General features: G+C 40.3%; 1 protein-coding gene across 1 annotated transcript; it reads left to right on the top strand.

Annotated features, from left to right (window-relative positions):
- The first annotated feature begins 26,002 nt into the window (after positions 1 to 26,002).
- cnih3 (cornichon family AMPA receptor auxiliary protein 3) lies at positions 26,003 to 137,025 on the top strand. Its single transcript, XM_037751755.1, is given in 8 exon segments — positions 26,003 to 26,756; positions 26,758 to 26,785; positions 52,416 to 52,484; positions 68,321 to 68,368; positions 112,508 to 112,620; positions 120,081 to 120,224; positions 121,417 to 121,472; positions 132,310 to 137,025. Coding segments are annotated over 7 exon segments (477 nt in total). The 5' UTR covers positions 26,003 to 26,709; the 3' UTR covers positions 121,445 to 121,472; positions 132,310 to 137,025.
- Positions 137,026 to 144,179: the final 7,154 nt, after the last annotated feature.

Below are 144,179 nucleotides of genomic sequence, written 5' to 3'. Positions count from 1 at the left end.
ATAACATGCCGTAATAGCACCATATCTGTCCAAGAAAAAAAAATCAAGCAACCGTTTATATGCATATATGCCGGCAGACCTTAGCGATGGAGCAGGGGGGTGTTACCTTTTTTTTTTGTCTAACAACTGCCATCTTGCTGGCTACCCTTCATATTTATTGTCATATTAGTTTAACATAAATGTACAGACCTTCTGCAGTATGGGACAATGTGATTAAAGTGTAATTTATGATAAATAGAATGCCCATCCTTTTCATTTCTTCACGTTTTCCATTCAATCTTTTGCATAATTTATCACTCCTGATATATGCAGTACATAAATACACGTCTCCTCTAGTTCCTTGCACATACATCACTATAGAATGTTGGATATGACAGAGGGCTGGTTGAAAAGGAGTACAGTATTGTTTGTTGAGGATTCAATTCCATTCATAGGCATATTCCATATTTCTTTGATAGGTTTAAAACCGGGAAATCCACATGGGTACTGTCCACATAACTCCTGCCCTCCACTGGCCTCTATACGCAAAATGAAGGAATAACATTTTATTATTATTATTATTTATTTACCTTTATTTTACCAGGAAGTGCCATTGAGATCAAAACATTTTTTGCAAGAGAGACCTGAGGCCTGTACTGCGAAGCAGGATTTGGCATTAGCGAGGTAACTTCAGGGTTAACCCTTCAGGATTTTCTGTCCCACGACGGTGGTTCACTTCCTACCGGGGTAGATCGCCATGGTAACTTATGCTGAACACCTAACCTGCTCCGGAGCAAGTATGTTCCAGATAAGAGATCAACTCGTATAAAAGCACCGTCAGGACGTCAGGAGCACGTGGCGGATGTGGATCCTGTTTTTTGTTTTTTATTTCGGCGTCCATGTTAACAGGCTAGAGCAGCCACACAAATCTCTAGAAGAGACGCGCGTCTTACGGCTGCGTCTCTTCTAGAGATTCGAGGTGTCGCCTATTTTTACCGCGAGCCTCGCGGTTCACAGCAACAGCACAGTTATTAATTCATTCATATTTCTTTTAACCAACAGCGTTAATCGGTTAAAATGCTTAATGTCGGTTAACGGTTAAACAGTTAATTATTAACATCCCTAATATATATGTATACAGTATATTAGCCTTGATGATCGGCAGTTGTATTTGCAGGATCACCAACTATAAATGGCACATAAAGTAGAACCAATGTGGATTAGAATCTAACTGGTATAATGACGTTTGTATCGTGTTTTTGTAGTGACAAATGTCATAACTTACAACTGTTTTCCGCGCTGACATTACATTGCTTCCGTACGTGTTTTACTTTGTTTACATACTTGTTTTAACCCCAACCATGAAGTTTTCCCTTAACCTACACTAGGTGGTTCTCTTGCCTAAACCTAAGTCGATGGCTTTGTCCCTACTGCTGGTACCGCACATTTAATACAGACGTGTAATATCCACGTCTCAGAGAGGCAAAATGTGACACTGACACGCTGTCCTCCGGTCGACAGGTGGGTCTTTGGCGTGATATCGGGTTGGCCTACCATTTGGTGCTAGGCAGGTAGCGCATCAGTTATTTTTTTCACTGAAAGTATCACCCTCTTGGGGCTGGAAATTAAGTTGATGATGTGGGCAAGAAAACCAAAACAATTCGCTAAAATAGGCGCAAAAGCTCCATAGAACTGAAGGGAATTGCAGAGCCGGGTGGTAATTCTTTGTGGGCTTTTCACTACCGTTGACTGTATATAAGAAGTGGATTTAGTCACCATGACCTCACACATTGGTTTGTGGACAGCGGTTTTGAAACTTGAATTTTGTTTGTCGCCATCTTGGTTTTTGGCCATCGCCATCAGGTTTTTTTTGCAACCAAACATGACATGTGAAAGTGGAGCTAAGTCCAACCAAAGACGTTTTCAGGCGACCAAAATGCTTCAATTAACTCATGAACAGAAAACACACTGTGAAAGGGTAAAAGTAAAAAACACGGACAACTCCCAGAATGGACAACGCCTTGGTAGCGACCTGTCAATCACAAGGTAGCCCTGCCCTAAAGCATTCCCTGCTTTATGGTCTATTTGACTTTAAATGGGACCATAGTTTACTAAATGAACATCATGCTGTATTGAAGAAGACTTGAAACTAGCGATTGAGACCATAAACTCATTTACAATGTTTACGGAGGTAGTAAATCAAGTGAGAAGTAGGCTCATTTTCTCATAGACTTCTATACAATCGGACTTCTTTTTTGCAACCGCCTGCTGGCTATTAGACAGAATGCAAGTTTAAGGCACTTCTGCATTGGCTTCACTTTTCGGATTAGTAAGTTACAACGTGGTCACCATGACGTCACCCATTGGTTTGTGGATTGCCGTTTTGAAGCCTCAAGTTCAGCATTTTGGCCTTCGCCATCTTGTTTTTTTGCAACCAGAGATGACACGAAAAGGCATTTACACCTTTTTAAAATGCAGCAAATAAAGATTCTGGCATCTCTCCACTATTTGTACTGCCAATGCCAGTTTTTCTTAGCCCTGACCTACATGAACCGTAAAGCTAAAACAAACAATTTGCAGATCATTTTTGCAAATATGTGCCGTGCCTTGTTATGACTTCATCAGTGTCAAACAGTTAATTTTAAGGGGTTATTGTCCAAGACCCCCTGTTTGGAGAACCTATAATCATTGCCATTACTCCGACAAGCCGTTTTGGAGCCTAAAAGCAATAATAATTAAAGGGAACCTACCAGGTTGAAGGCAGTTAAAAGGCACAGCATGTTCATGAAAAGGCTGCGAATAATATTACACATTAAGCAAAACTAGTCTGATGATTATCACGGCTGTTTTTGTGACATTTACTCACACATTTCCTGGACATGGCTGTATTCTTACGCTTTATTTTTACTAGTGAAGAATAATGAAGCCAAAATAATGACACACATTTTGAGATATGCGACCGCGTGCGTAGTGAATGCATTGCTGTACACACTATCACATCTGGCCACATCTGTGACCATGTTATAGTACCTATTGTCAAAGAGGGTTTGGTGGTGCATGTCAATGTGTCACGTCGAACAGAAGCAGAGCCGGTACCACGACACCCGATGTCACACAACCTGTGTTTTAGCCTGTCATGGAGTCTGCTTCAATCCCCATGGTAACCTTGCGACACTCTACTCACCATGCATGCAAATGTGCCTGAAACTGGCATTACTGTATCGCTTCACCTCAGAAACATCCTCCTGTTGTTCCCTGTAGGGGAACTTCCACCACTGTCTTTACATTATCTATGAGTCCATTACATGAATTTGTTTTGGTCACTTCAATGAATGACACGTCATGCTCACTTAGCTATAATCAAGAAGAGCCGAGTGTTAAATTACATACATATTAGTCCCGTTAGAGCACTTCAGGATAATGCTACTAATCAAAGAACTCAAGGTAACACTTTACTTCAGTATCTGTTTATACAGCAGATGCCACTTATGGGCGCCCACAGTAGGGGCTATAGTTGTTCACTAATATGTTAAAGCTGAAGTAGGCGAGATTGGAGCAAATATGATAAAAAAAAAGAAGTTATTTTTATAAAACGGTTGCTTTATCGTTACAATAGTACATGAAAAAGGTAACCTGAAAAAAATCCTGTGCCTCTGTGTCCTCCGGTGCTCCTAAAGATTTCACAGACCGGAGGAAAACAAGCAGTAAGAGCTGATCTGAGGTCTGCTGTCTAACTGCCGTCTGTGAGAACAAGTTTAGGTAGTGAAACTACAACTTCTTTAGGTTTAGGAAACAAAAATACAACTTATTTAGATATAGGCAACAAAACTACAACTTCTGTAGGTTTAGGCAACAACGCTACAACTTCTTTACATTTTGGCAACAAAATTGCATCTTCTTTAGGTTTAGTCAACAAATCTACAACTTATTTATATTTAGGCAACAACACTACACCTTTAGGTTTAGGAAACAAAACGACAACTAGGTTTATGCAATAAAATTACAACTTCTTTAGGTTTAGTCAACAAAATTGCAACTTCTTTAGATTTAGGCAACAAAACGACAACTTCTTTAGGTTTAGGCAACAACTACAACTTATTTATGTTTAGGCAATAAAACTACAACTTCTTTAGGTTTAGGCAACAAAAATACAACTTCTTGAGGTTTAGGCAATAAAACTACAACTTCTTTAGGTTTAGTCAACAAAACTACAACTTCTTTAGGTTTTGGCAACAAAACTACAACTTCTTTAGGTTTATGCAACAAAACTACAACTTCTTTAGGTTTAGGCAAAAAAACAAATAGTTAAGTTAGGGGGAAAACATTGTTTTGGCTTAAAATAACTACCAACACAAAGACAACTACACGTTGTTGGTTTCACACCGGATGTGAACTCCAGTCTCTTGGGTGAAAACCCTGTGTTTTGTCTATACTACATCGCCTGACTTCCGCTTCTGCTCCTGTCATAATTACTACGGTCGCTAGAGGTTTCTTTCGGTGATCTACCATGTGAATACATGATAAAACCTACTAATGGGTGTAGTGGGCCCCTATTGACCCACATCTATGGGACTTATAGCGACTGATAATGCCTATTTAATAGCCTGACAACAGTTTAATCGACTGGTTTATCAGAGCTTTCTCGCTGAAAGTAGCTGCCATCCGAAACAAGATTGATATGGACAGAGATTGTTGGCTGTAAAACCAAAACAATGAACTGAAAGAGGCCAACAAAAACTCCACAGAGCTGAGGGATGATAATTCTTTGTAGGTTTGATTACTTTGAGTGACCCCATTCACTTTACACACAGTCCAATCAATTAAAAATATAGAAATATAGTAGTAGTGCAGCTTTAAAGAAGAGGCCAGAGTAAAGTGAACATGTATCTAAGTGTCATGGTCTCTCTTCTGTCCTAATTATTATTTCGAAGCACTTGTTTCTTTTTGGATGAGCACAGGTTTAAAGCGCTTCTTTTATTTAGCTTGAGGCGATCTTCCCTTAAGACTGAAATGTTTGATAATGAGGTCAGATGAATGAGAGAGAAGGGTGGTGAGATGTGGTTAACATAACTTAACAGCACATCCTCAAGAAGGAAGATTTGGCTGGTTTCATTTCCCACCCAAGATGAACCCTGCAGGGAATGATGTCAAAACTCACTCATGTAGAGAGGAGAAAAGAGAGGACGGTAAGTTATACGTCTGAAAAAGTCTACCTTTTAGTCTTTCATGTTGAGAATAAAATACGTAATCACTTTATGAGTAGGAGCTTAATATCTCAATGTAATCCACGTGTATTTGTTTCAAACAGTCAATACATGGGAGGTGCATGTGTATGTGTGTGTTTGTACGGAGGACGGGATCTGCCAAAATGTATTTATTTGTATTATTATTATTTTATTTTGCATCTATTTTTTATGTATTTTTGTGTTATTTTTGAATTTATTTTTAAATTTGTATTAATTTATGTATTAATGCATTTATTTATATCTGCATGATTTACCCTTTGCATTTTACCCCTCTTTAATTTCCCCAAACCAATTTATTTCTGTTATTTTCTTTATACATTTCTTTACAGGTTTCTTTTTTACATTTCTGCCTCGTTATGCAAATGAGGGGGCTGTAACTCAAAATTTGAGTACACACATAAATACACAGATTTAAAAATAAATATAAAATAAAGAAAAAATAATTAAAAAATGAATGCAAAAATAATTAAAACAAATGTAAAAATACATAAAGAAATAAAAAAAATACTTAAATAAATAAAAGGGAAAATTAAACAGAAGAGTAAATAATTAAGGTAATCAATACAAAGAAAAATAAATAGAGGAGCATATAACAACAGAAATATAAATTTATGTGACATTTAATCAATTAATTAATGGCTACATTTATTTTGTAATATTACTTTTGCTACATTTAATGACAAACGTATTTATTTATTGAGTCATTTATTTTTGGATTTTGGCAAGTTCCATCCTCCATACATTTCTGGACATTATTGCTTGACTAATCTGTCTCCATTAGCAGAATAGGTCCTGAGTGACTGGTGTCCTTTTGCCCTTTAGCTCGGTGTTGCGGTCTCAGAAGCTGAATAAACACCCCTGATACCACTTTACAAAGGAACCGAGTCAAATTAGAAAGGTGAGTCAAAGTCAAAGCAGGAAAGAAGCCCGAACAAATTAGTTGGAAAAAGATGTCGGGCTGGGGGGATGAGGGTGGTGGTGGCGGGGGAGATAGAGGAAAAAAAGAGACGGAAAAGAAAGGAGAAAGACAATATAAACTTTTTTTTTTATATAACAAGACTAAAAGTAGCACAACAGGCAGCAAAGGAGCTCTTAGATAAATGTACCCTATTCCCTAGTGTGCCTTTAAAGGGGCAGTTCGCCAAACCTATTGTTACTGCTTTAATGTCGTGTATTGATTAGCTGCACGTTTAAATGAAGGTGAGCTCTTGGAGAGGTTCCAAGCCATGTTGAAGTGGTCTGCTTTCCTCGTCTTTTCCTGGCAACGGCGCTGGCTCCGCGGACTGTATCTGACACGCTGATGTAAACGATGCTGCCATCTTAAAGGAGACATATCATGCCCATTTTCAGGTTCATACTTGTATTTAGGTTTTCTACTAGAACATGTCTACATGCTTTAATGTAAGAAAATATAGATATATATTTTTCCCATACAGTCTGAATATACCTGTATTCACCCTCTGTCTAGACCAGGGGTCAGCGACCTTTACTATCAAAAGAGCCATTCTACGCAAAAAAAAAAAAATCTGTCTGGAGCCGCAAAACATTTGATCATTGTGATGAAGGTAACATAGTTTATAGTCTAAGTATATAGTATATAAGTCTAATGCAGTGAGGGCCAAAGTGCAAATGTACTATGAAGTATTAGGGCCACATTATTCCAGAATAAAGTCATAACTTAACGAGAAAAAAGTCGTAATATGACGAGAATAAAGTCATAACTTAACGAGAAAAAATATCGTAATATTACGAGAATAAAGTCATATCTTAAAGGGACTGTTTGTAACTTTTTAAGCGTATAAATGTAGCGGATCGCCACACATGCGCGCTCGCATATGCACGTTCGCGTGTGGCCGCTGCCTCTCCTCCACTGCCTGCCTGCCTTCACTCAGACAGCGCGCGCCTCCTCGCTCAGCTCGCTCCACCTCTAGACGTGAACGCGCGCTCACTCCACACTGCAGAAGAGTTAGTAGCTCTGAGAATATCTAGTGAATGTTCAGTGGACGTTTGTGCAGAAATAAATGCTGCAGCTGCTCCAGACCAACAGAGGTTTCCCGTGTCTTGTGAAGTGACGGAGCTCATCAGCGAGTAACGTTATTGTCTCGTTACCTACCGGGTGCCGGTGTCTCCTCTGCTCTCTCCGGCTGCGGGCGGAGAGAGCAGGGAGACACGCTGCAGAGCCCCGCTGCATCAGCCTGCGCAGAGGCAGGAAAAGCCAACACTAAGATCAGATCTAAATCATGTTCATGGAGAGACCTTCGTCTGGTCAGCTAACATTACTGCCAAGCAGTTGAAATATAGAGTGATATTGTGGTTTTAGCTGACGTGTGTCGCCTCACTGTTTTGAGCGATGCTCGTTCAGGTATATTTAGAGCGAGCAAGCGCGAGCCCGACTCTGACTTTCGTTGATTTCACGGCCACAGGTGTCGCTGTTAAGAAGCATTTCTGAAAGTTACAAATAGTCCCTTTAATGAGAAAAAAAAGTCTTAATATTACAAGACTAAAATCATAACTTTACGAGAAAAAAAGTCGTAATATTACGAGAATAAAGTCATAACTTTACGAGAAAAAAAGAAAATAACCCCTACCCACATGTCTCCCCTTTACAGACATGCCCACTTTATGATAATCACATGCAGTTTGGGGCAAGTCATAGTCAAGTCAGCACACTGACACACTGTTTTCTCTATACCATAATTAGTACCAAATTACACCGTCCTTTATTGGGAACGTACCTGGATATTATTATGAAATTACCCACCCCCAAAAAATAAAGTGTTACCATTCAGACAATATACATACGGCAGAGATAATCACACAATTACAATTGTGTGATTCGAAGCATAAAAGCCACAAGTAGAAGTCACAGCAGAGATGTTCTCCACTGAGCATGTAAATGAATCTTGCAGGATAATAAAAGAAAATGTGAATTTAGCAGGGGTGAGTCACGCTGACACATCGTGCTGCGGCATCCCGTTTCTGCACCGTGTAATTCCCGCGGTTGCACTAGTACATCTCTGTAGCTCCTTTGTATCACCTGCAGCACTGCTTGTTTGTACACAATGTGACAGACTATAAAGAACTCGATTAGGGCCCTGGCAGAGGGAGCAGCGATCTGCCGAAGAGCAAGCGAGCTTTGCTGCAAAGTCACAGCCCCCCCCCCCCCCCTCTCTCTCTCCCCCAGCAGAGCGAATCACAGAGACACGCGGCACTATTTGTTGCATCCATCTGAATATCTATCAGTTTAGCTATATCTGTTCAGAGCTTGGCCCGTTATTTCCTCGTCGAGCGTCGCTCTGGTTATTTGTTGTTTGGCTGTGAGTGTGTGTGTGAGCCTTCGGGGGTTGTAGCAGTAGAGAAGAAGGCGTAGCACACACAGTGCCTTTCTGAATGTGCCAGGGCCGATCTGTGTAGGGCACAGCCTGCTGGATCAGCATTTTGCTCAAAGAGACGGAGAGAGAAAACTGTATTCTGGGGTGATGAGGCTCACCACAGGGAGCCGAGGCTACATGCTCTAGCATGCTACATCTCTTCTCAATCTTATTTTTTCTTCTATCCTCCTTTAATTGTGGGTTGTTGTTTTTTTTGCCAGTTTTGTGCTCATCCTCATCATCCTGCTCTCATCTGTATCACTTATCATTTTCACCAAGAGTTCCTGCTGCCATGAAATGCAAAGCTTCTTGCCTCTTTTTTTTTTTTATTCAACTTAAAAGTCCAGTAGTGGCTATTTTTAGTCTTCATTGATCTCATCTAGGGCTGTCAATCGATTCAAATATTTAATTGCGATAAATTGCATGATTAATTTCACATTTTTTATCTGTTCAAAATGTACCTTGAAGGGAGATTTGTCAAGTATTTAATACTCTTATCAACATGGGAGTGGACAAATATACTTGCTTTATGCAAATGTATGTATATATTTATTATTGGAAATCAATTAAAGCTGAAGTAGGCGAGATTGGAGCAAATATGATTAAAAAAAGTTATTTCTAAAAAACGGTCGCTATATCCTGACAGTAGTTCATGAAACAGGTAACCTGAAAAAAATCATGTTCCTCTGTGTCCTCCGGTGCTCCTAATGGCATCTGCAAGATTTCACAGACCGGAGGTAAACAAGCAGTAAGAGCTGATCTGAGGTCTGCTGTCCAGCTGCCGTCTATGAGAGCCGGCTGTCAATCACTCGTGAACTCCGACCAAACGGTCAAACTAGGCAGCGCTGATCAAATATGAATCAATATTATATTACGTTAATGCCTATTTCTCACCTCAAATGTTTTCAGAATAATCTTGTAGTGGACTGTTTAGCTGTAAAATGAGAACATTTGTGACGATGCCGCCACCATTGTGAATTCTCTTGAAAGAACAGCAAAACTACCGGTCACATGACCGGAGCACAGCCAATAGGAACGCTTACTCTCTCAATGAAATGACCTGTGATTGGTCAAAGTCTCCCGTCACGGGCTAGATTAAGCCTGAAAACAGAGCCATGAGGAGGTGCAGAAGTCTAGTTTTCTCTCAGAACACTTGAATTACAATATGCTGAAAGGTTATATGGAATTTTTGCTCAATGATGCCAAAAAATATACTGCCTACTGACACTTTAAATGTATGATTTGCTGATAGCTGACACACTGACAGCTGTTGTTGCCATGTTATGATTTGAGCATATTGTTTTATGCTAAATGCAATACCTGTGAGGGTTTCTCGACAATATCTGTCATTGTTTTGTGTTGTTAATTGATTTCCAATAATAAATATATACATACATTTGCATAAAGCAGCATATTTGCCCACTCCCATGTTGATAAGAGTATTAAATACATGACAAACTTCCTTTAAGGTACATTTTGAACAGATAAAAAAAAAAATGCGATTAATTTGCCATTAATCACGATTAACTATGGACAATCAAGCGATTAAACGTGATTAAATATTTTAATAAATTGACAGCCCTTATATATACTGTATATATATAAACACACAAAGCTTTATGTCTTTTGAAATCTACTACTACTAAAAATACTGCTACTGGGCTTTTTTCTTTCCCATACAGGCAGAATAAAAATAAACTGAAAGGGAAAAAACAACAATCCTGCTTTGGAGTCAAAGGTCACCGCTCTACACGTTATAGTGCCTGCAGCAGTGTGGGGAACCATCCGTTTTTATACGAGGCAGTCAGAGCCAAACAGGATGAGAGCGGCTGCTTCACACAGCTGCGTATCGATCGGTGATTCATCTTAAAACATACAGCAGCAGCAGCAGTAGGAATGCTGTGTGGGCTTTTTTGTGCAACATGTGCCTTGTTGTGGCACTGTACAGTACAGATAGTACAGTACACGGCTGCTCTGTGTGTGCATCTGTAGTAATAAGTGGCAGTTTGTCACATATTGTAGCATAGAGAGATGCTGGCCAGCTGCAGATCCTGTTGGAAACAGCTGATGGGCAGCATGCTGAGAGGACAAAATGTTATGAGAGAAATCCATGAAGCATGAGAGGAAGGAAATTAAAGACTGTCATCTAGTGGCGATGCTGAAAATTACCTCTGGGATGGACTGATATGAACTGGTGAACACTGAGTGGAAAGCAAAATGTTGGCTGGGCTGAGTAGAGACAGATAAAGCAAGTTAAAAGCAAAGAAAAAACATATCATATAAAGCAGTTCTGGCTTGTTTTATTTAGCACATTTTTAAACCAGCAGATTCATACAGTTGCCTTGCTAAGTAATAATCAATTTGGGGTGTCCTTCTGGGATCCTCCTCTACACTTAAAGGTCCCATATTGTAAAAAGTGAGATTTTCATATATTTTAGATCATAAAGCAGGTTTAAGTGCTTTATAAATACTGTTAAACTATCAAAACGCTCAATATATGGAGAAACACACACAGCCCGTATTCAAAAATTGTGCGTTTGAAACAAGCCATTAGGATTTCTGGCCATTTTTGATGTCACAAATATACAATATTTAGACCATTACACGGTTTTAAACATAAACATTCTAAATGTGTCCCAGTTTATTTCCTGTTGCAGTGGATGTAAAGAACATCAGCTGACAGGAAGTAAACATGGACCCAAGCTGTTGCCTAGCAACGCAATTCATTTGCAATTCCGTTGAAATGCGCTAAAACGTGTGTTTTCTGAAACGAGTGTTTCAGACAGAGGGTAAATACAGGTATATTCAAGCAGACAGTATGAGGAAAATAACGTGTTTTTTTAACATTACAGCATGGAAACATGTTCTAGTAGAAACACAAAATACAAGTATTAACCTGAAAATGAGCACGATATGGGACCTTTACAATCAAGCAGCATAAATATAATCATTAAAGGGGACCTATTATGCTTATTTTCAGGTGCATACTTTGGGTTTTTTCTTTCGTATTTAGGGTTTCTACCAGAACATGTTTACATGCTTTAATGTTAAAAAATCACTTTATTTTTTCTTATAACAACGCTCTGTTTGAGTTCCTGCTCCGCCCCCCTCCCAAAAAAAAGCCCAGTCTGCTCTGATTGGTCAGTTTGACCACTCTGTTGTGATTGGTCAACCAAACCAAACTCTTCTGACTCAGCTCCGCTCTGACTAGCTTTATTTGAGGGCATGTCAAAACAGCCGCAAGGCAGGTATTATACAAATGTGTTACTTGGTGACATCATCAAGTTCCGCAAGAAAAAGCGGGACTTCAAGCGAGGCGTTTCAGGCAGTTCAGGCGCAGTGTTTCTACCCTTTGGCGTGGCATAATAGGTCCTCTTTAAACATGTTGCTGATCATTTTAGGATACATTTAGGTTATTTCTGTCAGCTACGAACTACTGAAACTATTTTTCCACGAGTGCCTGAGGTAAAACTTGTATTTATTTATTTTTATTTAACATTTTTATTCATTTGTAATGATGAAATTAGGGCAGATATTACACAGAAGACATTTTAGTATTTTGCTTAGTGCAACAGTAGTTTGACAAGTAGGACGTTAACTTTCCATCTAATTTCAGATTTGATCTAGGTTTTCTTTCATTTGTACATTAAAACACTGAACACAGAATGCCAGAACTAACAATTACGATTTATGACGATTATCATCGCCATCTCGTTATTATCACATTATTATCCTCGCGTTATTATCATCGCCATCACGTTATTATCATTGCGTTATTATCATTGCGTTATTATCATTGCATTATTATCATCGCCATCACGTCATTATCATTGCGTTATTATCATCGCGTTACTATCAACGCGTTACTATCATCGCATCATTATCATCGCATTATTATCATGGCGTCATTATCATGGCGTCACTATCATTGAGTCATTATCATCGTCATTGCGTTATTATCATCACATTACTATCATCACGTTACTATCATAACGGTTACTATCATCGCGTCATTATCATCACGTCATTATTATCGTCATTGCGTTATTGTCATCGCGTCATTATCATCGCGTCATTATCATCGCGTCATTATCATCGCGTCATTATCATCGTCATTGCGTTATTATCATCACGTTAATCTCATTGCGTTATTGTCATTATCATCGCATTATTATCATCGCGTCATTATCATCGCGTCATTATCATCGCGTCATTATCATCGCGTTATTATCATCACGTTAATCTCATTGCGTTATTGTCATCGTCATTGCGTTATTATCATCGTGTCATTATCATAACGTCATTATCATCGCGTTATTATCATCACGTTAACTTTGGCAGCCCCACTTGTGTTATATAATAATATTAAAGATTTTTTGGGGGGGCTTTTCAATGCTTTTTTTTATTGATGGAGAGAGATAGTAATGAAAGGGGGAGAGAGGGGTTGACATGCAGCAAAGGGCCACAGGTCGGATACGAACTCTGGAACTCTGCGGTAAGGACTCAGACTTGGTACATGGGAAGCCCACTCTACCAGGTGAGCTACAGTGGCGCCCCCGTGTTATATAATCTTGATAATATCCTGTAATCTTGTCACATCCTCTTGAACATATGCACTTAAATGTATTTGATGGAAACATGCTTAAAATGAACTTGAAACTGTATTAGATTTGTCACAAACAGGTACATACATGAAATTTCACCTCTGCCTTTAACCCATCCTAAGGAGCAACTTAAGTTTAGGGGTTAAGTGTTTTCGCTCAAGGACCCTTCGACATGTAGAACCGGGGATCGAACAACCAACCTCGAGGGTAAAAGGACGACCACTCTACCCACTGAGCTACAGCGGCCCCAAAGCACTGATTAACGTCATATTTTTATGAAATTTATTGAAAATTACTTGTGCTACTATCACTTATCCATCACAAGCATACTCCAACATGTTATAAGGACCAGGATCAGAGTAGAATGGAGATCATTTACACAAGTACCATTTTCCCAGCAGGCAAATCTGTGACAGGGGAACCAGAAAAGGAAATCGCAGAACACTAGAAACCTAATTTATCTTGGTGATGGGCTATGTATCGACACATTACCTGGGATGGATGGCGAAACGAATTGGAGCTGAGACCAGTGAGGGGACATAATGGATATGGTCGGCATGAGTGGTCATATGTTTAAATATATAGAAAGTGTGAACGAGCAGGGTAGGTTTGCACTTCTGTTATTACGGTATCATAAATGGGTGATTCATCCACACAAACTGTAGAGCTCTAACTTTACCACTAGGGGGTGAGCAAATGGTAAATGGACTTGCATTTATATAGCGCTTTTCTAGTCTGCTTTACACTACATGTTAGCATTCACACACACATTGGCACATTCTCATCCACTGATGGCAGAGGCTGCAAAGGTGCTAACTTTGCCCATCAGGATCTAATCTGAATACTCATTCACACACCGATGGCTATGCCTCCGGAAGCAATTTGGGGTTAAGTGTCTTGCTGAAGGATACATCGACATGTGACCTCGAACCACCGACCTTCATATTGGTGGACAACCTGCTCTACCCTCTGAGCCACAGCCAGCACCAATAAATCTCACTGACATTCCATGAATTCCTAAATATGATGAATGAGAGACACAGACGGTATATTTACAACAACATATCCATATATTTGTGTCCGACAGTCAGAGAAGATAACAGTCGATACATAACGCACTGTGAGGGCATTCATTTAGTTGAGTGTTTGTAAAAGTGTCACACTGTGTGATGTGTTTCTTGACCCCCATACACCTCCAGATCCTTGCCAATATCGAGGTCTTTTTATTGGTAGGGCTCCACGTTCTTTCTCGGGGCAGATGCTGGGATTTGATCCGTTTCCCCTGCGGTAACCCAGAATTCTCCACCGCGGGTTCACTGATGCATATGCTGTCATCCTCAAGGTAGTTAAGTAAATGACCATGGGGAAAAGCGGGACTCTTCGTCAGAGGAAAACAAGATATTTACTGAAAGTATGTAGAGTATAAGCGCAGCACCAACAAGACAAGAGGGTGGTGAAGAATCGACAAACAAGGAATTAATTAGGCCACATCAGCTGGGGTGAAGTCTTTGACTACGCTCTGGTCAAAGGAGCCATAAGTAATGTCTCGTGTCTCAAAGGACAACTCACTCATCATGAATGGATTAACTGCTCTGATAAAAGATGATCCTATCCAATACCCACAGTGGGACGATGGGGAAGAGCATAGCCATTCTCAGGCCCTGTTCAGACCCGGTATTAACATGCGTCCCGAATGATCTGATGACAAGTGGACAGCTTTAAGTACGTCTGTTCACACCTGGCATTAGTCTCCACTAGGGATGTCACGGTACCAGAAATCTAGTAGTCGATACCAATACCGGTGAATTTCCACGATTCTCGATACAAAATTCGATACCACGGTAAAAACAAAACAAAACAACAATAAATCCCATGTAATTCAACACGTACTCTTTTATTAAAAACATTTGAACATTACAACAAACAGAGGCATGTAGCCTTTAAGTAATAAATAAAAATAATTGACCCATTTTGTTAATTTTGGCGTATCAGCAGCATGTTATTAATCGATTGTCAGACGACGGACACTACATACTGACCATGAACGCATCTGGTACGTCAGCTCAGAGTAGTACCCATGTATGTGATGGAAGCTTCAAAAACAACAGATCTTCCTCTCAGGTTTCAGTCCTCACACTCCGAAAACTAAGCACCGTCAGCACCTTATGTTCAATGCCGTTTCAAAAGCACAGCATCTGCAATTTCATTGTTATTGGACCCCTGCAAAAATCATTATTCCAGATGGGCTACAGTGGCTTGATTTGCTCTGGCATTATACACCACGCTTTATAATCTGCATATCAATTTCTACACAGTGAATACGCTTTTTTTTTATTCATTTCTCGTTCTGCGGAGGCAGAAAAGCTGTTATTCGTGGTAATAGTTATTGCTTTGGAACAATAGCCATGGGCAGGCTGGGGGAAATGGTTTCCACATAAAGTGGCGAGTGTGCCTCCACCTCCTGCTGGAGTCGCTCGTTCTCTTTGTATGCAAACACTCGGTTGATTGTAATTCACCTGCTTCTCTGTTTTTTGGATTCATTTTCACCAGCAGGGGGCTGTGTTCAACAGTTAGTAACCCACAAACGCAGACAGACACCTGCTGGAGTGTGTGTGTGTGTGTGTGTGTGTGTGTGTGTGTGAATGAAGGCATCTAATGATAAAAGATTCAAAAACTAGAATGGCACTCGGAGAGCGCAGACCTCCGCCAAGGTGCCTGACATTAAAAACAGATCACAGCTCACAGCAGGCGGTACCGTGAGGGGGTCGACTTATTATTAACACGGTGTGTTTCTGTGTAACGTATCGGTGGCTGCCTCTCTCGTTCAGCAGCCTTGTTATGTCTGTATGACGTTACACTAAGTTGCCTCTCATCCCGTCATCTACCGCTTTTTTAATTTCCCCCGCGGACGGCCAGCAGCTCCCGCACACACATCCACACACGTATCTCTCTGCTCTCAGAAGGAAGGAGGCGGGGTCACGCGTCAACAGTTACACTGCACATGTGTTATACCCTGTGGTTTTAATGCTCAGGCTGACCGGAATCCTTAAAAATATTCCTGAATCCGGATCATGATCACCAAAATCTAATGGATTGTTCATTGTGCTACACCCCACCCCTCCAAAAAATTTCATTCAGATCCATCTCGGACTTTTGGAGTAATCCTCCAAACGGACAAACCAACAAACAAACCAACGCCGGTGAAAACATAACCTCCTTCCTAGGCCTTCGGCCTTGGCGGAGGTAATAACTTGCACACACACACACACACACACAGTGACAAATAATGTACACCATTTCTATGTGACATCTACCGTTGACCTGCTATCTCCCATAAAGACCCCCTGTACTCCCCTGAAAAAGACAAAAAAAACGTCATTGCTCATTTTCAGGTTCATTCTTGTATTTTGGGTTTCTACTAGAACATGTTTACATGCTTTAATGTTCAATAAACACATTTTTTTTTCATCATGTCTGTCTGAATATACCCGTATTCATGCTCTGTCTGAAACACTCCGTTTTAGAGGATTTCAACGGAATGGCAACAGAATTGCGTTGCTAGGAAACAGCTTGGGTCCATGTTTACTTCCTGTCAGCTGATGTCAGTCACATACACTGCAACAGGAAATAAACTGGGACACATTTAGTATGTTCACATTTAAAACTGAAACGGTCTAAATATTGTAGATTTGTGGCATCACAAATGGACAGAAATCCTGACGGCTTGTTTCAAAAGCACAGTTTCTGAATATGGGCTGTCTGTATTTCTCTGTATATTGAGTGTTTTGATACTTTCACAGTATTTATTTTTCTATTTTAATTTTTACAATATGGGACCTTTAAAAAAACAAAGTTTGCTTTCTTAGTTTGCTTATAAATTCCAGCATTTTTAATGCCAAGTAGAAAACGAATGGTTTGATGGTGCACACCAGTCACCAGTACAACACAACTTGAAGCATTCAAGTCATGCCTTTTATCTGTAGGCGCTTATTGCATCAGCTAATAGACAAAAAAAACGGTTGGCTCCAGGGAGGTAACGGCACAATCAGCAGCATAGTATCCCAGATAGAAGCAGTCATTGTGTTTCATTTGGTTGGTTGATAGCTTTGGGGGCTTATTGATTAAATCATTATCACAACATTGATCTGTCCAGATCACAGAAACAACCAGCACAGCACTTCAGGTGGTGGCTCTGCTGGAACTATTGCTGTGACCACATATTGTTAAAGGGGGACTTCAATTGTATTGAACTGACCTAAATGAGTATTAAGCTAATCAATGAATGGTACCAAACGATTATTACACCGGAACGTTCTGCATGCAGTTTACTTGTTCTCTTTGTGTTTGTGTGGATTTCTATTGGATGGATGGATGGATGGATTTTTAATGCAAGTGATTTCGGATGTTGTAGCGCTTTTAAAGCCAGAGTGAAGATACTCTAAGGATCTAAGGAATCCATCGGTACCAACTATAGCTTGTTGCGATAGAGGCTAAATAACGCTCATTTAATTTTGGCGAGGGAAAACTGTAAAACTGACCTGAAGATATGTGAATGAAAATGAGTTCAATGGGTACCCACGAGTCTCCCCTTTACAGACATGCCCACTTTATGATAATCACATGCAGTTTGGGGCAAGTCATAGTCAAGTCAGCACACTGACACACTGACAGCTGTTGTTGCCTGTTGGGCTGCAGTTTGCCATGTTATGATTTGAACATATTGTTTTATGCTAAATGCAGTACCTGTGAGGGTTTCTGTACAATATCTGTCATTGTTTTGTGTCGTTAATTGATTTCCAATAATAAATATATACATACATTTGCATAAAACAGCAACTTTATGCAAAGAGAGGGTATGAGAGGAATGAGGGTATCTGCTTTGAGATGTGACATTGTCCTGAAAAAGGATCAGTTCAGTCTAAGTAGTTTGCTGTGAAACTGTCACTTATCATGTCATATTATGTAAAATGACAGGCTGTTTTACTTCAGCTCTTCTCAACTTCAATGTTAAAAAAAGGAGAATTGCACCATCTGCTGGACGAATGTCTCCAGTTCGTCTCTCAGGGCTGTGATGTACAAGCCAGTGGCCGGCCCTCAGTATACATTTTGACTCAGTCTGCTATTACTGCCACATTACTTTATAACGTATGAACCGCTCATATTGCTGCATTTACTTGTATCTTAAAGGTCCCACATCGTAAAAAGTGAGATTTTCATGTATTTATATTATAAAGCAGGTTTAAGTGCTATGTAAATACTGTGAAAGTATCAAAACACTCAATCCACAGAGAAATACACACAACCCGTATTCAGAAACTGTGCTTTTGAAACAAGCCGTCAGGATTTCTGTCCATTTCTGAGGTCACAAATATACAATATTTAGACCAATTTCACAGTTTTAAATGTAAACATTCTAAATGTGTCCCAGTTTATTTCCTGCAGCAGTGTATGTGAATAACATCAGCTGACAGGAAGTAAACATGGACCCAAGCTGTTGCCTAGCAACGTAATTCCGTTGAAATGCACTAAAACGGAGCGTTTCAGGCAGAGAGTAAATACAGTTATATTCAGACAGACAGTATGAAGAAACATAGTTTTTTTTTAACATTACAACATTTAAACATGTTCTAGTAGAAACATAAAATACAAGTATGAACCTGAAAATGAGCACGCTATGGGACCTTTAAAATTAACACTATTTTTTTGTGTCCCCAAGTCCCAACATCTTTGAGATAATTCAATATTGTAGCCAGTTTTTAACTCTTTTTTGAAACTGATATAACTCTTTATGAAAGAGTTAAATCAGTACAAATTGTGTTGATGAAACTCCTTCACTTCTTTAACTTTCCAACAGCTCCATCAGAAACTTTCATGACATATTGATTTCACATTATGTTCCTTCAATTTCCACTTTTGTCTCTTAAACCTGCAGTAGGCTGAATGTTTTTGGCATCATTGGGCAAAAAAAATCTATAATAACCTTTCAGCATATTGTAATTCAAGTGTTCTGAGAGATAACTAGACTTCTGCACCTCCATATGTGTGACAAAGCATCTGTATGTGACGAGTTGGGATGAGAATATGTAGGATAAAACTAGATATGGTGCACAACCACACGGGCATTGAGTGGCTTCCATGATCAGTGTAGCAGGGTTAGGGGGTTAACCCTAACCCTAAATGGCTCGACTTCCGTCTGGAAAAGTACCCGGATCTTGGGCAGATGGACTGTGGATGGAACATGCGCAGTAGCGTCCGTGTAGCGGAGTTCATGATTACACTTGCCATTACTAACTCTGTCTTAATAGGTTTAAATGTATGTACACTGAATTTAATTTATTATTTGCCATCTGTTTCAATATCATTTTATTTACTTTATTATTTAATTATTATTATTAATTTTATATATTATTTACTTTATTATTTAATTCTTATTGATTTTATATATTATTTACTTAATTGTTTAATTATTATTACTCATTTTATATATTATTTACTCTGTTATCTGATTATAATGGAGGTTGCCATGGAGACCGTTGTGTGTAAGTAGCATGAGCGCCCTCTACTGCGCCCCTGCAGACTTGACAGGTGCGCCCCGCATCTTGTCAACAGTCTGCATATGCCGTCTCCGTGGTAGGTTGACTTTCAACTAGCTCCGTAAATATAGAGATCATAAGCCTTGTTTTTATGGGTAAAAGTGTGTTTTCTGTAAATTGTATGTCGAGCTAAGCTTCCAAGTGCATTTTTGCTTCCAAGTGCAAAAATGCTGAATGTTGATATTAGTTGCCTCTTTGATTGTGTGGAGTACTTTGTTGAACACGCCACGTTGTTGGTGACTTTGCTAGCTTAGTCTGAGCTATAGCTGGCTAATCAACAGCAACTTCAACTAATTTAATTTTGTTTTAGCATCTTTGAGAAGTTTCGTCGCTGTGAGACTGACTGTGGGAGATCTAACATCATTTCTGTATTACCAGGTACATGTATATTTGTATTAATGTTAGCTTGTATGTAAAAATCTTGTAAACAGTCTGCATATGCCGTCTCCGTGCATCTTTGAGAAGCTTTGTTGCTGTGAGACTGACTGTGGGAGATCTAAAATCATCTCTGTATTACCAGAATAAACGGCGAGTTGGAGCCAAAAGTGACGGTGTGTGTACATCATTTATAACACAATGCAAGAGAGTACACAACTGCTACATCCGCTCAGTCCCATGACTCAGTCACAGGGTCCCAACGTTACGCCGTCGTCACGGCTTGCGCTCCAGCCTCGGTCTGGGTCTCACTCACATGAACGGAGGAAGGGAAATAACTCTGGATTCAGCTATTAGTGTGTTTTACAACTTTAAAAACTTAATTTTTGGAATATGGGCTATTTAGGTTTTTGTACTGGGGAGTTTATTTACCTTAAAAAAAATTATCCGCTGAGTTACAGACGTCTCTTTCCCAATGTAAGTCTATGAAGAAATGTCTTTTTGGGCCCAAAGGCATCACGTGATGGACACGGAAGTTGCAGTACCGCCAGGTACTTTTGGCCACTACGAAAGTCCGGATCGACGACCGGCGCTCTTCCTGGGGGCTTGGGGCAGACGTTGTCGCATGTATTTCAGCCGTAAGTATTGAAAACACGCTTAGTATTTTATTATAGTTTTTTCATTTGTTGAACATGGGCGCTGATACATAAAAATGAACTATCAGGTTTTATTTCAAAACGGCGATGCGGGACGGTGGGCAAGTAATGTAATTAGTGTATGCCTGAACCGCGGAACATCGACCACCAGGGTAAGCCTACGCTGAACTGACCTAGGAGATGTTCAAATCACTTCACAAAACTCTAGACTTATACAACCAGTTGCTACCATGATGCTTACTAGGGATGCACAGATACCACTTTTTTTCAGACCGAGTACAAGTACAAGTACTTACATTTGTGTACTCGCCCGATACCGAGTACCGATACAAGTACTTCTCTGTGCCAAAAGACCCTCGTTAACAGCCAGCTGGAGGGTGTGAGCAACACACGACAGGCTGGGGAGACCCGCATTAGAGGCGGTGCGCCGCGACCGGCTCTAGGTCGGCTTGGAAAGTCTGGGGGGAAGGTGGCTCACGGCCGCAGGCTTTACAGCACTCCCGCCCGGCTCGCTGCGCCCTCTCTCCCCGCCAGGTAGGAACGGGGGTAAAATGGTATCGGAGTCGTTGTATCGGAGCCGTTTTGCGAGTACGAGTACATGAGCACAGTATCGGACCCGATACCTGATACTGGTATCGGTGCATCCCTAATGCTGACCATTGACCAACGCTGAAGAAACTGCAGAACTCCCAAGTGTGACTAGCACCTTCTGTGAGTGCATATCAAACAGCTGCTCCTGAGGAGTAATAATGCTCTCCCTTGGATAAACAGAAAGCAGAAAAAGCTTCTTGATTGGACAAAAAGGATTATTAGTTGCTATGCAACACCATGTTGAAATGCCTACTGGGATTTCAGCACATTATGGCCTTGGCCCGTTTCAAAAAAAAAAAAAAATTAGTGCCCAATTTCTGCAATGCTGCTTTCACAACAGAGCTGTAACAAGGCCAACTCTGACACATATAGCTTGTCAGTGCTAAACATGAATCCCCCAGGCAGCTGATACTGATGGTCCACTGCTCACAGACACCGGTGTGGGCACAACTCTGACAAGTTATTTTCAATGAACTTTTCATTATGTATGCTACTCAGTTGAGCAAACTTTCAGTACATGGATACTGCAGGAATTTGGGGATTATCGGCGTACCATGGGCAGACAGTGCTGATGGAACTACTTGGGGCAGTGTTGCTCAAATCGGGGTATAAGGGTGTACTGCAGGGGGTACGTGAGATTTTTTTTTAAATGTTAATTTAAGAAATATCAGTCGTGCATAATTCCTAAAATAATTAACCCTGTTTCCAACACAGGAACTTTCCCCTGGAACTAAGAACCCAGAGTCTAAATTAAGTTCTGGGGACATTTTGCGGGGACTTTTTAACCCCCCAAAAGGCCCTGGTTTAGGGGTAGTACTTTCTGAAAGTACCGGAACTTTTGGGTGTGGAGTTTGCAGGGATGACCGTTGCTGATTGGTAAAAACACACACAGCGCCACTGCTTCAACGGCTTCAACTTTTGTTCCGCTTCATTCATAAACAAGAAAGTGCTCTGGTATCGATTGAGGACCATTTTAGGACGAGAGAAGAACATTTCTCTAATATTCAAGGGTCTTTAGACAGTGGTGGGAAACCACGGACAACAATGGGCTGAAGTAGTTCCAGGGACTAAAAGACCTGGAAACTTTTGGTGAAAACCCGGTTTTATACTATAGTAAGTTCAATTAAAAACTACGAATGTAAATTTGATAAACCACATTTTTAATCAATATTCCTATTTTTGATGCAATCCTTATCAAATGCAATCATGCACATGACTACGTTTGTTTAGCATGACCGGGAAGCTGGTTTGGAAAATCAAGAAAATTGATTTTTGGTTGAAACATAGCAGCAATACAGCTGAAAACACGTAGAAAGTGAAAAAGTAAGTGAAAACAGCTGCAATAAATAGTGCAACTCATCAAAAAGACACAGTTCAATGCTGTCTTAGTGTTATTGCATAATGACAACAAGTTGGTTTGGATTTAGCAAAAGCATGGTTTATTTCTCACATAAAATGTTTTCAGAAACACATTTCAGTGAACTATTTTTGTGATATAAGAGAAGAAAATGTATGAATATTTTTAGTGCTTCATAACTACAGTGCTATAAGCAGATTATAATACATCATGAGTATGTGTATAATGAATTATGGATATTTACGAGTGCTTATAAACTATAATTATTCAGTGCTATAAGCAGATTATAATACATCATAAGTATGTGTATAATGCATAATGGATATTTATGAGTGCTTATACTATAATTATACAGTGCTATAAGCAAATTAAAATTAGGGATGCACCGATACCGATACCAGTATCGGATCCGATACTGTGCTCATATGCTCGTACTTGCAAAACGGCTCCGATGCAACGGCACCAATAACATTTTATGGTGGTGTGCCGCCTCGCGGCGCACCGCCTCGTATGCGGGACTCCCCAGCCGCCGTATGTTGCTCACACCCTCCAACTGGCTATTAACAAGGGTCTTTTAGCACAGAGAAGTACTTATATCGGTACTCGTATCGGCAATACCCAGATGTAAGTACTTGGTCTGAAAAAAAGTGGTATCGGTGCATCCCTAATTATAATTTATTATAAGTATGTTTATAATGCATTATTAATATTTTTAGTGTTTATAACTATAATTTGATAGTGCTATAAACAGATTAAACTGCATTATAAGTATGTTTATGATTAATTATAGTTATGGGCATCAAAGAAAAATGTAACCAAAAGTTTACTCTATACTATAAACACACTCTACCTATAGACAGTAATAGACTGACTTCACTACAGCTCACAAGGATATAATAAACTATATATTATACTATATATTTTTTTTTGCGGAGCAGGCGTACATGTTTCCCAGGTGTCTAGACCCAGCATCATGCCTCTGTGAAATTTGTATTATTGCTCCATGGCACTTGCAATTTACAAAAGATCCAGACGGTGGCGCCAGTCCCACAGTTTTAAATATACTGTGTATGCCTCAATCTAAAGCAGAGGATTCGGTTCATCTGAAGATCATCACTGAAAATGTATTTTTACTTAGTTTCCCCCCCACATGTAAATGATAATTTTCTAACAGGGGACATCAATAACTTAAAGGGGAAAACCACGCAAATTAAGTATTCCAATATGTTATTTCCATGGCGTACGAAAGTTCAATAAACATTAGTGAACATGAGCAGAAACCCAGAGACATAAAGTCTCAAACTTGTGATGTCATAGGCTATAAAGTCTGGAGCTGCTCCGTAGACAATGAATGGGAGACACGCGGAATGTTTGTTTTCTTTTTTTATACCCCAATGATCTTACCCTTGTCAATGAATATAGAAGCAAAGAGGTGAAACTCTGGTGCTTTTTTTGACAACAGCCACTAGATGGCGCTATGGCTATGAGTCCATGGCTATGGATGTATAAAGAGATGTTTGTAAATCAGAGGATCATTTTTTTTTTAGATAAATGAACTTCCCAGTATGAACACTTAAATAGCCATCATTTAAATCATTATGTCCTCCATTTAAATCATTAAGTTGTAAACTGAACAAACGGCTGAATCAAAGAGTTATTTCCCTCGGCATAATGAACGTGCATCAGACCCACGGGACTGCACCGCCCTGCACACTCATATGACATATCCGGTTCTTGCCAGCTTCCTGCTAGCTGTATACGGCTGTAAAAATGGATCTATTGGCTGTAATTTATCACTTTTTCATCTTCTAATACACCCATGGTCTATATGCTGTAAGCCTGTACCGTGGTGGATGTATTAACGTCTCCGTTCCCAAACAACCAGCTATCGGCCAGTACCTGGTAGCGCTAGTAGCATGACATCAACAGAATTTAATGGAGTTGTAGGCTGTTTACTAACATGCAGGGCAAAAGCGGTTTTTCGTGCGTTTTCCTACGAATGTCCAGCAACATGTGACGCAACATGTCCACTCCAGTCTTTTCAAAATAAAACTACTCGGGCTTAGGAGAAGATCGCGGTTTGGGTCAACATAACACCGGAAGTGGCGCAACTCAAAGATATATGCGATGATGTTGGAAAGCTAGCATATTTTGAAAGTAGCATCGCTCAAGAGCTCCGTCTAAACCTCGGGGCTCCTTCCAAGGCAACGCCCCCCACACACATGCACGAGCACCGCCGCATCGTAACTACTTCACAGACACAGAGCGGAGAGGGGACTTCAACTCAACAACGCTACCTTATGACAAGTAACCGCGGCGGTGCTACTGCAGGGCGCGATCTACTCCTACATGGCGTTTTGCCGCTCTTTATACTTCCCGATTCACAATTCCGTGGATAACATACAAATTGATTTTGGGTTGACCACCACGGAAAAAAAAAAGTGAAATCCGTAAATTCCGTGACTATTTAACAAACTGCTGTGCGACTGGGCTGCCTCCATATACTGAGGCTGATTTTGTGGAGCCAAACAATGTTTGTTTTCTTTTTTATACCCAAATGAGCTTTATTATATTGTAGTGTTATCAGTTGTGACACAGAAAATGTACCCATATACTCAGAACTAGGGATTGCACCGATACCAGTATCGGGTCCGATACTGTGCTCATGTACTCGTACTCGCAAAACGGATCCGATACAAAAGCACCGATACCACTTTAAGGTGGTGCGTCAGACTCCTTGTTCCGTGTTTTAATCCGGGTCGGGTGGGTTGCCGACATCGTCGCAGACCACCTGGCGCCTTTTGCCCCAATTTGTCAACGCAGTTGGGGCGCACTGAGGACACTCCGCTCCGGTCGACAGTCGCACCGGGAGCAGGGGTCCGGGCGGAGAGTGCCCTGTTAACAAGGTTCTTTTGGCACAGAGAAATACTCGTATCGGTACTCGGTATCGGCGAGTACCCATATGTAAGTACTTTGTACTCGGTCTGAAAAAAAGTGGTATCGGTGCATCCCTACTGTTATACACCTATGACATCACAAGTTTGAATTTTTCGCGCTCTAGTTTTTGGATCTGGGAGTGTTGTTCATGTTAACTAATATTTTTTGGACTGTTTTAGACATTAGGATTAACATGTATGGATTTAGAAAAATGGGCGTAGTTCCCCCTTTAAACCATGTATGCGCAAGTTCCAAATGCTCAAAATAATTTTTTGGGCATCAAAATTAAACTACACTGAGAGCAGTCAACCTTGATAGCAAGTCCCTGTGGAACTAGATACTCGAACACACACGCAACGCGCACACACAAGGTGCTGCTCTTTTAAATCCACCTGTTCACGCGCTCCCTGCTCGCTGCTGCGTGATTTGTTAGGGAGAGGAAAACTGTATTTTTTTTTTTTGTTTAACGCCTTGTGCACGAAGTGGCGAGGAGCTCCTCATCATCACCACCACAGCACCCATCATCACCATCATCAGCACCACAGATAGAGCAGAGCCGCCGCCGCTGGATGATTACCTCCACAGTCACCTCTCTCTCGGATGCTTTTGCGCACCTTGCGAACCTCCTCATTTGATTGCTCGTGATTACATGATCGCCGCACCGGCGCGGACACCGAGTCGCCCCATCATCATCATCATGCCGCTGATTTGAGAGCAGCTTTTTGACTCCGGAGTGAGTCTCATCGCCGCTGCTGTCTGCCTGGAGGAGGACGCGCAGCGCGGATCATCTGGAGAGCTTCTTCTTTCTTCTTCACCGCAACAATTTGTTGCAAACAGCTATGTTTTGGGGCTGAAGTCATGGTGCCGGTTACCGCATCGGCTCCTCATGGCACCGTGAGAGAACTTTCATCCAGACTCCCCCTCCCCCTTTTGTTCCTCCTTCTTTTCTTGTTTTAGATGTGGATCTTTGGGAAATCTCCACCGTTTCCCTCTTTCAAGTATGTTCACTTTTGCTGCCTTCTGCTACATGCTGTCTCTGTCCTCTGCGGTCCCTCATCTTCTTCGCAATATGGCACGTGAGTACTTTGAATTTTTTTCTCATGTTTTGTAACTAGCGGATAGATCTGATCGTCGGGGGGGGAAAGGTGCGCAAATGAGGACGCACAGGTGCGTAATTAGTGGCCGATTTAAAATTTTCAAATGTCTTGTTAATACATTAGGATCATTTTCTGGCATATATCTCCCTTCAACACGACAGGTTGCGCACCTGTATCTCCATCTCCATCATTCACACATGCATCACCTCTTTTCCTCTCATCTGGCTACTTTCCACATGCATGCTTGACCCAATTTGATATGCAGAAAGGCTTTTCAAGTCCTGTGCTAGATAAATTAAACGACCTTCCTTCCAGATCAATTAGGAAACCTTGTAGTGTAACCCCCCCCCCTCCTTCTCATCTCCCTGCTCTGCCTTTAATCAAGCTTCAGCTCAGCTATTCACCAGTGCCAATACTGACTGACTGGACTGGCATTATTATATTTGAATAATCTAATTATTTGCTCCCAGAGCCACATCTCCATCATGCAGAGAGGGGGGGCCTTATGTAAAGGACAGATTTGGGTCAGATCTTCCAGCCTATTGCCCCCACGAATCTGCCTTTTGCATGGAAACAGCAACTGGACCTGATGCACTTGGGATGACTGATCCTCTGGCAATTACAGCTAATAGTCGGGTCTGCCTGTCTGTCAGACAGTGGCCCATGTGTCTGCTCACAGAGCAGAAATAACAGCGAGAGTGAGAGTGCAGACACCCATGATATAGTACAGTTAGAACTGAGTGGTAGTGCAAAAAAAAAGCAAAAAAATAGACAGCACCTTTATGATGCTAGTGACACTGAGAATGAAATTCATCGCCGAGAGTTCATTATAGAGGGACAGGAAAACCACATCAGTTCTGTCTGTGATGTACATTAAGCACTGGATCACAATGGAACACGTCATTCTGTAGCTTCAGCAATAATCCACATCACACGGGCTTTTATTTTGCATTCTGCTTAAGACGGCAGAAAACAGCAGAGATGTGCCTCCTCCACGATTTCCCGTTTGTGACACACTAGACGTGCGGCATAATAAGCCGGTGGTTGGCTCCATACCGCGAGGAAACATCATTATGGAGAGGCTGAGCGCGGGAGTGTGTGGAGCCAAGGCTGAACGTTAACAGACAGCCACCTGTCAAACGCTGGGAGATTTTTTGGCTGCATTACTCTTTCACTTCTATCAACCACTTTGGCAGGTAGCCACATCTCCGTCGCTATTTTGTTTTTATCTTCTTGAATTTCAAGAACTCTGTCTGGTTTCATAGAGCTGCCGAAAACACGGAATCCTGCTGCCACAGTGGCCACTTGACCAAAAGGTTCATTTTCAACAGCAGTGCATTGCTAAAAAGAGCAAGCGTGCTGGCCACTCCATTGACAAACTACTCAGGGTAAAAATCAAACTATAAATAAAGTGAGTAAATTAACTTAAAAAGATGAGATATGTCGCCATACCAGAAAATTTGTAGTCGATACCAATACCGATGAAATTCCACGATTCTCGTTACCATTTGATATCACAGTTAAAAAACAAAAGTAAAAGTCCCATGTACTTTAAACATCCATTCCTTTACTCCTAACAAACACGGTATGCAAATAGGTAATAAACGGGTCATAATTTCCTCTTGTGTTATCTATTTTATATTGCTGTGAAAACATCTCTTTCAAACAGCTGGATTTATTCAAGCTTCTAGCTAAGAATACATTTTTACAAGATTAGATTTGAATTAGGGCTGTCAATCGATTAAATATTTAATCGTGATTAATCACGATTGTCCAGCGTTAATTGCCATTAATCGCACATTTTATTTGCTCAAGATGTAATTATTACCTCCACCAAGGCCGAAGTCCGAGGAAGGAGGTTGTGTTTTAACCGCTGTTGGTTTGTCTGTTAGCAGGATTACTCCAAAAGTCCGCGATGGATTTGACTGAATGTTTTGGAGGGGTGGGGTGTGGCACAATGAACAATCCATTAGATTTTGGTGGCAATCCGGATCCATGACATCTTTTTAAGGATTACAATCAGCCAGAACATTAAGACCTCTGGGTATAACACTGCGCAGTGCAACTGATGACGCGGTTAATGACGCATGACCCTGCCTCTTTCCTTCAGAGAGAGAGAAAAGGAGCGGGGGTGGAGGACAACTCTGTCAATTATGCGTTTTTTCACATCAAACTCTGAATATTACAGTTGAGTTCGACCAAAGCACACTTGGTGGATTGTTGGAAAGGTAAAAACGCCGGTTAGGCGAGTTTTATTTTGTTTTTGGCCAGTTTGAATGAAGTGTTTACGATGCTGGGATGGGGGGGGAGTCTGCGCTCTAGTGCCATTCTAGTTGATTATTGGAAATCAAATTAACAAACCAAAACAATGACTATAGCTATAAATAAGGCTGAATTACCAGTCTTAGCTAAGTGGGCAACTTCCCAGTAGCCTATCCATGACAAACATTGTCCAGAAACCGTCACAGGTACTGCATTTAACATAAAAATATTGCTCAAATCATAACATGGCAAACTGCAAGTCAACAGGCAACAACAGCTGGTCAGTGTGCTGACTGACTATGATTTGCCCCAAACTGCATGTGATTATCATAAAGTGTGCATGTCTGTAAAGGGGAGACTCGTGTGGTACCCATTAAAACCCATTTTCATGCCATTTTTTTCCTTGTCAAAATTTAGCTCAAGTTTAGATTATTATTAGGACAAGATAGTATGACAAGGTTGTTACCAATGGATTCCTTAGGTGTTCTAGTTCATATGATACCAGTATCTCACTATGGCTTTAAAACTGAGCCTGCTACATACCTAAAAATCGCAATGTGCTTAATGCGTTATTGCCGCATTAACTTTGACTTTGACTTTGTCCTAATTTGAACACATCATGATAAATCGTTAGAATTTATCCTTAGACAAATGCCCATTTTACTGAATATTAGCGGAAGGACGATACTTGGTTAACATCAGCTTGTTAGCAGCCGGTTAGCAGCACAATTCCTTGCTCAAAGCTGGACAGCTAACGTTAACTAGCTCTCGTCCTGCTGATTTCAACACAGATTTGTTGTTCGCAATGTAGCATTATCAGGGAAAAAATGGGGTGTGTCGATTACTGAGTTTACTGCGTCCCAAACTCATTTTCTATCATCCCCGGGATGATTGGGCCCCTGTAGTCTCAAAGCCCTGACGGTACCTACGGCAAAGAACGTATATTGATAAGAAGTGAAAGTCAATTGTTTGTTCTATTGCAACAGCAGCGCCCAGCAGCAGAGCTACGCTTCCTCCATTTTGGACTGAAAGCGACTACCAGATACCGGTAAAACGTCCGCCTACAAAGTGCCGTACAGAAGAAAAACAAAATTATTTATATCCTATCCCTTGTGCTGAGTCAAACTACTCAGGGTAGAAATCAAGCTATGAACAAAGCCAGCAGGTGTAAATGAACATAAAAAGACAGAGGCTATGAAACAGCCAGGCCACAGAGATAAAAGACAAGAAGGGAGGAAATGAGTAATGAACTGCTCTGACTCAAACATATTACCAGTCCTGTCAGCAGGTAACATGAGCGCCTGAGTCACGGAAGTCGGAGGAAGACAAACGACTGCACACAGATGGACTTCTGTCATTAATTGGACATAATCAATCAAACCATACACTGCCGAGTTAATTAGCTCTTTATCTGCTCCTGCACCCATTTTCAGCTGCTGATAAATCTCACATTAACTTGTTTTGAAGAAGGGAACACAACCGATTCCTCTTCTATTCGTCTCGTTAACACTCACACGAGGCTGTTCGGTAAGACCGGGACATGTTGGCTATCTTTGGAATATCTATTATCATGAATCACGTTTCTCTCTGACCAGCCCTGGACTCACGGTGGACTAAGGCGTGAAGTAAGAACAGTTCGGGTAATGAAGAAGTAGCAGGAACATATTAATGTGAATTGAAGCCGCTATATGATACACTGCTAACAAAGGTGCCTTTCTGTGTGGAAATCACATCGATGAGATTGTCAAATCACTGTACCACTAAATCACTCATATATATATATATATATATATATATATATATATTAGGGATGTGCATTACAAGCAAAAATATTATTCGAAAATCAGTGGGAGTTATTTGATTATTATTCGAATAATCTTGAAACTACTATGGGCGCGGCGCTGCTTGCACGCGGACACAACGTCGGGGTGCGCTCGCGGCGGTGCGGAGAGTCTGCCCAGGGAGTGTGGTCTGGGAAATATAGTATATGTTTTAAGATGGGAGGAATAGTCGCATAAACTATTTGAGTTTTTATAATTAATGACTTCGAAAAATAGAAAATCATTGAAATCTCTGCACTAAATTAAGGAATAACATTTAAGATCTGATGACATTCAATGTTCAATATATTTAACATAAAAAACATTATATAATGTACATGGTAAATTACAGTTTTTCAAATTACACCATAGCTTCTGGGAGAGCCCTATCTTTTGAACATGGGTGGTTACTGTACACAATACTGTATTGTACTTTGTTATTGTCATTCATAGTGGTTATTTTCATAAAAGCACACAATTCAAATGATTATGATTATTTAAATATTTGCTTTGATTAAAAAAATCTTGGTAAGTTGTTAGGAAGTTAAACACGTCATAATTCTCTCTCTATTATTTATTATTCATTTTATATTGATGTGATAACATCTCCTTCAAACAACTGGATTTATTCAAGTTTCTCGCTAAAAACTTAATTTTAGGAGATTACATTTGAACGCATCATGATAACGTTACCTTCTCCCAATGATCATTTTGCTGAGCAGACTGTGGACATCTCATAATAATAACTCAATGGCACCTCCGTTAACGTTAGTAGCTCTGCTATTTAACCAAGCAGGACTGTGCTGCCCACCGCTGCTAACAGCTAACGTTACTAACTCTCCTCCTGCTGATTTCAAGAGAGATTTATCAGGGAAAAATAGGTGCGCCCCCTCAGGTTAGTAGTGCCACGCTGTTGAGCACTTTTTTTCTGTCCACCGTGGCTCTGGTCCTAATCCAACTGAAACACGATACAGCGTCGGTATACATCATTGTGCAGCGTAACTGTCGGTAAGCATCAATAAGAGGAATCGATAGTCCCAGAGGCATGAGATGCCAAGAAAGCAGACAACTATGTTCTCTATTCCACTAGCATATTCCCTGCCTGCCAAAGTGGCGGTTGTCCTGATGAGTTCACCCGCCAGAGCCAACAATTTACCTGCCTATGGCGGTGTCGGGTGGTAATTTCAGACCCTGTAACTAATACTTGTCAGGAAGGAGGTTAAATAATGCTCCAAACTTGCGCTAAATTTTTCAGAGGAAAAACTGTTATGGCCATTTTCAAGGGGTCCCTTGACCTCTGAACTCAGGATATGTGAATGTAAATGGGTTCTGTGAGTACCCACGAGTCTCCCCTTTACAGACATGCCCACTTTATGATAATCACATGCAGTTTGGGGCAAGTCATAGTCAAGTCAGCACACTGACACACTGACAGCTGTTGTTGCCTGTTGGGCTGCAGTTTGCCATGTTATGATTTGAGCATATTTTTAATGCTAAATGCAGTACCTGTGAGGGTTTCTGGACAATATCTGTCATTTTTTTGTGTTGTTAATTGATTTACAATAATAAATATATACATGCATTTACATAAAGCACCATATTTGCCCACTCCCATGTTGATAAGAGTATTAAATACTTGACAAATCTCCCTTTAAGGTACAATTTGAACAGATGAAAAAAATCTTATTTAATCGCGATTAAATTTTGTAATCGATTGACTGCCCTAATTCAAATGTGCACTTATAAGAGCATTAATGTGATATGTCTTCTTTCTTTCAAGGATTACATTGTCTTGGTCTTGGTATTCAATTTGTTTTACTGTAGATGCCAATATTTTTGAGCATGAAAGCTAGTCATCTGATCAGTCAGGAATATATCAAGACGGATCTTAAAATTTGGCCTGTCAGACCCGTTTATATATATATATATATATATACTTGATATGCATTAATCATCAATGCTCCTCAGTGACCATTGACAGTCCTGTTCATTGCATGGCAAGTTTAAATATTTTCACTTCAAATATCCCCTCATTTCTTCATCTTGTTTGGAGAGAGTGAAGTCAATTTTCTAACTGACAGATAAAAGACTGTAACTCTTTAAGTGATTAGCTTTGCAAGACATATTTGTTCATTAACAATAATAAATGTAATATTGATATTGTCACAGTGTTCTCGCTGCGGGACGTAATGACAATTTGACGGTTCACTTCAAACAGGACGCGGCGATTGGCAGAATCGTTATGTTCATCACATAAAATAACGCCACTCAGTCACCCATGGGAGCACTCACGTCAGCGATCGCGAAGCCCTTTTAATTAACATACGAGGTGAACTGTGACCTCCCCCGAGCTCTACGCCTTGGCGCCGAGACGACTCGGCTTGAGTGATTCTCCTCCCATGTAACCACGGCCTCTTAATGTGCTCTAAGTGTCATTAGAAGCTGGGAGCGAGCCACACACTCCTCCGGTGCTCCTCTGATGGATGGGAAAGCCCCGTGGTGCAGATATGATGCAGAGGTTGTCCCGGCAGCGCAACAGAGGGCACGATGTCAAAGTATCATTTATACTCCCAGCTGGGGGTTTCCATTATAGTGGTATTTAGTGCATGGAAGATGCGGTGAGGTACGAACGCATATTTAGTATGGATGAAGCTATAAGTAAGATTGAATTACTAGCTGAGCTAAGTGGGGCACTTCCCCCAGTAGTGTACCTCAGACCACCAGGACAATAGAAGGGTCTGGTTTGTAGTAATTTGATTAGTTTCAATGGTACCACTTTTTTAATAGGGCACTCTTTATAATAGGTTTATAAGTTGTAACTTCAATAGGGCCGTCAACAGATTAAAATATTTAATCGTGATTAATCGCACATTATTTTATCTGTTCAAAATGTATCTTAAAGGGAGATTTGTCAAGTGTTTAATACTCTTATCAACATGGGAGTGGACAAATATGCTGCTTAATGTAAATGTATGTATATATGTATTATTGGAAATCAATTGAAAACACAAAACAATGAGAAATATTGTCCAGAAACCCTCACAGGTACTGCATTTAGCATAAAACAATATGCTCAAATCATAACATGGCAAACTGCAGCCCAACAGGCAACAACAGCTGTCAGTGTGTCAGTGTGCTGACTTGACTATGACTTGAGCCAAACTGCATGTGATTATCATAAAGTGGGCATGTCTGTAAAGGGGAGACTCGTGGGTACCCATAGAACCCATTTTCGTTCACATATCTTGAAATCAGAGGTCAAGGGACCCATTATGAAACGGGCCATTTTTATGTAAGTTTGGAGCGTTATTTGGCCTCCTTCGTGACAAACTAGTATGACATGGTGGGTACCACTGCATTCCTTATGTTCTTAGTTTCATATGATGCCAGTATCTTCACAGTAGCTTTAAAACATGCTACAACCTTAAAAATCGCAAGTTGAGTTAATGCGTTAAAGAAATCAGTGGCGTTAAAACTAATTTGCTTTATCACCTTAAGTTTGACAGCCCTAATTACTACTTTTACATAAGTAAATGATTTGAATACTTCTTCCACCACTGCCAATGGGTACTTAAAGGTCCCATATCGTGCTCATTTTTAGGTTCATACTTGTATTTTGTGTTTCTACTAGATGTTTACATGCTGTAATGTTAAAGAAAAACCTTTATTTTCCTCATACTGTCTGCTTGAATATACCTGGATTTACCCTCTGTCTGAAATGCTCCGTTTTAGTGCATTTCAACAGAATTGCAACAGAATTGTATTGCCTGGCAACAGTTTGGGTCCATGTTTACTTCCTGTCAGCTGATGTCATTAACATACACTGCAACCAGGAATAAAATGGGGCACATTTACAATGTGTAATGGTCTAAATATTGTAGATTTGTGACATCACAAATGGACAGAAATCCTAACGTCTTGTTTCAAACACACAATTTCTCAATATGGGCTGTGTGTATTTCTCTGTATATTGAGCACTTTGATACTTTCACAGTATTTATAAAGCACTTAAACCTGCTTTATAATATAAAATACATGAAAATCTTACTTTTTACAATATGGGACCTTTAAAGGCGACAGGATACATACACATTACATAGAAAGCAGGAGGATCGTGGAGGCCAATTGGACCCTCTTTATGGCCCTGGCAGCGAGGAAGAAATGCCTTTATTCCTGAGCCTCTTTTCTCTCCACCCTCTCTATCCTACCTGCCTTCCCCTTTATTCACATAAATTGCTTCACACAAAGCAAACGCTGGTTTGAATAACACCGAGGCGACATTACACATCAGGATTTCACGCACAGTTCAGGATGGATTTGGAAGGGGAGCAGCTCTGCTAGCATCGCACTTGGCGTCGCTCCCTCGTCGAGCGTGACTTTGCATCGGGCTGACATTTTGACAAGTACAGGGCATTCGCAGGTTTAACGGGGGTGTCATGTGAATAATCATTCACACTGAACAATCACAACTCTCCCCTCATCTGTTACCGTCTCTATGGTGTTCTGATGATGGAGCAGGGGGTTGCTATGTGCATGAGGGGGAGAGAGAGAAGCGAAAAGGGTGTGGGGACAGCGGGGGAAATACTTTGAGGAAATGCGTTGAGAAGGGAGATGAAATGTGAAGGATTAGATTTTCAAACGCCAGGAGGTTGATTTAGCTTCAGACACAGATGTGAAAGTGTGGAAGAAAGATTGAAACTGAGAGAGATATTTAGCCAAGCATGCTTTGTGCTGCTCTCCTTAGCCTGCCAGAGGCCTAAGCTTGTTCCTGCGATCTGTAACGCCTCGGACGCCTACTGTAGGGGTCTGCTGGGCACAGACTGGTCAAGTCCCAGAGGAAAGGGACAGACAAAGTCACAGGAAGATAGAAGAAAGGGTGATGAGGCGGTGTCTGCTGATGGAGAGCAGAATGACAGGAGCTGTGGGATTGATGGTATGCAGGCTGTTGCCATACACTGTTCGTAGCTATACCTAATAAAAGTAATGCACTATAATTCGTATAATCCACGTAATCGTGAGCCAGGACAGGTGATGTAGTATAAAGAGCGACAAAGTCAGTGTGTGGTCGAGGTCGGGGATGGATGGGTGGGTCTAAAAACACAGGACTTTCATCCAGGAGACTGTTCGATTCCTGTGTGAAACCAGAAGTCAACGTTGACTTATTTGTCACGTAACTTCCGTACTTAAGTAACGCCACTTCCAGAGTTACTTTAACTAAATGTTGACTTATTTGTTACGTAACTTCTGTACTTAAGTAATGTCACTTCCAGAGTTACTTTAACTAAACGTTGACTTATTTGTTATGTAACTTCCATACTTAAATAACACCACTTAAGTAGTTATTTTAACCTACACGTTAACTTATTTGTTATGTAACTTCCATACTTAAGTCAATGTTTGGATTAAAATAACTGCGGAAGTGATGTTACTTATTTGTTACATCAGTTCCGTACTTAAGTACTACGTAGTTATTTTAACCCAAACGTTGACTTATTTGTTACGTAATTTCCATACTTATTTTAACCCAAACAATGTAGTTAACCAAGTAGTTGGGCGAGGGGTTGTCGGTGGCCTATGTTCCGCAGGGAATAAAGAGGCTTAAGTCAAAGTAAGTCAACCAAGTAGTTTTATGCCTAAACTCAACCAAGTATTTCAAAGGTACTTATTTGAACCCAAACCACAATCTTTTTTACGAAACCTAACCAAGTAGTTTTGTGGCCTAAACACCGCTGGGGCTTGCTCTCGTGTTGCTGGACGTTCGTAGGAAAACGCATGAAAAATAACAATATAACTTTTTGTAAGATATCACATCAGCCGTCGTATGAGGATACGTTGCGGTATGATGGAGAAGAAAAAAGGGGGAAAGGCCAGCGGGATTATGGATTTTGCTTACTGGGAGTTCAGAACAGGGCAGATTGGACTGCTGGATAGACAACTGGAGTAGAATACAAAATGATGATCGGACATGAAAAGGGTGTAAAAAAGCTGATGCAAAGCTGTGAGTCGGCAGCAATACAGATAGGGGAGAGTTCAAAGGAAGACAGGAGTGATAGATAAAATTAAAGTTCTGTATGGAGAGGCTGAAGTTTCCTGGTAGGGTGAGGGAAGCATCCTGCGACGGATTCAAGCTTTTCTCAGAGACAAGGTTGACAGCATGGGTTACAAACACAGAAATAGATAAGGAGATCAAGAGGGAAATAATTAACTGGAGACAGAAGAACAGACCACTTCAGTCACAGCGAGTAGCGCTTTGTGTTGTGGGGAGGGCACTCAAAGTTCTTACTGCCTTCATCTGGATTATTCATGTCTTAATAACAGCAATGAAATAAAGATGAAGTACATCCAGCTTTCCACTTAATGTTCTGTTTCCAGCTGTGTCCGAAATAATTTACTCATTCAATATTTCCTAAACACGATATAGGGAATTTAATGTAAAGGATCAAATAGTGTCAGGCAGAATCAAGCTGTCTGAGCAATGCATGATGGTAGCTAGCTCGCAATTAGTGACCATCAATTTTTTTCGGTTAATAGAGTATTCATCAAAGGAATTCCCGGGATTTGGTTACAATGCTACAATGAAGTAGCCTTCTTCTAGAGGTCATGTCCGACTCGCGGCAAGGCGTCTACGACAACATTACGCGTGACATGAGTATGTATTTTAGCGTTTTTGCGTGTCATTTAATTTGTATGCCGCTTTTCACGTGTCGTTGTACGCCACTCAAACGTCCGCAGTTAGGTTAAGGCAAGAAAACCGCTTAGTTAGGGTAAGGGAAAGCGTCATGGTTGGTCTTAAAATAATAAGTAAACTAAGTAGAACAGAAAACAACTACGGAAAAAGGAGGACAGGAATAATGTGAGGAAAAGGGGTAATGACATTCAATTAGGGATGCTAATTTTGAAAAAAATTCTTAACCGATAACCGACCCTCGTTAATCGATTATTAACCGTTAACCGACAAGATTTTTGCCTCGCATGCAGCGGTGCGCCAGCTGCAGTGTATGGAGTACAACAGACAACGGAGTCCCCAGTTCACCCGTCCGGGAGCGTTAGCTTAGCAGCCACCGGTGCGTGTAGTGACGCGGACATGCAGCCACATTCCCAGTAAAAGTCTCCGCCGCACATTTAGTTTAGTTTAGCAGAGTGTGTCTGCCCGGCGTTAACAATGCTGTGTCTGCCCGGATTAACGACAGCGATTGTCAGACAAACAGAGTGTGTTTTTATGTGCTACGTTAGCATCTGTAGCTCTGCTGGTAGCTTCGTGCTCGCCGCCGCTCCTCCGCTCAAGCGAGCCAGAGACCGGAGCCAACTTCCTGAATCTTGCAACTCCGGCTCCGCCTCTTAAGGGATGGCTCTTAAGGTGAACCAGCTTTTCTCCTTAAAGAGACGAGCCGCTCCTCTGAGTTTTTCTCTGCTTTTTAATCAATTATTAATATTTCTTTTAACCGATAACGTTAATCGTTTAAAATGCTTAATGTCGGTTAACGGTTAAATATCAACATCCCTATATCAATAAAAGCCTCGATTCTGAGTACCTTAACACACAGAGTCAGCGTCAGAGTCTTCCTATACAGATGAAGAAATGTACTTAAAGGTGAAGTGACAAAACAACAAGTGTATTCATGTCCGCTGGGTTTCACTTAGCATTTAGCACGCGGAGCCAAAGTGATTTCCCACCACGCTCCCCTGAACTGTACAAACTAGGAAGTAGCTCGGGCTCAAGGTGCCCTAGTAAGACATCAGGGGGGAGAAATGCATAGGTGATACCATTGATTGTAATCTCAATGAAGCAAACAGTCAACAGGGCTTTCTGGCACCAGGCGCTGGAGGCTATAATGAAGGCTGCGTTCAGTGTATATAGCTGGGTTGGCTGTGCATCGATCCACATGTTCATTAACCCCTGCTGGCTCCTCATCCATCATTCTGACTCCACCGTTTCTATTGTCCCACTGCACAGTGCATACACTGTAGGATTATACTGAGTGATCCCTCCTTTTCCCTTTTCTTTCTTATTATTTTGACTGTCACCTCACTGGCTATTCACATTTAAATAATCACAGATGATGATGTTTTGGTTTTTCTTTTTTTTTTGCTCGTTTTCTTTTTTTTTTATATATATTTCATTGATAGGGATGCACCGATGCGAGTACCCAAATGTAAGTACAAGTACTTACATTTGGGTACTCGCCGATACCGAGTACCGATATGGGTACTTCTCTGTGCCAAAAGACCCTCGTTAACAGCCAGTTGGAGGGTGTGAGCGATAAACAGCAGGCTGGGGAGTCCCGCATACGAGGCGGTGCGCTACGACTTGGTCTAGGTTGGCTTGGAAAGGCTCGGGTGCGACCGTCGACCGGGGCGGACTGTCTTCAGTGCGCCCCAAACGTGTCGTGCCGCGGCCCACGTAAAAGGTGCCAGAGGTCTGCAGCGATGTCGGCAGCCCACCCACCCTGTCTTGAGTCTAACGCACGCGCCAGTCAGAGGGTGCAAGCAAAAACCCTGTGGCGCAATGAAAGTGAAGGCCGGCTGAGGTGGGATTCCAGCCCAGCGGGGTCGGGCGCACCACCGGCCTGTCTCGCCCGCACCGTCGGGGAGGTGGAGGGTGACGAAAGATGCTGACGAGAGGTTAATGTTGCACTGCTGTAAAGTGGTAAAGTGCCGTTGTATCGGAGGCCGTTTGCGAGTCAGAGTACATGAGCACAATATTGGACCCGATACTGTAATCGGTATCGGTGCATCCCTAGTCATTGATGATGTTACAAGAGACGATTTGCAATTTTACAGAAACCACACGTGGAGGTACTTATCCCATTTTGATGTGTTAGAAGACCAGGTTTGATTAGAGATGATCAGGTTTCCAAAGCCCCAACTGTTCCCATTAACCAGCCCCATTAAACGCATCGCTTTGCAATATCAGACAAGACACTATTTCACCTTTTTCTTTGTGGGTATGTTTAGTCTCCGGGCCGAGTGATTGCGGTTGACAAGGGGAAGTCTGTGAGGATTCAGGGATTTAGAATCAACTGGATTTGCATTGATTTTTCTTCCGTCTAAAGAGACTCTGGGAAAATCCACTGTCACCTTTCACGCACAGTTGTGGATAACAGTCAGCACTGACAGCAGGGGCAAAGGAATAGCAGCATTGACGATAAGCAGGTTGTTGTAAATACATCTCATTGTAAGGTTATTAAAACATTTGTTCAATCGTTCGCTACGGGTAAACATGAACTACCTTGTATGTTCGGATTAGCCCTGTAAAGGTTGTATTGCTCTCACTTGCGAGCTCGAGTGCAGTGGGATTTGTCACATTGTACAGATTACTACTGGGATCATCGTTTGCTATCCAGTGTATCAAAGGCAATTTACTAGTAAAGCTTAGCACTGCTCAGTCTGAAGGAAAGATATTATATTGGGAAATCAATCACAGGGTATAAAAACTTCAACCTTGTCTCCTACATTACATTCCCATACAACTAAACTGCATTCTCGATTATGTTTCCAGGGAAACAAATTTCCCCCCAGATTGCGGTTGCAGTTTAACAGTTTTAAACACAAGGTTAAAGGTAGGGTTAGTAGTGCTGTTCAAATACATTTTTGTGATCCGATCTCACTTTCTCGCCCCATGCAAATGAACACGTAGTAAACACATGGCTAATACAGCAGCCGTTGTGACGTAATGCATGAATGTTAGTAGTGATATCCTACATATTCGTGAATTCTGGTACATTGTATTAACATCAAAGTAAAAGGTTATTGTACCTGCGGTCCCCGGGGACCTCCGCGCTGCAGGGCACCGGGGTACAGCGCTCCAGAGAGCCGGGGAGGACAGAGAACAGGCGGGCGGGCGGGCGGTCATGTGTCAGCTCCGCCGCAAAGCAGCGGAACAAAAACAATTACACGATCTCCGACAGTATGATAATAATGCACTTTGCGTGCCTATTCTGATAGTCTGTAGATATTGTAGCTTATCAACAAGATATATTTTAATAAAAATACAGTTGTACCGACAGGTTACAGTAGAGCACAGAGGCCGTTTCCATTCCATGCTGACAAGCGCCCGTGTCTGCTTGTTTATTCACATGAGGGGCGCGGTGATCGCGCGGATCCAAGGCTGGGCATCAGATGAGTAGCCGGTCCTTAATGTGGTCCAGGGACACATTCGCGTACACACTGCTAAAGAATGTGGTCTGAATGTGGTCTGAACAGATCCGATCTCGAATGCTCGAAGTGTCTCTCTCTCTCTCGAGTGTGTTCACCACCTGTACTTAGAGCTGTCCACTTGATATCGGATCACTGAAGACGCATGTTAATACCAGGTCTGAACAGGGCCTATGAATGTAAATTAAAATAAGAGAACATTGCCATTTGGTTTCACAGGGGGTTACGAACAGCAGTCTCCTGGGTGAAAGTCCTGTGTTTGTTGACCCATGCACCACTTCTCTCAATTTTCTGTTAAAAAGAAAAATATAAGAGAAGTCATCACCAAATGCACCAAACCTCAACCATCCAAATCTGCTCACACCCAGGTGTGCTGAATGATGAATTGCATTTGATCATAAAATGGAGGCACGTTGCCGATGTTTCGCATGTCATTGAACACCACGCATTTACAGTTAGGTTGAGGGGGAAAAACATCATGGTTGGGCTTAAAAATAAGTTTGTAAAGTAAGTAAAATGTGTATGTAAACAACGTAACATAAATACGGAAGACACATCACTAATGTAACTTCAAAATAACTCGACAACACATCGGGAGACGAACAACGGTCTCCTGGTTGAAAGTCCTGGGTTTGTTGGACCCATCAACTTCCCCTCACGGCCACCACGGCAGTCTTTCACGTTTTTATTCTATGTCAAATAGCTCTGAGTGTAGTATATTCACATATATAATATAAAATATATAATAATCCAAAAAATTGTTATGTTCCTCAAATTTAAAACCAACATTGAACAAACAATTTGTGGACATCTTAAAACAAATGTTTTTTCTTGTCTTGGTCAGATCTCGACCACATCGTCAAATAAAAGTAATCGTGGATATGAACAAAAATAACTTGTGACATTTGTTTTGTATATCGGTTCCTGCATGAGGCCACTAACAGCCTGCAAGGCTGGAATCAATGTTTTCCATTGTAATGTAAGTCTGCCATTGATTTTAGGACAAATATTGCCCCGCAGTAATGTCCACTACAGCATAATATCTTGGACCATATGAGTTACATTTGCCCAGTTGATATTCTGAACCAATAACCATCGCTGTAGCTGCATATGTGCTTATCATTTGTGCTTTGGTGCCTTGCAGAAAGTACTGACAGCAGAATCGTGCATACAGAATTTTCTGGAAGGAAGAGATTTGTTTCATTTGATCTCGTCACAGTGAAGGAAGGGGTTAACTGTGCCAGCGGTGTTTATTACATCAGGGAAACTGCCTTCTCCAGCTGTCCCCCCCCGCCAAGGTGTTCAGCACAGATACGGGCCGACTCTGACGGGAGCATGTTAAGCGATTAAAAACACAAGCCAACTCCCAGCACATGGACAAGCAGTGACCCCTGGCAGTCTGCAGGAGACGGGGGAGGGGGGGGGGGGGGATGTTGCATTCTCTGGTATGAAGTCCTAGATGCCTAAACAGATATTAAAATGCAGAGATGAGAAGCATAATACATGCAGTGTTGTTTTATACAGGTTTTAAAAACAAAAAATGTAGCAACTATAGACCAGAGTTAAGTTTTGTTTCATTTTAATTTAAGAATACACAAAAATAAATAATATACAGTGCACGAAGGAGCAGAAGCCTCTAATGTTAAAATGTAACAATGGGGAATATTATCAGAGAAGCAAGAGGCAAAATTTGTTCAATATAAAACAATTCATAGGTATTATTACACCCCAACAAGACTCAATACAATGGGTCTAATTAAAGACAGCTTGTGTTGAAATGTAATGCGGTACATGCATGCATGCATTATGGGAATGTCCCATGGTTGTCCCCTAATGGAGAAATGTTCTGGAATATATGGGTGAGTGGTTAGAATTCAAACTGCCCAGATCACCAAGGTTGTGTCTAATTGGGGACAAAACTGTAGTGCAACCTTGAAGTAAATTTGCATTTAGAGTATTAACAACGAGCTTAATAACCTGTGCTCGGCTGATTCTAAGATGTTGGAAAGAGCCTCAAACACCTACTCTACACGACTTAAAGCTGTCCACTTGTGATCGGATCACTGTGGACGCATGTTAATACCAGGTCTGAACCGGGCCCTTGGAGTATTTTCAAATGCTTCGTATCCCTAAAATCTCTACAACCGCAGCTAAAAGGTAATGCAACTCATTAAACCATAATAATTCATTAAAGTATGGACATTAGGTCATAAATTTAAAAAAAATCCAAAATTGTACTCAATAAACACATTGTTCCAAAAGATTTTAAATGAGAAACATAACAAAATATTCTCAACTCTCCGTAAGTTATTTGAACTCAGCAAATTTTTTAGTTTTTGAGATATGCAAATTTTTATGAGCACATCGAGTGCAAGAGGCGTTTCGATAGTTTCATTACGTTCCGCAACGTAACGTGATGTAATGTATTGTCCATCCTGTTTTTTATTTTTTTTCCTTCCTGTCGTTTTATATGTAGCATTTCTTGTTTTGAAATAGTATTCTTTTCGTTCCTTTAGATATGTTCAAAATATTTATGTCTGTTTGTAATTGTAATGCAGCTGTCTTTAATTTCAATGTTAGGTGGGTTCCTTTTACTAGCCCTCGGGGGGGGGGGAGGGTTTCAACCCACCTGCCCATTTATTTAAGTTATTGTATATCGCTTGTTTTTTGTTTAATTTATTATATGCACAAATAAAGAACTAATGACGTTATCACAAGCGTTCATCTTGATAACGCGCAAGACAGAAGCCTCAGCTTTCCGCTGCAAAAAAGAATTGCTACAATGGCTATCATTAGATTGATTTAAACCGGATCATGCAAACGGCAATTGCGGGAAGTCTGTTTCCAAAGCGTTAAACACTAAAAAAAAAAATTAATCACAGTAATAAAGATCAACACAGGCTTGCTCACACCAGAGACCTTTTCCCCATTCTTGGTTAGCTAGGTGCTCTCTGCTTGAGATTAACATGAAAATTTGATGCTCCTCGTGGGAAATTGGGCAGCCTGTGTTGTAAAACTTGTCTGTTGGTTAATGCAAGAAACGGACAGACTGCATGAATTAAGTCCAGCGCCGTTCAGATCTCATTGGCTGCGTGCATATTAAACTTGGCACCGGCTTCATGGGTTTCTAAAATTACGTATCAGAGGTTGGTGAGGAACTGTTGTTCAGAAATTAACCCATATTGAGTGGGTTTAAAAATCCAATGAATAATTGAGACATGACTTTAAATAATTAAAGTGGACCTTGTAGTTCTTTCACATTAGAGTGGAGGTTCCTCTGATTGCTGTTGTTGTTTTTAATCTTGTTATTTCCATATGAATGCCTTGAGGGCTGCATGGAGAGAAAGGGACGTTTTTGGTCAGTCATAGCTTCAACCGCCTGAAAGACAGAGAAAATGAGCGCTCATTTACATCCACACACTAAAACACAACTAATTAGGCTACATCCATCTCTCTCTCTTCCCCTTGCAGACACACACACAGCAAGGTGTCTGTCCTCTAGCAGCCACAGTCTGCATTGAAACACACTGTTCATGCTGGATTTTGGCATGCCAAAAGAGGAGCAGAGGGTGCAGTTTGTTTGCCGTCGCTGCCAGCCAACCTTGACTTCAAAGCGGTCTGTTAAAGTGAACTTCCACATCAAATAGAACTGGATTTGCAAAATCAGAACCCGTAGTCATTGCCAGTGGATCTTCAGCAGGAATCACCCTCTGAGCGTGTCACAGATTTGAGTTTTGGGGGCTTCTGGCCTTGTAAGGTTTGAACGTGATAAGTCCTTACAACCCAGGATGAAAAACCAGGCGGGATGGAGGTGTATGACATGGTTGGGAGATGAGTCGATGAGTCCAAACAGTTACTCACAGAGCATGGCTCTTTTTTAACTGGTGATATTCAGCAGAGTGACACAAAGAACATCGCAATCTAACCCATGGCAAAAAAAAGTCAGCTAGACAATGAAAAAGGTTGCCTTCAGGATCCCATCCGATTTCCTTCTGATCTTGTGGCATCTTCCATAGGAGCCTGTGTGTCGAGGTTTTAGTTTTAAGGGTGGACCCAAACGCAGAGTGACCAGACGGATAAATTAAAATAAACAACACGTCGGTCCCCTGTTGTTCCGACAATACACACTCTCCGGGCACCGCCGTCTTAATATACGGGCTTACCGGGGCTCAAGCCCCCGGGCCCAACCATGTAAAGGTGCCCACGAGGCACCAGGAGAAAACAATAAAAATATAATTCACAGGGAGAAGCGAAAGCGGGCGTGCAACGAGACGCTTGGTGCGCAAAGACGCAACGGCGGTACCGGTTATTTACTCCGACACAACCTAGATTGAATATCCTACCGCGAGGTCTGGGTGCAGTTGCGCCGGGAAGGTCCGATGACATCATTCTGCATTATAAGTAGCCTTCTGTTTACAGCTGGTGTGCGTCTGAGCTAAGCCGGTCAAATTCACGGCCATGGACGGAACACGTCGTGGAAAGCAAAAAAACAATCAAACATGCTAGACTTTCTGTTGGGACGTCGGGAGGCGTCCCAGACGCGGCGTCGGTTGTCGTGTACTATGACACACTACATGAGATAAAACGATCGATTGTAGCACACGACACTCATTTATCGTTCCCGATCCCCTACGACGGCCGTGTCGGGCTATAATCAGGCTGATATCGTGTAGTCTTGAACCAGGAATCCGAGGTTTCGGGATAAAACCCCTTCTCCAAGCTTTCCTCTTCGCCACTTCAGAGCGTTCCACCAAAAGCTCTATGACGTTCCAAAGTCCACCTGCAATGTCATGTCTAAATTGTTCCTTCAACAGCTTTTAGCGCACCAGCCTTTGCTGAGAGGTGGGTGCCATCCAGTTCCATGACAAGTTTTTATAGAACCTCAAATGTGTATTTTAGGTTTGCTGGGTATAGCTCAAGTCCAATGAGTACATGAGGCCAAATAAGTGCATCTGCAATGTTACCAAGGCTGTGAATCACTTTCACTTTCTTCGATGACTAGTCCCGACATCTTCCAGGTCATCTATGGGTTCTGCACCATCCCTCTTTATGGCAAAGATCCCCAGGATCATCTGCTCTCTAGCCAAAACATACACACACCAGGAAAAAAAAAAAATCATTTCTCTTTACCAAATGACATCTATCCACCCCCAGATTACCATCCCTCCAGACTACATTTGGTGTAGCTTTTCTAGTTTTGCCATTATCTGCTGTTGGTTTTGGTATCTGTTGTCAACCATAGATATGAAAGAAGCTTTACTAAAAGTTACATTTGAGAAACTAAACAGCACCATCCATAAATTATACCTTCAAAACAACAGTCTACAAACTGCTGTTAATAATGTTAGTGAGAAGGAACTTAAACTATGCAAGCATGGGCGTCGTCTTCAAATATCCCTCCAAAGAGTTTGGTCACATTAATGTGTTTAGAACCAGCTCAAAAAAAAAAAGTATGTGTACAGTACAGTGATCGCATTTTCAGTTTCCGGAGAGTCATTTTTGTGGGAAAGCAGAGGCCAAAATACTTACAAGGTACTTCCTTATGAGGCTTTCAAGGTCTTCGTTGAGGTTTAACAATTAGTACTTTCAGTATGCAGGCTCTTCTTGTTTCAATGGCATCATTCTGCAGTTGAGGTGATCAGACGTCTGATTAGGATACTTCTTGGAGGTCACGTTACCCCTGGGCACGTCCAACTGGTAGAAGAACCCAGGGCAGACCCAGAAAACGGTGGAGGCATTGAGTATCACCTCAGGCCCAGAAACGAATGCCAGGATGCCCCAGGGTGTGGCTATAGGGAGAAGGACATCTGGGCAAACTTGCTTAATCTGCTGACGCTTCGAGTCCGACCCGGATAAAGAGGTGGAAAATGGATGGGTGGACGGATGAATAAAGTAGTTTATATAATCTGGATAAACTGTTACGACATGTCTTATCATCTAAGCACTCGTTCCTTGCTTCATCAAACTTTATTTTCGCCATGTTTCCACATCTCAGCAATTACTTTGACTATAATGCTATCATAAGAGAAAGAACTGACAAAAGGAAAAGGTACTAGTGGTACTAAATTGAATGATCCCCTTAAGCCTGACATCCACTCAGAGCGTCTATAATGTTCTTCTCATGTGGTTGCACATAAAGATGTATAGGTGTTTCTGCTGCACTTTTATGTACGTGTCTCCACAGAGTGTGTTCCTGTGCATGAACAGTGCCTCGCTGTATGCTTGGATTTATGTACCCAAGAGTGTGGGTGTACGTGTGTGTGTGTGTGTGCTCCCGTCGCCCATGAGGAACAGCCCGAGGGAGGCTAACATACTGTAACAGAGCGAGGCAATGAGCCAGGATCACTGTTGGGATCCACTGGGGAAATAACATGTAAAGAGCTGCCTGTCATTGTGGGGGCGAGCCCAGGGAAATAACCCGGCATTGGTGCGAACCTCTGCCGTCTCTCTGATGTTAATTCCCCATACTGGGCTATTACACACACACACATTCACATGTACAAACGCACATGCCAACTGCCTCCCCTTGTTTCTTCCCCATATAGCGCACAATTCATGGAGAACATACCGCACAAATAATATCCATTTTTCTTACTCTGCACACACACACACACTGATATACTCATGCTGCTCTCACATCATACAGTTCCCCCCCATGGCGCACACACACTGGAGACACACAGTGTAGCTCTTATGCAGATAAGCTGACTGACACACTCGTATCTCTTCCTGCAATCTCACTCTCTCACACACACACACACATCCCTCCTGAGGCCCAATAGTCAAGCAATGACATCTGTCTTTGTAGTGCAATTGCCTCCATTGCAATACACGCAACACCAATGGAACTGTTGCGTATTTTATCTGCTGTTCATCATCGCTCGGCGTTGTTATTACTCGGAGCTGTCCCACAATGCAGCAGTGGGTGGGCGGCAGGATCAAATGACACCATTCCTCCAAGAGGTTTCTGATTACTTGCGTGCGAATGTTGTGCCTGTGGGCAGATTTGATCCAACATTTTTAATTGGAGCAGATCGTGTTAATGATGATGACGAGGGTGAAGAGCTGATACTGAAATGGAGGGTGTGGGTACAAGATGCTTCCCTGGTGAGAGCAACTAGGTCCAGCTAAGTATGTCCATGTCGAGGGGTTGTTTTTGCCCGACAGAGCAGCAGGTGGATTAGTTTGTTCATCCGATGATGCTGACATACCAGCCCAGTCGCACAGCAAGTTTTTGACATAGTCACGAAATTTAATGTATTGATTCGTGTACATAGACACATATTTCCCGTTTTTTTTTCATGATGGTCAACACAAAATCATTTGTATGTATTCCGCGTAATTGTGAACCGGGAGTGTAAAGTGCGTTTTTTCCCAAAGCTAACCAAGTAGTTTTTGTTTCCTAAGCCTAACCATGTCAATCTGTTCCTAAACCTAACTAAGTAGTTTTTGTCACCTAACTTCTGTACTTACGTCACTTCCAGTGTTATTTAAACCCAAACCGCGATCATTTCTTAAACCTAACTAATTAGTTTTGTTGTTTAAGCCTAACCAAGTCAATCTTTTCCTAAACCTAAGTAGTTTGATTTTGAAAAAAAACTGGAGTGGAAATTGACGTTCATAGGAAAAAGCACGAAAAATAGGTTGTTGAAAGTCAAGTGTCATGTCACGTTCGTGTCTATGTTCACGAATCAAATAGATTACATTTCGTGACTATTTCACAAACTTCCGCGAGACTGTGTCGGCAATACTGTAACACATGCTGCAGTCAACCTGTGACATGTTGAACCTGAAGACACAGGGCAATAGATTGGAGGAAACAAGTTATTGAAGAGAGCTGAGACGTTCAAATAAATCTGTCTGTATGACCTTAACCCTTATGCCAAACTAGGGGAAATAAACCTCAACTCCTATAATGAATCGATAATAAACTGTATAACCAAAATACAGACACTCAGCTACTTAAGGACAAAAATGTCCCATTGAAACTAATTAAAAACCACAATTTTTGATCCCACAGCAATTACAGCATAACATCAGGCATTCTATTTTATTGGGCTTTCAATCTAGAGCCCTGGCTTCAAAATAGTAATCCCATCAGATTGAGCCATTTTGTCATGCTGGGCAAATATACACTATTTTCCAGGTTTTCTTCGCAAAAACTGCATCAAAATTACTGTTTTTGCTAATCATTGACATATCACACACTGAGAAAAATTAAAATTTTGCATTTAGTAGGCAGAAAATACTTACATTTTTGTGTTTTTAACAGTGGCATTATGTAAACAAACTGGCATTTAATGGGTTATGATTCTAAAAATGGATGAATATTTAGTAGTTATGATCAGGACTGATGTCCGTGCGTGAAAGTGGAAAATAATATTAGTGTATAGTATTTTTATGGCAGTTTTTGACACATCGATTTTTGTTTTCTCAGAGCAACTTTTTTAAAACTGAGGCACAAGGGTTAAAGGATAAAGCTGCCGTCGTAAGGCCTTTGGGAAATGGTAAATGGGCTTGCATTTATATAGCACCTTTCTAGTCTTCCGACCGCTCCAAGCGCTTTGACACCTTTGCACTCCAAGTCCGTATTTTTTGTCTGAAATTGGCACTCGTTTAAAAATAAATACAACGCACGGACTTTGACACTTCCGTCTGTCATTAAAGTTTTCGGAATAGGTTTGATTTTCTGCGTTTTTCCGCGTCCGTCTAATGGCAAAAGAGGGTTTTTTGACCATTCAGAGCCACCGTCCATGCAAACGTCATCATCCAAAATGGCATCTTATAAACATTGAACATTAAAAACATTTTTTTTAAAATGCATACAAAAAATATGGACTTGATGTGCAAGGACCTTTATTGGCAACAAATCCCGTAAAGAGACAAAAAACAGTGTTAGCTCCTCTCTCAATGCTTCCAGGCTTCCCTACTCTGTCTGTGGAACTCACGCCAAAGCCCATTGGTTCCCTACCCAAGATTTAAATCTGTAAAAATGGGTCACATATATACATTATTATTTCAAAGAAGGCTCAGTAATTTTCTACAACATCTGGGCACAGTAGTATTCAAACCACTGCTAATTAGCGAAATATGTCCATGGTTAACATGGAAAACTAAGATGGTTGACATGATGAATACAGCGTCACGTAGCTACTAGCATGGCTGGTGACTCTTTAATTACTCAATTAAAACTTAAAATTAGTAATTTCCCCAAAACGGTTGAGCACAGCACTGTAGTTTTTAAGCGAATATTACTTAAGTGAAGTAAATGGTGCATATGATGAGGACTATTTCCAGCCTGTATGGAATGGAAATTTCCATTCATATTTTGTGGGCTTCAATATTTAAGGGCAGCAGGGACGGGTTATGTGGTATTGTCTCAAAATAAACAGCGCCCATTTTCATTGTAATGAAGAAACATGCCCATCCCTGTGTTGGCAATACCATCCCTCTATTGGCAATATTTTTAAGAGGGATCCTTTCACTGCTGGTTGTGGGTTTTCCATAAAGATCCGTTCACAGTGGTTAAACAACAAAAAAAAAAACAGAATGTCAAGAACCTTTGAGGTGCCATGATAGCAAATGTTTGCTGGCACCCTCGGCCGACATTACTTCTTTCAGAGGCTGTAGCAGGTTAGAACTAAAGTGAAAGTCCTGGTATCATATGAAACTAGAAAACCTAAGGAAATGTGTTATTTTCTAAAATGGTGTATTTGAATATTTCTGCATACTGGGTCCCTAAACAATCTTGGAATTGCATGAGTTGGGTATCACTGTAAAGCTGAGACTCTTGCGGATCCAATGAGTCCAATTGTTTTCATGTGTGATGATGTTAGTCCCCATAGTAGCCATTTCACATAGTGAATTTTTTTTTTTAAACTTGACCTCACCACCTTACCCTAACCCAGCCTCATGAAACTTTACAGCCACAGACTAGAGACCTAGAGCATTCAGAGGACTGATGGCTTTCCTAGCTAGATTAACAATAAGGTTTTTTTCTTAGCAGTTCACACAGAACAGAAGTGCTCGCGATCCAATTACCAAAAAATGCAATTCTTGCAGAAATCTCCAATTGTCAAAAGTTTTTGATCCAAATCACAGCATGTCTTTTTCTATGGTGTTCCTCAAGGTCTTGGTGCCTTAATGTGGTATTTTGGAGGGATTATTTTTCTTTTTTTATCAATTCTCAAGTGGTATGAAGTGGTTAAATTTAGCATCAAATCTATAATAAATGGTATCAACCCAAAAATTGCTGCAACAACTTATGAGATATAACAGAGCATGGGAATTACCATCGTATACTTCTATCATAATGTACTAAGCCCTTATATATTATAAGCCTTATTTTAATTAAAGGGACTGTTTGTCAGAATTGCTTGTTAACCTCGACACCTGTGGCCGTTAAGTCAACGAAAGTCAGCGTCGGGCTCGCGCTTGTGCTCGCTCTAAATAGACATGAACAAGCATCGCTTAAAAACAGTGAAGCGACACACGTCAGCTAAAACCACAATATAACTATATTTCAGCTGCTTGGCAGTAATGTTAGCTGACCAGACGAAGGTCTCTCCATGAATCAATGCTGATCCTAGTGTTGGCTTTTCCTGCTTCAGCCTCCCGACCGCGGCCGGAGGGAGACACCGGCACCTGGTCAGAGACAATAACGCTTTTCGCTGCGGAGCCCCGTCACTTCACAAGACACGGAAAACCTTGTTTGTCTGGAGGAGCTGCAGCAGTTATTTCTGCACAAACGTCCACTGTACATTCACTAGATATTCTCAGAGATAAACTAACTCTTCTGCAGTGTGTAGTGTGCGCGCATGCACGTGAGGTGGAGCGAGCTGAGTGAAGGAAGGCAGAGGAGCAGAGTACAGCAGAGACTCCGGTCCTGTGGACCAAAGCTACGGTCTCCCCTGCGTCCTAGGTCCGCGGCCAACACTGTTTAACAGACGGGCTTCACTAGATAGAACTTTGCGGTTTTGGTGCTTCCGTGTAGTTTGTGTTGGAGTCTGAGTCTGAACAGCGTTGCCACACCCGAGCGCGCATGGGACACCGACCCAGGTGATTTATACATGTAAGAAGATACAAACAGTCCCTTTAATTAATTAATTAATTAATTAATTAATTATTAATGTTTATTTATGACGAGAAAAACTTGACACCTAGTGCTGAGCTGCATCTCAAAAATATCTTCAGGTTCCCAGCTTTCAGATGATGTACACCACTTCTAGTTGACATCTACTATTGCATTGCTGGTTGTGATATACACAGGAGGCAATGATGATGTGCTTTCAGGGTGAGACATTTCATTCTATATTGTCCCCTCTATTTCACTGATTCTAAAGTCCTCACTTCTTTTCCTCTCTCCCTCACAGATAACAGCTTTTGATGAGCTCCAGGCTGACTTCAAGGTGCCGATCGATCAGGGCAATCCACTTCACGCGGTAGGTTTGCTCTCCCTACTCTAAACATTTTCGTTATATTATTGTCTTGTTGTTTATGTGTGGATTGCAGTTGGCACATATGGCAAAGATTTAAATCAATTTGCTAAGAGACACACACGTTTCTCTGTCTCATCTTTCACTCTCTGTCTGTCCCAGTCTACATTCCTGTACTGTTTCTCCATTCATTTTGAATCAAGCAGCTGGCAACATACTAGTTTTGTACGCCCTAGATATGGGGTCAGCAACCTTTACTATCGAAAGAGCCATTTTAGGCAAAAAAAAAAAGAAAATCTGGAGCCGCAAAACATTTGATCATGGTGATGAAGGTAACACAGTTTATAGTCTAAATATATAATATATAAATCTAATGCAGTGAGGGCCAAAGTGCAAATGTACGACGGAGTATTAGGGCCACATTGAGGGAAACAAATCTGAGATTTCCCGAATAAAGTTATAATGTTACGATAAAAAAAGTCATAATATAACGAGAATAAAGTCATAACTTAATGAGAAAAAAGTCGTAATATTACGAGAATAAAGTCATAACTTTACGAGAAAAAAAGAAAATAACACTTAAAAATTACTACTTTATAATATTATGACTTTATTCTCGAAATGTCAGATTTATTTTTTTCCTCAATGTGGCCCTAATACTCTGTCGTACCGTCGTACCATAGACCTACAACAATGATAACTAAAAATGAAAATGTAAACAAAAAAAGTTATTAATTTCCACAATTTTTTTTAAAAATCCACAGGGGGCCACTGGAGAGGGTCTAAAGAGCCGCATGTGGCTCGGAGCCGCAGAGTGCAGACCCCTGTCCTAGATAGATAGATAGAAAGATAGATATACTTTATTGATCTCTAATTGGGAAATGATTGTGTTACAGCAGCAGGTTATCCAAGCAATGCGCAGGAACAGTACATAAAATGACAGACACCCTTTAACATCTGTATGAGACGCACCAGGCTTTTAACAACGCCAATGTAAACCCATCTGCGTCACTTTTATAGTAATTGACGTATAAAGAAGAGAAAGTCCACTTATGGAGGATGTCGGGGTGGATGGTTAGGTCAAACAAACACAGGTCTTTCATTCAGGAGACCGCTGTTCATGTCCCGTGTGAGACCAAGTCAACGTCGACCTATTTTACCATATAGTTTTGTAACTTACGTACTTAAGTTACGTAACAAGCATATTTTTTTTTTTACTTACTTACTTACTTATTTTGACTCAAACCACGACCTTTCCCTAAAGCCTAACCAAGTACTTTTGCTGCCTAAATCTAATCAAGTAAACCTAAAAAAATAAGTAAACCTACGTTGGAAGTTTATTTTGAAAAGAGACTATATGCATGTAACGTGTGGAAACTGTACGATTCCTGTGAACACAGAACTTTTATTTTGAAAAGACAGTATGCATGTAACAAGCAGAAACTGACACTCTGTCCCTGACATGCCCGAAACTGATGCTGAAGACGTATATAAAGCGTCATAGTTTAAAACATTGGGCAACTGACCAAGCGTCTGTATTTGACGATTTGTTGGATTGTTTGCTAATGCATGGTAAATTGCAGTGGTATGAAGTAAAAAAAACAAGAACTTCCTCATTTCCAATGTGTAATTCTGTAAGGAATTACAAAAAGAAAAGTAATCTCTAATGTGTATCTGATATTCTTTGTACACAGTATTTATGTAGAACTTAAACCTGCTTTATAATATAAAAGCCATGAAAATGTCACTTTTTTTACAATATGGGACCTTTAAGTACATTATACTGCTCATACATCTGTATTTGTACATGTAGGATTATGATTATTAAATTACGGACGTAAATTAAAATGTGTCAACTTTGACTTTTGGTTTCACACCATCAGCAGTCTCCTGGGCAAAAGATCTTATGTTTGTTTGATCCATCGATTCACCCCCCACATCCTCCCAACGGGGACTTCGGAAAGACTTTGATTAGAAGCGTATTTGTGATGCGTAAAAAAACAAACACAATCCGGGAGAAGATACGTTTCCTTCGGAACGTAATCGATAATTCTTTGCACGGGAACATCATTTTTAGGAGGCCATGCTGCCTTCAAAAGGTGTCAACAGCTAGTAGTGTTCACTTCAGTTTATCCCTGATATTATTTAAAGGCTTTTTGCAGGCTAATGCAGGGATTTTAGGCTTTTAGTGGTTCTGTGTATCCAGTCTGCTATTTAAATGGGAACATTTATTTATTTCGGCTTACTGAATATTACGTTTTAACAATAGTCGATTCACAGGTTAATACACTGGATTATAGACATATCCTCTAGTCTCCTAGGCTGTCTGGTAAACACATTGGACGTGCAGTGAATATTAATAATAAATAAATAAATAAATGCTGAGCTTTAAACTGTGCTCTAGCACATCTGCTTTAATGAATTTTATACATGTAAATGTATAAACATTTATATACATATATAATATATATAATATATATTAGGGCTGTCAATCGATTCAAATATTTAATCACAATAAATTGCACCTTATTTATTTGTTCAAAATGTACCTTAAAGGGAGATTTGTCAAGTATGTAATACTCCTATCAACATGGGAGTGGACAAATATGCTTGCTTTATGCAAATGTATGTATATATTTATTATTGGAAATCAATAAACAACACAAAACAATGACAGATATTGTCCAGAAACCCTCATAGGTACTGCATTTAGCATAAAACAATATGCTCAAATCATAACATGGCAAACTGCAGCCCAACAGGCAACAACAGCTGTCAGTGTGCTGACTTGACAATGACTTGCCCCAAACTGCATGTGATTATCATAAAGTGGGCATGTCTGTAAAGGGGAGACTCGTGGGTACCCATAGAACCCATTTACATTCACATATCTGGAGGTCAGAGGTCAAGGGACCCCTTTGAAAATGTCCGTGCCGGTTTTTTCTTGCCAAAATTTAGCGCAAGTTTGGAGCGTTATTTACCCTTTTTCCCCAAAAAGTTAGTATGACATGGTTGATACTAATTGATTTGTTGCGTTTTTCTAGTTTCATATGATACCAGTATCTTCACTCTAGCTTTAAAACTGAGCCCGCTACAACCTCCGAAAGGTCGATTGCGTTAAAGAAATTAGTTGCGTTAAAAAGAATTTGCGTTAGCACGTTATTATTGTGTTATTATCGCGTTATTATCGCGTTAACTTTGACAGCCCTATTTAATACGTGACTTACGTAACAAAAGAAAGATAAAAATAAGTCAACATTGACTTGGTTTCACACGAGACACAAACAGTGTTTGTTTGACCAAACCTAGGTCAAGGGACCCCTTTGAAAATGGCCGTGCCAGCTTTTCCTCGCAAACATTTTGCATAAGTTTGGAGCGTTATTTAGCCTCTTTCGCGACAAGATAGTATTACATGGTTGGTACCAATGGATTCCTTAGGTTTCTACTTTCATATGATGCCATTATCTTTACTTTCTCAGCTTTAAAGGGGACATATCGTGCTCATTTTCAGGTTCATACTTGTATTTTGTGTTTCTACTAGAACATGTTTATATGCTTTAATGTTACAAAAAAATCCTTTATTTTCCTCATACTGTCTGCTTGAATATACCTGTATTTACCCTCTGTCTGAAACGCTCCGTTTTAGTACATTTCAATGGAATTGCAACAGAATTAAGTTGCTAGGCAACAGTTTGGGTCCATGTTTACTTCCTGTCAGCTGATGTCATTCACATCCACTGCAACAGGAAATAAACTGGGACCCATTTAGAATGTTTATGTTTAAAACTGTGAAATGGTCTAAATATTGTATATTTGTGACATCACAAATGGACAGAAATCCTGACAGCTTGTTTCAAATGCAGAGTTTCTGAATACGGGCTGTATGTATTTCTCTGTGGATTAAGCGTTTCGATACTTTCACAGTATTTATAAAGCACTTAATGATATAAAAGCCATGAAAATGTCAGTTTTTACAATATGGGACCTTTAAAACTGAGCACGCTACAACAATTTGCATTAATGTGTTATTTGTAGTAGTAGTATAAGTTTGAGCGATAATTTCTTCGAGCCTTGGCCAGTATTTTTTCTCCAACTCACACATCACCCACCACCTCCCATACCACAATTTCATCTCCTGCCACTACTACACTACTTTGTCCCTCTCAAAAATTCTCACAGTGAAGAAACAGCAAAAATATGTTCCGCTTCATCACTCCTCAAAATTGCCACAGCAGCAATCAGGAGAAGTTGTGGGAGAAAAATGTACATTAGCGTCGGCAAGCGCGGGGGAAAAGCAGCCCCTGGTGAAGTTGTTTTAGGATTCGCTCCAGCCCTCTAAATCCCTTTCCCTTGGGTCTTTTTGGGGCTTTTACTAACACAGTCGGCTCTTAATAATGCATGGTAGTACAGTACAGCACGAGCAGTTAGTTTGGAGGTGACTTTGACTTAAGAGCTCTGCACTATATAGCTTCTCTGGAGTATTGACTTCCCATACATGAGCAGAAGAAAAGAGGGGCGAAAAGTTGGAGGAGACGGATTGATGAAAAAATTGCAAACTGGGTGAAAGAGGAGATGGAGACAGACAGACAGAGGGAGAGATGGGTGAATGAGGATTTCTTAAGAGGCAAATGAAAAGAATTCGTCAGCTTGAAAGGCATTTTCAAGACTCTGAAAACAGTGCATTAGACCAGATTTCCCCACTCAGTACCACTTTCATATTTTGTCATATTTGCATATCATTATGCAATGCAGAATGTATCAAAGAATCAAGCGTGGGGGAATGGGTACAAAAGGTTCCATATCATTTTATCGTCTTCTTTCACCCATGTTTCCTTAACCCATCCTTCCTTCCCTCTTTGCGTCCCGCTTCTTATATGAAATGCGTCACCGTTGCCCGATTACAGATGAAAATGTGCACTAAATTGGACGATTTCTCTCTCGAAGACATTAATCAAATACATTCTCAAAGTTGTCTCTGCTCTAATGACAGGTTCAAGTTAATGTCTTGCTGGGTTCTCACAAGCCCTGAAAACCCTAGGTAGTTTGTGGATTTAGGAAAAAATGATTCTCACAGATAGTTTTTTTATCGCTAGAGAAGGAAATGTACTTTGAAATATTTGAAGTTATTTGAGTCATGTAGAGCAAACGCAATTTTACAGGAATACTTCACCATGCCTATTTGCTTTCTTTCCTAAAGTAAGATGAGGAAACCAATATCAATGTCTTGTCTGAGCACTACGTACGGAGCTTGACCCTGCATTGCAGGACAGTTGGCCTAGCTTAGCACAAAGACTAGTAGCAGGGGGAGGAAGCACTTGACTCCCGCTAAACCAGTGATTCTCAAAGTGGGGTCCATGGCACTCTGTCAGGGGGTCCATGAAATAACTTGCTTTAAATTATAAAATTGTGCATTAAAAAAGTACATACCTACAGATGGGGACAATCTTCTCCTATAAAACAAGTGTATTATGTCCATTACTCCCACCCACAATAGCTGTTGAAGCACTTGTTAAGTTGACGCACTAACTGAAAGTCAGCTTTAGACTGGTAAGTTTCAATATCTGGATTTATTAGCACTATGCCAGCTACTGTTCATTTTTCTGAAATTGTTCATCAATTACTTGCAATGTAGCCTATAAATGCTGTTAGGTTTAGTCCAAAAGCAATTTGAATAAAAAAAAACTCTGTTTAAAGGTATTTAAGTGGTATTAACATTCAATAACATTGTAAATTTCCCCTGCTGTGGAACTAATGAAGGGTTATCTCATCTTATCGTAACATGATTCAAATTGAAATGTGTTTCTGTACTTAAAAATATTTTTGTTCATTGAATTTCTGATATTGGAGATGGAGATCAAAGAAGTTGGGGAATAAAGTGGAACAGAAATTCTCCTCATTTCTAATGTAAGGAAATATAACTAACCACTCATGAGGGTTCAGCTCGGTCCCTATAGCTATGAAAGCTAGCACTTCTCATGCTAGCTGAAGAAGACATTTTAAGGCGACCAAAAAGGTTATAATTAACTTAAATGAACATCGTGAAAGGGTTAAAGTTGTAAGACGAAAACACGGATCGGACAACACCGCGGTAGCCGTGTATGACATATATGCAATGGAACATTCGGTTATACAGGAGGCAAAGTTAGGTCTGTCTTTGTATAATTGATTGTACGACATAAGGAACCAGCTATTACATTTGACTTTGTGTTAGCATTTACAGTCCAATGGCATTGTTTCTTTCAAGTAACTTGCATCTCATTTTGGAATAGAAACTTAAAATCTCAACTTTATCTGCCGTTTTCCATCCTCTCCCTGTCTTTTTTAAATCCAGCAGGTTTATGTATGGCTTCATCCTGAATACAGTAACCAGATATAATCATCCTTCCCTCTCACAGTCACACACTTACAGAAATGATCCATATGATCCGTCTCTCACTTTACTCTTGCATAATGTCTCCCACCCAGCTTTCCTTCCTGCCTCTCTTTCTGTCGCCTTCTCTCTCTTTCGTGAAACCAGGCAGTCTAATTAGCAGTTTCTGTCAGTGTGCCCCCCTCGGGGAGGAACCTCACATTATGCGGACCCATCACACACACATAGACATGTACATGCACACACACGCACAAACACATACAGTAGATGCAATCTCTCTGTCAGTCTTTCTCTCTCACTCACACATTTGCAGTAAACTGTGTAAAAGTTGCTCAACTTTCTCTCTTTTTGTTTCCCTTTTCATCTCTCTCTGTCTCACACACACACACACACACACATACCTGTACTTCTATCTTTGTGAGGACCCTCATTGACATAATGCATTCCCTAGCCCCTTACCCTAACCTCAAAGCTGAAGTAGGCGAGATTGGAGCAAATATGATTAAAACAAGTTATTTTTATAAAACTGTCGCTATATCGTGACAGTAGTACATGAAACAGGTAACCCTGAAAAAAAATCATGTGCCTCTGTGTCCTCCGGTGCTCCTAATGGCATCTGCAAGTTTTCACAGACCGGAGGAAAACCAGCAGTAAGAGCTGATCTGAGGTCTGCTGTTTTATGATGTCATCACCCTAACAAAAATGGGGAAAATATGATTTTGTGTTCTAGTGGTTGTATAAAAGTAATTTATGGTGTTGTTAGATTTATGCTAGACCGCCCATTAATACAGGTGCGTGCCTCCCTTTGTGTTTTTTGACCATCATGAAAATGTTGTTTTTGAAAGGCTAAACGCCAACAAGTATGGACTGAAGCCGAACATTTAATTTGATGAAATGATAACATCCATCTTTTGGACAATTGGTATACATACAGACAGTGCTGCTTTTGCGGTGTGAGACGCATATCCTGTGTGTAATGTGTGCGCGTCTGCATAGAATATTGTTAGCGTTTATTTTAAATGTATATTAATATTTTAATCCTGTTAGTAATCCCCATTTTTTTCCTAATGTACCAGTAATCTGATTACGTCTTTTTTTTTTTCCTGTAACTGTAACGTAATACAGTTAACTTTTTTGTATCCTAATACGTAACACTGTTCATGTAATCCGTTACTATTCAACTTTATTTCTCCCCTTTCTCCTAATTCGTCAACTGCTTTCAGTACTTACACTTCCTCTGACACTTTGACAGACAGTTGTGTTCAGTTTCTGTCAGTTAGCAAGCTTCCTACAGCTTCCCCCCTTCAGTATCTCCGTATTGAATAAAATGATGTGCAATCCTGAGGACGAAATGCTAAGGAGGAGTAGACGGCCGAGCACAGAGAAAATACAAAAAAGCTTGGAGTGTTTTTGACTGACTAGCACTAGTATGTTCCTGGCACACTAACAGGTTAGCCAGTAGCTGGCCAGCTAAGGTAGTGTACCAACTAACTAACTCCGCAAGTAGTCACTACGCCACTAAGCTGCTAGCACCGCCTATTTCACGAGGGCATGTGAATTAACTTTGATGTGCCATTTTCTGGTGAGACAAGATGCAAACAGGCATGAAAAAAACACACACACTTACATCCATGTCTGCACACACACAAACACACACACCTATAGTACTTTATTCACTAACATGTCTGTCATGATTTCACACCTTTCACTGCCTCACATGCAGACACATAAACACAGATGTACCGTGATGAAAATATATTTTCATTTCTTTGTTTCCCACATTGGCATCTGTTGGTTGTGTTATACGCATGCATGCACACTCTGCAGACAGATTCCAGTGAGGACGCACACTCTTACAGTACATATTCACATGCGCACATTGCTTTATTATGAATAATGGATGATAATAATTATAAACTTTATTTATGTAGCACTTTTCAAAACAGCAGTTACAAAGTGCTTCACAGTTATTAATTAAATACATAATAGTACACAGCATGAAAACATACAATTTATAAAACGAGAGCAGATACTCAACAATAAAAGCAATATGATATTAAAAAAAACAGAATTAAAAGACAAATAAAACAAAACAAAAAAAAAAGATTTGCAAGGAGCAAACTTATAAAGACGCCAGCCTATAAAAAAATGTGGTACAGACTCAGCTGAAAGGCTAAACGACAATAAGTATGGATTGAAGCAGAATATTTCATTTGATGAAATGATAACATCCATCTTTTGGTATACATACAGACAGTGCTGCTTCTATGGTGTGAGACTCATGTCCTGAAGTGTTGTAATGTGTGCATAGTATATTGTTATCGTTTATTTTAAATGTATATTCAAATTTTAATCCTGCTAGTAATCCCCATTTTTACCTAATGTACCGGGAATCTGATTACTTATTTTTTTCCCTGTAACTGTAATTTAATACAGTTGACTTTTTTTTGTATCCTAATTACGTAAAACTGTTAACACAGGCTTTTTAAAAAAAAAAAAAAAAAATGTGGTACAGACTCAGCTGACCTGACAGTGAGGGGGAGGCATTTCCATAGTGTTGGAGCTAAAATGAGAAAAGCATGGTCCCCCACCTTGAGATATTTAATAGCAATTGGTCAGAAGATCTGAGTAAAGTTGGTGCAGAATGTTGGGTTAAGAGTTCAGAAATATAAGAGGGTGCCATGCCATGGACGGCTTTGAATGTGATCAGGAGGATCTTGAACTGAATTCTGAAGCGTACAGGAAGCCAATGTAAGTGGGCCAGAATGGGGGTGGGGGTAATATGCTCTCTTCGTTTGTCAAAAGCCTGGCTGCTGCGTTCTGATCCAATTGAAGTCGAGCAATTTGCAGACTCACTTAAACAATATAAAGAAAATAAGGAGTCCAGGCAGGAAGAGATAAAGGCGTGGGTAATTTGCTCTAAGATGCTCTTAGGCAAGGCTGAGCAGATTTTGGCAATATTTCTGAGTGGCAGAAAACAAGACTGAACCAATTTCTTATAATGTGATGGTCTAATTTTGATTTTTTTTTTTTTTTTAAAGTTATTTTTGGGGGCATTTTTAGTACTTTTTTTTATTGACAGGACAGTGGATAGAGTCTTGGAAAAAGGGGAGAGAGAGAGAGTGGATGCGGAAAGGGCCACAGGCCGGTTTCCGAACCCGGGCCACCGCGGTCAGTACTGAGGCCTGTTACATGGGCGTCCGCTCTACCAACTGAGCTAACCAGGCGCCCTAATTTTGATTTTGATTAAACACAACACCAACGTTTCTAGCAGATGGTTTGATACTCCCTGCTAAATGCCCAAGGTATGGACTAATAGTTTTTGAAACTTGGTCTGGCCCAATGACCCAAGATTTCTGATTAGTTCGTATTCAGCTGTAAAATAAATTCAGTGATAAAGCTATAGCCAGGAGCAATGATAATATAATCTGAAATCAGAGTGATAACTGAGGACGAAGATGAAGGAAAGAGAGTCTGGTGGTGTTTTTTTTTCATTGAAATGTTTTATGAATGTGAATTTTAGGAGTGTTTTCAGTAGCATAACCGACTGATGTTTATCAGCGTCCCACCAAGGACACAGGCACAAGTGATGACAGCTGCTGTAGCCTTTTCACACCGTTTAAATGCACCCCCCTCATTCCCCGTATCACTCCATCTCCCTCGCCACTCCCACGCCTGTCTCCCCCGCTTAAGTTCAAGTCTTACTCGAGTCAGACGAGGGGAATTTATTTCACAGCATTTAAACACACTTTGCGCCAGCGGAACATTAGCATTACGAATACCATCTTCCGCTTCATCTTTAGGGGCTCATTGTCCAATGGTGCTTACACGACGCACTTCCTGTAAAATGAAAATTGGCTCTTAATTGGTCTGCCTGGTTAAATAAAGGTCAATTTAAAGCCCCCCCTCCAACTCCCTCACTTCTCAATTTCCACCCTCCCCTTCCTCCGACTCTTGTTTATACTTCCGCGCTGCTCTCGCTTGTCAAGCAAATTCTCGCTGAGTAACATTTCAAAGAGACATCAGCCTAATTGCTTGCTACTGAGTAGACAGTTGTGGGTGTGTGCGCGCATACGTACACTAACAAACACACACACAATACTGTTTGAGTGGAATATATTTGCATGTCCTCGCTCAAACTCGGCAGTGAGAAGAAGGCGAGTGGAGATGGCGTGGTGAATTGGCCCGGTCCTTGATAAGGTGCGCGGTCTCAACCAGAAATAGACATTTGCAGTGGAGATAATTGGCTAATCAGACTGGGCCATGGCTGTTGTGGTGTGTGAGTGTGTATATAAGTATACTGTGTGCAGTGGATGAGGTCATATTAAGGACAGAGGGAGGGTTAAAACTCTGTGTTTTGAAGCACATGAAAGAATTCCTGTACACGCTGCAGCAATCTGTAATCTACCGTTATGAATACAAATTCTTTACCCCCGACCACACTTCTCTGCTGTTCCTCCTCCCAATAACGGATTCCCTTTTTTGCCCGTCATGCTGCTGCTGTACATTGCACTTCAAAGTCAAACTTTTTTCCAGCTGAAATGGCTTCTCTTTGTACTTTGAAACATTTGAAATAATGGAAAGTTAAAAAGGCAGTGCGATATATTTTTTTCCACATTTTTTTTTTCCCACGCTTCCTTCCTTCCGTTCTTGTGAAATAAGGTAAAGTCCCATGAGGCGTTTTGGGGGAGATGAGAATGGAAGTCGTGATACTGTAGTCAGCAAGTCTGAACACACACGTCCTTGCAGAAAAGGATGTTTTTCAATACTTGGACCTCACAAGTATAGCAAAACCAACACACACGAGAAATGAGGAAATGCTACAAAATGATACAGTGGTCACCCTCATTTTTTTACTACCTCACTTATTTTCTCCTCTCTCTCTCTCTCTCTCTCTCTCCGTCTCTCTCCATTGTTACCGTGGCATTACCTCAGCCTCCTACCCGGGAACCTCGGGTTTTATTATTTAGAGCACAGGCATAAATTAAACATTTTCCAGGAGAAACCTCTGTCGCATTCTGCACTACTGAAAAATAGCAATCAAATATGTATGTTTACATCCTCGTTGATGCATATTTGAGGAAATTATAAACAGACCCTCATTGTTTGAAGATCATATGCCATCTAACCTTCAAAATAGGGCTCTCAATCGATTAAGATAATTAATCAAGATTAATCGCAAAATAATCAAAATTGTTTTTATCTGTTTAAAACTTACCTTAAAGGGAGATTTGTTGAGTATTTAATACTGTTATCAACATGGGAGTGGGCAAGTATGCTGCTTTATGCAAATGTATGTATATATTTATTATTGGAAATCAATTACCAACACAAAACAATGACAGATATTGTCCAGAAACCCTCACAGGTACAGCGTTTAGCATAAAAATATGCTCATATCATAACATGGCAAACAGGCAACAACAGCTGTCAGTGTGCTGACTTGACTATGACTTGCCCCAAACTGCATGTGATTATCATAAAGTGGGCGTGTCTGTAAAGGGGAGACTCGTGGGTACCCATAGAACACATTTTAATTCACATATCTTGAGGTCAGAGGTCAAGGGACCCCTTTGAAAATGGCCATGCCAGTATTTCATCGCCCAAAATTTTGAGTAGGTTTGGAGCGTTATTTAGCCTCCTTCGCGACAAGCTAGAATGACATGGTTGGTACTGATGGATTCCTTAGGTTTTTTTTAGCTTCACATGATACCAGCATCTTCTAGCTTTAAAACTGATTCCACTCCAATCTAAAAATTGTCGCAAGTTGCATGAATGTGTTAAAGAAATTAGTGCCGTTAAAACTAATTTGCGTTAACACGTTATCGCGTTAACTTTTACAGCCCTATTAAATAATTTGTTCATATTTATAAATGATAGAAGGGGTCTGATTGAGGTCGTTAAAGGGCCGGATTTAGCCCACAGGCCACCAATTGAATGGGCCTGCATACATGCAATAATAAAAAAAAAGAGAACTGTTCTGAAACATTCAGTAGTCAAAGTTAAGCCCTTGGGTGAATAAAATCATATTTCATGGCATAATGTGGATTTGAAATATGGCTGCCAGTGTGGATGGGCAGAAGCCACCTCTGACTGTGTGTGTATGTGTGCAAGTATGGAAAACGAGGGCTCTCACGGCCTCCCTCACAGCTCTCACCCAACTCTTTTTTATTTGGAAACGTTGGCAATGTGACAGTGAATATGTGCTTGAAATAATATTTTTTTCAAATAGACAGTAAATACATGACAAATAACGTGCGCAGCCAGACATACATACATACTAGGGATGCTCATTTTGCAAAATGTTCTTAACCGATAACCGACCCTCATTAACCGATTATTAACCGTTAACTGACCCCGATTTGTGCCTCGCATGTAGCAGCGTACCAGCTGTAGGAGCACAACAGATATTGGTTGACGGGAGTCTCCAGTTCACCGTCCGGGAGCGTTAACTTAGCAGTCACGATGCTGCGTGTAGTGTCGCGGACATGCAGCCACTTTCCCAGTAAAAATCTCGACCGCACATTTAGTTTAGTTTAGCAGGTTGTCAGCTGTGTGTCTGCCCGGCATAACTTTAGCGAGTGACCAACAAACAGTGTGTGTATTTGTGCTACGTTAGCAGCTCTAGCATTGCCGGAGGCGCCACCGCACATGTAGTCTGCGTAACTTTGGCGAGTTTCCAACAGACCGTGTTTGTGTGTTGGTGGTGAGTGTGAGGTTGTTGGTGGTGTTATAGCTGTGAACGTAGGTGTAGCAGTGTGTGTACAGTTTATTTATCGGTGAATAAATGCTACGAAACTACAACACCGCTCCGCTCAAGCGAGTCAGAGACTGGAGCAGACTTCCTGTATCCTGCAACTCCGGCTCCGTCCTTTAAGGTGGGCTGTTAAGGTGGACCAGCTTTTCTCCTTAAAGAGACGAGTCGCTCCTCTGAGCCGCTCAGCTTTTGAGTTAATTATTAACATTTCTTTTAACAGTTTTAACCGATAGCGTTAATCGGTTAAAATGCATAATGTCGGTTAACGGTTAAACGGTTAATTATGGACATCCCTTATACATATATACATACATACATACACATATGAACAAGGTCATATTTAGCTGCACACAATGTCAAAATAATGGAAAAAGAAGAAAAGAAAAAATACAATATACAATCATAATGGCATATACATTGGAGTGGTATGAGGAGGGAAACAGAGCATTAAACTCTGCATTAAACATATGTTATAAAAAATGCACAGGTAAGTCAAAAATCAAAGAGGCTTTCATGTATAGGCAGTACACAGTAGTATGTAGATGCAGATACTGCCTGTGTATTTCAGTACATGAAATATTTAATTTCAATAAGCAGACTACTACTTAGTGTTTTAACTCCATTTATTCCAGAACATTTTCATACATTTTAATCCCGTTACTAAATATCCGTTCGGCTTTAGCCATGTGGCCTTTGATGTTCTGTGTGAGCATACATTTTTTTTATATACTTTATCGTTCCCATGGAGCCTCCGTTGTTGACGTTCGCACCCGTCTTATGAGGAGCGGAGATAAAGTCAAGCTGACTGTCCACAAGCACAAACAGCGTGACGCTCAGATCAATATATGATTCATAAGCAGCCGGAGTTATGCGTAGCCTCCTGCGGAGCCCAGTCAAGTTCAGAAATGCGTCTCTATAGGAATCAGTTAATATTTGATGATGATGTTAAAAGCTTTGGTGAAATGGTTGCTGTTAAGAGTCAGCATTGTGACAATGCTGATTTAAGCATTTTACAGCATATTAGACAAGCTGAGAACACTCAACACTAAACACTAAACTTATATAAAAACAATGATGACTACAATGACTGCTGGATAAAAGGCTCTCTTAATCTCTCCTTCAAAATTCTATACAACTGAATTTCTTGCTGTCAAAATCCAAACAAATCCTTTTTTTGTAATGACTTAATTAATTTACTATAACAGTGTTGGAGCCAAAAAAGATTTATTTGTTATTGTGGTTAAATAAATGTTATTTAGGGTTGCTGTAAGATCCACCACGTTAATACAGGTGCGGGCCTACCTTTCTGTCCGGCAAGCGGGAGAGCAAACTGTTTTTTTGACCGCATTGAAAATGTTGTTTTTGAAAGGCTAAACGCCAACACATATGGATTGAAGCAGAATATTTTGTTAAATAAAAAAAACGTTGTGAATTTTGGAAATGATAACATTTATCTTTTTACGATAAAGTTGACTTTTGGACTTCACAACGCTCTGGAGTTATTGGAAATGTTTGGATCACATGAGTCAGAAACAATCCTACGCAGTCATGACTGGGATCTAAATCTACTAGCAGTAAAGAAATAATGCAGCCCAATCTTTATCTGCAACTTAGCACAAATACTGGATTTAAACAGAATGTGGCCTACTAAGTAGCAAAAAATCGGACTTTATATACAGACTTTTGAATAAATTATCCAGTAAGTGTGTTATTATGATTTTAGTTGTACATGTGCAGATCTAATTTTGACAACCTCAGAATAGACAAATCCTGGCGTTCCCCATGTGATCTCTGGTGCCCCCAAAGGGGGGCCCAGGCCCCAGGTTGGGAACTACTGTTTTAGATTCTCCAGCTTGCATCAAAAAAAAATTTTTTTCTCAATAATTATGGCACACCTCATAATCAGAGCTGATAGCAAGCCCACTTGGATCCCCCTCTGGCATTAGACATATTGAAACTCAGACTGAATTACAGTCGCAGTGGTTAACGTTGTGAATTGAAAAAAAAAACACACACAACAAAACTACTTTGTTAGGTTTAGTAAAACATCATGGTTTGGTTTAAAATAAGTCAATTTATTACGTTATTTAAAGAACCAATGTGTTGGATCTATTAGCAGAAATGGAATATAATATTCATAACAATGTTTTCATTAGTGTATAATCTAAGTATAAAAGTATAAACTAAGACTCGTTGTGTTTTCGTTAGCTTAGAATGAGCTGTTCGTGTCTACAAAGGGAGCGGGTTCCTGTTCTGCGGATATTAAAGTTCGCTAACTATAATTAGCATAGCTAGCTACCGTTAGCAAACTCATGAGGTTAGTACAAGTTATTTGATGCTTAACGTTACGTTACCTATCAGGGGTAACGTTATAGTTATATCGAATTATTAAGGTTCTATTGTTTAACTTGGTGATACAGTGTATTAAATATACGCTCAGTAGGCTACTTTATTTATTAATGATAAGCACGATATAACAATACACTGCGCAATATAATACACTAGCATATAAACATTATCTATTGATAAGGAAGCGTGATAAACACACGTGACTTTCAGCGCAAGTACAAGGACAAACTTGCACTATTTCTATTCCGTTTCATCTTTCACCAGATGTAAGCATACTCCACTGACTGAGTCATCAATAGGTAAATGTTCTGTTAATCCTAGGAGGTTCTAAACTATAAACCTTTTTCTTCATTTGTCTCCTCACAGAGGGAGAGACTGCGGAACATCGAGAGGATCTGCAACCTGCTGAGGAAGGTAAGCAGAGAGGGACAAATCACATCTTGTTTTTGCCGTTCAGGTTCTGAATGTGATCAGTAACTGACTTATAATCCTTAATGGTGGGAGAATATGCACTCCAATGAAAAAGTACATTTCTGCAACTATAGTCATTTTTGACCCACATTTAAAAAAAAAAACTATAAATTTTAATTTCAACCATCAGAGTATGTAATATTTATATACAAACAGGTACACAAAATTGCATATAGTGGTTAAGATTTTAAGCTGAAACATGTTTTTTTATGGTTTTCATCACTTGATTTTACTAAATGTCCTTACCGCAACATTACAATGATGTTAATTTTATGCATTTTGCTTTTCTAATTTCTATAATATTTTTAAGACATTTAAATTCATTTTCACCAAGCTTTGTAAATATTGATATAAAAACTTTTTTTTTAAATAAGGGATTTCATGATTTTCTCTACACCCTGATACATGTAGACAGTAACCATAGATGTCAGTCTTCATAGACAAAAACAAATATTTTATGATAGATATTGCAATTCTAATGTCTAATGTCTTTACCGCAATAGAAAAAAAAGGAAATTTTTGCTGATAAATGGCAGCTAGCGAGGTCTGCTACGTTAGCTTTGACACTTAGCATCTAAAATGCACAAATAGTAACAGTAATATTAAGTTGTTTTTTAAATGTAGTTCAAAATACACAATTACTGATCTGTATGGTGAGGACACACAATAAATATTTCAGAAGAAAATGTGATCTTAAACTCGTTTTTCTTGATCTTGAGGGTCACCTATGTGGGTGGCCCAACCTGTCATCCATGTGCTCACCTGCTAACTTCTGTTTCCATAGAAACTAGATTTGTTTGGCCTTGAATAAAACTTTTACTATGGCGTTTGTTCAGTGTCGTGGTAAGGACTCAGAAAATGCTTCATAAACTTTATTAAATCACATTATTTAGTTATTATTTTTATGTCAAGATGGGTAATAACCCTGTGTACATATATTCAGCAAGCATTGTACTCTAAATTTTAACATAAATCCAAACTTTCATTGCTGGGACTTAAAAATGCCCGTAGTTGCGGAAACACCCGTAAATGTAGTGGAATTACAAAACCGTTTGCAGATGACATCTCGCTTTCACCTGATATCTGATACCTTTACATGCAGCGTTTTTCACTATTTCCTCATCATCTTTTTTAGACATGCAAGGCTTTTGCTCGACAATTTAGAATTTGATTTTCGAGTTATGTGAGTACTTAGAGGTGCATATCAGTATTCTACAGGTCTAGTTTCAGTAGTTCCGTTTTTAATGAATTTTTGATTTGCACAGTGGTGCTTCCTTTGTCTTCTTGCCTCATGTTGCACTGACATGAAAGCAGAGACAGAGATTGAGAGGGTCTGTGCTGTGCTCTGCAGAGCCATGCTGCCTATTGGTGTGTGTGTGCGTGTGTGTGTGCGTGTGTGTGTGTGTATGTGTGCAGTCAGTTTGCCTTGAGGACTCGGTATGAGGATTAGAAGAGGCCTCCTCCCAGCTTCAACGTGACATCTGTTTCTCCCTCCACCTCTCTGTAACTCGCACTGTGCTTGCACGTCTCATGCACGTGTGCATGCGAGTGTGTGTTTGCGTCTGTTTTTACGCTGGAGGTTCGTCGGTTGAACAGCTGATCTTGGTTATCGGTGTCGTCAACTGGAGCCCTCGGGCCCACCACTGGCCCCTGGGGAGGACATTCTCCCTACAGTGCTTGTGCAGAAAACAAATACACACATGCATTAACACACAAAAGCAGATGAAACAACATACAGTACATGCACACACATCCAGATTGCACTGTCCTTGCAGCTGTGACCTACTGTGCAGAGATCATTGGAGCTATCTGCAGTAGTGCTACCACAGCAACAGTCTGAAGGCAGATTGTGAAATAGTCACGAAATCGAAACTATTTAATTTGTGTACATAGACACGACTTTCCTCTTTTTTCTCGTTACACTCAGCACGACTTTCAACAGCATATTTTTTGCGCGTATTCCTACGAATGTCCAGCAATAAGTTTCGATTTCCGTTCCAGTCTTTTCAAATTAAATCTACTAGGTTAGGTTTAAGAATAGATTGACTTGCTTAGGTTTGGGCAACAAACTGCGTAGTTAGGTTTAGGAATAGATTGACTTGCTTAGGCTTAGGCAGCAATACTACTTAGTTTGCAATTCGGGTTAAAATAACACTGGAAGTGGCATAACTTAAGCACGGAAGTTACATGACAAAAATTACTTAGCTTTAGGAAAAGATTGTGGTTTGTGTTAAAATAACATGACAGTTACATGACAAACAAATAAACTTTAACTTGTGGATTCAATATGACAAGTACACCGCTCTCCTGGGCGAAAGCCCTGTGTTTTTTGACCCATCTATCCACCCTGACTAATTTTGGAATCGGGCGCAATCTCTGCCGGATCAGTTATCGTTCAGTTTGAGGGGGGGTATCAATGATCTGGCTCCTGAACGATCAAATAGATTTCCGGCAGGTCCGAAATTTTTCGTTCTAAAGTTTGAGCAATTCCACAGTTTGCCGTCAATAAATCCTGTACTTAACTTTTAATATTACTGTACTAGAGTATTATGTTGGTTGGTTGGTGGCTAAGGGTGCTTTCACATATCAAGCGTAGCGTTAGTTCAGGCAGGCCATGATGTCAAGCTCTGCTCATACGATGGCTATCAGCTGATAACAGCTGATCTTAAGCCAGCCCAATCAGCTGATGCATCAGCTGACGGATCAGCTGATTCCTCTCTATGCATTCATTGGTCAATTTCATACAGGGCGCCTTATTTAAGCTGCTTCAGCCGGCCTACCGTTGCTGCTTCCTCTACAAGCCGCTCGCAACCCACCTCCACCCCACCACCTCCTTTTAATACTGTTTCTAGGGCTGGGCGGTATGGCCTAGGATAATATCGCAATATTTTAGGCTATGTCGCAATACACGATATATATCGCAATATTTTCAAATATCCTCTAAGCACTTCATAAATGCTCAATTTAACCCTTTGATGCATACAATCACACCAATATTATGATCTTGTAGTCCCTGCAGCATATGTCTGCATTAAAACCTTCTGTTGATATTCATTAGTGGTTCTTTGGAACAATTTTAATCTTTCATACAAAAAGGGTTGGCTTGGAAACATTACATGACAATTTGTGTTCGATGTTCGCGATGTAGTCGTTTTCTGTACCGCGCGGGGGACAAGCCGCGATACATCGACTATATTTGATGTGTCGCCCACCCCTAACTGTTTATGACTTAATCAATGTCAAATCTGTTCCGGCTCTGTTCTGCACCCAGGGGGGTCTTTGCTGCTGCTCTCCCTGCCTTTGGCTTTCCATGTGTGCACATGGAAGGGCAAGGAGGAGTGCTCTCCTTGCCTCATGCTACCACGTAGGCTCGTGGATCCACGCATGCGCGTGGATGGGCAGGGAGGTCCCAGAACAGAGCCATACCGCCAAATATAATGTGTATATTACTGCAATGGAATAAGTGTCTTTGACTAAAAGTGGTCCTGACTGAACTAACCTGTTTGGTTCGGTTAAAACGAAGGTCCGTTAACGCGGTTAGTATGGTTCGTTTGTGCTGGTGTGAAAGCTGTCGATCAAACCCTGGTGCGGACCAAACAACCGTACCGAGACCGCCTGAAAAAGTGGAATCTGCATTCACTGTTGGGACCGTTAAAGTGCTGCATAAACTTCTGTCAGTCACCAGAATTGGATTTCCCCACGTGGGTCCTGATGATGCAGGATGACAATTGCCAAACTGTCCAATCAACGAGATCAGCTCTGACTCCTTGTTTTCCTCCGGTCTGTGAAATCTTGCAGATGCCGTTCGGAGCACCGGAGGACATTTTTTTCAGGTTACCTGTTTCACGTACTACTGTCACGATATAGTGACCGTTTTATAAAAATAACTCATTTTTTTTGTCATATTTGCTCCAATCTTGCCTACTTCAGCTTTAAGTTACAGCACTTCAGGTGTTATTTTAACCACACACCACAATCTTTTCCTAAAGCTAACTAAGTAGTTTGTTGCCTAAGTCTAACCAAGTCGATCTTTTCCTAAACCTAACTGAGTAGTTTTATTTTGAACGAAGACTGAAGCGGAAATTGACACATGCGTCACGTGATGCTGGACATTCATTGGAAAACACATAAAAAAAATATGTAATTGAAAGTCGTGCTGAGCGTCAACAAAAAAAAGAAGAATTTCGTGACTATTTCACAAACTGCCGTGTCGACTGTGTTGCTTGGTTTGTTTGTAAAAAGTCAAGTGTGACAGGTACCGGACCCGAACTAAAATTCAACAATGTCTATTTTTGTTTTCTAGAGAGAGTTAGCTAAAATCAGCTGAGAATAAAATAAGCAGATATGATTGTTTTGGGCTAATGTGGTAGATTAAATACCTGACAAATCAAGGTACTTAAAGCTGAAGTCGGTGAGATTGGAGCAAATATGATTACAAAAAGTTATTTTTATAAAACGGTCGCTATATCGTGACAGTAGTACATGAAACATGTAACCTCAAAAAATCATGTGCCTCTGTGTCCTCCGGTGCTCCTAACGGCATCTGCAAGATTTCACAGACCGGAGGAAAACAAGCAGTAAGAGCTGATCTGAGGTCTGCTGTCCACCTGCCGTCTATGAGAGCCAGCTGTCAGTCACTCGTGAACTCCGACCAAACGGTCAAACTAGGCAGCGCTGATCAAATATGAATCAATATTCTGTTATGTTAATGCCTATTTCTCTCCTCAAATGTTTTCAGAATCATCTTGTAGTGCACGGTTTAGCTGTAAAATGAGAAAGTTTGTGACGCCGCCGCCATTGTAAAATCTGGTGAAGGAACGCTAAGTTCTGGTCACATGACCGGAGCACAGCCAATAGGAACGCTCTCTCTCAATGAAATAACCTGTGATTAGTCAAAGTCTCCCATCACTGGCTAGATTTTTTAAAGCCTGAAAACAGAGCCATGAGGAGGAGCAGAAGTCTAGTTTTCTCTCAGAACACTTGAATTACAATATGCTGAAAGGTTATTACGGAATTTTTGCCCAATGATGCCAAAAATATACTGCCTACTGAAGCTTTAATCACGTTGATGCAAAAGTCTTATAAACCCTGCTCATTGATTTGCAGCATACAACCACAGATATTTATCTCAGAAGAGCACAATAGGCTAAAAAAATGTATCATCTCGCAGTCTATACATGTATCATCACATTGTCTAACCCTACTTTAATGTACGAGGTGATTGACGAACGGCATTATCTAGCGGTGACTCAACGGAAGTAAAGAGAGAGGACATCCCTGCCAAGCGCCTCGAGTGACAATTTCCTTTTTCCACACACAGTTTATGAACTTCACGAACAATTTATGAGCTATATTTCGACTCCGTAGCACACAGTGCCTGTCAGTGTGAAAGCCCAAGGTCCTGATGCAGGAGGATCTGCTGCATTGTGGAGGTTTTTTTTTTCTTTCTCTTTCTCCTCCTTTCTCCAGAGCTGCTAAAAACTATTCAGCTCACTCCAACTGGCGCAGTCACAGCACGGTGGTCCTGATTGATTCGGTTAAAAAGCGTTTGGCTGCGTTTCTTTACCTTTATGTGATAGTTTTCACACACATGCAGGCGTATGGACACGTGCCATTTTTTGTTCTCAACAGAGTGTTTTCCAATGGATTTTGAGACGCCTGCAAACCCCATGCAGATGATAAATGGCTTGAGGGAATATGATGTGCTCTTTTGCTCTCGACTGTATGTGTGTGTGTGTTTGTGTGTGTGTGTGTGAGTGTGTTATTCATTAGCTACGCCGTCTTGTGGCTCGAAGCAATGAGCCGGCGCGTTGTCACAGCAACTAAGCAAACCTGAGTGTACTCATTAGCGCTCTTCCTGCCTTTATTTTTGGACCTGTCTTGCCCCTTTTCCTCTCTCTCTCTCTCTCTCTCTCTCTCTCTCTTCCTCCCTCTCTTTTCCTCTTCTTCTTCTCTCCATCTCTACACCTTCCTTACTGTAGTAATGCGTAGGTGACGGAGGATGAGCACGTTGTTACTGTATATTTTATTTTTAAGGTACCAGGAATATTTTTTTTTTGTTGTTTTTAATTGCTGCCATGCTGTCTTCAAAAAACTCATTTTTTTAGCTTTCGCTCGTGTCATTGGTTGATTATCAGATCAGTGACTTTTAATATAATGTTTGGAAAAAACAATCTTCACAAGCTGTCACGGAGAGAAGGAACTTTGCAGTCGCCTAAGCGTGTGAGAATAAAAACTTGCACTTTGAGATGGGTGTCTGTTTGATTTTGCACTGTGAAAAAAATGTCATAAATGTAGTATTATATTATATATTATAGTATATATTAGGGCTGTCAATCTCAAAGTTCTGGAGATGCTCTGACCCAGTCGTCTCGCCATCACAGTTTGGCCCTTGTCGAAGTCGCTCACATCCTTACGCTGGCCCATTGTTTCTGATTCCAACACAAAGTTCAAAGTTCAAAAATGTTCACTTGCTGTCTAATATATCCCCCCCACTGCCAGGTGCCATGGTAACCAGATAATCAATGTTATTCACTTCACCTGTCAGTGGTCTTGATGTTATGGCTGATCGGTGTATACAGTATACTGTATGTTTCATTCAATTTGGAGATTTTACTGAGTTTTGTAGTCGTTGTGTTATTAATTGTAAAATCTTCAGTTGCAAAATATGACACCAATTGCAACATGGACACAAGTAGAGTAATACCCCCCCCCCCCCCCAACCCCCCCACACACACACACACACACACACACACTCTCTCTCTCTCTCTCTCTCTCTCTCTCTCTGCCTCTGTGTGTGTGTGTGTGTGTGTGTGTGTGTGTGTGTGTGTGTCTTCACATTGGAAAGAGATGAGAGAGAGGAGTCAGAAATTGAGTGTTGCTGTTCTGAGCTGTGATCTGTGCTTCTGTTGGGCTCTCTGTGTGTGTGTGTTTGTGCGTGTCGCACATGCCTGTGTGTTGGTGGAAGTGCACGTTTGTGGCGATTGTTACCAGCACGGTTGTCTCAGTGCAATTGTGTTTGTGGTGTGTGTGGTGATTGTTGTGTAGATCCAAGTGAGTAAACAACAAACAGGATCTTTCATTTTTTTGGGGAGTATTATCTGGATAGGCTGATGGTGGTTACCATGGTAACCAGCTTAACCATTGACTGCAGTCAAATGCCATTTATCTTGTGTGTGTACACAAGACCTGCCAAATCCCTAGAATTCTTACCGATCTCTTTACAGTGTTTCGCTGCAAAAAATAGCTTATTTATAATACAGTTAATGTACAGCAGAGAGACAGCACTCAGCCTCACTATTAAAACACTAAAGAAAACCATCGAATGCATCTGTTTACATGTAACAACGTTGGGTTGCAGCATGTGAAGTGCGAGTGCAAAAGCATTTGTTTAGGCTGCAAGTTATCTGGCTACTTATGCTTGTAACTCTTTTGATTGTCTACTGGGCTGTGAGCGCTGTGGCTGAATGTAATTGGGATCACGGTAACGATGTGTAAAGTGCAAGTGGAAAGCGTGCCGTTACACAGCAAGTATCGATTGATTAAAATTAGGACTGTCAAAGTTAATGGGATAATAACACGTTAACGCCATTAATTTCTTCAACACGTTTACACAATCAATTTTTCGGAGGTTGTAGCGGGCTCAGTTTTAAAGGTCCCATATTGTAAAAAGTATGATTTTCATGTCTTTACATTATAAAGCAGGTTTCACTGCCATATAAATACTGTTAAACTATCAAAACGCTCAATATACGGAAAAATACACGCAGCCCGTATTCAGAAACTGTGCGTTTGAAACAAGCCATTAGGATTTCTGTCCATTTGTGATGTCACAAATCTACAATATTTAGACCATTACACGGTTTTAAACATAAACATTCTAAATGTGTCCCAGTTTATTTCCTGTTGCAGTGTATGTGAATAACATCAGCTGACACACACCGTTGCCTTGCAACGCAATTCCATTGCAATTCCGTTGAAATGCACTAAAATGGAGTGTTTCAGACAGAGGGTAAATACAGGCATATTCAAGCTGACAGTATGAGGAAAATAAAGGGTTTTCTTGAACATTACAGCATGTAAACATGTTCTAGTAGAAACACAAAATACAAGTATGAACCTGAAAATGAGCACGATATGGCACCTTTAAAGCTAGAGTGAAGATACTGGCATCATATGAAACTATAAAAGCTAATGAATCCATTGGTACCAACCATGTCATACTAGCTTGTTGCTACAAACTTGCGCTAAATTTTGGCGAGGAAAAACTGTCATTGCCATTTTCAAAGGGGTCCCTTGACCTCTGACCTCCAGATATGTGAATGAAAATGGGTTCTATGGGTACCCAGGAGTCTCCCCTTTACAGACATGCCCACTTTATGATAATCACATGCTGACACACTGACAGCTGTTGTTGAATGTTGGGCTTGAGTTTGCCAATTTAGCATATTTTTTATGGGTTTCTGGACATTGTTTTGTATTGTTAATTGATTTTCAATAATAAATATGTACATACAGTTGCATAAAGCAAGCATATTTAAATCCTTAACAAATGTCCCTTTAAGGCACATTTTGAACAGATAAAAAAATTTGCGATTAATCGCGATTAACTACGGACAATCGTGCGATTAATTAGTCGTGATTAAATATTTGAATCGATTGATAGCCCTAGAAAATACTAATTTCATGAAAACAATTTGCACATGATACAAAACAATGACCCTGTAGCGTTACTAGAAGTCAGAACTCCACAGGGCACCTTTAAAGGGGACATATCATGTTCATTTTCAGGTTCATATTTGTATCTTGGGTTTCTATTAGAACATGTTTACATGACATACTGTCTCTCTGAATATACTTGTATTCATGCTCTGTCTGAAACTCTCCATTTTAGTGCATTTCAACGGAATGGCAGCGGAATTGCGTTGCTAGGAAACAGCTTGGGTCAATGTTTACTTCCTGTCAGCTGATATCATTCCCATACACGGCAACAGGAAATAAACTGGGACACATTTTAGTTTGTTTACGTTTAAAACTGTTAAATGGTCTAAATATTGTATATATGTGACATCACAAATGGACAGAAATCCTAACGGCTTGTTTCAAACGCACAGTTTTTGAATACGTGCTGTGTGATTTTATCTGTGGATTGAGTGTTTTGATACTTTCACAGTATTTATATAGCACTTAAACCTGCTTTATAATATAAAAGACATGAAAATCTCACTTTTTACCATATGGGACCTTTAAGGCTAACACCAATCTGCTTCTCAATTATGCTTTCAGGTTCACAAATAAAGATTAACACACATCTGAACTAACTTTTCTTTTGGCAATTCATATACATTATATTATATTATACATGCATGTGTTAGTGTTTACCACACCATGGTTTCCCGCGCCTTCCAGGTCACAGTTCATTTAAGTGAACATATATATGTGTTGTGCTCTTCACGAGTGGTTTGTTGGTTTCCTTTTTCGCCTATAGCTCACTGCTTGCAGCCTGGCCAGGCTCAGTGGGTTATCACTTATGAGAGGAAGAGTTAGTCAACAGAGACAGAGTGTTTGGCAGGAAGGGCAATAGGGCAGGATTGTTAAAAAATGTATGAAGTTTTCGTCGGCTGTTACGAATACTGATGCAGCATGAGGTCACCACTGAAGGAAGATACACCCCTGGCCATCATTTTGAACTATTTTGGATGTACAGCTACACTGCACGTGGTTGGTTGTGACTGTGTTGAGTTTGGCCTGGGCCAGGGGTCAGCAACCTTTACTATCAAAAGAGCCATTTTACGCAAAAAAAAAAAATCTGGTTGGAGCGGCAAAACATTTGAGCATTGTGATGAAGGTAACACAGCCTACAGTCTAAGTATATAGTATATAAGTCTAATGCAGTGAGGACCAAAGTGCAAATGTACGACGGAGTATTAGGGCCACATTGAGGGAAAAGAATCTGAGATTTTGAGAATAAAGTCATAGTATTACAAGAAAAAAGTCATAATATTACGAGAAAAAAGTCAGAACTTAACAAGAAAGAAAATAACACGTAAAATTACTAATTTATAATATTATGACTTTATTCCCATAATACTAGGACTTTTTTTCTGGTAAACCTATGACCTTATTCTCGAAATCTCCGATTTTTTTTTTCCTCAATGTGGCTCTAATACTCTGTCGTACTGTCGTACCATAGACCTACAACAATGATAAATAAAAATGAAAATGTAAACAAAGAACAGTTATTCATTTCCATTTTTAAAAATCCGCAGGGAGCCACTGGAGAGGGGCTAAAGAGACGCCTATGGTTCCGAAGCTGCAGGTTGCAGACCCCTGGCCTTGGCTGACGTTAGATTCCCGGCCTGAATTATGTTCCCAGTCTGGCGCTGAGATGCACAGTTCTCCGGGAAGTTCAAACCCTCATTTTGAAAAAAACGTTGAATCATGATAGCTCACAGCGGTGCCTCTGAATGATAAAAAAGCAAACAGAGTTAAATGAACATAATGTTACGGGTCCCAGGGATGGGTGTCACCGTAGCATGTAACCTGTATTAAGCAGGTAGAAGAGTAGCATTGAGGACACGGTGCGTCTCGTTTCCTTCCAGATTGCTTCTCTGGTTGTTTTATTACACTCAGCTCAACACATGTAGCCCTAAACACAACATATTTCTGTTATCTGCATTTCAGTTCTCTTCATTACAGTCCATTACTTCAGTATTTTCACTGTCTCAATAAAACACACACTCACCATAGTCAGTTACTCTCTCTGGGATGAACATCAATTTTCATTAATTTTTATATTTAATAAACATCTTTAGTACTTAAAAATACTTCTTTTCTCACAGTAATCAACTGGTTTAAACAGTACTATACTCATTTAGTGCAATTCAGAAGTGGTACACAATGCCCCTTTAACTATGCCACATTTGACATTACGCTTCTGTAATAATTACAGGCTACAGAAATGTATTAACAAGAAAATGCTGTGCTACAGGAACAAAACATACTTTGGTGTAACTAACAACTTACATTCATTTACAACTTTCAGTCACCATTAACAAAGTGCATGAGACTCAATAAACACCTCAGTAAACACATTAGTACACAATCATCCTAAATATTCACACTGTGCAAGAGCCCTGAGAGACACCCTACTATTGTCAGGCCACATTAGACCTACAATGGCGTCACTACGTAAACACTGCGCCAGGACGGACGTAACTTCCGTTGGGTCTTCTATGCATATAGAAATCAATATAAACTCCGTAAACATTTAGCGAACCATCTCATTAATAAAGCCCGACCTTGTAACGTAGATAGTAATGGTTTATTTACAGTTTACCGACCTGTATTAAGCAGGTAGAAGAGTAGCAATGAGGACACGGTGCGTCTCGTTTACTTCCAGATTGCTTCTGAGGAAACAGCGGAAGCGTGCGCTCTCTCACCCATTCGCCGGAGCAACTGAAGTGAACACGAACGTTCCGCCTCATTACTTCTTCTTTAAAACCATATCATTACTCCATTAATGCAAGAAAATTAATAAAGGTCCTAACATAAATGCACAAAATGATCCAAAATAATAAGTCAAATCATCACGCACCATTTTATCACTGAAATGTGGCCACACTGTCTCAGGTGTGCCACAATTACAAATGTGTGTCAAACACAATGTGCGTCCGCTTTGGGTGCGGTCGATTCAATCGTACTTTCTTCAGCTCAGTTTTCTTAATATAATAAGTTTACTCATATCAGTCGTGTGCAGCAGCCTGAGGAGCTGTGTGCTCAGACAGACATGACCCCCGGGAGGACTTAACTTTAACCTTCCAGCACACTGCAGTGAAAAGTGCCATCACTCCTCTGTCACTCTACTGACTGATTCTGATGGTCAGTCGCCTGTGGCGTTAAATCCAGAAGATGCTAATAAGAACATGTAGCTTGTGGGATGTTAAAACAGGGACACTGAGGCCATTTCACAGACACATTTAAACCAAACTCCTCCCGTAACACTCACTCACTTTGGTTGTTATCAGCTGATTGAATGGGCGTTATCAGCGGTTGTCGGCCTCATATATATGGGTTAGAAGGGGCCTCCTACACAGGCCGAGTTCTAGACTGCCCCCCCCCCCCCCCCGCAGTCTGCTTTGATTGGTCAGCTAGACCACTGTTGGGATTGGTCAACCGAACCAAACTCTTCTGACTCCGCTCCAGCTCTGCTCTAACTAGCTTTGATTGAGGGCGTGCAAAACTAGCTGTTATGCAAATGCGTTACTTGGTGACATCACCACGTTACAGAAGAGAAAAGGCAGGACTTCAGGCGAGGTGTTTCAGTCAGTTCAGGAGCAGTGCTTCTGTGGGGGGGAGTAATTCCCTTTGGCGTGGACTTTGGGCTTTGTAACTCTGCAGACCTTTTACATGCACAAAAACTATATAACACACAAAAGGAAAGGGAAAAAGCTTAAGAGGTCCCCTTTAAGGTTGTTCAGAACTAATACATAATCAGCTTTCAGCAGCTTAAGCTTATTGTTGAGGACAAATTAATATGACTAAACTTAATTAGTCATGATTTCAGATTTACTTACGCAAATTCAATTAGCGCTGAATAAAATGGCAAAAAATTTCTCTCTCCAACCTAGAAAAGTGCGCTCGGGAGAGTGCAGATCTCCACCAGGTGTATCTCCCTCTCCCCTCCCAAGCAAAGAAGAGTTTAATCTCACTCAGTTGTCCCTCCCGGCTCCGTTACAGTCAAGAGGGTGGCGAAGATAAGGCATTTATTCATCTTGTATTGTGACTAAATTTAGTGGATTGTAACATATCTGGTATGGAATTGATCTGAAGATGGTCTGGTTCAAAATGAGACCAAACTTTTTCTATGAAATGTCTCTGCCACGACAGAGTGCAAAATGTAGCCTGCAACAAACTATGTACGGCTTGTTTTTAGCCTAGCCAATTGCAGGAAATGCCTTTTGCTACTGAAGTAGTTGTTGATCACTAACAGCCCTTACCGTGAAATAGTCACGAAATTTAATGTATTGATTTGTGTACATAGACACGAATTTTGAATTTTTGTTTTCATGGTCAGCACAAAAACAATTTGTATATAATCCACGTATTTGCAAACTGCTTAGGGAGGAGGTCGGAATGGATGGGTGGGTCAAAAAACACAGGACTTTTGCCCAGGAGACCGGTGTTTGTGTCCCGTGTGAAACCAGAAGTCAAAGTTGATTTATTTGTTACGCAACTTCTGTGCTTAAGCAAACGCCACTTCTGGTGTTATTTTAACCCAAACCGCAATCTTTTCCTAAACCTAACTAGGTAATTTGTTGCCTAAGCCTAACCAAGTCGATCTTTTCCTAAACCTAACTAAGTAGTTTTGTTGCCTAAGCCTAACCAAGTCGATCTTTTCCTAAACCTAACTAAGTAGTTTTAGTTTGAAAAGACTGGAGCGGAAATTGACACGTGTGTAACGTTTTGCTGGACATTTGTAGGAAAATGCCAAAATATTTGTTGTTGAAAGTTGTGCTGAGCGTCACGAAAAAATATTTTGTAGATGGGAAATTCCCGTCTATGTACACGAATCAAATAGATTAAATTTTGTGACTATTTCATGAACTGCGTTGAGATGAGATAAATGAGCACAAAAAATATTAAGCTGATGGGTCTAGTAATAAATGAGATTAGCTGCGGATAGACAGACAGATACACACACACAGGCGCATCATCTCCCCACAGGCTTACGTCTGGCAGAGATAATGAAGTATGACAATTAAAAACACACATAGTAAGTGTAGCTTAGCTTTTAAAATGCATGAATACATACATCACACAAAACACAGAGAAACATGTGTACATGTGCATCAGATTATAAAAGGGAAATGATGCAGCTGCCAGACTGTAAGTAAACCAAAACAACAACAATGCCATCCTTTTTTCTGCTGCTGAGAAAAGACCGCATGTGTGCGATTTTTCTCCTCTGCAATCCCTCATGCAGGAACAGTGTAAATTCTCCGTCAGTCAGAATAATGAGCTTATATGCAAAGCACAGTGCTTCCTTGATCCCACTCGCTGTTACCAGGAGAGAAGACCTGAGAGGTGGAGACAGGGATGGGGAGGAGGTGAGAGATAACAGGGAGAGAGGGGGGGATGTGAAGAAGAGAGAAAATTAAGAGGGAGAATCAGGAGGAGGATAGAAAGAGAGGAAGAGGAGAGGAGAGAGGGGGAAGGGAAACTCCTCTTTGACAAGAAAATAGCAACCACTGTTAGGCTCAGCAGGAAATGAATATTAATAGTGCTGCATGACTTACACTGGAAACAACCTAGATTTCCACGGTTGTAGTCATCAAGTACATACTGTACTGTCTCTGAGATTTTGTTCCATTCTGCACAGGAATTGTTCAGAAGGTGAAGCTGTTATTTCCATTAGTGGGTGCTTTCAATGCCTTGGAAGCTGTTTTGGGTTAAAGAGACTTGTTTTGGTGAAAACTATACCAAACTAAACAAAAATTTAACAAAATGTTGTGTGCTATAGAAACCCTAAAAGGCATTTTGGTCTTGTGTTTCGGTAACACTTTCTAATAACCATCATTTATAAATGATAACTTGATAGTTAATTAAACTCAGTTAATAGTTATTTTTCTGTTAACAAACAACAAAGTGCTAATTAATAATGTTTACTAATTATTAGTAATGCTGTTAGTTATGATATTTGAACAGTTTATTGTTGCACATAGTATAACATTTTACATACTTTATATACAGAATTATTGGTTAATGATTGAGACTGAATTGAGACTAAAGTGCATTCAGGCTCTATTCAGTAAAAAGAGTATTGGGCAATTCGTAATTCGAACATTATCGTGATGTGTTCAAAAAAATGTAGTTTTTGGTGAGAAACTTGAATAAATCCAGTTGTTTGAAGTAGATGTTTTCAAAGACATCGATAATAGAGAGGGAATTGGATGTTGACATACTTGGAATTTATTGTTTTACTTTTGTTTTTCGCCGTGGTATCAAATTAGTATCGAGAATCGTGGAATTTCACTGGTATTGGCATCGACTACTAAAATGCTGGAATCATGACATTCCTAATGTAGGCCTATGGGAACTGACATAACGCTTAAAATGTATTATTGCGGTTCCAAAGGCATGGTGAAAAGTTTTGGGTGCGCCTAAATTGTGCGCGGGTGCACCTAAATGAAAAGGTTAGGCGCACCAATGCAACCAGTGTAAAAAGTTAGTCTGGAGCCCTGATTCATCATGTCAAAAAAATTATTACAAAAAGCCCACAATATAATTCTTAATTGTACTTGACAGATGAAACACATATGTAAGCAATAGTATTGCACATCCATCACCTACACTGTGTAACAAGGTGCTAAAGAAGGAAACTGTGCTCACACATGCAAGAAAAGGTATCGCACACTCCATCTGCCAACACCTCACTGATTTTATAAGAGTGTTTTCAGCAAACAGTCAACACAAGCTGTAATAAAATATACTAATATATGCACAGCAGTGGTTTGCTGTTGGTTTTAATAGCAGTTTGCATTGAACATATGGCACGTTGCAGAATGCCCAACACTGTACAAACACTCCATGAGGTGCTACCTCCATCCAACCATCTGTCCATCCAAATGCCACTTTTAGCAATTTATTATTCATCTCTCCGTATGTAATTATAAGGGGAATTCCTCTTAACATACAACCTTTCACAAACTAGATTCCCACTAGTAGTACAGAATGCAGTATTTCCAACCTGGAGCACTGCAGTATGATGGTGTCAACTCTGAATATAAAATCAGCTGGTCAGCCTGTCTGCTGGAAGTTAACTCACTATAGATTCAAGCCCAGGGCAAATCAGCACCCCAATGCATTGTGAACACTTCATCAATAATCATGAGGATTGCTTGGTTAACCGCTTAGTTGACAAGTGCTGGGACAACTTTGACAGTTCACATCTACCACATCAAGTTAAATCAGTAACTTTGCTCGAATATAAGAAATTATTATAAATGAGGAATCAAATCATAACTGGGACATAGCCATCTCTTAACATGTTATCACTTCTACAAATTCACAAAAAAAGTGGTTCTAAGTAGGGATTGACCAATTATCGGCCTGGCCGATATTATTAGCTATTAGCTATTATAGATATTATATAGCATTTTGGCTGTGTGGCGCGGCGGCTGCGTCATTCGGGTGTTCACACCAGCAGCGTGTTGGCTGCGTTTCTACTGCTGCAGCTGCTGCTGCCAGCCCTTTCTTTCTACATAGAGTTTGCCTTTCATAATGGCCATTTCATTTCATTACAAATGTCATTTATATTTATTTTAGACAGAGAAAGGTTAAGAAACGTGTGGTAATTTGTAAATAATAGTAATAATCCACAATTAAAACCCGTACTATATTCATTCATGGAGCTCTCCAAGTCACTGCATGTTCTACAACACTGTCCTGCACATATGTCAGAATAAAAGCCTCGTGTTAACAAATGAAGAATTCTGTCCACAGAAAAAACGCCTGAGGGCTTTTATTTTTAAATGAAAGCAGGAAGTGTTGATTTAAAAATAAATCTTTAAATTTTTTCATCTCCGTAATATTCTGCAGATAGACATCGAAACTGTAGTAATGTTGCTGATATGATGTCAATATACAGTCAATAGAACATTTTCACTGTCCGTTGTTGCTGTGAACCGCGTGCAGCACGCATCAAAAATAGGCAATAGGCAAGACCTAGCGTAATGTTTAAGGTTAACGTTGAAATAAGTCAGAGGTGACTTTTCATTTCACACGGGACACGCAGCAGTCGCCTATCAGTCACCAACAGTCACTACCAAATTGTACTGTTTTTCACCACAATTAAAATAATAATAACAATATCATACTTACATAGACGTTTATCATGTTCTATCAGTCAGCGCGTCATGAGGGGGATAGCCCTGCGATTAAAAGGGGTGAAATATGAATGTGATAAGTCATGATTGTCACAGACTCAAATGCACCCCCCTATAATAATAATGCCTTCTCTCTTCCACCCCATGCTCAAATATACCACAGGTGCGCCAAGTTAGCCATCCTGATGAAATGCCTATGGTGCATATTAGTGTGTGCATTTGTGCACGCATGAATTGTATGCATGTTTGTAAAGGGGAGACTCGTGGGTACCTGTAGAACCAATTGTTATTCACATATCTTGACGTCAGAGGTGAAGGGACCCTTTTAAAAAAATGTACATGCCAGTTTTTCCTCACCAAAATTAAGCGGAAGCTTGGAGCGTTATTTACCCTCCTTGCCGGCAAGCATGACAGGGTTGGTACTGATGGATTCCTTAGGTGTGCCTTCACTCTATCTCTAAAACTGAAACCTGCTACAGCCTCTGAAAGACAGTAAAGTCGGTCCAGGTCTCGGGGGGGGTTAAACCCAACGCAAATATTTCCAACACATCAAAATATGGCCAGGGAACTGTGAACCTGAAATATATTCAAAGAGATGAGTTGGACAACTACTCTGACCTGCTTCTCAGACTCGGCTCCTGTCTCTTTCCCACTCATCACTCTTACCTTCCCCTGAGTCGCCGCAGGTCAGTGTCTCTGCTGCTGTCATTGGAGCAACTTTCACTGCCCTAAAAGTCCCTGTCACTGGAGCTACAGGCTGCATAGAACTCCCCCTCACCCCCATACCTTGGAGACTGGTCCTAATTTAAAGGTCCCATATTGTAAAAAGTGAGATTTTCATGACTTTTATATTATAAAGGAGGTTTAAGTGCTTTATAAAAACAAAAACGCTCAATATACAGAGAAATACACACAGCTCGTATCCAGAAATTGTGCTTTTGAAACAAGCCGTTAGGATTAGGATTAGGATTAGGTTAGGAGTTCTGTCCATTTTTGATGTCATAAATATACAATATTTAGACCATTACACGATTTTAAACAAAAACATTCTAAATGTGTCCCAGTTTATTTCCTGTCTGCAGTGTATGTGAATAACATCAGCTGACAGGAAGTAAACATGGACCCAAACTGTTGCCTAGCAACGCAATTCCGTTGCAATTCTGTTGAAATGCACTAAAAATGTTTCAGACAGAGGGTGAATACAGGTCTATTCAGGCAGACAGTATGAGGAAAATAAAGTTTTTTTTTAACATTACAGCATGTAAACATGTTCTAGTAGAAACATAAAATACAAGCATGAACCTGAAAATGAGCACGATATGGGACATTTTAAAACAAATTAATGTGTAATAGGATTCACATCAATTATCAATCAAGCTGAAATATGTTTCAAAACAAATTGTAGTTTCTACTCTCCTCGTTCCGTCTTGCCTTTCTTCCCTTCTACTGATGTCAAGGTGAAGTTTGCTCTAGTCACAGCCAATCACATTTGCAGATGCGCAGAGGAGCCGGCTGGGAAGTGATGGAGTTGAGGGGGGGGGGGTCCCCTGTGGTTCCCGTGTTGCTTTTGAAGTTTCAGTACAAAGGTTCTCTTCGCCTCCTCCCCTCCTATCTCTCTCTGACTCATTCTCATTCGCTGTGTCCGTCATGCAGGTCACATCCATCTCCCGTACTCACTCATTCAGTCTTCCTCTCTTCGTCGTCTTTTATCTTCCCTCTTGTGTACAGACATGCACAAACATACACACATGCTGTACATTATAATAGGTATAATAACCCAGCAGATGGGCATGCAGGTGATAGGAGTCTGTGAAGTGTACCGTCTGATGTGGGGGCCACGGAGGGCCTGTCCTGCATACTTTGATAAAACTCTGTGAAGGTTGCCAAGACGCAGGACACAAAGGGAAGCTGGTTTCTGTTTGTGGGATTAGGTTGTAGCCCTGAGTGTGTGTGTGCACCATAGATGAAAACAGTAGATGCAATATTACGTCATAACTAATGGGATAATCGTCCGCCATCTTAACTGGGTATTGTTTACAATTGCTACCTATGGGCAGTGACTAGTTATCAGCTGTTCAGCACCTAATGGTTTTACCAAAAGGACACGGAAATGGCAAAATTCAATAAAACTTCCTTAATTGCGAAAAGTTTTTACGCTTGTTTGAGGTGTTTTTTCCCTTTGTCAAGAAAGAGTTGATGCGCTAAACGGATTATGGAAACACCTTTGCCAAAATAAATTCTGAGGTAGCAAACATTTAACTCACATGACCGATCGGCTGTTTGTGTTGTTTGCGTCTTCTTGGATATTCTCATGGCGTGCGAATGCTTGTCTTCGTCTCCGGACAGCATGAAACTTGGCCAATACTAGCTGTGAAAGAACTATTAAAATTTGCCCAATTGAAATAAATTCCTGAAGACCCCCCCCCCCCCCCCCCACCACCCTTTTTTCTCTTGTAGATGATTAAATGACCAAGCCGATTTGTTTTGTTTCTGGTTCTCAACCTTTACTTGTTCTTCTGTGTTTACTGGTGGATTACAGCCATGTGTAGCTACGCTGTAGCCGAGTTTATTCACTATAAACCAGTTAGATAGAAATGCACCTAACGCTCTTTGGCGTGGAGAGGAGGTTGTGTTGCTCCGGCTCTACCTATCTGGTGTGGAGAGGAGGTTGTATTGCTCTGGCGCTATCTGTTTGGCGTGGAGAGGAGGTCGTATTGCTCTGGCTCTACCTGTTTGGCGTGGAGAGGAGGTCGTGTTGTTCTGGCTCTACCTGTTTGGCGTGGAGAGGAGGTCGTGTTGCTCTGGCTCTACCTGTTTGGTGTGGAGAGGAGGTCGTATTGCTCTGGCTCTACTTGTTTGGCATGGAAAGGAGGTCATGTTGCACTAGCTCTATCTGTTTGGCGTGGAGAGGAGGTCGTGTTGCTCTGGCTCTACCTGTTTGGCGTGGAGAGGAGGTCGTGTTGCTCTGGCTCTACCTGTTTGCCGTGGAGAGGAGGTCGTGTTGCTCTGGCTCTACCTGTTTGGCGTGGAGAGGAGGTCGTGTTGCTCTGGCTCTATCTGTTTGGCGTGGAGAGGAGGTCGTGTTGCTCTGGCTCTATCTGTTTGGCGTGGAGAGGAGGTCGTGTTGCTCTGGCTCTGTCTGTTTGGCGACGCCGGGAAGCTGCTTGACATCCTCCTGGATCGATCCACCTTCTCACGTATGTTCACATCATATATATTATTTTTTGTCATATGCACGTCTGTCCATCCTGGAAGGGGGATCCCTCCTCTGTTGCTCTTCCTGAGGTTACTTCCATTTTATTTCCCTGTTTAAAGGGTATTTTTTTTGGTTAAGTTTTTCCTTATCCGATGAGAGGGTCGCACTGTAAAGGACAGAGGGTGTCGTATCCTGTACAGATTGTAAAGCCCCCCTGAGGCAAATTTGTAATTTGTGATTTTGGGCTGTACAAATAAAATTGACTTGACTTGACTTGACACCTAATTCACATTTCTTTTTTGCGACATTTCAAAAGATAGCCTAAAATTCTCTTGACAATAGGCCCTTTTCACAGCAGCCATTTTGACATTTCACTGCAGGGTAAACACAAGGTGTAATTGATCAAATTAATTATGGTCCCATTCTATTTAGTGTGTCACAGCCATTCCAGCGAGCCAGCATGCACAATATACCAGGGCCCTGTTACACCTAAATGAAATGGGGCCATAATTAATGTTATTAATTATACCTGTGTTTACCCTGCAATGACATGTCATGAAAAAGGGTATATTGAATGGAAACACGGCTGGCGTTGATGAGGTGACCATGCATATGATTGAGAGTCACCATACCGTGCTTTTGATTGAGCACATATGGGTTAAGTTTGCGTGGTGAAACTGAATGGTTATTGTTGTAAAATTAGATAACCTAACCTGATTCTGGGACTATTGTTCTCTGCAGGCCTGCCTCACTGGAAATTGTTCATTTGAGGCAAAAAAACTAAAAAAACAGGGAAAAGTCAGTGCAGTAATTTTAAATTTAAATTTATACAGTAATTGTGTCTTTCCCCTACACATCCAATGACCTTATTCTGTTCCTCTGTCATTCCTCTCTGTTATCTCTTTATGATTTCAGTCTCACATTGTCTCTGTCTGAAGCGACAGAGCCTCAGACTGAGACAATTGCTGCTCAGCAACACTGGTGTTCAACTCTTTTGCCACTGCAATTTACCAGCCACACGCAATCCAGGCTGCTGCTATCTACCCCCTGTAATCTCAACCCTACTGCCATAAAACATTGTTCAAAATCCCATTCTCCAATGTCAACAGTTTAAAAATAATTTCTTTCTACAGCATCTGTGAATGACAACTATGGCCCTGTTCAGACCTGGTGTTAAGATGCGTCCTCAGTGATCGGATCACAAGTGGACAGCTTTAAGTACGTCTGTTCACACCTGGCATTAGAATACATCTCCACATGCGTCTACAGTGACCACTTGTGATCCGATCTCACTTCCCCGCTCTATATGTAAATAAACACGCAATAAACACACGGCTAATACAGCAGACGTTGTGACGTAACATTACAGGAATGTCAATAGTAATATCGTGAATTCGGGTACATTTAATTAACATTTTTATAACATCAAAATATTAGGTTATTGGCATCAAATTATTGGCATAAATATATTTATCTACATTTTGCAACCTAGGCGGAGCAGAGTGCGCCGATACCGGTTTGGAATCCCAACAGACTCTCCCTTCACTTTTACCCAGCAGCTGGGAAGCAAGACAGAGGAACTTCTTGGGTATTGGGGAGTACTTTTACAGTGTTTACACACACGACCAAACACATAATCTCCTGGCATAGATAACTATTAGAAAACTATGAGTAATGGTAGTGACAATCACAGTGTAACAGCTCAGGCTAAAGATGCTCAGCGATGGAGTCATATCTGTGTTGCTGCTGCACCATTGCTCCATTACATAAGCAATCTCTTGAAAAATGTAATTATTTTCTTAGTCAAGACACAAGCATGGGTACAGTTAGGATATCTATCTGAAACAATGTTGCTCTGGGCCCCGCTTAATTACTGTAATTTGTACATCTTTATAGACTTGTCTTTAGCACCCCATCCCTATAATCATTGTCACTTTTTTCCTGATTAGCGACAGCATTGGGCTCAAGGAGGAGTGCTAACAAGTTATACTTGAGACCTTCATTTGCAATAGGGAGCCAATGACCACCTGTAGGATAAAGTAGAAGTCATTATCATGATGCAAGACCAGGTCCAATTGAGTCAGAGTCCAAGACCAGGTCCAGTTGAGTCAGAGTCAAGACCAAGACCAAAGGCAGTCGAGACCAAGTCAAGTCCAAGACCAGGTCCAGTTGAGTGAGAGTCAAGGCCAACATCTAAGGCAGTCAAGACCAAGTCAAGTCCAAGACCAGGTCCATTTGAGTCAGAGTCAAGACCAAGACCTAAGGCTGTCGAGACCAAGTCAAGACCGAGTCCTGAGCAAATCGAGTCCTGTTCAAGACCACAACAAGCAATAGTCTCTTTCTAATGCTAATACAGTGATTAGTGGATTAGGATGAACAGAAATAATCTATCTTTTAACGTCAAACTAATCAATGAATAGAATTTGGGTTTGAGGACCATTGCAGTCAAACATTACATTCATTAATAAACCTTGAATTTGAGTCTGATATTTGCTACTGACGTTTCTACCCGGGGACCACAACCCACAAGCAGGGTCATTTTCATTCAATTCTCATTTTAAATTTATTTATTGAGATTAGTATTCATGCAAATAGCACGAACGAGGAATAGGTGTGAGGGAATTTCATTACATCTGGCACAAACATCCACTCAGGGATGAGCTGATTAGATTTTGTTGGTCAAAGGTCAAAGTCACTGGGACTTCCCGTCGGTCCCCTTCTTGTGAATGCGATATATCAGGAACACCTGAAGAAGTTTGGCATAAACATCCACTTTGACTCAGAGATGAACTGATTAGAATTTGGCGGTCAAAGTTCAAGGTCACAGCGACCTCACTAAACATGTTTATGCCCATAAATCAATAATTGATATGCTAATTGTGACAATGAAGTGATGATATTTTGGACAGACATGGATGTAACCTGCAAATTTGACTGGTTGTTTTTTATTCTAGTTATTAACTATAACCACGATCTTTCCCCTAACCTTAACCAAGTGTTTTACCTTCCTAACATAACAGAACATAACTATACCTTAGCCATAACCACAATCTTTGGTTGTGCCATTTAGCTGCCATACGCAGATATTGGAAAAATCAATCAATTGTTAAACACTGGCATTGGACGTACAAGAACATTGTCATTGAATGTTGTCACGAAATGTTGTCATTGAACATAATCTGGGGTTTTGTAGAATCTTCCAATATCGTTTTACATTTTGGCGATAGGGTTGAAATACTCACACCAGACTCGGTATGTAGTAACTCATGACTCCACTCCACTGGAAAAAAAATTGACCAATCTAAATAGCTTTAAGAGATCTAAAGGACCTTCCTGATTTTGTTGGTGGTGCTGTTGGTTTTCAATTGTCCCGACTGTAATGGTGCAAAGCCAATTTTTTTCTCACTTTATTTGTGCAAAGACTTTGCGTAGTGTGTGTTTATTCGCGGGCAAACACTCAATGAAAAGGCTTTACAGATGATAGTTAGCTTGTTAGCTAGCAAAGTACATATTGACCTAATGTGTACAGTGCTTGTATATAGTCTTGTTCATCTTGTCGCTGTACCTTGACACTTGCACCTTGATAATAAGGTGGATTCCTATAGCATGAGAGAAGCTGTCACATGCTTTCAACAAGACATGCTATCGTGTTTGTCAAAGTCAGAAAGATATTCTCCTTGACAATCCTTACTTTGACACTCTTTCATTAGAAAACGAGACATCCTACATTTGATTTAAGTGACACCCTAACAGAATGACTGCTGACATCTAAAAATGTAAAACTGTGACTATTTTGTGAGCAGTTATTTTGGATAATCGCATCTCTTTTTCCAGGCGAAATCTCAAAAGGATATATAATGATTTGAACTAATTTATTCTTTTCCATATGCCGTCTGTCCCAGTGACCACTATTTTATCCCGGCTGAAGGCTATTGCACACGTCGCCAGTCTCAAAACTCCGAGCGGATGTATGAGGGCTTCTAGAATATATACTGAGGCCTGGGGCATCTGTCCTCAGCAACTCATGTGGAAAGGGGAATTTCATCAACTCAATTGCAAAAATAAGACGTTTCCAATTTCATGCCTATCATTTGTGCCCTCGGGGTGAAAGGGCATCAGCAGAGTGCTGCTGAATACTGGAGTGAGCTCAGTTTATTTAAGATGAAGAAGAGGAGCTTTTGATGTTTCAGCTGAAGGGAAAAGTGGTTCGTCAGCAGCTCAGCAATCAATGAAAGCAGTCCATGAGTATGTAATATATCACTGCTATTGGGTCAGATCCTTATATCTTGAAAATATCAATATTTTAGTTATTGAGCAGCTAGGTTGAAAAAATTTATAATAATGAAGAACATATCTTTTAGATGAGGAAAATTATGGTTTTATTTTGTAGTTCAGGCGATCAGTTCTTGGAAGCTAATGGGTCGCTAATAACTGTAAACTCCTTGTTTACCACCTGCATGACTGTTTGACCTCTTACGCTTGTTGCCCTGTTGGACCTAATTTTAGCGACATTGGCATGTTCCGAGATTTCAGTAATGTTATCATAAGTGACAGAGCAGGTGCTACGATTGTAAAACCCAAATTTTAATTCAGTAGTTTCCTTTAACTTCTTCCATTCGTTGAAGGCGCTGGCATCCTTGGCCGACTTTACTTTTTTCAGAGGCTCAGTTTTAGAGCTGGAGTGAAGGTACTGGTATCATATAAAACGAGAAAACCTAAGGAATCCAATGGTACCAACCATGTCGTAGAAGTCCGGAAGAATGCTAAACAACGCTAAGAAGTTACGTTAAATTTTGGCGAGGGAAAAACTGGGATGGCGATTTTCCTCTGACCTCAATATAGGTGAATGAAAATGGGTTCTATGGGTACACACGAAGCTCCCCTTCACAGACATGCCCACTTTATGATAATCACATGCAGTTTTTTTGAATGCAATATAAATGTGTTATTTTCGCCTATTCTAAAAATAGTGTGTTTGAATATTTCTACATGCTGGGGTACCTAAATAGTCTTACATAAGTTACATAAATTGGGTATCACTGTAAAGCTGAGACACTTGTGGATCCATTGGGCCCAACTGTATTCATGTGTGATGATGTTAGTCCCCATAGTAGCCATTTCATTGCAGTGAGACCATATTTGAAAACTTGACCTTGCTGAAAAATGTAATTCTTGTAAAACTCTCAAAATGTAAAATGTTTTTGATTCCAGATCACAGCATGGCTTTTTCTATGGTGTTCCTAAACGTCTTGGTGTCTTAATGTGGTAATTGGAGGGATTTTTGATCATTTTTATCAATTCTGAATTGTTAAAAAAATGGTTAAATTTAGCACCAAATATGTGTAACAAATGGTATCAACCCCAAATTGCTGCAACAACATCATGGGACATAATAGAGCATGGGAATGACCATCATATACCATCATATATCACCAACTTAATAAGATAAGTTGGTGTTTGTGGCTGACCAGTCTAGTATTGGGTTAGGGTTAAGGTTAGGGGGTTAGGGTTAGTTAGGGTCAGTTTTACTTGTAACAATTTAGAATTCAGTTGAACTCATTTTAGCTTATTTAATTCAGCGTCTACCTACTAACTGAAATGTAGAATTCAGTTGAACTAATTTTAGCATATTTAATTCAGCATCTACCTACTAACTAAACTACATCAATGTGATGGATATAACGCTTCCCACTTAACAGAAGCCCTCTTATTATGTCTTTGTTTCATCTGAATTCTGTTTGAACGACTAAATGAACCGTGTGGGTCCCTGCACCATGGCATATTGCAGGAATGTGAATCATTTAGAGGTCGTAAAATATGTACAATTACTTTTTGCCAAGCTTAATTACAGTTGCCTGTTCTGAAGGGATTTGAGACAGTAATTGGCGACTGGGTCTTTTTCTGATCTTAAGCAGGGGAGGAAAAGCTGCTGCAGCAAAAAACATCTAAGCTTCAGCCAGAGTGGAGGAGTGGACCCTAATTAATTAGGTGGAGAAGAGTTGATGAGGTTGAATGTGGGAGATTGAAGTAGGAGAGGACCATATGTTGCCTGGTTGGCAAGGTAGCTCCTACACATCTGTGGCTTGTTGCCTTTCCATATTCAGATTCAGATTCAGACAGCTTTATTGATCCCAAGAAGGGCAATTCAATTCACAGCTTACCCCATCACAAACACACACAGACAACATCCAGACAACATCCAAAATGTTATGTCAAGCCCAGATCAGTAAAACTGACAAACAGAGGGCGGTAAAGGACAGCAGATAAGTTAATAAAATAGAATAAATACCAATAAATAGATAAAAAGAGATAACAGATAATAAATAGACATTGTTACATAATTAATCATGTAAGGGAACTGTCAATAAAAATCTCACGTGAAATGACTACCGTCTGAGTTTAACAACCTGATAGCAGAAGGAATAAAAGAGTTGGAGTAACGGTTAGTTCTCCTCAGAGGTGCCTGATAACGGCGGCCTGAAGGCATCAATGGGAATTCAGGAGACAGAACACGAAGAGGTTGGCTGATCATATTCTTTGCCTTCTTTACCGCCTGATTCTCCCAGACGGAGCACAAGTCTCTTTGTTGGACTCCAGTAATCTTGGAGCAAACCTTAACAATGCTATACAGGCTGTTTTTGTCCTTAATGGTTAAGCCACTGAACCAACAAATAAAAGAAAAGGTTAAAAGACTTTCGATAAAAGAACAATAAAAGTTACTTAAGATCCTCTGGCATGACATTAAAAGAGTTCAGCTTCCTCAACAAATAGATTCTCTGTTGACCTCGTTTGACGGTGGACTCCGTATTAATATGAAACCTAAATTCACAATCAATATATAAAATGACAATCAATATGAAATATAGCTGCGTGTTTGCCAGAGTTTTAGGCAAAGTAGTTCTACATGCTATATGTGGTTTCAGGTTTGTACGTTGTTACTACTATTACTACAAATACTACTACTGCAGATCATCTTTTTCATAATTCCTATGAGAAATCATTTACATGGTGATGTAGTGAATGCCATTTTGTAGACATGGCACCCCTATGACTGAAATAGATTGATAATGGGCTCCAAGCAACCTTTGACCCTCTCTGGTCAAAGTTACTCCTTAAGTTTCTCCCCCAGAACATTTTGAGCATCAAACACTTAATTTTCTGCATTTTTATGCACCAATTTCTGCTTTTTCTGCTTGAAGTTATGGTGTAAATATCTTTATCTATGTAAAGGTAGAAGGTGAAAAGGAGAGTTTGGGTTTGGGAACCCCAGTATGCAGAAATATTCAAATACACAATATGTAGAATAGGCGACAATAACACATTTGTACTGCATGTGAAAAACTGTATGTTTTTTTAGCGGTCTCAGAGGGTATGATAATTATTTTTTAGGACTGTTCTTCTTCTTCTTCTTCTTAGGCCTTTAAATTCCCTAAGGAACATAGGCCATCGATGAAACCCCCTCCATCTTGTCTGGTCTTGTGCCCTCCGATCTAGTTGTTGCCATGACAGCCCTTCTATTCCCTCTTCATCTCCTGTTCTGTGATTCTTCTCCAGGTGGTTCTAGGACGTCTTCTCTTCCTCTTTACTTTGTGGGTTCCATGTTAGAGCCTGCTTTGAGATCCATTTATTTTGTCTTCTGAGTGTGTGACCTATCCACTTCCATTTTTCTCCTCTTGATTTGAATTTCTATTGTTTCCTGCTCGGTGCGTTCCCATAGGTTGGCTTTTGAGATGGTGTTGGGCCAGTAGATTCCCAGGAGGCGTCGGAGGCAGCGGTTAATGAATGTCTGTAATTTGTTCAGTATGTTGGTGGTTGTCTTCCATGTTTCGGATCCGTTAAGGTTAAGGTTCTAGGTTTCTGTCTGATGTGCTTTCACATGCTATTCTAAACTGCATGTTTCAATAAACCAGAACACATTGACTGTAAGCGTATGAATGTGATAAATTAAAGTCAGGAATATCAGAGACTGTATCTCTTTTCAACCCACCTATTGAAGAGGTTTTGAACCCAGGTTCCTGAAGTGCCAGTCAGATGAAATGAAAGAGTTCAGTGAGGGAGCAAATAGTTCACAGCCACACTGCACTGCGGTAATTTGTGCTTTCATACACAACCAGGTGGGTGACCTACCAGGAGTCAGCGTGACCAGGGCGAGAGAAAGGTTGGGAATATGGTGTGCTCACTCAGCTGCACACATAAACACACCACATCTTTTCTCCGTCCTTTCCCATCTCTTTTTATTTTCTCTATTTGTTTATTTCCCTCATTAGTTGTAAGTGTTGCTCGGTGACCCGGTGTTCTTACCCTGCTTATCCTCAGAGCGGGCCAGCCTGAAAAGTCACATTTTGGAAAGCTCTCCAGCCTCTTCACAGCTGTGAGCGAGCCCACTCCGTGGCGGTGTAGCCTCACTAATTGGACCTGGAGAGGTTGAGGTCGGGTTGAGGCCGAGTTGAAGTGGTCCAGTCAGGTTCAGCTTGTGCTTTGAAAGGAGCGTCGGCAGGAGATCTCATTTACCATGTTGGATGGTGATTTGCTGTAAGAGGTCTGGGAGCTGTTTGCCTCAGCACAGGGGTAATGGAGGAAAAAAAGATTAAGTGAAAGTGAATAAGCAAAGACATTTCTTTCTGGAGAGAGTGACGGTAGATGAAAATACAGGTTGGATGGAGGAAAAAATTTACAATTTCACACATAAATGTGCAGATCTACTCTGTAAAAAATGGTTACTCTCATTCATGGTAAACAAAGACAATACTTTTTAAGAACTTTTAACAGTTATTGACATGTTGGAACCAGAAAAATGCTGTCCATGGTTTGCAACCTGATATGATTTAGTTTTATTTTTTTTTTACAAAAATGCATATTAGTTTCAGTCAAATTGTAGTCATTTGGTCTTTGATGATCATCTAATTGTTTAACTCATTTATCGAGTAAGAACACCGACCATTTGCTTGTTCTGGCTTTTTAAACATGATGAGTTGCAGGTAAATATCTGTGAAAATTGATTGTCTTTAGGTTGTGGGCTGTTTTTTGGTCAGACTAAACAAGCGATATGAAGAAGTCAGCTTATGGTTTGGTAAGTCTTGATTGACATTCTTTTTGGACTAAAATGATTACTTGATTAAATCCAAAAAACAATTAACAGATCAATCATTTGTAAAATGATAAATATATATATAAATAAATATATCAGCCATTTTTCTGTAATTTAGCTGCATTGTTCAGTATCAGTATTGTATCTATATTTGGATAATATCTATAAACAGATTGTGCGTTGTGCAGTGGATGCATATGAATGCACCCACCGGCTTAAATCTGACGATGATTTATTAGCTTAGAATTAGCTTGTAAACTGGCTACTTGTGAAACAATCTGGTCGTAGATGTTGTCTCTCATCTCCAACTCCAGTCTTTTGTCTCAAGTTGCTAATCAGACTGTAAACAATAACCGCCATAGCCCGGATATCCGCTGGCTACACCGGAACCCCAGAAATATTGTTCATTGCCCCCAGAGGCTAAATCTGTGACGTTACGTGACATTGTTAGGTGACGTTGTTTCCTGACGTTGTTAGGTGACGTTGTTAGTTGAAGTTGTTAAATGACATTGTTAGGTGACATTGTTACTTGACGTTGTTAGGTAACGTTAGTTGACATTGTTAGGTGAATTTGTTAGGTGACATTGTTAGGTGACGTTAGGTGACACTGTTACGTGACATTGTTAGGTGACATTGTTACGTGACGTTGTTAGGACACAGTGTTAAGTGATGTTTCGTGATGTTGTTAGGTGACGTTAGGTGACGTTGTTAGGTGATGTTGTTAGATGATGTTGTTATGGGATGTTGTTAGGTGACGTTAGTTGACGTTGTTAGGTGACATTGTTAGGTGACGTTAGTTGACGTTGTTAGGTGACGTTGTTAGGTGACATTGTTACGTGACGTTGTTAGGTGACGTTAGTTGACATTGTTAGGTGACATTGTTAGGTGACACAGTTACATGACATTGTTAGGTGACATTGTTACGTGACGTTGTTAGGACAGTGTTAGGTGATGTTTCGTGATGTTGTTAGGTGACGTTAGGTGACGTTGTTAGGTGATGTTAAGTGATGTTGTTATGTGATGTTAGGTGACGTTAGGTGACGTTGTTTTGAGACGTTGCTTTGTGACGTTGTTATGTGACGCTGTTACGTGACATTGTTACTTGACGTTGTTACATGACGTTGTTACATGACATTACGTGACGTAGTTAGGTAACTTGTTACGTGGCGTTGTTACGTGACAAGGTGAGGTGACGTTGTAAAGTGACAGTGTTAGGTGATATTGTTTCGTGATGCTGTTAGGTGACAGTATTAGGTGACGTTGTTTTGTGATGTTGTTATGTGACGCTGTTATGTGACGTTATTAGGTGACAGTGTTAGGTGACATTTTTAGGTGACGTTGTTAGGTGGCGTTGTTTCGTGATGTTGTTATGTGACGCTGTTACGTGACGTTGTTAGGTGACATTGCTAGATGACGTTGTTAGGTGACGCTGTGACGTGATGTTATTAGGTGACGTTGTTATGTGACGTTACGTGACATTGTCACGTGAGGTTATTAGGTGACGTTACGTGACGTTGTTACGTGAAGTTGTTATGTGACGTTACGTACGTAAGAAAGTCAACTAAAGGCTGTTATTTATAAACGCTAGTTATGTTGTTACATTTGTTATGTTATGTTGTTACATTATTATTTAGGTTCAGAAACATTGAAATTCACTGTGGTTTGCAATAACGTACAATGCCAAAAAAAATTCTGCCGACTAAGTTGTTCATTTCCTGTGAGATATTTTTTTTCTCCCATTCTTTCCTGTAATTATTCTTCCTTAGCACCTTTTCCCTCATCCAGAATGGCTTCTACTATAATGATACTACTATTAATGCAGGTAACATTGTCAAGGGAACCACATCATTAAGCTCTGTGCATGCTGTTGTTTGGCTATGAGTGGACTGCTCAATTTTTGCAGACGTGTTCAATGGAAACAGTGATAAGGAGGCTTTTAGACGGTGGTGTCCAAGAGAGGAAAGATTACAGATAACTTCCCGCCAAACATAATGAAGAAACCCCCCCCAGGCGGTGGTAACACAGACTTACAGTATGGTGTGTATTTTGCTGCATTGCAAATGATGCAGGGGGAAATTATTCAATATAGTGTAGCAGCATATTGAATATCAACCTAGTGTAAATATTTTTCAGAGGCTTTTTCTTTTGATACGGTCATTATGTCATGTTTTGATATGAAATCTTTATCAGTCTGTATGAGTCATCAAAGACTACCTGTCTCAAAAGCTTATGGAATTTACTATAAATGCCGGAACTGCTAATTCCTCACTGCCCTGTTATTGCTTCCTCCATTTCCCTCGTTTCCGCATCTCATGCCCTGTTTTTTCAGTCCTTTCTCACATTGTAGGTAATATACAATACATACATAATTCAAGCAGAAATATTGGATTTTGCAATGGTGGCTCAGCAAACTAAAAACCAAATTTAAATCCTCATTTTTGGTGGATTTGAATCTGGGTCATAGATGCATAGGCGTCATTGGGGGACATAGGGACCACCACTTTTTGAAATGTCCGATTTGACCCCCACCACTTTTAAAAACATGACTTTGTTAAAAATGTTCTGAGAAATAGCTTGCACCAAGAAATATTATCTTACAAATGAGAACACTTTGACAAAGGTTTATTTGTGCAACAATTCTCTCGCAAAACTTTTGCATTAACATAAATTCATTTTAACGGCAATAATTTCTTTAACGCAAGATACTGGTGTCATATGAACCTAGAAAACCTAAGGAATCTACTGGTACCAACCATGTCATACTAGCTTGTCGCAAAGGCGGCTAAATGTCGCACCAAAATTGTGCTAAATTTTGACGAGGAAAAGGGGTCCCCTTGACCTCCGACCTCAAGATATGTTATGTTTTGTTATGATTTGAGCATATTTTCTATGCTAAATTCAGTACTTGTGAGGGTTTCTGGACAATATTTACCTAGTTGTCATTGGTTTGTGTTGTTAGTTAATTTCCAATGATAAATATATACATACATTTGCATAAAGTAAGCATATTTGTCCACTCTCATGTTGATAATAGTATTAAATACTTGATAAACCTACCTTTAAGGTACATTTTGAACAGATAAAATGTTTCAATCGATTGGCAGCCCTAATTTATTTGTATACGTACACATTCGGCATTCACAACATCCACAGTCATTAGACGTCATGGTTGCAGCTGTTCGAAGTTTTCCAAAGTGCAGTGATGCTATGTATCATGGTATACTTGTAGTGACTGGGGTAAAAATATAGATTCCTGGGTGGATCAGATGGGTGTAAGGGCGGCCCCCAGGCACCGCAGCCAGAGACACAGATCTCCAGTCCCAGCTAGGCACATTCCCCAGATGGGTCCCTCTCTCGACACACAAACAAACACACACACACACACACACACACACACACACACAGTCTGTGATTGAAGGAAGAAAATAGTTTGTTACCCATTAGCATGGAAATTGAATACATATGCTCCAATACACACACACACACAAACATATTTACTGTATAGCGAGCATGTTCATTGGAATGAAAAGGAGTAACAGCAGGGTCGCCAGCCGTGCACAATGTATATAATTTGCATTATGCATGTGTGTGTTTGCATTCTGTCCGAGCAACAAACATGTCGCACTAACTGAGCCGTGAAATAGACAGAAGACAGAATGCTCGGGAGGGTTCGCAGGGTCAGGTGTGGACCTGGTCGAACTGAATAACTTACATCCAGTTTGTTTGAGATGGGAAACAATAAACACAGGCCACTCAATGTAATTAGAAAGTGATCAAATATAACACATTACAACACAGCTGTTCATACAAACGTGCCTGAGTGCTCAACGTACCTTGACTGAATAGTTTGTGGTCAGACCACTGGAACGAAACTGCAAATAGGACTCAAAATAAATAGCATAAAGGAGTTTGGTATGTCCAGTTGTCTGACTCTACAGCTGACCTTGAAGCGTGTAGACAGACAGACATTCTGTCAGCCTTCCTGTGAGACCCACTTTATAAATTGTGTACCCTCTAAACTTATGCAATTGCAGAACTGCGGATCACCCGTGGATCCAGCACGTTTCTTTCATATGTTCAAATATTGCAGTCCACAGTTATGCCAGCTTCTTGCCGATGAATGTGTTCTGATCTGCAGTGGTGGAAGAAGTACTCGGATCTTTTACTTAAAAGGGACATAGCGTGCTTATTTTCAGGTTCATGCTTGTATTTTGGGTTTCTAATAGAACATGTTTACATGCTGTAATGTTCAAACAACACATTATTTTTCTCATCATGTCTGTCTGAACATACCTGTATTCACGCTCTGTCTGAAATGCTCCATCTTAGCGCATTTCAACGGAATGGCAACGGAATTGCGTTGCTAGGAAACAACTCCATGTTTACTTCCTGTCAGCTGATGTCAATCACATACAATGCAACAGGAAATAAACTGGGATACATTTAGAATGTTTAAGTTTAAAACTGTGAAATTGTCTAAATATTGTAGATTTGTGACATCACAAACTGACAGAAATCCTGACGGCTTGTTTCAAACGCACAGTGTCTGAATACGGGCTGTGTGTATTTCTCTGTGGATTCAGCATTTTTATACTTTTACAGTATTACTGTTATATATCACTTAAACCTGCTTTATGATATAAAAGACATGAAAATCTCACTTTTTACAATATGGGAGCTTTAAGTAAAAGTACCAATACCCATATGTATAAGTACTCCATTATAAGTAAAAGTCATTCATTTAAAATTAGAAGTATTATAATTAGAGCTGTCAATTGAGATTAAATATTTAATCGCAATTAATCACAAACTATTTTTTTTATCTGTTCAAAATGTACCTTAAAGGGAGATTTGTCAAGTATATAATACACTTAGCAACATGGGAGTGGGCAGATATGCTGCTTTATGCAAATGTATGTATATATTTATTATAGGAAATCAATTAAAAACACAAAACAATGACAAATATTGTCCAGAAACCCTCACAGGTACTGCATTTAGCGTAAAAAAATATGCTGAAATCATAACATGGCAAACTGCAGCCCAACAGGCAACAACAGCTGTCAGTGTGTCAGTGTGCTGACTTGGCTATGACTTGCCCCCAAACTGCATGTGATTGTCATAAAGTGGGCATGTCTGTAAAGGGGAGACTCGTGGATACCCATAGAATCCATTTACATTCACATATCTGGAGGGCAGAGGTCAAGGGGACCCCTTTGAAAATGCTTATGCCATTTTTTCCTGGCCAAAATGTAGCCTAAGTTCGGAGCGTTATTTAGCCTCCTTCGCGACAAGCTAGTATGACATGGTTGGTACCAATTGACTCCTAGTTTCATATGATACCAGTATCTTCACTCTAGCTTTAAAACTGAGCCCGCAACAGCCTAAAAAATCACAAGTTGCTTTAATGCGTCAAAGAAATTAGTGCCGTTAAAACAAATTTCCGTTAATGCGTTATTATCGCGTGAACTTTGACAGCCCTAATTATATTATATATTATATCAGTAGTTTAGTTCAGTGGTTCCCAACCCTGAGGTCAGACTTCACAGGGTCACAAATAAATCAGAGAGGTTGTGAGATGATTAATTGGGTGAAAAAAGAAAAAAGAAAAAAGTTCTCCTACACAAATTTCTTTTAATATTTTGGACTTTTCAATAATCTTGATTTTTAGTGCAATATTGGAGAATTTGATCTCTGTGGGATTCAAACAGTTATTCGATTGAAATTATTTAAAACATTTGGGGGGGGGGGGTAAACTAGAGCAGCCACTGGTTTAATTTCGAAGTGATATATCTGATATATCTAATATCTAATTTATTAACTAATTATTTCATATTACACAAATAGTAAACATTATTACCTCCACCAAGGCCGAAGGCCTAGGAAGGAGCTTATGTTTTCACCGGCGTTGGTTTGTTGGTTTATTGGTTGGTTGGTTTGTTGGTTGGTTGGTTGGTTGGTTGGTTGGTTGGATTGTTTGTTGATTTGTGGGTTGGTTTGTTGGTTTGTTGGTTTGTTGGTTGGTTGGTTGGTTGGTTGGTTTGTTTGTTGGTTTGTTGGTTTGTTGGTTGGTTTGTTGGTTTGTCCGTTTGCAGGATTTCTCCAAAAGTCTGCGATGGATTTGAATGAAATGTGTTGGAGGGGTGGGGTGTGGCACAATAAAAAATCCTTTCGATTTTGGTGGCAATCCGGATCATGATCCAGCTTCGGGAATTTTTTAAATAAGTCTGCTGAGCCTGTGCATTAACACCACAGGCTTTAAGACATGCGCAGTATAACTGATGAAGCGTTACCCTGTCTCTTTCCTTCTGCCTGCAGAGAGAGGAACAGAGAGAGAGCGGAGGGTGGAAGGAGGGGGGGACACCTGTAGATTTGGCATTTTTTTAACATTAAACTCAGTGAAATTACAGTTGAGTTCGACCTAAGCACGCTAGGTGATTGTTGGAAAGAGTAACAACGACGGTTTAGGTGAGTTTTATTTTGTTTCTGTCCAGTTTGAATGAAGTGTTTTATGATGCTCCACTACGTAAGGGGCAATCGTACTCGGGCAGCTTGGAGGTCTGCGCTCTCCGAGTGCCTTTCTTGTTAATGATCATTTCATTGTTTGTTAACAGTAAAATAACTATTAACTAAGTTGAATTAACTAACAATTTACCACATATAAATTATGGTTATCATAAAGTGTTACCTATTCTAGTGTGTAATTTTTCAAATTGCAGTGATATGGGAGTTTGAATTCAAAAAGTTTCATTGGTTTAAATTGTTTGAGTCACTTGTCTTTGCTCAACTATTAATAGATGATTATATTTCAGATTTGGAATGCTGATGGTCAAAACACTGCACATTACAGATGACTGGCATATAATGTCTTACATGCTTGTTTCATGTTCGACGTCTATAACATTGTTGTAGTTATATTACACTCTTCGACAAGGCCACTCAGGGACACAAGGCTGTGTTCACGTTTCTGTGTTCACACCATGTTGTTGTCAGTAAAGTTTTATGTACTTCTCAGTGTTATGTGGTTAACGCTTGTGCCTTCATCTGTAAGCCAACATGCATTAAGGATTTGAACAAGAAAAAGGAGAATGTAAGCTCAGTGTGACTATTTGTTTTTTAATGAGCTTTTTGTCTGTATGGGGAGCGAAGAGTGTGTGTGTGTGCGTCGATGAACTGCATGCATGCTGCATTAGTATGTGTGCAGCTTCCTGCCGTATGTGTGAAAGCAAATGGATATATTTAGGTTTTGTCTTAGCAGCAGTTTTTCTCGTCTCCTGCTGTTGAAGAGCTATTCAGTGAAAATGTGTTTTTCTGTTATTAAGAGGCATGTGGCCATCTGAATAATGCATCCTGAACACTTGCCTTGGCATGGCAGCGTATACGGTAATGTTCAAGGCCAGAATGCCACCGTGATGCGTCGCCCTGTACGCTGTTAAATATACATGAAGTGGCGAAGTGGCTTTCTTTGTGGGTATAATTAACTACGGCGGTGAAAAGCTACTGCAGATTTCGCAGTGGACTAAGACATTTGGGTTATTCGGGTGTTTGCACATGGATTTGCATGACAAAGCAATTTCAACTGTGCAGTCTCATTGGCCGAAGACCCAGGTAGGTTGGCGAGCCAGGCTCTATTGATTGCGTGTCAACTGTTTTGGAAGCCAAATGTTGTTGTTTTTTTTTTCGGATATCTCTCTTTATCAGTACAATAATAAAAAAATACTGTCAACAACCATGTTTTTAGAAATAAAATGATCAGGCTATGAGTGATATATGAACAAACCCCTCTGTAAAAACCTTCAGAATATGACAGGAATGAAACGGGAAAGTTTGGTGTATGTAAGTGCTACTGAAGTGGAGATGAGAAGTTTAGTACACCAGACACAAAACACACATGACCCTTGTCTGCATGGAAATTTATGAAATTTATCAACCAACTGAATTATTTGTGTTTTTTGAACATTTATTTAATATGTCATATTAGCATAAATTAGATATGTTGCATGACATATATATTCTCTGTTAATATGACGTACAATTACCAGGTTGCTGAATGTATAATTTTGTGTTTACAAAACACAAACAAAATGACGTGTCAAAACTTTGTCATTTTATGTAAAAGCATGGATTTCTGTCTGACCTTTAAAGTAAATTAACATAATTTTTTCTCATTATTCAGCTAAATCCCAATTCGCTCAATCAAACAGCAAAACGGCTTGCGCACAAAACTTTCAGTTCAGCAACATAAAAGTTACGAGTACAGTCTTATAAGATATTATACACAGTCGTTCGATTCACTGTTCTATAAAACATTGATCAGTGCAGCTTTAATATGAAGTAGTAGATTAGTAAAACTGTACATATTGAAAGTTGAAAGAAAGAAGAACTCATAGCTTCTCTTTGCCTTTGTTTTTTTCTCACGAAACATTTTTTTTTTTTACCGAAGATGGCACTTTTTTCTCTGTTCAGATATGCTTGCTATATCTCCTTCATTGCGCCGTTCCAGACACAGAGCCAAGTTTGGCATGAAACATACTGTTTTGTTTTTTTCCAATTTAATAAAGAAGTTTTACCGGGGGCAGATAGTGTTGCATGTCCTTTTGGAGATATAATTAATAGTTACACTTGGACTCAGCTTTTCACACTTATCTATCTATCTATCTATCTAGAGACTTTTGCTGCTGGTAGAAACTTAAAGCCAGATATTTGGTGTTGGAGCAAATGTAAAAGCCTCATGAATTGATTTTAACCTGAATGTCTGTAATACAGTGGATGTTGTTTTGTCAAACAAAAGTCCTAACCCATGCAGTGAATAGGATTTAGTGAAGAATTCATCGACGTATCATCATACAACGGTTCGTATGATATCTTAAGAAACGGAATTTAGTTATTTTTCGTGCACTTTTCTACAACAGCAACACGACGTGTCCAGCAACACGAGTGGGCCTGCGAAAGCCCCTGCAGTGTTTAGGCAACAAAATGACTTGGTGTAGGAAATAATCGTGGTTTGGGTTAAGTAACTACAGAAGTGGCATTACTTAAGCACGTAATGTGAAAAATAAGTCAACGTTTAGGTTAAAATAATTGCGGAAGTGGGGTTACTTAAGTATGGAAGTTACGCAACAAATAAGTCAACGTTTAGCTTAAAATATCTAGGGGAAGTGGTGTAACTTAAGTACGGAAGTTACGTAACAAATAAGTCAATGTTTGGTTTAAAATAACTACGGAAGTGGTGTTACTGAAGTATGGAGTTACGTAACAAATAAGTCAACGTTTAGCTTAAAAAATCTAGGGGACGTGGTGTTACTTAAATACGGAAGTTGCGTTGAAAAATAAGTCAACAATTAGGTTAAAATAACTGCGGAATTGCTGTTACTTAAGTAGGGAATGTGAAAAATACGTCAATGTTTAGGTTAAATAACTGCAGAAGGGGCGTTACTTAAGTGCGGAATTTACGTAACAAATAAGTCAGCATTCAGGATAAATAACTGTGGAAGTGGCGTTAATAAGGTACGGAAGTTACGTAACAATAAGTCAACGATTAGGTTAAAATAACCGCAGAAGAGGCATTACTTAAGTACGGAAGTTATGTGAAAAATAAGTCAGTGTTTGAGTTAAAACACCTACGGCAGTAGCGTCACTTAAGTACAGGAGTTACGTGAAAAATAAGTCAACGTTTGGGTTAAAATAACTAGAGGAAGTGGTGTCACTTAAGTACACTAGTTGCATGACAAATAAGTCAATGTTGACTTCTGGTTTCACACGAGACACAAACAGCGGTCTCTTGAGCAAAAGTTTGGTCCCACACCAGTCCACCCCGGCTTCCTCCCTATGCAGACTTTCTTTATACTAAGTCTCTATTCTGGCTCACGATAATGTAGATTATATATAAAATTGACCATATGGGCTATATACAAATTATAGTGTATTACTTTTCATAGATATTGCTATGAACAGTGTATGACAACAGCCTGAATTAGTAAATATCTCATATAAAGGGAAATTAAATAAGTGCATTTTGCATGATGATAAGCAGCAGACCTCTCCAGTGATTATGCGCTTTTCAGTGTGCTTCCTTACTGTAGGTTTTTTTTTTCTTGTCAGATAAACTTCTTATCTCCCTTTTCGTTTTGCTCTCGGCACTTAAAAAGCTTTCTCTTTTTCCCATAATGCATGTTTTTCTTTAAAAGTGTAGTTTTATAGTGATGAGGAATTGAAATACTGGTTTTGCATCGAGGCACTTAAGTTAAGAAAATGCTACTATTGTACTACTATACAACAGTACAACTATTATATTAGTATTAACTATTGTACAAGTGACTTAGTCTTCAGAACCAGACTGTACAACATTATCACTGGCCATCACTTACAATAGATTTATTGTGTTATGTTAAAGTGACTATTAATAACATAGGATTTAAAGCTGCACTAATTAATATTATCGTATTAATAATGGGTCAAATGTGTATAATGTAAAAGATGTCACTCGTAGAGACAAACCCACAAAGAATTATCACTTCACTACAGTTCTATGACACTTTTTTTTGGCATGCAGCTTCACTGTTTTGGTTCAGTCTCACAGCTTTTATCAACCTTGTGTCCAGCAGTCACAAGAAGTTTTGATAAATCCACTGTACGCTGCCTGCCCAGCACCAAACTGCAGACAGACACAGTTAGCAGCCAGCTGGTGAACATAGTGGATATCCAAAAAAACCTGTTGACATCCAAGTCTTTCATAATGTTTAAAAGTAGGCGTGTTTCTCCTGTAGATCCAGAATTGTGGGCTTTTCTTTTGGGCATGCATCTCTGCAAACTGTCGGCTAGTTGGTTTGGCACATTCTAATGCCACTATTCCATCATATACACTGATCTTAATTATTGCATATTATAATGAGTTTGACTACCAGATTGTGAACGTGTAGTGAATTATTGTAAAGGACAATTAGGCTACTTGTGCGTTTTAGACCACACAGTCTGTGAATAACTATTAATAATTAAAACTACACCTATTCTTGACTGATCAGAACTTTTGTAATTAAGCATTACAATTATTATTACTATTATACAATATTATTATTTATTTATTTATTTATTGATACCTTCACTCCCTTTTCTTCTCTACTGATATACTCCAAACCTATTAGCAGTAAGCAGGTATGATTTAAGAAAGAACATTCACTTTGTTTAACACAGAGCAGGACAAAAAATTACTCAATGACACAGCAGGATATCCAAAAATGTAAACCATGGATAAAATGTATGATGGAAAAACATGTATACTTGATCATATATATAACTGCAGGATGTTCAATTACATCATATTTATTTTTATAACATGAATTGGACCATCTGACAGTTTGTAGAATTGGTCAATGGCAAAAGAATACAAAAGTGTTGTGGGGCATGTTAGTCTTAACCCAAGCAGTGAATAGGATTTAGTGAAGAATTAATCGGCATATCCTCATACAACGGTTCGTATGATATCTTACAAAACGGAATTTAGTTATTTTTCATGCACTTTCCTACAACAGCAACAAGAGTGGGCCTGCGAAAGCCCCTGCAGTGTTTAGGCAACAAAACGACTTGGTTTAGGAAGTAATCGTGGTTTGGGTTAAAATAACTACAGAATTGTCATTACTTAAGCACGTAACGTAAAAAATAAGTCAACGTTTAGGTTAAAATAATTGCAGAAGTGGTGTTACTTAAGTATGGAAGTTACGTAACAAATAAGTCAACGTTTAGCTTAAAATATCTAAGGGAAGTAGTGTTACTTAAGTACGGAAGTTACGTAACAAATAAGTCCACATTTGGGTTAAAATAACTACAGAAGTGGTGTTACTGAAGTATGGAAGTTACGCAACAAATAAGTCAACATTTAGCTTAAAATATCTAGGGGACGTGGTGTTACTTAAATACGGAAGTTGCATGAAAAAATAAGTCAATGTTGAGGATAAATAAATGCGGAGTGGCGTTGCTTGTTACGTAACTTCCGTAATTAAGCAAGTCAACAATTAGGTTAAAATAACTGCGGAAGTGCTGTTACTTAAGTAGGGAATGTGAAAAATAAGTCAACGTTTACGTTAAATAACTGCAGAAGTGTGGAATTTACGTAACAAAAAAGTCAGCGTTCAGGATAAATAACTGCGGAAGTGGCGTTAATTAAGTATGGAAGTTATGTAACAAATAAGTCAACATTTAGGTTAAACAACTGCAGAAGGGGCGTTACTTAAGTACGGAAGTTATGTGAAAGATAAGTCAGTGTGTGAGTTAAAAACCTACGGCAGTGGCATTACTTAAGTATGGAAGTTACTTAACAAATAAGTCAAGATTTATGTTAACATAACTGCGGAAGTGACATTACTTAAGTATGGAAGTTATATAACAGACAAGTCAACTTTTAGGTTAAAATAATTGCAGAAGTGGCATTACTTAAGTAGGGAATATGAAAAATAAATCAACGTTTATACGTTTAATGAGTCAAAGTGTGAAATTACATTTTCCACATGGCCTGTTAGTTTGACCACATTGCCTGTTTCAGTGCGTCTTAGAGATGGCTCTGCTGTAAAAAGTGCAATGTGAAATTATTTAACGATTTTGTTTTTATTATTATTATTTAGCCTTTATTTATTCAGGATTGTCCCATTGAGATGTAAAATCCCTTTTCCAAGGGAGTCCTGACCACTACAAGACAGCAGCATAATATAAAGATAATTAATTTATTAACCCGATAGTTAAAACTTTTGTCAATGGGTAATAATTGGTTTCTGGTCTCATCTATCTATGAAATGTTTATATATGTTTTATAAACAAATTCTTAAAAGTTTATTTGGTAATCATTAATGAATACTTAATATAGTATATAAAATGTTATAATGTGTACAACAAGAAACTGTAAATAAATCCTTCATTAATGTAATCAGAATGTAATTGTTATTATCTCTTATCAGCTATGATATAATGTATAATTTTTAAACTAATTATTTTATATTACTCAAACTACTGATAAAATTACAGAAATTACAGCATTACTAAAATAGTAAACATTATAAATTATCATTTCATTGTTTGTTAACAGTAAAATAACTATTAACTAAATTGAATCAACTAGTAATTTACCCCTTAAAAAGTATGGTTATTATAGTGTTACCGAATCCAATATTAATATAGCTAATAAAGTTGCCGGCTGGACTTAAATGAGAGGTCAGCTGTTTGGCCGGCAGCCGGCTCTTATGGAAATCTCTGCCATGCAGCCGTTTCTCATTGTTTCATTTATTTGGATAAGAAAATGTTTAAATCGTAGTCAATGATGAAGACGATCTACGTGAGAACATGCTTTTGGCAACGTTCATTCCTTTCAAAGTAGGGATGTCCATAATTAACCGTTTAACCGTTAACCGACATTAAGCATTTTAACCGATTAACGCTATCGGTTAAAACGGTTAAAAGAAATGTTAATAATTAACTAGAAAGCTCAGCGGCTCAGAGGAGCGGCTTGTCTCTTTAAGGAGAAAAGCGGGTCCATCTTAACAGCCCACCATAAGAGGCGGAGCCAGAGTTGCAGGATACAGGAAGTTGGCTCTGGTCTCTGGCTCGCTTGAGCGGAGCGGAGTTGTAGTTTCGTTGCATTTATTCACCGACAAATAAACTGTACACACACACTCTGCTACACCTACGTTCACAGCTAGAACCCCACCAACAACCTCACACTCACCGCCAACACATGGCCTGTTGGAAACTCGCTAAAGTTACGCAGACTACTTGTGCGGTGGCGAGCCTCCGGCAATGCTAGAGCTGCTAACGTAGCACAAATACACACACTGTTTGTTGGACACTTGCTAAAGTTATGCCGGGCAGAGAAAGTATTGTTACACCGTGCAGACACACAGCTGACAACCTGCCTAACTAAACTAAATGTGCGGTGGAGACTTTTACAGGGAAAGTGGCTTGCGACACTACACACAGCATCGTAGCTGCTAAGTTAACGCTCCCGGATGGTGAACTGGGGACTCCCGTCAATGAATATCTGTTGTGCTCCTGCAGCTGGTACGAGGCACAAATCTTGTCGGTTAACGGTTAATAATCAGTTAACGAGGGTTGGTTATCAGTGAAGACAATTTTTCAAAATGAGCATCCCTATTTCAAAGTGCTTTTCCATTGGCTGTAAATGTAAGCTTACTCTTGTAACATGTTGTGCAGTCTAGCGTTGTATTGGCCAAACTGACTGCAAGTGTATGGAATTCCAACTTTTGTTATGGATCATTTAAAACTGTACAAATATAAGCTTCTTTTAACTTCCTTCAACTTTTTTATTTTGTAGAACAAAAGCAGGCATTGTTGCTTGGGGGTCGGGGGGGGATTGGCAGGGAGGACTCTCACACTTATCACATATTCTCACCCTTGTGGTTTGCCAGGAGGTTGTCTTGCTTTCCTTCATTCGCAGGGGCCGAGCCCTCCAGTTATTATGATAATGATGGAGCCCTGCCATCAGTGTGTGCTGCCCATTGTGAAGCTAAGCTCTCCATAATCTAGATGGGGGCATTTAGCCATTTGGAATGCTTGCAGATAGACAGCTTTGCAGTGGCTAAATATAGGCTAGGCTACGGATTTGAATGCTAATGATGATACTTGGAGGCGTTTTCTTACACCTGTGGGCATTAAAATGATAATGTGGCATCTACTAACCAACATGCCCTTTAGTTTAGTTTTATATAGCGTTGGTTCATTCATGCAGTTCTTATATTAGAGCAAATGTATCTGCATTTAGTAACACTAGTCACCAGCAATGCGATAAAGGAGTATAAAGAAAAGAGTTCCAAGTGCTGGTGCCTGACTCTCTGCTTGCTGACATTAAAGTTCTTCTTCTTTATCAGTGATTTTAAGTCTGAATAAGTGTTTGCTCTTTGTTCTCTTTCTAGTTGGTGCTACCAGAGTACTCCATCCATGGACTCTTCTGCATCATGTTCCTGTGTGCCCAGGAGTGGCTGACTGTGGGCCTCAACATCCCCCTGCTCTTCTACAATACGTGGAGGTGACTATGCGATCCATCTTAGTGTGTGTGCGCGTGTGTGTTTTGTGTACTTAGTAAGGACCGAAACAAGTTTTTAAAACAACAGAGTGAGGACATCTTTGGAAAGTGAGGGCATTTTTGGCCAGTCCTCACTTCTTCAAAGGTCTGTTTGAGGGGTTAAGACATGGCTTTAAGGTTCAGATTAGGATAAGGTTTAGGTTAGGCATTTAGTTGTGATGGTTAGGGTGAAGGGCTAGGGAATGCTTTATGTCAGTGAGGGTCCTCACAAAGATAGAAGTACAGGGATGTGTGTCGGTGTAATCCTCGACTTTTAGATGGATGTCCTCGCTTCTTAAAAAGTATCCTCTCGGGTTAGGTTCAGGTTTATGTTCACATTGATGGTTAAAATTAAGATTAGGCTGAAATAAACTATGGCTGAAAATTAAATAAAAAGTAACTCATATTATAGATGACAATAACGCTTGTGATATACTTGCTTTTTGCCAATGCTTAAGTGTTGACAAGTGGCTGTGCTTTCCAGTGTAGAGTGCTACAGGAATGAGTCTTAAGACCTGGAAATGAGATAGCATTTTAGCACTTCCGGTTCCCCCGTCTGGAAGTCAACGTTTTTTTTCGAATGGGTTTTATGGGTTTTTGGTTAGATGCCTCAAATAAGGTCTGTAGTTAACAGAGGGCTTATTTTCGGCAATAATCCAAAAACCCAATGGAAAAATACCACTGGATTTTTTTCGAGGGAACCAGGGCGATGCTAACTTCCTGGTCGGCCTACAGAACTACGTCATCCCTGGAGCACTCTATTCCCAGGAATTATGTCCATGTTGAACAATTCCACAGCTCATTATTTACATTCAATGCTAAAGTTCAGTGCCGATGCAGAAAGTAGTGTGCCTCTATGTACTGTAGCGAGGTGGATAGTAGCAGTATAGTGGTTTGCATCATGTCACTACTATGTCACACAATCTTTCCTTAACCATACCATAAATTTCATACACATTTATTTATTAAGCATAGAAAGCGAGAATTGTAAAAACCTTGCCATTAAAAGTAATCTGGGGTTTTGCTGGATCGTCCAATATCGACTGTCTTGTATTGCGATTGGGTTGCATAGACACAAGTTTTTCTTAGTCAGTTTCATATACACCCTTCAATTGCCCCAAGCCCATTGTTTCCTACTGAAGACAGAATTACAAATATAGCCTACTGTAGGCTATATTTTCCTAAAACAACTGGGCACTGTAGTTTTTAGCAAACATTACTCAAACAGGAGAAACTAGTCCAGATAAGCAGTGTGTGTTCAAGGTAACAAATGCACATCAACAAGTGCAACAGTGTGGCTCGCTCAAGTCTTTTTAATAGTTTTTGGACAACAATTGGAGCTCTATGGCACAGACGAATAAGATATATCAAGATTGGGATACATACAATACTTGTTATTGGGATCAATTCATTGTTGCTTTGTCGTTTTTTTTCATGGGATTTGTTGACAACAAGAAAAATATAGAGCACTGTAGACAGCAGCGACAAGCACCTTTGGTTTCTTTTCTTGCTTTTTCTAAACAAACATTGACTCCACATCCTGATGTACGACTCCCGCCATTCATGTGTTTAATTGCAACTTGCGTTAATTTCTGAAGATGTACACAGCCAATGTTCTGAAGGAAATGGCATGGTTAAAAGCAAGTATATCAGTGTTCTAAAACATCACAAGCCTCTGAAAGGAAAATGTCTGAGAAATAGGTCACCAGTCCGTGATCTTCAGATTTCTTTTTGCTGCTGCTTCTTTGTCTGTTTTCGTCTTTGTTGCTGTTCTTTCCGCTGGTGCTGGTTAGACTGCTGGCAGCCTGATTGGTTTAAGCTCATGTGCTCAGCTGGTTGAAGTTACAGGCTGAGAGGAGAGAAGAGGAGAGCCAAAGAGAGAAAAAAAAACATCTTGCTGTCTCATTAATTGGAGACTGTGCCAGATGCCCACTGGCTATAGATGCTGCTTTTCTGCGCAGCTGAGAGATGAGAAGACAAGGAAAAGAAGAGAGAGAGAGAGGGTAAGACAGACAGAGATGGAGGAGGGTGGAAAATGAAGGAGGAAGTGGCAGGAGGCAGGACGGTGAGAGCGAGAGTGAGTGATAGGAGAGAGCTCTAATATTGACAAGGTGATTCAGAGGAGAGTGAGAGATTGTGAGTTATTCAAACGCGGAGTTCATGGATAGTATGTGATCACACCGACATGTATGGATGTGTGTATGTGTGTATGTGTATATGTGTGTGAATGTGTGCGCAGTTTCTTGCTCGTGAGTCCACATGTCCATATGATGGTCTGCAGATTTTACAGATGTTGCTGAAAGGGGTGCTTTAAGAGGCAAGATTGACAACATTGCTGGCAGCAAAACTTGAGAAATTTTCAGTATAAACTTGTCATAAAGGATGTCTTGTTGCCTGGGAAACCAATAATTTAAGGACTCTCTCAAGGTTAAGTCAAGATGGCTTTTGGAGTTTTGTTTATTTACTCTAGTGCTATGTACACTCTTAGAAATAACTGTGGAGTGGATAGTGGAAAAATCATGCAAATAGTGATACAAGCACCAAATGGCATGATGATTCCCGAGGGGACGCTTAGCAAATATGAACGATTGGCCACTTGAAAATCCAAGATTTGAATTGATCTGCCGATAATGGTTTCTCTCATAGAAATTCATCTACTTGGTCGAGTAAGGGATCAGTAGTCCAAAGTTTCCTTCCCTGAAAGACCGGATAAGCAGGAATATGACAAGCTCCATATCCAACACCAGGTGCTAGGACTGGAACTGTGGATTCTCACGCTGCAAAAACATTCTCCGCGAGTAAATTTGACAGCCAACTTGAAAAATGGCCGCCATATTGCAGTTAAAAATTGTTAAAACTATCAAAATTAGATCCAGAATGCCAGAAAACATATAATTTGATACCAAGATCACTCAAATCGGTCAAGTAGATTAATTTCTATAAGATAAATCATTATCAGCAGGTCAATTTGGCGGCCATCTTGAAAAATGGCCGCTATCTTGGATTTTCAAGTGGCCAATCGTTTATATTTGCTTAGTGACCCCTCGGCAATCATCATGCCAAATGTGGTGCCTGTATCACTATTTGCACGATTTGATTGAAAAATGGATGTTATCCGGTCCACTATAAGGGTTCCAAACGGGTTCTTCCTAAAGGGGCTGAGTTTCTACCAAGAACCTTTTTTTTTGAAGAAAGGGTTTTTCAAGGGTTTCTTTGTCAGACTAAGGGTTCCATTAAGAACCATTTTCATCCAAAGAACCATTTTTTGGAAGGAACCGTTCTTCAAGGATTGTTGAAAGAATGGGTGTTAAAAGGGAATGCCAACATCCCGGACCACACCCCTCCAAAAACTGTGATTGTGAACCATGATCGTTGTGGGTTGCGCTGCACCAGATCAGCCCCGGCCCCTTTAAGACCCTGTCAAATAGAACAGACTTGAATAAATATGAACCTATTCTTTAAGTAATCAAGTTTGGGTCCTTTCGAGGCCTGTATCAACTGTCCCTTTGGTGTACAGGCCAACCCCTGACGTCTCCACTGACCCTCAGACATGAGGAGAAATAGTCACTACCTGAGTTTAAAGTGGCTCAAAGTGTGACAGAGCAACATTCAGACAGACTATCTGCCAGGCTTTCTCTCTCAGTGTTTTCTCTCAGTAAAGAAACCTTAATTTGGCCTAAAGTACGTAACGTCTGCAATAATGTAACTGACTGGTCCATTCATGGAGGACATTTCCTTGTTTATTAAAAGAATATGATTTTGCCGGACTAAAAGCTCTCGATATGTTGTGTGTGGGTGCTTGGAGGGATATTCCAAGTTAGGCTATCCATGTAGTGCTGTAGTTTCTTAAAATGCTTTGGTTGCCAGCTGAATCATTTTCAAGGTCTGTATTTGTGTGTGTGTGTGTGTGTGTGTGTGTTCTTGTTCTTGCTACATTGTGAGGACCAAGCCAAGTTTTAACCAACAGAGTGAGGACATTTTGGCCAGGGCCTCACTTCTTCAAAGGCCTGTGTGAAGGTTTAGGTCAGAATTACGTTTAGGTTAGTGTAAGGGTTGGGTTTAGGCATTTATTTGTGATGGTTAATTTTAGGGTAAGGGGCTAGACAATGCATTATGTCAATGATGTTGCCCAGAAGATAGCTACGTGTGTGTGTGTGTGTGGGTGTGTGGGTGTGTTTTGATTATCATTCTCTGGAAGTTTTGTCCATGCTGAACATCTCTATATGTCTATGACTTTAAGCAAGAAGTGTTCATAAAATAAAAAATGTCTTCTTGTATTGTCTGTTACATTTGCTCAGGGGAACTGTGAAACAAATGGTGTCAATAGTTCTTTTTTATTGTTAATGACATTGTATTAGCTAATTGTATGTTGTAGTTACTATTAGCTAACCTTGTTAACCTCACCATCAGTCATTTGTGCATGCATCTGTTGTAGAAATATATGGGAATTATATTCAGCGACTCATTACAAAACCCCTTCTGTCACACTCAGAATACATCAAGATTCATTTCCAAGTGCATTGTTGAAGATTTCATACATGCATGAGTCATCTAATTGACCCAACGGAAATGTGAATTAGTGAATGCACATTGCAATTCATTTATCACAACCAAATGTATGACCATTTCATCGTTGTGAAAAATAAACAATGTACATGAATTAACATACAGTATCGCCATGCATAAACCATCTGTTAGCCATTGTTATGACCGTACAGACCACATGCATAATGATGGAAGCTTCCTGGTTGGACTGCTTTACCTAACATACCGTGCAAAATATAATTTTAATGTTTAAATGAGTGATATTCTCTGTGGTGGGTTCTGTGGACTAAATGACGGAAACCAGAAGCCAACTATCTTAATGCAACTGGTCTGTTACATTAATATACAATTATCCATTGTTACAGAATCTTTTTCATTTGTGTTAGCTCTGGGGTCCATTAAAGGAAAATTTCCCCCCTATAAAAATGAATGAGGCAATCATGTATCAGTACATGAACAGCTCTCTCTCAAAGCAACAGGCAGCAGTTGCAATTCCCTCTCCATGTTTTCTCATGGTGACTTTCCTTGAGTACTCATTTTCTGTATGACATATTTTTTCGTTTCATAATTTTAACAGCCCCGCTGAAATAAGTCTCGCTGGGATGTATAAGCTCCAGGAAACATCCTGCAATTCCCCAAACCCACTCTGCTATTAATCACTGCCAGGTTTTCTCTTTCGGTGGCATTACACATCTTCATTTTTACACAGCTTTAAGAGAGAGCTGTTTGTGTTTACAAATATTGATTATGCTAAAAGCATAGCAATAACACATGCAAATTCTATTATACAGGGGATTTTCTCTTCAGGTTTTAAATCAGTCAGCAGGTGATAAATGGTTGCAATTTGAAACAGGAGAAAATGTTTCATTGAAGATTCATAAAGATCTATTGAAAATCATTGTTTCACTCAATTTTTATGCACAGCAGTTGGCGTTGTAATTCATTTACTGAGCTGACTGGATTTAGAAACTTAGAATAAACCCCAGCCCTGATACATTAAGAACCACATAACTGACCTGGGTGAAAATATATTTGAATATGCACTCAAAATATTTGTTAACTTTAACGTTTTGCACCACAAAATAAGTCAAACCAATCGCTCTTCATCGGGATATTCTTACAGTATCGTGCTAAAAATCTGAGGCTAAAGCTACATGTCGCTGCCAAGAACTCAGCATCCTCACCAGTTGATGATGCATGTTGAAGGTATGGAAATAATGAGGCCCATGTGTGACCTCAGCACGTTACTCTGTGATTCAGTCAGTGTAAGTGTTTCCTACGCAAACCTTGGGGGAAAAATCTAACCAATAATTTTCCCTGTTATCCAGAGTTACTTTTGTGATAGTACAGATGTCTACAGTTTGCCCGTGATGATAAAAAAAATCAAAGTTTCAATTCAACATTTCCACAGCGTCACACTTTTTCTTCACTGTGTCAAGCTATAACAGGCTGTGGCAGTGGCAGTCTGTGGGAATATTGCATTTAACTTTGGTCCCTTCCCAGGAAAACATTTTTAACATTCCAGGCAGACATCTGTGAAATAACAAAATACCTTTAAACTGCTGCTGGATAACAGGTAAAAAACTAGCCTCTTGACTTTTTCCCCTTTGGTTTGTGTAAGATAGTGACCGAATCGCGGTAGGCTATACGAAAAGGAGCTCTGGTGTCACAGATGGAGCTAGGAAATAAGAGCAGCCGAAGCTAGCTTGAATATTACAGTATGTTGAGAAAATTATAAGATTGGATTGGTATTTTTTTTTTATCTATATATATATATTTTATCACGTAAAATTATGTGTCGGCACAACAGAAACAATCTAATGTTAGGTGTTAACCTACGTAATTTAAAATAACTCAACCAGAGCATGTGAGCGGAGTGGGCGAACGCGAGCTACAGGATTTAAAAAAAAAGTTGTAGTTTCACCTTATCCCCGCTCCATCCAGCTCCAATTTCGACCAAGTACCGCTCACACCATGAGTTCGAAGCGTGCTTGACGAACCCGACAAGCCGACCAAGAATGTATCTGTGTATTATGCACTGTGGCTTTCGTAGGATTATTTCAGACTCGTTTGACCCAAACATTTCCAATATCTCCAGAGCATTGTAAGGTCCGACAGTCAATATTTATTGAAAAAAGATACATGTAATTATTTCCAAAATTAACACGTTTTTATCTAACAAAATATACTGCTTCAATCCATATTTTTTGGCACTTAGCCTTTCAAAAACCATTTTCACTGCTTTCAAAAACTGTTTGCTCTCCCACTTGCTGCACACAAAGGACGCACCTGTATTAACGGGGCAGTCTCGCAGCAATCAAACAAAACTGACAAGTTATATTCATTAAAGAAAGTTAATTTTGTTCGAGTCTGTTTGTTTGGCTTTTTTTTTAAGCTGATGTCATGAAACATGACATTCGAAGCTTCATCCGAAAAACCTCAATAGAAGCTTTGAATGTAAAAAAAACATTAGGTACAGCTCTAATCAAAATACAACACAGCTCGTTTCTTTTAAGCTAGTTAGCATGCTAACACTTGCGGCCAACGTTTGGGCAGATAAAGACAAGGTTTAATCCATTCCTTTCCTTCGCTTCAGAATATGGAGAAATCCAAATCTTGACTGGCCTGCCTTGCCTAGTTACGGTTGCTAAACTACGCTTGAACAACTGTTCAGGAATCCACAAACATATTCAACTACTTTTTCACCCACGTCTTCTGCATGATGGTGTTCCCCCTAACTCATCATACCATCTTTTTCCATGCTATCTCCTTCCCCATTTCCTCCCATCATCTCCCCCGCCTACCTTGGTCCCCCCCCCCCCCCTCGGGGTCTGGAACGGGTCAACTACCCGCGATGTGGTCTTTGCCCTCTGTGGTAGGTACTTCCATTCCCCAACGGACACGAAGGAGCTGCTCTACGACCCAGCATCCGTGATGAACGGCGACACGCTCAAGTTCTGCCTAAAGGAGGCCTGGTGCAAGCTGTCCTTCTTCGTCCTCTCCTTCTTCTACTATCTCTACTGGTGAGCATATGGCAGGCGTTGCGGGACAATAATTATATAACATGTAAAGAGATTACATTAATCTGATTAGAACAGCCAAATTAAAAACTACGAAATCAAACTGAAGCTACTTAAAACTAGAATAGCACTCGGAGAGTGCAGACCTCCACCAATGTGCCCGAGTACGATTGAACCCCCCCCCCGTTCCACCCTGTCTCCGTTCAGCTTGCGCCATCATCAGCGTGTATTTTCGTTTATGTTGAGATCAGCTGTACGTAGCAGAGCATCGTAAAACACTTCATTTAAGCTGGACAGAAACAAAATAAAACTCACCTAAACCGTCGTTGTTACTCTTTCCAAGAATCACCAAGTGTGCTTAGGTCGAACTCAACTGTAATTTCACCGAGTTTAATGTGAAAAAATACCGAATCTACAGTTGTTCCCCCCCATAAACGCGTCATCAGTCACATTGCGCATGTGTTATACCCAGAGGTCTTTATGTTCTGGCTGATCAGAATCATTAAAAATATTCCAGAATCCAATGGATTGTTCATTGTGCCACACCCCACCCCTCTAAAAAAATTTCATTCAAATCCATTAAGGACTTTTGGAGTAATCCTGCTAAGGGACAAACAAACAAACCAACGCCGGTGAAAACATAACTTGATAACTAAATATATCACTTAAACCAGTATTTGAAGGGAAATGGTGAAAATGTAAAACAAGGCCTTTTTAACAATGACCACTCACATCATGTGCTTGTTTCCAACCCTATTTCTATCACATGGTTGTTTAACTTCGTTTGCCTTCTCAGTTCTGATGAAGCAATGTGAGTGCAAATCACTGAATAAAGTAACCATTTCTCTGGCAATCACATGCAAGTTCGTTCACATACTGTAGATCTAGGTCAGGTTAGGTTTACTACTTAGGCCCACTACTGCTAATGCATGTGATGTTGAGAGAATTTGATTCTTTACTTCATTGACAAGCACTACCAGAATGTTTAGGTGGATAGCGGTAGGGATAAAACTGCTACACATTGGTTAAAATGTTCATTGTATTGCAATGTTTTATGATTTGCCTAACTAATGTTTTTACTAAGCTGTTCTGCTGTTACATGATAATAATAACACACAATGTCCCTGTCCCTGTCTAATAATGCTGTTATTAATCACTCCGGATTCCTGTTCCATGTGTCATGTGGGTGCTGCAGTGTTTGGAACCTGGATATATCCCTCTAATAGGTCTTATCAATGGAAACACTTAAAGGTACAATCCTTTTTTTTTACCTTTTATTCTTTGGTAATATATTGAGACAGAATAGCATTTTTTCTTAAAGTTACTACAAGGAACTTTTAAACAGTCGCAATGTAATACTGATGCCTCTATATGAACTACATAAGCAAACGATACCATCACCGAAAAGGTATATAGTTATTCTTAATGCTTATCATCGGATCTGATTTCCATGACATCAGACAAAATGATTTACAGGACGCCTTCGACCTTCAGTAGGAGCTCCGGCGGGAAGCGGAGAGCCCTGGCTTGGCAGCAGTGACTCCTCTTCCGGTAAAGAGCAGAACTGCTGGAGGCCAAGGCCGTATTGCTGAACCCGCCGGAGGGTAGGGAGGCACAGGGGAACCTGAACCAGGACTGAGCGTGGAAGACTGCTCCAGTAAAATTAGAGGTTTTCTAAAGGTAGTCTGGCAGCTGCAGATATTTACAAAACAACATGGTTGCGCTCATAAAAACGCTTCTGCTTTTGTCCTCAGGGGTCACACAACACACACAACACAAAATGAAAGTTCCTCATAGTAACTTTAAGAAAATTTGACCCTAATGGTCTTACATATGGCCACCACAGTTGATCTTGATCTGTACACGGGTCAAATTTGCTATTAATGTGCCATGAACGACTGTTGAGACTATATGGATTTTAGCTTTAAATCTTGAGATTTCGGTTACAGATTGTAGCTTTTAGCGGCCACATTACCACAGAGGAGGATTTTTGATGACAAAGTAGTCCATTACACAAAAAGGATTGCAACTTTAACATGGAGTTGTTCTTGTGTATGTATAACAATGCTGTGAGTAAACATTTGACACATTGTCAGCCGGTCCCATCCTTGAGAAATGATGTGCTGTTTAAATGTCTTTTGAAGCAGGAGGTACTTTGTCAATAGTGATGTTAATATGTTTATCACAGCAATACCACACAGGTAGAAAAGCAACAACATGAGCAATGTGGCGAGCGTTGTTCTTATTCTATAACACACAGTACTATTTTTTCGTTTATTTGTTTGGTTTTATTAAAAAGTAGCATACAGTTAACCTAACCATGAATCAACATGTCAGTGAGATGAGGTGCTGCTTTTTGTTAATGCTTCAATTTATCAAGATATTATTTTAAGATGATGTAAATTGTTAAAAGAAAATAGTTTTTTTAATGAAAATTGCAATATACCTCACCTCATTCCCTTGGCAAAAGCACCTTGTTCTTACAGCTAAAAAAACATTATGATACTGATATTATCATAAAAAAAGATGTTTTTAAAGTTACTACAAGGAGTTTTTAACTGGTTATGAAACACTTTCAATTTAATACTGATGCCTCTACATGAGCTACATAAGTAAACGAAACCATCAGTGAGAAGATTGGCTATTTCTATATAATATAGTTATTCCAACCCGTCTCACTGGAAGGCATATAAATACCACAACATTACACGGACATTCCGCATGTCATGAGTACGCATTTTAGCCTCGTCATTTGTATGCCGCTTTTTGCGTGTCATTTGTAAGCCACGCAAAACGTCCGTAGTTAGGTTTAGGCAAGAAAACTACTTAGGGTTAGGGTAAGGGAAAACATCATATTTGGGCTTAAAAATTAGTAATTAAATTAAGTAAAACACGTACGGAAACAACGTAACACAACTATAAAAAAAACACGTCACAAACGTCAATAAAACACATGGCAAACGTCATGTGACAATAGTAACGTAACAGCGTAACTTACAAAACAAAACGCCAGTCAAACGGAGTTTGTTCGACCCATCCACCTCCCCACTCGCCCACCATAAGTGGTCTTTCTCGCTTTTTATACTTCGTTACTAGCTGTTATTGTAGCATTTATATGCGGATGCGTTTACGTTGCAGTCTGTACAGAATACATGGCGTAAAAAAGTGACACGCAGAAATCAAGAAAGGCGTACTTATTGAACTCTAAACGCCTTGCGCATTATTGTGGCACTTATACGCCTTTTTCTGTGAACGGGCGAACAAGTTATTTTTAATGCCTTTCACTAGGCATTCGATTCGATTCCCCACAAAAGTAGATGAACTGATTTAGAACAGAAGAGCCTATTTTTTACATGTTTGCAGTGAGTTGTATGTTAACCAGTTAAAAGGAAGCAGGAGGAGATTTTTCTTTCGAGAATTTTATTTTCTGCGACTTTGCGACACGAGGCAGCGGTGCTCATGGAAACACTACCGCTTTTGACCACAAAATGAAAGTTCCTTATAGTAACTCCAAGAAAATTAGACCCTAATGGTCTTACATATGGCCACCACAGTTGATCGTCATCTGTATATGGGAACAAATTTGCTATTAATGTCACCATGAACAAGGTTGTCAGGATTAAAAAGTCGGCTTTCTCAAACTATGTTTGTTTCCCCACTGACAGACAGCAGTAATAATCTTTAAAATCTCTGTTAGATATTACAAATACTTTAGACTTCCTCCTGGCATGGTATAGTGGTAGAGGGGGAAAAAAGAAAAAGAGCTAATGTTTTATGCTCATATGTATCTCATCCATTTTCATACCAGTGCCTACATCAATGAGTAGATGAAGTCCAGTCACCTGTGTTTTAGGTTCAACGAACATGAAACTTTTGACGCGAATTTAAAGGTGGTTTTCTACAAAACTACGAACTCAAAAATATCTGAGCCTTTTGCATTTCAGATGGGTTTTTTTAATGTATTTTTAAACTCTCCATCCAGGGGCTTTAACAAACTGTTAAAATGTGGTGGTGGGTGTCTGTGGTTGTAAGCCATAATTCATCTTTAACTTATACCATCTTGCTTCTCCATTTCACTCTCCATCTCTAGCTCATGCTGTGTTAGAGACCACTGGCGACAGCAGCAGCGAGGCACTTCTCTACGAAGCAGGGAGAAGGGTCCATTCACTTTCAGTTCCATCAAGTTCACAAGGGTGGTTTTCTTGAAATTCTTATTTAGATTTTGTAAACACTTTCAAGATATTAACCATGTGATTTTTTACATCACTTAATAATATTGGTTTGTTTATACAAAGGCTTACTGGCCATCAGCTGGTTTATTGGGTCAAGCCAAAGAAGTTTGATAGCTTTAGAATAAATGTCTCTCTTTTTTTTAATAAACCATAAATTATTATAGTATATTTGGTTTATATATTTTCTATTCTATTCCTAAAGGGGCCTCTAGAGATGTTGCCATACAACCAGATGTCAGCATTTACATTGGTGATTTAACTTATATAAGTTACAATCAGTGTCTATGGGCTTAACCGGGTCATTCTAATGCAACCCTGTCTCCTACAAAAAAATTATCGATTTCCAATAAAACTAAATGCATTCTCAATTACGTTTTGAGGGAAACATATTTTCTACGGTCGCAAACAAAAACGCAAAACAAAACTTCTTTGTTAGGTTTAGTAAAAGAAACATCAAGGTTTGACTTAAAATAACTATGAAATTGAAACAAAAGGAATGCAATAAAACTACTTTGTTAGGCTTAGTAAAAAAAAACATCATGGTTTGGCTTAAAATAATTACGAAACTGAAACAAAACAAAAACGCAACAAAACTACTTTGTTAGGTTTAGTAAAAACAAAAAAAAATCATTCTTTGATTTAAAATTACTACAGAATTTAAACAAAACAAATGTAAGAAAAACTACTTTGTTAGGTTTAGTAAAAAAAAATCATGGTTTGGCTTAAAATTACTATAAAATTGAAACAAAAAGAACGCAATAAAACTACTTTATTAGGTTTAGTAATTCACAATGCATGTTTTGTTGTATAGGAACGTCATTTTTCAGAGACGGGGCTGTTCTAATGACATGCAATGGCTGAAAGGAACAACTCATTTTTTATAGATGCTAATGGTCAGTATAAACAGTGAGCCAATATTAAATAGTGGATATATACAGTGGGTGGATGTAGTGAACTGGTTGAATTGGAAGTGAAGTGGACTGGAAACCTGCTTGTTTCTTTTTTTCTTGCCTTGCCACACTGACCCTTCTTCACGGCTCCCTAAGTCCAAACACACTCCACTCGCCTGCATCTGTGACCTCAAGCTCCTTCACACCCTCACAATGAATCTCACTGCACACACCAACATTACTGTACATACACACAGGCACAAATCCCATGTATGCACATAATGAAATTGTGCATGCCCTCACAGACACACAGGTGAACACGCAGCTTCACCCGAGCGCTCACCTCCACATCTGGGTGACGGGTGATTTAAAATCCTTTTCGGTTGCTCAGTGGAGCTTATCTGGTGCAGATGATCCGCTGGAATTACTCTATAACTCTTGATTTTGTCAATCTGGGCACATGAGGAGGACAGAAGCACTGGCTCAAAGGACATCGTGCAGACCTGGGCTAAAACAATTTTTTCATGTGGTTTCACCCATTAGACTGTATATGAAGATGGACGACAAGTCTCCACTTCCTCCCGATGTACAAAAATGAAGCCAAAATATTTGGCAAATACCAACATAAATACACAAACACACACACAGGCACAAACTGCATACATATTTTTTAGGGCTGTCAATCGATTAAAATATAAAACGGTGGTTAATCGCAAATTAAACACACATTTGTATCTGTTCAAAATGTACCTTAAAGGGAGATTTGTCAAGTATTTAATATTCTTATCAACATGGGAGTGGGCAAATATGCTGCTTTATGCAAATGTATGGATATATTTATTAATGGAAATCAATTAACAACACTAAACAATGACACATATTGTCCAGAAACCCTCACAGGTACTGCATTTAGCATAAAAAATATATTCAAATCAAAACATGGCAAACTCAACAACAGCTGTCAGTGTGTCAGTGTGCTGACTTGACTATGACTTGCCCCCAAACTGCATGTGATTATCATAAAGTGGGCGTGGCCATGCCAGTTTAGCCTCCTTCGCAACAAGCTAGTATGACATGGTTGATACCAATGGATTCCTTAGGTTTTTTCTAATTTCATATGATACCAGTATCTTCACTCTAGCTTTAACCGCTACAACCTAAAAATCGCAAGTTGCGTTAAGGCTGAAAGAAATTAGCCGCGTTAAAAACGAATTTGCGATAACGTGTTATTATCGTGTTAACTTTGACAGCCCTAATGTTTTTATATACAGTCTTTGTTTGAAACAGACAATCATGTTACGGAAAGATAAAGTTACATCTCCTCTCTCGTACATTTCCCGAGCCAAAGCAGCTGTCAATCATGACACCACACCCCCCTTTTATAGCATCAAATAACGAATTAAAACCAAACTTATCAGAAAAATTAACACTCGAACAAACATCAGAGTAATACGAAGTACTTAAAATGACAGAAAACATTATTGGGGGAAAATTTATTTGACGTCTACTTTGACTTTTTAGTTTGGCCCATGTCCCATCTGCTAACATGGAGGGGAGCGGGGTTTATGAATGAATGAATGAAAGACTTTATTTCGAACATATAATAAATAAAAACAGATACAAAATAATAACAAACAAAACAAGAGTTATAGTGTCCTATACTGCAGCCAGCCACCAGGGGGCGACGTTGTTTTGGCTTCACTTTTGGGGAGCTGTCATTTTGTCCATCTTTATAGAGAGGCAAAGTGCCTCCCCTTCCGGTGGACCACCATGGGACCTTATTTCGGAAAAAATATAATCGGTAGTCAACGGCGAGAAAAAAATATTTTTTTGATTCCGTTTGAATTGAAATCATTTTGTCAGCCGGGAAGAGAAAGAACGACCAAGACCTGTTGCTGGAGGGAGTACATCCCAGAACGAAACACACAGGCATCGTAGCTTCAGCGAAGGAGACGTCACTACGCAACTTTTGGGTGTGTCGTCTTTCTAATTATGTATTTTGACAGTCTTATATTTCAATGGTTCTACAACAAACTGCGACTTTGTGGATTGCAAAATTCTTTTTTATATGTGTGATTCATGGCGCAATTCAAACGGGTCCAAAAAAATATTTGTCTCTCGCCGTTGACTACCGTTCATATTACTTCCGAAATAATGTCCACTGGTGGTCCACCAGAAGGTGCGGGACTTTGCGTCTTTATATATACAGTCTAAGGTTTCACCTGTTTGACACATTTTGTGTACTTAGATTAATAAATTCAATTCCTCCAATAAATCAAGATTAAGAAATCAGTGCACAATGTTTCATATTTTGTTTCAATATAAATACTAGAAGGAAACCTCCCTGCCCAGGTCTGTACAGTTTCTATTCTACTCCGTGCTGTCTCACCCTCCTGAGCTGTAGCTCCACTGATAACTGGGTGATAATGAAGCCCTGCCTGACTAATGGATTAATGACCTTTACCCTCTAACCTCTCACCTTACTCCGCCTGAACTTGCCGTTTCCGTCACAGGGGATGCTGTAAATGCGATGCACTCCAGTAACGAGTACTTTTCCCTTGCAAGTTGCATACAGGTTTCCTGTCTAACCCCTATAATCTAAAATGACAGTCCTTAGCATGCTGCTACCTGTGTGCTATCCTGCTGTACATTTACAGGTCTAACCTTTTTTTATTGTACTTGTTGTCCCTTCCCATCTTCCCGGGCATGAAAATATGGCCTTTTTCTGTTTGCTCACACACATATACACAAGGTCAACCTCGGCTCATTAACCAGACAGATGTTGAAGGCTAATGGGACATGAAATAAGCAGCATCTGCCACTAAAGGGAAAGAGCTTGCTATAAAAATGTACAGACAGGGAATTATGACATTTAGGGTAACATAAAAATAAACATCATGAAACATAATTTCTAACATTATTCCTATGCATTAGGGGTGAGCTAGGAAGGAGTAAGGAATATTGTGTTCTCGGTACAGCTTACTGTACTGCGGACCAATATGTGGTCATCATGGAAACACAATGCAGTTTTTCGTTCGAGCAGAAGCAAATGTGTTTGTGCATTGTTTTCGCTTGTATCACAATGTTCAATGAAGTGTAAGTGTTTGCCAATGGACCAGATTAGATTGGAAATGTGCGCCGCTGTTGGCATTTCTAGGTTGGTAGGGAAAATGCTTCTAGATTGTCTGAAAAAAAAAAACATTATTACAGTAACAAAAGAAATTTGCAAGTCACTCTTTTTATGATGACCATGTTGTGAGTCCGTCACATGGGCTGATTAAAAGAACAAACATCTCCGGCGGTAGGTTATATCACATGTAGCTAATTAACATTAATGAGGTAATAAACTTGCAAACAGACACTGTATAACACCCCTGTATGATTAGAGTGGGCCGTGTGTTTTTGTAGTTCAGTCAGGACCAATGGAGTGGCGGGTCTTTTCTGGCAAGACAATCGGGGGCGATCAATCTTAGTGGTTGGAATAACTCAGTTAAACCTTCATATAGCAATAATTTCAACACTTTCTCACGTTCACATTCATCGTCAAATACCGCAGCTTGGTCAGTAGTCCTACGTTTCAAACTATGGCGCTCTAGGTACCCTTATAGTGTCAGTTTTTTGGGCATGTCCAAAAGTTTCCGTTTGCTGCATACATAGCATCTTTTCAAAATAAACTTCTAACGTAGGTTTCCTTAGTTTTTAGGTTTACTTTGCACAGCAAAACTATTTGGTTAGGTTTAGGAAAAGATCACAGTTTGGGTTAAAATAAGTATGTTTGCTACGTAAATTACGTGGGCTACGTTTGTTACATAAGTGGTGTTAGTTACATACGTAAGTTACGTAACAACTAAGGCTGTCAAAGTTAACGAGATAATAACACGTTAATGCAATTTGTTTTAACACCAAGATTTTTAGGTTGTAGCAACTCAGATTTAAAGATAGAGTGAAGGTACTGGTATCATATGAAACTAGCAAAAACCTCAGGAATCCATTGGTACCAACCATGTTAAGTGTCGCAAAGGAGACTAAATAACGCTCCAAACCTGCGTGAAATTTTGGCGAGGAAAAACTGGCATGGCCATTTTCAAATGGGTCCCCTTGACCTGAAAATGGGTTCTATGGGTACCCACGAGTCTCCCCTTTACAGATATGCCCACATTATGATAATCACATGCAGTTTGGGGCAAGTCATAGTCAAGTCAGCACACTGACACACACGCAGTTTGCCATGTTATGATTTGAGCATATTTTTTATGCTAAATGCAGTACCTGTGAGGGTTTCTGGACAATATCTGTCATTGTTTCATGTTGCTAATTGATTTCCAATAATAAATATTTATATATATATACATTTGCATAAAGCAAGCATATTTGCCCACTAGCATGTTGATAAGGGTATATATAATTGACAAGGACCTCAACTCAACAACGCTACCACATGACAAGTAACGGCCAAGGGGTAGAGTACGAGCAGGGAGGCATCTGATTGGTTCTTTCTAAGCGGACCGCGAGGCAGTGATTGGTAGACTTTTTTACAGGATTACAGCAGCCACGGACGACGGCTCTTTTCCGGTCCTTTTTCAGAGTTCATAAGTAATGGATCGCTGTTGGGGTGTAAAGACCATTTCAACCAATATAACAAATAGTGTAGACTGGAGAACATCGTCAACCCTGCCTTTAACTAATAACTATTTTAAGCTAATACTACTACTAATTAACTTTTTTAAGCAATTGACAGTCCTAGTAACAACAGTGAGTTAAAATAACTCAGTGTTGATTTGGTCTCCTGGTAGTCCTGTGTTTGTTGGACCCATCCAACCTAACATCCATTCCATTATTGTTCTCCTAGCCACTGGTCTACGAATGAATATGAAAATATTACATCAGGCTTTTGAAAAGGAATATTGTCATTTAATTTTGAAAAACCTAATTGCCACTACTAATTTTAAAAAGTGAAAATATCATCATGTGCAAAAGAGTAAAAAAAAAATAATCATGAATATTTAGCGAATTAAACAGCATTATATTTCTTCCCCAAGTGTCAGTATTCCTCTTTGCTGCACTATCTCATATAACAAGTCATATTTTAGCATACATTATGTTTAGTTAATGTCTAATTAGGCTGTGAAAGTGAAGGAGCTGTAATTTAAAGAGCTACACGTCCATCTACTAATGATGAAGCCGGTTCTCAGAGGGTTTTAATTGGAGGAGGTCACGTCTCCGAGGAGGAAGCAGCCTCTGACTCTTGATCTGTCTGTCTGTCTCTCCCCTCACATATATATCCTCTAGCTGTCTCTCTCTCTCTCTCCGTCCACGGATACATGTGAGTCAACAGAGTGAAACTGCAGTCTTTCTCACCAGCAGAGATTAACGGAGGTGTTAGGGGCTCCGAAAGGCCTCAGGGATGAATACAAGCGTTTGGAATCATTAGTTACTGTCAGCGTAGAGGTGCTGATCTGTTCTTGTCAAGTCGCAGCACAGCGAGACAAGTGTTGAATCCCCAATCTGTGATTTTTTGCTGTTGGGTTGTTGTTTCATGCAATCATTTATTATTCTCTTTTTTTTTTTTTTCAGGTAAACATCACAGATCACTGATTGAAAAAAACGATATAGTTTGTTGAGCGCATTGGGGCAGACACTCCTCTTTGTCAATGGTTTACTAAAAGAAAAAAAAATAAATGGTGAAATCACTTTTATGTGCTTTGCAGCTTGTTTCGTACATGCTCATTGCATTACATGATGCTCATCAGCTTTTGATTTTTCTTTTGCATTCAACTTTTCCACAGCGGCAGTTTTTCAGAAATAATAATAAAAATTAAAAAAAAACAGAACAATCATGCCAGGAAGGATTGTTGTTTTTTTATATTTTTATGTCATGGTAAAAACTTAAAAATGTTTAGTGTAAAATTCAAATAGAAATCAGCTTTAAACTAGGGCTGTCAAAGTTAACGCGATAGTAACGTGCCAATTCAAATTCGTTACAATGCCGCTAATTTCTTTAACGCATTATTAAATGCGTTAATCCCAATCAATCTTTCGGAGGTTGTAGCTGGCTCAGTTTTAAAGCTACAGTGAACATACTGGTATCATATGAAACTACAAAAGTGATGGAATCCATCGGTACCAACCATGTCATACTAGCTTGTTGCAAAGGAGGCTAAATAACACTCCAAACCTGTGCTAAATTTTGACAAGGAAAAACTCACAGGGGTCCCATGACCTCTGACCTCCAGATATGTGAATGAAAATGGGTTCTATGGGTACCCACGAGTCTCTCCTTTACAATATTTGTCATTGTTTTGTGTTGTTAATTGATTTCCAATAATAAATAAAAAATGCCCACTTCTATGCTGATGATGTTAAGTACTTCTCAAATCTCCCTTTAAGGTACATTTTGAACAGATACAAAAATGTACGATCAATTTGCGATTAAACAATTATAATCAATTGACAGCCCTACTTTAAATTCCTGAATATATTACTCAAATTGGACTTCCTGGACTGTATTTCATTATCTCACTGGTACTTTATACCCCCCAAAAATGCAGCAGAAACCCCGTGTTGTTTTAATGTAGGCCTGATCTTGATGGAGAAGCAGCATTACTCTGAATAATGCAGATCACGACAGAAAAGCTTCAAAGGGGACGTCACATATAAAAGTTTGACATCAGCAACTAAGATAAATACAAACCACTTCTGAGCCTCTAACTTCCAAGGACACTTCCCATTAAATCTGTAAGCAGTTGAGACAGCAGTATTGAGATGAATCAGCAGGAATACTAACTATGGATCAATGAAATGTTTGAACACATACGGTGCTGGAATGCTTCATGTGAATGCTTCAAGCAGGCCATTAGATTATTTGAATTGTTGATTTTGTTACCTTTGTGCCTTGCCCGTCCAATCAGAGAACTCACATTCCATTTCCTGTTTCTTCTTCTTCTTCTTCTTCTTCTTGTGTTTCAGTATGATCTACTCCTTGGTTACCTCATAACAACTGATTTATCAGCAACTGGAGAAAAAGAAAAAACTGGATACACAGACTGCCACAGTCTCGGTCTAGAATTACAAAACAGGAAATTTAAAAGCAAAGAAGAGAAAGAAAAACTTTTTTTTTGCTGTGAAGCCAAACAATGAACTGGATGAGGCTTCTTTTTCTGCTTCGTCTGTATATAAAAAACTGAAGACTAAAAGTTCCTGTTTACAGTTTGACTGGTCGTAGCGAGACCCGAGTTAATCACTGCCTGGCCAACGTTTGTACCACACACACACAAACACACACACACACACAAACACACATCCACAGCCTCCTCTGAAGTGGTATACCTACCGTACTTACTGTACAGTAGCAGCGCCGGTAGCCCAGAGGGACGAAGAGCACAGTAGCGTTTGCACAGTTTGTCTCAGGCACAGCATGGTGAAGCACTGTCCAGCCCCAGCACAGCTCACCGAACCCTCAGTCATTCCTCCTCGACGCCTCGCCGACCCGTAGCTTCACCGGTGAGTCCGAAAACGAGGGATAGATGGAACGAGTGGACGGACGGGTAACACTGTACAGAAAAGAGAACGCTCTGCCAGTTCTCGATATAACCCACCTCACCCTCCCCTCCCCGGATGGCACATACAGTCCATGGCCTGTGGGTTTTTCTTTCTAACATTACGTGAATGGCTTTTGTGACGTGTGCATTTTGGTGTATTCTTTAACTAAAGGCATTTTCTAATTGAATTATGATCTACAGCAAAAAGGTATTCTATAGACCCCTTTTCTGTTAGTAAACATGATGACGTATTTTGTGGGCGGAGCTTTAAGTGGAGGCAGAAGAATTCTCTGAACATGTTAGTTAACGCTGGCTAGCAAGTATTGTTGGCTTGTTTTTTAACAATGGCTGAAGAAAATACTAGTTTATCTCAATATGTTCTGTCACTCACTCTTCAGGATGACAAGTATAAGTTGAGAAAGTTAACATTAACTAATGGGAGCAGATTAGCCGACCCCTACACTGGCTAACGTTAGCTAGATTGTCTTCGTAACTGTCTAGTAAGCTAGTTTGGAGACTAACAAGCTAGCTAGCTAACGCCTGCCCTCCTCCCGGTGAAGTAGTCTCCTTGCAGCGAGGAGTGAGACAGAGGGACTGTGACCCAGCGATGTCCGCTGTTGGGCTCATTTTCTGTAGCATGGTGGAATTAGCAAGGTAGCTAGCTAACTAGCCAGTCGCCAAATGAGTAAAATGAGTGCTTCATCCACACACTCTTGTCACATCGTAGGAAAGCACAGTGCTATCGCCAGATGAGTGACAACTTTGTCCGGCTCACTTTCTTTCTGTGTTTCATGGCAGAATTAGCAAACTAAGTTAGCTAAGCAGCCAGCCGTCCGACCAGCGGGCTGGTGGCCACGGCAGCGCTGTAAAGATAAATTGAGTGCGTATAAATCTTTGGATGCCTATGGTTAACTATCCTTCAGTAAAGTCATCAAAAAAAGAGTTGTACAATATTGGCAAACCGTTTCAAAGATGGAGTTGCTAATAGTTTAGCCTTCTGCTACCGCAGCCAATGGCTCATGGGTGAAGTTAGCAGTAGGCTACATATTAGCAACATTTACTCTCCAACCCTGAAACGTTTTGCCGATGTTGTAGCTCGCTAGAGCCTCGAATCACAGTTTGTCATCTCAAATGTATGTGATATCTTGATTCTGGCGCCGAACAACACAGCAAGATGACATTTTCGATGTGTAACTTTAGCCCACTGCTAGTGTTAGCCTCCAGTATTTCCTTTTTTTTGCCTCTAGCTAACACCGTGACGTAATCATGACGTCGACACAAAAAGGGTCTATACAGCAAATGCCTTCTTAGTGTTGTCCTAGTGTCGTTCTATTGTGGGAAACTTTTCTAAAACTCCAACTAAAAACTGACACCTGTCCAAGCTTTTATAGTAGAGGAGCACACATTCTTTGCACAAATAGTGTATTTGATCTTGCACAATATTTGCAATATTTGGCTATAATATTAGAGATAATTTATGATAGTCTAGTCACACAGGTGAAGGTCTTCCAACATGTAAAGAACTACCCAGCCCTGTTTGAAGATGGGGGAGACAATGTGAATCTTTTCTAGCTCGATTTACACCATGGACCAAAATGTTGTCTTTTCAGTATTGAAATTGATTTATTTATGTCTATTTGTGAAATAACGATGACTTGTCTCCATGCTCTACCTTAAACAAAGTATTATTTTCCAATGTAACCACACCGTGATAAGACGGCATGAGTAGTGAATAAAGCAGAAGATGGGAAAGGTGCCGAGCATTGATCTGTCTTTCTCTGTGATTTGAATAAAAGCAACTGTAGCAGATGATGGGAGTGATATACTGTATGCAGCCCGTTTTCACTCGCAACTCGTCAAGTACGACAGCTTGGTCCGTGGCCCTACACTTCAAATTATGGCGATCTACATGGCACACTAGTGCCAGTTTTACACACTTTAATATCCTCTTGTTACATGCATACACTTCTTTCCAAAATAAACTTCCGTGTCCACAGGAAACAACTTGGTTAGGTTTGGGAAAAGATCTTGGTTTGGGTTAAAATAAGTATGTTTGTTACGTAATCAGGTAGCCGGGGGGAGGAGAGTGTTCGATTTGGGGACCTCAGAATTGCACCTCTGCTCTTTGCAGATGATGTGGTTCTGTTGGCTTCATCAGACCGTGACTAGGGCGATTTGTAGCCAAGTGTCAAGCGATCGGGATGAGAGTCAGTACCTCCAAGTCTGAGGCCATCGTTCTCTGCCAGAAAATGGTGGATTGCGCCTTCCGGGTTGGGAGTGAGTCACTGCCCCAAGCGAGGGAGTTCAAGTATCTTGGGGGCTTGTTCACGAGTGAGGGTAAAATGGAGCGGAAGATGGACAGGCGGTTCAGTGCGGCGTACGCAGTTATGGGGTCGCTGTACTGGACCGTTGTGGTGAAGAGGGAGCTGAACCAGAAGGCAAAGCTCCCGAACCCCTTACCTGTGGTCATGAGCTGAGTAGAATGAGATCGTGGATACAAGTGAGGAGTTCAGACATCCGGAGGGAGCTCGGAGTAGAGCCACTGCTCCTTTGTGTTGAAAGGGGCCAGCAGAGGTGGTTCGGGCATTTGATAAGGATGCCTCCTGGATGCCTCCCTTTGGAGGTTTTCCGGGCATGTTCAACTGGTAAGAGGCCCCGAGATAAACCCAAAACACCCTGGAGAGAATATATATCTTGTCTGGCCTGGGAACACCTCAGGGTCCCCCAGGAAGAGCTGGAAAATGTTGCTGGGGAGACGGACCTCTGGAATTCCCTGCTTGGCCTGCAGCCCCCGCGACCCGGCCCTGGATAAGCGGTAGAAAATGGATGGATGGATGATACATAGTTAAAGTTACTATGAGGAAATTTTAAATGATTGAATATGACCTGCATAAGTAAACAAGACCATCAGCAAGAAGATTGTCAATTTCTATTGAGTTATTCTTAAAGCTTGTCATCAGTGCCAACGGGTCAGATTCCGTGTGAAATCCGGCAAAATCATGCAGGTTCACCAGAAACTCCTTCAGCTCAGACTCCAGCGGGGCTTCCGACAGCGACCAGCCCGCCGTGGACAGACCCAGATCCGGCTTCGACGCTGCCTCCGACTTTGCAGTTGGAGATGCAGCAGGAGATGGAGAGCTCCGCGCCCGGCAGCATAGGCTCCTCCTCCGGCCAGGAGCAGAGCTTTGCCTCGCCGCTCCTGGTGTCACCGGATGACACCTGGTGACTGGCGTGTGGGGAGGCCCAGAACATATTGCTGGGCCCGCTGGAGGCAAGGGAGGCACGGTAGAACCAGAACCAGGACTGTGCTGGGCAGACTGTCCCTGCTGCATTAAAGTGAAGGTAAAGGGATTCTGGTGCTCAGAAACACTACTGGTTTTGTCCAGAGGGACCGCCAAAAGCAACACAGAAACTAAGTTCCTCGTAGTAGCTTTAAGTAGGTAGTGAGTTATAAAACGTTACGCAAGCTATGTAAGGCTACATAACTTAAGTTACTTAAGTTACGTAACAATGTTGACTTTTGGTTTCACGCAGGACATGAACGTCAGTCTCCTGAGTGAAAGACCTTTGTTTTTTTTACCCTAAAATCCACCACGACTTCCTCCTTTACTCCTGCCATAACCACGGCCACGTAGAATGTCATAGTTTGACACGTAGGGCCACCGACCATGCTGCGGTATTCAACGACTTGGGAGTGATAACGGGCTGATATATGAGATGTCTGAGCAGTCTGACAACATTGAGGTACTACTGTATGATGATTCCCAGAAAGAAAGTCGATCCCTTCCACATACAGGTCAGAAGTCAAAAGACAAGCTCAGCTTCAGATAATCATCCCTGCAGCTGGAACGCATTCAGTGTTTTTGCTCAGAAACACTTCAGCAGGGCAGGAGCTCGAACCTTCATCTTCCATGTGTAGCACAGTTTTCTATAACCACTAGGCCACTCTTTAGATAGATCTTCACCATCATCTTCGCGCAATGAGCTCACTGCGTAAGCTGCTTACTCAAGGAGCAGATAGGAATGCCCAATTCTTGTTGTTTTTCTCGTATTCTAATTCAAGCATTTTATATCCTTACTGTGTATGTGACCGACCGAGTTGAATTTAGATATTGTTTATGAAATAAAGTATTTTAAAATCAAAGACTTGGTGATTATATTTGTAGATGTGCAATTCCACTTATCATACTTTTTCCATTGTGTAATAATATGTTCCTTGTGCAGGAGACGCATAACTAAAGGGAACGTAGGAGGAAGAACGTGGGGGTGGATTTGACTGCTAATGTATATTAACTTAAAGGTCCCATATCGTGCTCATTTTCAGGTTCATACTTGTATTTTTATGTTTCTACAAGAACATGTTTGCATGCTGTAATGTTAAAAAAAAACTTTATCTTCCTCATACTGTCTGCCTGTCTGAATATACCTGTATTTACCCTCTGTCTGAAACGCTCCGTTTTAGTGCATTTCAATGGAATTGCAACGGAATTGCGGTGCTGGGCAACAGCTTGGGTCCATGTTTAGTTCCTGTCAGCTGATGTCATTCACATACACTGCAACAGGAAATAAACTGGGACATATTTAGAATGTTTACGTGTAATGTTCTAAATATTGTATATTTGTGACATCACAAATGGACAGAAATCCTAACGGCTTGTTTCAAACGCTCAATTTCTGAATACGGGCTGTGTATATTTCTCCGTATATTGAGCGTTTTGATAGTTTAACAGTATTTCTAAAGCATTTAAACCTACTTTATAATTTAAAAGATGTGAAAATCTCACTTTTCACAATATGGGACCTTTAAAATCCTTACAGAGTTTTTAGCTTTTCAAAGAGGATATATATCTGCACGTTACTTGGTGAAATCCTAAAAATAACACAACGGGTGCACCTGCTGCTGTGCAATCTGGGCCTGGTGTAAGCAGGTTGGGTACATAAGTACAAATCCTTAATGCCCATTTGCACTGTACTCCTTGATTATTAGTAACACAAATTCCAGCCGCACCATGCTTCATGAAAATAGGGCCCCTTGTCTTTTAAGATGAGTACGGTCATTAACATCCCAAATAAAGGTACAAGTTTCCTTTGAACAAAATGAAAAAAAAATGTTTTTCTTTCTGTTTAATGATGTTTTTTTGAATAAATTCAGAGAGGAAATAAAGAAACATTCAGCTCATGTTCACTTGGTCTGAGCTTTTTGTGCAGGATATACACATTTGATTTAAGAGGATGTATTGTACTTATTTTCAGGTACATACTTGTATTTTGGGTTTCTAGTAGAACATGTTTACATTCTTTAAAGGTCCCATATTATAAAAAAGTTATTTTTTTCATATTTTTTTTATTATAAAGCAGGCTTAAGTCCCATACACTGTAAATACTGTGAAAGTATCGAAACGCTCAATCCACAGGGAAATACACACAGTCCGTATTCAGAAACTCTGCATTTGAAACAAGCTGTCAGTATTTCTGCCCATTTGTGATGTCACAAATATACAATATTTAGACCCTTTACACAGTTTTAAACGTAAACATTCTACAACATGTGTCCTAGTTTATTCCTGGTTGCAGTGTATGTGAATGTCATCAGCTGACAAGAAGTACACATGGACCCAAGCTGTTGCCTAGCAATGCAATTCTGTTGCAATTCCGGCGAAATGCACTAAAACAGAGCATTTCAGACAGAGGGTAAATACAGGTGTATTCAAGCCGACAGTATGAGGAAAATAAAGATTTTTTTAACATTACAGCATGTAAACATGTTCTAGTAGAAACACAAAATACAAGTATGAACCTGAAAATGAGCACAATATGGGACCTTTAATGTTAAAAAAAATGCTTCACTATTCTCATACCGGCTGTGCTGCAGCACCTCTTTTCATCCTCTGTCTGAAAAATACAAAACTCTTCGGACTCCGCTCTAATTAGCTTAGTTTTAAAGCTTGCCAAACTAGCCGCTAGGCATGTATTATGCAAATGTGTTACTTGGTGGCATCACAACATTACGGAAGAAAAGGCGGGACTTCAAGCAAGACGTTTCAGACCGTTAAGGAGCAGTGTTTCTGTGGGGGGGGGAGTAACTCTTTAGCGTGGACTTATTTTTTAATCTTGCAGACCTTAAACATTCACAAAAAAACTATATGACACACTAAAGGAAAGGGAAAACGCTTATAATCTCTCTAAATTATAGTTCAAGATGCCTTTATACACTTAATTATTGCTCATAAAAAGTCCTCCTCTGTTTTGCTTACAAACTATGTTTAGCTATCTCTAAGTTAGAAGATTTGGTAGCACTTTCTATGACACCTATGTCTATAATGCATTATAAACATACTTATAATGTGTTATAATCTGCTTATAGCACTGTATAATTATAGTTATAAGCACTACCTTTTGTAGTGTAAAGCGCTTTGAGTGGTCGGAAGACTAGAAAAGCGCTATATAAGTCCAAGTCCAAGTCCACTCATTCATATTCATAATGTTATATAACAAAAAGCACAACACATTATAAGGCATTTTACAAAGACTTGAAGGTCAAGTATCATAATATTTCATAACTGCTGGTCACTCACTGACATTTGTTTTGCAAGGATCATAGTGAATTATAATTTCCATTCTTGTATTACATTACAATATTTTTTATAATGCATTATAATCACTGTTATAATTTATTATAACAGTGATTATAATAAGTGGTCATCAGGTGTTTAAAATGAAGTAATGCAGTTCCTGAGGTATAGGCAGATATAATATATATAGATTTTTGAGGTAAATCTCCCAGTAAACAGTCAACATGTAAACAATAAACAACGAACAAAATTTTGTATTTTAGTGTATTTTCATCAAATTTATAGTAACAGTTGTAGTCAAAGAGTAGTAGAACACATTCAATTGCATCATTGTGTCAATGGGATCTTTGTTATAGTGTTGATATATATATAGTGTATATATATGGTTACCATGGCGCCATAGAGACAGGGCGACATGCCAGGAGCTCCGTACATGTTAAGGTTATTTTAGTGTTTTTTTTAAAGATTAATTTTTATTATTAGGCCAGTTTTATGTTATTTTGTTAAGTTTTGCTAGTTTTATGTCTCGTGATAGTTTCAGGCTCTATAGTATCAGTTAAGTAAAGCAACTTCAAAGAATGGACGACGGCGACAATAACAACAACAATAACAAAGCCCCCAGGATCAGTTACAACAGAGAGACTCTTCTGAACATCAGAGAGAGGAGCATTCACCACAGCCGGGACCTCCTCACTCCGGATCTAACTCTCTTTCCTGAACTGAGGAGGACAGACAGGCGAGCCGGGGTCCGACCGAAGTCCGGGTCCCAACAGAGAAGGAGAGGCCGGCGAGCCGGGGTCCTGGTTCGACTGAGACGGCGCGCTCATCGCCCCCCACTCCCCACTATGTTACTGGCAAATGTGCAGTCGCTCGACAACAAACTGTGCGAGCTGCGGGCGCGGATATGTTTCCAGCCGGACATCAGGAACTGTAACGTTATCTGCCTCACGGAGACCTGGCTATCAGCTGAGGTACCGGACCACGCCATCGAGCCCCCGGGTTTCACCGTCCATCGGACGGACAGAGACCAGGAGCTCTCCGGGAAAACAAGGGGCGGAGGGGTATGTCTGATGGTTAACCGGACTTGGTGTGTCCAACAGAACATCAGGACCATCGGCACCTTCTGCTCCCCTGACTTGGAGTACCTCATGCTGCAGTGTCGGCCTTTTTGGCTCCCAAGGGAGTTTACATCGGTTACCATCGCCGGTGTTTATATCCCCCCCCAGGCCGACACGGACAGAGCGCTCCGGGAGTTACACAGGGCAGTTAACGTGCAGGAGACCGCGCACCCGAGGACCGCACTCATTGTTGCGGGGGACTTCAACCGGGCCAATCTGAAGAACATTTCCCCAAAACTGTACCAACACATTCACTTCAACACACGGGGGGACAACACACTGGACCACTGCTACACACCCTTCCGCAACGGCTATAAAGCCCTCCCCCGCCCACCTTTCGGCAAATCGGATCACTCCTCCATCCTCCTTCTCCCCGCCTATAGGCAGAGACTGAAACGTGAAGCCCCCGCCTACAGGACCGTTCACTGTTGGTTAGACCAATCAGACGCCATCCTTCAGGATTGTTTTGATCACGTGGACTGGGAGATGTTCAGGACTGCAAACGACAGCATCAGTGGCTTCACAGACACAGTCACGAGCTTCATCAGGACATGCACGGAGGAAGTAGTCCCCACAAAAACCATAAAGACAAAGACAAATCAAAAGCCCTGGATAAACTGTGATGTCCGTGCAGCCCTCAATGCACGGAACACAGCCTTCACCTCAGGCTCACCAGACGACTACAAACATTCACGTTACTCTTTAAGGACAGTAATCAAACAGGCAAAGAGAGACTACAGACAACGGGTGGAGTCCAAACTCACTTCCAACAACCCAAGGCACTTGTGGCAAGAACTCCAAACCATGACAGACTTTAAAGGACCCAGACAACAGATCACAGACACAGCACCCAACCTCCCAGACAAACTCAATCATTTTTATGCCAGGTTTGACTCCTCTGTCAGACCCTGTGTCATGTCCTGCCCCACCCCCACCCCTGCAGACAATCAGAACCCCCCCTTACAACCACTACCATCCAACACTGACAACCCCCTTCCCTCTACCCCCACCTCAGCTGAAAACCTGGATTGCCCACCACCTCCACACCCCTCCCCCATGACTGTTGCAGAACAGGACCGTCCCCTCTCCATCACAGAGGCTGATGTTCGCCGGACCCTCCTGCGTATCAACCCACGCAAAGCGGCCGGCCCAGACGGCATTCCTGGACGCGTCCTGAAGTCCTGCGCACACCAGTTGGCGGGGGTTTTCACAACAATTTTCAACCTGTCACTATCTCTCCGGACTGTCCCCACCTGCTTCAAATCCACCACCATCATCCCCATCCCCAAACAACAAAAAGTAACCAGCTTAAACGACTGGCGCCCCATAGCCCTCACCCCCATAATCAGCAAGTGTTTTGAGAAACTGGTTAAATCCCTAATCTGCCCCATGCTTCCCCCCACACTCGACCCCCTACAATTTGCATACCGCCCAAACAGAGGCACAGAGGACGCCATCGCCCATGTACTACACACCGCCCTCTCCCACCTGGAAGGAAGGGACACCTATGTGAGGATGCTGTTCGTGGATTACAGCTCAGCGTTCAACACCATAGTGCCCTCCAGGCTCGTCAGTAAACTCAAGGATCTGGGCCTGAACACACCACTGTGTGACTGGATCCTGGACTTTCTGACGGGACGCCCCCAGGTGGTGAGAATCAACAACCTCACCTCGACTTCACTGACTCTAAGCACAGGAGCGCCTCAGAGCTGTGTTCTCAGCCCCCTCCTGTACTCCCTCTACACCCACGACTGTGTGGCAACAAGAGCTTCAAACACCATCGTGAAGTTTGCGGACGACACAGCAGTTGTGGGGTTGATCTCCCATGGCGACGAGATGGCTTACAGGGAGGAGGTGACCACCCTGGAACAGTGGTGTCAGAACAACCACCTCTCCCTGAACATCTCAAAGACCAAGGAGGTCATCGTGGATTACAGGAGGGGGGGTTGCACTCACCCCCCAGTCACCATCAACGGCACAGCGGTGGAGAGGGTGGACACCTTTAAATACCTGGGTATCAACATCCATAAGGACTTGACATGGGCCACCCACACCACCGCTGTAGTCAGGAAGACCCAGCAGAGACTGTACGCTCTGAGGCGACTCAAGACTTTCAGACTGAAACCGCAAATCCTCAGGGACTTCTACCGGGGCACCATAGAGAGCCTCCTGACAGGCTGCTTCACCACCTGGTTCGGCAGCTGCACCAACGTGGACCGTAAGGCGCTGGAAAGGGTGGTGCGCTCGGCCCAACACATCACCGGGTGCGAGCTGCCCAGCCTGCAGGAGCTTTACACCCAGCGGTGCCTCAGGAAGTCCCTGAGGGTCATTAAGGACACGACACACCCCCACAACAGCCTGTTCTCCCTCCTGCCCTCTGGTAGAAGATACAGGACCCCCAGGACTCTCACCAGCAGACTGAGGAACAGTTTTTTCCCCTAGGCCATCAGACTTTTAAATCTATAATTAATTTGACACATTCTTACACAAACATATTTCTTATACTGTATATACTGTATATATTGTTAATACATATGTTCTTAATATGCCCTTGTATAAAGTATTTCCTTTTATAATTGTAATGTAAATGTAATTGTAATGTAAATGTAAATGTAATATAATTTATTATTTAATGGAGCTTCCTAGCGAAAAGTATTTCACACGTTTGTACCTGTACAACCGGCGTGACAATAAACATCTTGAATCTTGAATCTTGAATCTTGAATCTTGATATTGCCTTTGAAATTATGATTTTATACTAGGCGTGGATAAAAAACTTATTTTTGTCCTTTATTTCATCTCCATTGTACGACGGAGTACCAGGGCCACACTGAGGGGAAAAAGATAAATCTGAGATTTCGGGAATAAAGTCATAATGTTATGAGAATAAAGTCATAATATTATGAGAATAAAGTCATAAGTTTACGAGGAAAAAAGTCATAATATTATGAGAATAAAGTCATAAAATTATAAAGTACTGATTAAGTTAAATTATGACTTTATTCTCGTAATATTATGATTTTAAACAAATTATATGTTTATAAGTCTTATGGTGAAGGAGCTAGTCCTGATTCATTTTGGGTATTTTACGGCGTTTTAAATGAAAATTACAGACTTTTTTTAGGTTAAAGAGCAAAAAGACACACTAAGGGAGGGTGTGCGGGTGCGGAGGTGGATGGGTCCATTAAACACAAGGCTTTCATCCAGGAGACCGCTGTTCGTTCAACGTATCCCTTGGTTTTGCAGAAACATACAATGCCAACACCTGGTGACTGGGTTGTTAATTACTCCATCACAAGTAAAAGCCCGGCATATGAATTTAGGTAAAGGTAGACAAGTATTATCAGCAAAATGGACCTAAAGTTTTAAAAGTAATCATTGCCAATATACATATATATATAATATTACTATTACATTAACATGTAATCTGCGTGTGCAGTCTGTGTGTGATTATGAAAGACAGAGAAAGTGTGTGTGTGCAGGTGAGCGATTGTGTGTCCGAGCTGTGGCAGACAGGCGCTGACAGATTGGTGACAGCCTGTCTTCCCAGTATGCACCTGGGTGCTGTCCACATCACTGCCATACAGTTCATCATAATTAAACCAGGC

This window comes from Sebastes umbrosus, chromosome 18 (assembly GCF_015220745.1).
Source record: "Sebastes umbrosus isolate fSebUmb1 chromosome 18, fSebUmb1.pri, whole genome shotgun sequence".
Classification (NCBI taxonomy): domain Eukaryota; kingdom Metazoa; phylum Chordata; class Actinopteri; order Perciformes; family Sebastidae; genus Sebastes; species Sebastes umbrosus.
This window is presented reverse-complemented; position numbering and strand designations above follow the sequence as displayed.